Source organism: Scyliorhinus torazame, chromosome 15 (assembly GCF_047496885.1).
Source record: "Scyliorhinus torazame isolate Kashiwa2021f chromosome 15, sScyTor2.1, whole genome shotgun sequence".
In the NCBI taxonomy this organism is placed as follows: domain Eukaryota; kingdom Metazoa; phylum Chordata; class Chondrichthyes; order Carcharhiniformes; family Scyliorhinidae; genus Scyliorhinus; species Scyliorhinus torazame.
Window position 1 is genome coordinate 6,542,279 of NC_092721.1, and position 144,179 is coordinate 6,686,457.

Below are 144,179 nucleotides of genomic sequence, written 5' to 3' on the forward strand. Positions count from 1 at the left end.
AGGGAATTATCCCAATTGTATCGCACCTTTAACAAGTAAAATGTTCCAATCAGTCCTGGCCTTAGACCTCCCCTGTCTTTGACGCTTCCTCTGAGGTTACAGCTGACTGAGAACTCCCCCATACATTCCCCAGAGTAAAGGAATACTCCAGAGCACAGCAACATTAATTAACATCTTAATCTGTTTGACGCACAGGTCCAACAGGCCTAGTTGGAGATCGAGGTGAACAGGGGGCTCCTGGGTTTGATGGCAGGCCTGGACTGAAAGGAGACTTTGGCCCATCTGGTCCAGGAGGTAAGGATTGTTTCAAGGTTCGTGCACAGAAAGATGTCACTTTGCCTGAAGAATTTTGGTTATGTTGCACTGCCAGCCACTGAAACTGAATTGATTGTATTGTCTGACCCGCGGTACAAGTTCCGGGGGTGTCAGTTCAGTCTCCAACATCCTGCATTTTCTGGTGGTTTTAGACGAATAACCAGGAATTCAGATTGAAGCTAAATGTGGACGGACAGAATGTGATTCTGGTGGAAGTACAATCTCAAAGCCACATTCACTGTCCTCTCTTCTGCTAATGGTCAAGCAGATAAAGGGCGGGATTCTCCCAGCCCTGTGCCGGGCCGGAGACTCCCAGCGACCGTGCCACGTCGCCCCAACGGCGGCACGCGAGTGGCGAATCGGCGCCACTGGTGCCGGTGTGGTTGGCGCGGCGCCGGTCGTGGGCCGCTCTACACGGCCCCCCCCCCCCCCGCGATTCTCCGGCCCGGATGGGCCGAGCGGCCGTGAAAAACAAACGAGTTCCGCCGGCGCCGTTCTAACCTCCTCTGAGCCGGCGGGACCTCAGCGTTGAAGGGTCAGGTGGGCGGCCTGTAGGGGGGGGAGGGGGGTCAGACCCTGGGGAGTGGGGGGGGGTGGGTGCCACCGATCGGCGGGCCGGCCTCTCTGGCTGGGGGCCTCCTTTCCTACGCGCCGGCCCCTGTAGCCCTGCGCCATGTTGCGTCGGGGCCGGTGCGTTGAAGGAGGCCACTGCGCATGCGGGCGTTGGCGCTGGTGCCACTGCGCATGCGCAGATCCCGCGGCGCACAGTTCGCTCAGGGATCGGCAGCTGGAGCGGCGCGAATTGCTCGAGCGCCGTGCTGGCCCCCTGGAGGGGCCAGGATTAGTCCTGGCAGCGGCCCCTTCACGCCGTCGTAAAACGCGACGGTGTTTATGATGACGTGCACACTCTGCCGCGGGATTGGAGAATCCCGCCTCTCCCACTAGAGAGGCAGTGGAGGCAAGAGGAGTTTTCCTTTGGCAGGTGTGAGCCTGGATGGAGATCGGTCTTTAATGGAGTGAGAATTCGGGTGATAAAGACACATGGTCCTCAAACATAGGCAGCACGGTGGCGCAGAGGTTAGCACTGCTGCCTCACGCCGCCGAGGTTCCAGGTGCGATCCCGGCTCTGGGTCACTGTCCATTTGGAGTTTGCACATTCTCCCCGTGTCTGTGTGGGTCTCACCCCCACAACCCAAAGATGTGCAGGATAGGTGGATTGGCCACGCTAAATTGCCCCTTAATTGGGAAAAATGAATTGGGTAAACTAAACTTAAAAAAATAAATAAATAGAATTAAATCCTCAATAATGTCTCCGTTCCAGTCGAATTCTGGCAGCGTTTGTTGGTGTTTTTATTCCTTCGTGGGATGTGAGTGTCTCTGGGCTGGGCCAGCATTTGTTGCCCGTCCCTAATTGCCCTGGAACAGAGCGTCTCGCTTGGCCATTTCAGAGTGAAATTAAGAGTCAACCACATTGCTGTGGGTCTGGAGTCACGTGTAGGCCAGACCGGGTAAGGACGGGTAAGGGACCCCGGGGCCCTCCCGCGCCGCCAGGTCCCGCCGGTAAGGGACTTGGTTCAATTTACGCCGGCGGGACTGGCATAGAAGCAGCGGGACTTCGGCCCATCACGGGCCGGAGAATCCGGCGTCTGGCAGGTGCGGGATTAATCCCGCCCCTGGTCACCATTCTGAGACTTATGCTCAATTCCACGATTCAGCACGATAGCACAGTGGTTAGCACAGTTGCTTCACAGCTCCAGGGTCCCAGGTTCGATTCCGGCTTGGATCACTGTCTGTGTGGAGTCTGCACATCCTCCCCGTGTCTGCGTGGGTTTCCTCCGGGTGCTCCGGTTTCCTCCCACAGTCCAAAGATGTGCAGGTTAGGCGGATTGGCCATGCTAAATTGCCCTTAGTGTCCCAAAATATTGGATGGGGTTAAGGGGATAGGACACAGGTGTGGGCTTAGAAATCTATGATTCTATGAATCCCAGATTTTATTAATTGAATTTAAATTCCACCAGTTGGTGTGCTGGGATTTGAACCCCTGTCCCCGGAGCATTAGCCTGAGGCTCTGGGTTAAGTTACCACTACACCACCTTCTCTAATGCAAGCAAAATTAATTTGTGCTATGGTTAATTTAACCCCCACTGATTGAATTTGAATTTATCCAGTGTTGCATGAGGAGAAATGTTCTCCAACGAGAGAGTGGGATAATTTAAGACCCTGTCTTCAGTCCCCGCTCCAAACTCCTCTTCCTCACTCTCAATCCAAACTTCTCCCAACTTGCAATGGTCTGAGGTTGCACCAGGCTGCACACATCCTCAGTGACCCCAAGATCAGGTCAGATCCCATAGCCACTCCATTTCAAAGACCATCTGCTTCCAGCTCTGTAACACCACCAGACTCTGCCCTGCCTCAGTATATCGGCTGCAGAATCACTCATCAATGCATTTGTTACTTTCATTGCAATGATATTCTGGCCCGTCTCCCACCTTCCAACCTCCAGAAATCGAATTCAAGCCCAAAGTTCCCACATCTTGTCCATCCTGCACACGTTGACTCTGAGATAAGCAAAACCTCAATTTCAGATTTCACATCCTTGTCTCTCTATGTCTGTCTTTCTCTGTCTGTCTCTCTCTGTCTGTTTGTCTCTCTCTGTCTCTCTCTGTCTTTCTGTCTCTGATTTGTTATGTTGTAGGTGTTACATAAGCGGCTTCCTTGTGGGGCACTTGACAAAGGAAGGTTCAGACGTGGAGATAACTTCAACACGTTTATTAAACTATTTACACTTCTATTACTCGGGTTCGACACTACTGCTAATCCTACTATAGCTACCCAGACTGACTAACCAGTTGCTGCAATCCACGTGGTGGGAGTGATATTGAATCAACCCTGTGTCTGTACTCACTGACTGTCTCCACTGGAAAGAGGCAGATCATGTGAATGGTGTCCTTTATATATGGGTTGGTGTAATGCCCCCCTGTGGCCGTGTCACCTCTGTGTGTATCGTGAATGTCCATTGGTCGTGTCCTATCTAACTGATCTATTGGTTGAGCATGTGTGTGTGATGTTTCTGGTGCTCCCTCTAGTGTCTAGTTAGCCTACATGCATTTAAATTGATGCACATCACCACAGTCTGTCTGTCTCTCTGTTTTTCTGTCTCTCTCTGTCTGTCTTTCTCTGTCTGTCTCTCTGTGTCTGTCTCTGTTTGTCTGTCTCTGTCTGTCTCCCTGTCTCTCTCTGTCTGTGTGTCTGTCTGTCTCTGTCTCTCTTTTTCTGTCTCTGTCTGTTTCTCTCCCTCTCTCTAGAACGCTCTTTAAAACTGACCCATTTGACCCAAGTTTTTATTACCTGTCCCAATCGCTCCTTATGTGACATTATTGTGTCAAATTTAGTTTCTATCGCATTGACGTGACTGGAGATGTTTAACTGACAAAGATGCTATCGAAATGCACATTGTTATAACTCACACTCTCATTACACACTCTCATTACACACTCACCACACACACACTCATTACACACACTCATTACACACTCACCACACACACACTCATTACACACACTCATTACACACTCTCATTGCACACACTCATTACACACTCTCATTACACACTCTCATTACACACACTCATTACACACTCTCATTACACACTCGCATTACACACACACATTACACACCCTCATTACACACCCTCATTACACACACTCATTACACACTCTCATTACACACACTCATTACACACACTCATTACACACTCACCACACACACACTCATTACACACTCTCATTACACACACACTCATTACACACACTCATTACACACACTCATTGCACACTCACCACACACACTCATTACACACACACTCATTACACACACTCTCATTACACACACTCATTACACACACTCATTACACACACTCAATACACACACACTCATTACACACACTCTCATTACACACACTCATTACACACACTCATTAAACACACACTCATTACACACACACTCATTACACACACACTCATTACACACACACTCATTACACACACTCACCACACACACACTCATTACACACTCTCATTACACACACTCACCACACACTCACCACACACACACTCATTACACACACTCATTACACACACTCATTACACACACTCACCACACACACACTCATTACACACACTCATTATACACACTCACCACACACACACTCATTACACACACTCATTACACACACTCATTACACACACTCACCACGCACACACTCATTACACACACTCACCACACACACATTCATTACACACACTCATTACACACACTCATTACACACACTCACCACACACACACTCATTACACACACTCATTACACACACTCACCACACACACACTCATTACACACACTCACCACACCCACACTCATTACACACACTCACCACACACACACTCATTACACACACTCATTACACACACTCACCACACACACACTCATTACACACACTCATTACACACTCACCACACACACTCATTACACACACTCATTACACACACTCATTAAACACACTCACCACACACACACTCATTACACACACTCATTACACACACACTCATTACACACACTCACCACACACACACACTCATTACACACACTCACCACACACACTCATTACACACACTCATTACACACACACACTCATTACACACTCACCGCACACATACTCATTACACACACTCATTACACACACTCATTACACACACTCATTACACACACACACTCAATACACACACACACATTACACACACTCACCACACACACTCATTACACACACTCATTACACACACTCACCACACACACACTCATTACACGCACTCATTACACACTCACACACACACATTACACACACTCACCACACACACACTCATTACACACACTCATTACACACACTCACCACGCACACTCATTACACACACTCACCACACACACACTCATTACACACACTCACCACACACACTCATTACACACACTCATTACACACTCACCACACACACTCATTACACACACTCACCACACACACACACTCATTACACACACTCATTACACACACTCATTACACACACACACATTACACACACACATTACACACACTCACCACACACACACTCATTACACACACTCATTACACACACTCATTACACACACACTCATTACACACGCATTACACACACACACATTACACACACTCACCACACACACTCATTACACACACGCATTACACACACTCACCACACACACACTCATTACACACACACACATTACACACACTCACCACACACACACTCATTACACACACTCACCACACACACTCATTACACGCACTCATTACACACACACACACACATTACACACACTCACCACACACACTCATTACACACACTCATTACACACACTCATTACACACTCACCACACACACACTCATTACACACACTCATTACACACACTCACCACACACACACTCATTACACACACTCACCACACACACACTCATTACACACACACATTACACACACTCATTACACAGACACACATTACACACTCACCACGCACACACTCATTACACACACTCATTACACACACACACTCATTACACACACTCATTACACACACACATTACACACACTCACCACACACACTCATTACACACACTCATTACACACACTCACCACACACACACTCATTACACACACTCATTACACACACGCACACACATTACACACACTCACCACACACACACTCATTACACACACTCACCACACACACTCATTACACACACTCATTACACACACTCACCACACACACACTCATTACACACACTCACCACACACACTCATTACACACACTCATTACACACACTCACCACACACACACTCATTACACACACACTCATTACACACACTCACCACACACACACACTCATTACACACACTCACCACACACACACACTCATTACACACACTCATTACACACACACACATTACACACACACACATTACACACACTCACCACACACACACTCATTACACACACTCATTACACACACACTCATTACACACACACTCATTACACACACTCATTACACACACTCATTACACACACACACACACACATTACACACACTCACCACACACACTCATTACACACACTCACCACACACACTCATTACACGCACTCATTACACACACACACACACACATTACACACACTCACCACACACACACTCATTACACACAATCACCACACACACTCGTTACACACACTCATTACACAAACTCACCACACACACACTCATTACACGCACTCATTACACACACACACACATTACACACACTCACCACACACACTCATTACACACACTCATTACACACACTCATTACACACTCACCACACACACTCATTACACACACTCATTACACACACTCATTACACACACTCATTACACGCACTCACCACACACACTCATTACACACACTCACCACACACACACTCATTACACACACTCATTACACACACACACTCATTACACACTCACACTGTGTCGTTTATCTGATTCCTGTCTCTCTGTATTCAGGTCCACACACATTACACACACACACACACATTACACACACTCACCACACACACACTCATTACACACACTCACCACACACACTCATTACACACACTCATTACACACACTCACCACACACACACTTATTACACACACTCATTACACACACTCATTACACACACTCACCACACACACACTCATTACACACACACTCATTACACACACTCACCACACACACACACTCATTACACACACTCACCACACACACACTCATTACACACACTCATTACACACACTCATTACACACATTACACACACTCACCACACACACTCATTACACACTCATTACACACACTCACCACACACACACTCATTACACGCACTCATTACACACACACACACACACATTACACACACTCACCACACACACACTCATTACACACACTCACCACACACACTCGTTACACACACTCATTACACACACTCACCACACACACACTCATTACACGCACTCATTACACACACACACACACACACACATTACACACACTCACCACACACACTCATTACACACACTCATTACACACACTCATTACACACTCACCACACACACTCATTACACACACTCATTACACACACTCATTACACACACTCATTACACGCACTCATTACACACACTCACCACACACACTCATTACACACACTCACCACACACACACTCATTACACACACTCATTACACACACACACTCATTACACACTCACACTGTGTCGTTTATCTGATTCCTGTCTCTCTGTATTCAGGTCCAAGGGGTTACCCAGGGCCCGCAGGCCCAGAAGGAGCGCCGGGTCCTCGAGGATATCCTGGCCCTGCTTCCATAGCTCACGGCTTTCTTGTGACCCGACACAGCCAAATGGCAGAGGTGCCCACCTGTCCCCACGGGACATCGAAAATCTTTGAAGGCTTCTCACTGCTTTATGTCCAAGGCAATGAGAGGGCTCATGGCCAAGACCTGGGTGAGTGAGTTCAAAGGACAGCTTCTGCTTTCCACTCTGGGCACATTTCCTGTTCCAGGATTCTCTCCAGGATCCTGTCCATTGAGTAACTTCACCACAAATGTTGTGCAAACCTCATTAAAATGAGGGGGGCTGGGGACAGTGTGGAGGAGGGGAGGCAGAGGGGAGGAGGGGGGGGCAGCGGAGAGGAGGGGGGCAGGGGGGAGGAGGGGGAAGTGGAGAGGAGGGGGGGCAGTGGGCAGGAGGGGGGCAGTGGGCAGGAGGGGGGCAGTGGGGAGGAGGGGGGCAGTGGGGAGGAGGGGGGCAGTGGGGAGGAGGGGGCAGTGGGGAGGAGGGAGGAGGGGGGCAGTGGGGAGGAGGGGGCAGTGGGGAGGAGGGGGCAGTGGGGAGGAGGGGGGGCAGTGGGGAGGGAGTGGGGAGGAGGGGGGAGAGGGGGAGGAGGGGGGGAGAGGGGGAGAAGTGGGGAGGAGGGGGGCAGTGGGGAGGAGGGGGGCAGTGGGGAGGAGGGGGGCAGTGGGGAGGAGGGGGGAAGAGAGGAGGAGGGGGCAGTGGGGAGGAGGGGGGAAGAGGGGAGGAGGGGGACAGTGGGGAGGAGGGGGGCAGTGGGGAGGAGGGGGGCAGTGGGGAGGAGGGGGGCAGTGGGGAGGAGGGGGGCAGTGGGGAGGAGGGGGGCAGTGGGGAGGAGGGGGTGCAGTGGGGAGGAGGGGGGCAGTGGGGAGGAGGGGGGCAGTGGGGAGGAGGGGGGCAGTGGGGAGGAGGGGGGCAGCGGGGAGGAGGGGAACAGTGGGGAGGAGGGGGGCAGTGGGGAGGAGGGGGGCAGTGGGGAGGAGGGGGGCAGTGGGGAGGAGGGGGGCCAGTGGGGAGGAGGGGGGCCAGTGGGGAGGAGGGGGGCCAGTGGGGAGGAGGGGGGCCAGTGGGGAGGAGGGGGGCCAGTGGGGAGGAGGGGGGCCAGTGGGGAGGAGGGGGGCCAGTGGGGAGGAGGGGGGGCCAGTGGGGAGGAGGGGGGCAGTGGGGAGGAGGGGGGCAGTGGGGAGGAGGGGGGCAGTGGGGAGGAGGGGGGCAATGGGGAGGAGGGGGGGCAGTGGGGAGGAGGGGGGCAGTGGGGAGGAGGGGGGCAGTGGGGAGGAGGGGGGACCGGATGTCAGTTTAATGAGCAGCAGATCTCAGTGGGAACTGAATGTGGAGCCAGTTCGGAGCAGCTGGTTTGACGGAGATTATCGGCTGGGACAGAGAGGGGATAGACTGCCAGTGATGTAAAGGGGGTGTTTCAAATGGACAGGAAGCTTCTCAATAAGGAGTCTGAGAACAAATTTGGAAGAGGGCCCAGGAGCCTGACTGAAGCGGTTGGCAGATCACTTCCAATGTGGAATAGCTGCTGCAAATGAACCTTCCACCCCAGTTCCCTTCCTGTATCCATGGTGATGGTGCCAATGAGCTTCCAGCTGAGGGTTTCCATCCCATTGTGTGTGTGGGATGTGGGAGAATTATTGAGGAACAGAATTGGAGCTCAGATCAGTAATCGGGCAACTTGACCTGTAACCTTCCTGCAGGGTCAGCTTGCTTCTGCAACCGGGCCCGTTTGGTTGCCGTGGGAATTAGCCGCTGTCCAGTCGGGCCTCTGTTGGGAGATGCTCCGTTAGTCTGATCACTGCTGAGCTCCAAGAGAAAAGGCCGTTCTCAGCCTCTGTTAACCCTCTCCCTTCACCACTCCAGGCACTGCGGGCAGTTGTTTGAGGCGATTCAGCACCATGCCCTTCCTCTTCTGTAACATCAACAACGTCTGCAACTTTGCATCAAGAAACGACTATTCCTATTGGCTGGCTACACCGGAACCAATGCCAATGAGTATGGCTCCCGTCATTGGTCAGTCTATCGAGCCATTTATCAGCAGGTAAGGATGTAGATATAGTGGCTCTGTGTAACTATTGAGATTTACATAGTGGCACTGTGTAACTATTGAGATTTATATAGTGGCACTGTGTAACTATTGAGATTTATATAGTGGCACTGTGTAACTATTGAGATTTATATAGTGGCTCTGTGTAACTATTGAGATTTATATAGTGGCACTGTGTAACTATTGAGATTGATATAGTGGCTCTGTGTGACTATTGAGATTTACATAGTGGCTCTGTGTAACTATTGAGATTTATATAGTGGCTCTGTGTAACTATTGAGATTTATATAGTGGCTCTGTGTAACTATTGAGATTGATATAGTGGCACTGTGTAACTATTGAGATTTACATAGTGGCACTGTGTAACTATTGAGATTTACATAGTGGCACTGTGTAACTATTGAGATTGATATAGTGGCTCTGTGTAACTATTGAGATTTATATAGTGGCTCTGTGTAACTATTGAGATTTACATAGTGGCACTGTGTAACTATTGAGATTGATATAGTGGCTCTGTGTAACTATTGAGATTGATATAGTGGCTCTGTGTAACTATTGAGATTGATATAGTGGCTCTGTGTAACTACTGAGATTTACATAGTGGCTCTGTGTAACTATTGAGATTTATATAGTGGCTCTGTGTAACTATTGAGATTGATATAGTGGCTCTGTGTAACTATTGAGATTTATATAGTGGCACTGTGTAACTATTGAGATTTACATAGTGGCTCTGTGTAACTATTGAGATTGATATAGTGGCTCTGTGTAACTATTGAGATTGATATAGTGGCACTGTGTAACTATTGAGATTTACATAGTGGCTCTGTGTAACTATTGAGATTGATATAGTGGCTCTGTGTAACTATTGAGATTGATATAGTGGCACTGTGTAACTATTGAGATTTATATAGTGGCTCTGTGTAACTATTGAGATTTATATAGTGGCACTGTGTAACTATTGAGATTCATATAGTGGCTCTGTGTAACTATTGAGATTGATATAGTGGCTCTGTGTAACTATTGAGATTTATATAGTGGCACTGTGTAACTATTGAGATTTATATAGTGGCTCTGTGTAACTATTGAGATTTATATAGTGGCACTGTGTAACTATTGAGATTGATATAGTGGCTCTGTGTAACTATTGAGATTTATATAGTGGCACTGTGTAACTATTGAGATTGATATAGTGGCACTGTGTAACTATTGAGATTTACAAAGTGGCACTGTGTAACTATTGAGATTTATATAGTGGCTCTGTGTAACTATTGAGATTGATATAGTGGCTCTGTGTAACTATTGAGATTTAAATAGTGGCACTGTGTAACTATTGAGATTTATATAGTGGCTCTGTGTAACTATTGAGATTTATATAGTGGCACTGTGTAACTATTGAGATTGATATAGTGGCACTGTGTAACTATTGAGATTTATATAGTGGCTCTGTGTAACTATTGAGATTTATATAGTGGCACTGTGTAACTATTGAGATTTACATAGTGGCACTGTGTAACTATTGAGATTGATATAGTGGCTCTGTGCAACTATTGAGATTGATATAGTGGCTCTGTGTAACTATTGAGATTTATATAGTGGCTCTGTGTAACTATTGAGATTGATATAGTGGCTCTGTGTAACTATTGAGATTGATATAGTGGCACTGTGTAACTATTGAGATTTACATAATGGCACTGTGTAACTATTGAGATTTACATAGTGGCTCTGTGCAACTATTGAGATTTACATAGTGGCACTGTGTAACTATTGAGATTGATATAGTGGCTCTGTGTAACTATTGAGATTTACATAGTGGCCCTGTGTAACTATTGAGATTTATATAGTGGCACTGTGTAACTATTGAGATTTACATAGTGGCACTGTGTAACTATTGAGATTTATATAGTGGCACTGTGTAACTATTGAGATTTACATAGTGGCACTGTGTAACTATTGAGATTGATATAGTGGCACTGTGTAACTATTGAGATTTACATAGTGGCACTGTGTAACTATTGAGATTTATATAGTGGCACTGTGTAACTATTGAGATTGATATAGTGGCTCTGTGTAACTATTGAGATTTATATAGTGGCTCTGTGTAACTATTGAGATTTACAAAGTGGCACTGTGTAACTATTGAGATTTATATAGTGGCTCTGTGTAACTATTGAGATTTATATAGTGGCTCTGTGTAACTATTGAGATTTACAAAGTGGCACTGTGTAACTATTGAGATTTATATAGTGGCTCTGTGTAACTATTGAGATTTACATAGTGGCACTGTGTAACTATTGAGATTTATATAGTGGCTCTGTGTAATTATTGAGATTTATATAGTGGCACTGTGTAACTATTGAGATTGATATAGAACATAGAACATAGAACATAGAACAATACAGCGCAGTACAGGCCCTTCGGCCCACGATGTTGCACCGAAACAAAAGCCATCTAACCTACACTATGCCATTATCATCCATATGTTTATCCAATAAACTTTTAAATGCCCTCAATGTTGGCGAGTTCACTACTGTAGCAGGTAGGGCATTCCACGGCCTCACTACTCTTTGCGTAAAGAACCTACCTCTGACCTCTGTCCTACATCTATTACCCCTCAGTTTAAAGTTATGTCCCCTCGTGCCAGCCATATCCATCCGCGGGAGAAGGCTCTCACTGTCCACCCTATCCAACCCCCTGATCATTTTGTATGCCTCTATTAAGTCTCCTCTTAACCTTCTTCTCTCCAACGAAAACAACCTCAAGTCCATCAGCCTTTCCTCATAAGATTTTCCCTCCATACCAGGCAACATCCTGGTAAATCTCCACTGCACCCGCTCCAAAGCCTCCACGTCCTTCCTATAATGCGGTGACCAGAACTGTACGCAATACTCCAAATGCGGCCGTACCAGAGTTCTGTACAGCTGTAACATGACCTCCCGACTCCAGAACTCAATCCCTCTACCAATAAAGGCCAACACTCCATAGGCCTTCTTCACAACCCTATCAACCTGGGTGGCAACTTTCAGGGATCTATGTACATGGACACCTAGATCCCTCTGCTCATCCACACTTTCAAGAACTTTACCATTAGCCAAATATTCCGCATTCCTGTTATTCCTTCCAAAGTGAATCACCTCACACTTCTCTACATTAAACTCCATTTGCCACCTCACAGCCCAGCTCTGCAGCTTATCTATATCCCTCTGTAACCTGCTACATCCTTCCACACTATCGACAACACCACCGACTTTAGTATCGTCTGCAAATTTACTCACCCACCCTTCTGCGCCTTCCTCTAGGTCATTGATAAAAATGACAAACAGCAACGGCCCCAGAACAGATCCTTGTGGTACTCCACTTGTGACTGTACTCCATTCTGAACATTTCCCATCAACCACCACCCTCTGTCTTCTTTCAGCTAGCCAATTTCTGATCCACATCTCGAAATCACCCTCAATCCCCAGCCTCCGTATTTTTTGCAATAGCCTACCGTGGGGAACCTTATCAAACGCTTTGCTGAAATCCATATACACCACATCAACTGCTCTACCCTCGTCTACCTGTTCAGTCACCTTCTCAAAGAACTCAATAAGGTTTGTGAGGCATGACCTACCCTTCACAAAGCCATGCTGACTATCCCTGATCATATTATTCCTATCTAGATGATTATAAATCTTGTCTCTTATAATCCCCTCCAAGACTTTACCCACTACAGACGTGAGGCTCACCGGTCTATAGTTGCCGGGGTTGTCTCTGCTCCCCTTTTTGAACAAAGGGACCACATTTGCTGTCCTCCAGTCCTCTGGCACTATTCCTGTAGCCAATGATGACATAAAAATCAAAGCCAAAGGTCCAGCAATCTCTTCCCTGGCCTCCCATAGAATCCTAGGATAAATCCCATCAGGTCCCGGGGACTTATCTATTTTCAGCCTGTCCAGAATGGCCAACACCTCTTCCCGGCGTACCTCAATGCCATCTATTCTATTCGCCTGGGGCTCAGCATTCTCCTCCACAACATTATCTTTTTCCAGAGTGAATACTGACGAAAAATATTCATTTAGTATCTCGCCTATCTCTTCAGACTCCACACACAATTTCCCATCCCTGTCCTTGACTGGTCCTACTCTTTCCCTAGTCATTCGCTTATTCCTGACATACCTATAGAAAGCTTTTGGGTTTTCCTTGATCCTTCCTGCCAAATACTTCTCATGTCCCCTCCTTGCTCGTTATATATTTATATAGTGGCACTGTGTAACTATTGAGATTGATATAGTGGCTCTGTGTAACTATTGAGATTGATATAGTGGCTCTGTGTAACTATTGAGATTGATATAGTGGCACTGTGTAACTATTGAGATTTATATAGTGGCACTGTGTAACTATTGAGATTTACATAGTGGCTCTGTGTAACTATTGAGATTGATATAGTGGCTCTGTGTAACTATTGAGATTTATATAGTGGCTCTGTGTAACTATTGAGATTTATATAGTGGCTCTGTGTAACTATTGAGATTGATATAGTGGCTTTGTGTAACTATTGAGATTTATATAGTGGCTCTGTGTAACTATTGAGATTTATATAGTGGCTCTGTGTAACTATTGAGATTTATATAGTGGCTCTGTGTAACTATTGAGATTGATATAGTGGCTCTGTGTAACTATTGAGATTTATATAGTGGCTCTGTGTAACTATTGAGATTGATATAGTGGCTCTGTGTAACTATTGAGATTGATATAGTGGCTCTGTGTAACTATTGAGATTTATATAGTGGCTCTGTGTAACTTTTGAGATTTATATAGTGGCTCTGTGTAACTATTGAGATTTACATAGTGGCTCTGTGTAACTATTGAGATTTATATAGTGGCTCTGTGTAACTTTTGAGATTTACATAGTGGCACTGTGTAACTATTGAGATTTATATAGTGGCTCTGTGTAACTATTGAGATTTACATAGTGGCTCTGTGTAACTATTGAGATTTACATAGTGGCTCTGTGTAACTATTGAGATTTACATAGTGGCACTGTGTAACTATTGAGATTGATGTAGTGGCTCTGTGTAACTATTGAGATTTACATAGTGGCCCTGTGTAACTATTGAGATTTATATAGTGGCTCTGTGTAACTATTGAGATTTATATAGTGGCACTGTGTAACTATTGAGATTGATATAGTGGCTCTGTGTAACTATTGAGATTTACATAGTGGCTCTGTGTAACTATTGAGATTTACATAGTGGCTCTGTGTAACTATTGAGATTTATATAGTGGCACTGTGTAACTATTGAGATTTATATAGTGGCTCTGTGTAACTATTGAGATTTATATAGTGGCTCTGTGTAACTATTGAGATTTATATAGTGGCTCTGTGTAACTATTGAGATTGATATAGTGGCTCTGTGTAACTATTGAGATTGATATAGTGGCTCTGTGTAACTATTGAGATTTACATAGTGGCTCTGTGTAACTATTGAGATTGATATAGTGGCACTGTGTAACTATTGAGATTGATATAGTGGCTCTGTGTAACTATTGAGATTTACATAGTGGCTCTGTGTAACTATTGAGATTTACATAGTGGCACTGTGTAACTATTGAGATTGATATAGTGGCTCTGTGTAACTATTGAGATTTATATAGTGGCTCTGTGTAACTATTGAGATTGATATAGTGGCTCTGTGTAACTATTGAGATTGATATAGTGGCTCTGTGTAACTATTGAGATTGATATAGTGGCACTGTGTAACTATTGAGATTGATATAGTGGCTCTGTGTAACTATTGAGATTTACATAGTGGCTCTGTGTAACTATTGAGATTTACATAGTGGCACTGTGTAACTATTGAGATTTATATAGTGGCTCTGTGTAACTATTGAGATTGATATAGTGGCACTGTGTAACTATTGAGATTTATATAGTGGCTCTGTGTAACTATTGAGATTTATATAGTGGCTCTGTGTAACTATTGAGATTGATATAGTGGCTCTGTGTAACTATTGAGATTGATATAGTGGCACTGTGTAACTATTGAGATTTATATAGTGGCTCTGTGTAACTATTGAGATTTATATAGTGGCACTGTGTAACTATTGAGATTTATATAGTGGCTCTGTGTAACTATTGAGATTTATATAGTGGCACTGTGTAACTATTGAGATTTACATAGTGGCTCTGTGTAACTATTGAGATTTATATAGTGGCACTGTGTAACTATTGAGATTTATATAGTGGCTCTGTGTAACTATTGAGATTGATATAGTGGCTCTATGTAACTATTGAGATTTATATAGTGGCTCTGTGTAACTATTGAGATTTATATAGTGGCTCTGTGTAACTATTGAGATTGATATAGTGGCACTGTGTAACTATTGACATTTACATAGTGGCTCTGTGTAACTATTGAGATTGATATAGTGGCTCTGTGTAACTATTGAGATTGATATAGTGGCTCTGTGTAACTATTGAGATTGATATAGTGGCACTGTGTAACTATTGAGATTTACATAGTGGCTCTGTGTAACTATTGAGATTTACATAGTGGCTCTGTGTAACTATTGAGATTTACATCGTGGCTCTGTGTAACTATTGAGATTTACATAGTGGCTCTGTGTAACTATTGAGATTTACATAGTGGCACTGTGTAACTATTGAGATTTACATAGTGGCTCTGTGTAACTATTGAGATTTACATAGTGGCACTGTGTAACTATTGAGAATTATATAGTGGCACTGTGTAACTATTGAGATTTACATAGTGGCTCTGTGTAACTATTGAGATTGATATAGTGGCTCTGTGTAACTATTGAGATTTATATAGTGGCACTGTGTAACTATTGAGATTAATATAGTGGCACTGTGTAACTATTGAGATTTATATAGTGGCACTGTGTAACTATTGAGATTTACATAGTGGCTCTGTGTAACTATTGAGATTGATATAGTGGCACTGTGTAACTATTGAGATTTATATAGTGGCTCTGTGTAACTATTGAGATTTATATAGTGGCACTGTGTAACTATTGAGATTTATATAGTGGCTCTGTGTAACTATTGAGATTTATATAGTGGCACTGTGTAACTATTGAGATTGATATAGTGGCTCTGTGTAACTATTGAGATTTATATAGTGGCACTGTGTAACTATTGAGATTTATATAGTGGCTCTGTGTAACTATTGAGATTTATATAGTGGCACTGTGTAACTATTGAGATTTATATAGTGGCTCTGTGTAACTATTGAGATTTATATAGTGGCACTGTGTAACTATTGAGATTTATATAGTGGCACTGTGTAACTATTGAGATTGATATAGTGGCTCTGTGTAACTATTGAGATTTACATAGTGGCACTGTGTAACTATTGAGATTGATATAGTGGCACTGTGTAACTATTGAGATTTATATAGTGGCACTGTGTAACTATTGAGATTTATATAGTGGCACTGTGTAACTATTGAGATTTACATAGTGGCTCTGTGTAACTATTGAGATTTATATAGTGGCTCTGTGTAACTATTGAGATTTATATAGTGGCACTGTGTAACTATTGAGATTTACATAGTGGCACTGTGTAACTATTGAGATTGATATAGTGGCTCTGTGTAACTATTGAGATTTATATAGTGGCTCTGTGTAACTATTGAGATTGATATAGTGGCTCTGTGTAACTATTGAGATTGATATAGTGGCACTGTGTAACTATTGAGATTTATATAGTGGCTCTGTGTAACTATTGAGATTTATATAGTGGCACTGTGTAACTATTGAGATTTATATAGTGGCACTGTGTAACTATTGAGATTGATATAGTGGCTCTGTGTAACTATTGAGATTTACATAGTGGCACTGTGTAACTATTGAGATTGATATAGTGGCACTGTGTAACTATTGAGATTTATATAGTGGCACTGTGTAACTATTGAGATTTATATAGTGGCACTGTGTAACTATTGAGATTTACATAGTGGCTCTGTGTAACTATTGAGATTTATATAGTGGCTCTGTGTAACTATTGAGATTTATATAGTGGCACTGTGTAACTATTGAGATTTACATAGTGGCACTGTGTAACTATTGAGATTGATATAGTGGCTCTGTGTAACTATTGAGATTTACATAGTGGCTCTGTGTAACTATTGAGATTTATATAGTGGCTCTGTGTAACTATTGAGATTGATATAGTGGCACTGTGTAACTATTGAGATTGATATAGTGGCTCTGTGTAACTATTGAGATTTATATAGTGGCACTGTGTAACTATTGAGATTGATATAGTGGCTCTGTGTAACTATTGAGATTTACATAGTGGCACTGTGTAACTATTGAGATTGATATAGTGGCACTGTGTAACTATTGAGATTGATATAGTGGCACTGTGTAACTATTGAGATTTATATAGTGGCACTGTGTAACTATTGAGATTTACATAGTGGCTCTGTGTAACTATTGAGATTTACATAGTGGCACTGTGTAACTATTGAGATTTATATAGTGGCTCTGTGTAACTATTGAGATTTACATAGTGGCACTGTGTAACTATTGAGATTTATATAGTGGCTCTGTGTAACTATTGAGATTGATATAGTGGCTCTGTGTAACTATTGAGATTTACATAGTGGCTCTGTGTAACTATTGAGATTTACATATTGGCACTGTGTAACTATTGAGATTTATATAGTGGCTCTGTGTAACTATTGAGATTTATATAGTGGCTCTGTGTAACTATTGAGATTTATATAGTGGCTCTGTGTAACTATTGAGATTTATATAGTGGCACTGTGTAACTATTGAGATTTATATAGTGGCTCTGTGTAACTATTGAGATTGATATAGTGGCTCTGTGTAACTATTGAGATTTACATAGTGGCTCTGTGTAACTATTGAGATTTATATAGTGGCACTGTGTAACTATTGAGATTTATATAGTGGCTCTGTGTAACTATTGAGATTTACATAGTGGCTCTGTGTAACTATTGAGATTTATATAGTGGCACTGTGTAACTATTGAGATTTATATAGTGGCACTGTGTAACTATTGAGATTTATATAGTGGCTCTGTGTAACTATTGAGATTTATATAGTGGCTCTGTGTAACTATTGAGATTTACATAGTGGCTCTGTGTAACTATTGAGATTTACATATTGGCACTGTGTAACTATTGAGATTTACATAGTGGCTCTGTGTAACTATTGAGATTTATATAGTGGCTCTGTGTAACTATTGAGATTTATATAGTGGCACTGTGTAACTATTGAGATTTACATAGTGGCTCTGTGTAACTATTGAGATTTACATAGTGGCTCTGTGTAACTATTGAGATTTATATAGTGGCTCTGTGTAACTATTGAGATTTATATAGTGGCTCTGTGTAACTATTGAGATTTACATAGTGGCTCTGTGTAACTATTGAGATTTACATATTGGCACTGTGTAACTATTGAGATTTACATAGTGGCTCTGTGTAACTATTGAGATTTATATAGTGGCTCTGTGTAACTATTGAGATTTATATAGTGGCTCTGTGTAACTATTGAGATTTATATAGTGGCTCTGTGTAACTATTGAGATTTATATAGTGGCTCTGTGTAACTATTGAGATAGGACAGGATTCTCCGACCCCCTGCTGGGGCGTGGCATGAATCCCACCCCACCGCCATTGCGGCGGCTGCCGAATTCTCCGGCTCCGAGGTTCTGGCGGGAATCGTGCCGGTCGGGGGCTGTTGGCAGCGTCCTCTCCCCCCCCCCCCCGGCGATTCTCCGCCTCGTGGTGGGCCGAGCCGCCGCCCGTTTTCGGCAAGTCCCACCGCGTAAATTTTTTTTCCCCTTTTTAAAAAGAATATATTTTATTAAAGTTTTAAAACACAATTTTTCCCCCTTACAGATCAACAAAACGGTAACATGATAACTGATAGATAACATTGTTAAATTAAATAGTGAACTAACAAAATAACACGAAATAGTGCCCCCCCCCCCCCCCCCCGCCCCTTCACCCCATCTAGAACACAAACAATTTACCCCCCCCCAGGCTGCTGCTGGCTATCTATTTTCCCCCTAACGTTCCACTAGATAGTCGAGGAACGGTTGCCACTGCCTGGTGAACCCTTGAGCCGATCCTCTCAGCGCAAACTTCATCTGCTCTAGTTTTATGAACCCCACCATATCGTTTATCCAGACCTCCAGTCCGGGGGGTTTCGCTTCCTTCCACATGAGTAAAATCCTACGCCGGGCTACTAGGGACGCAAAGGCCAAAACATCGGCCTCTTTTGCCTCCTGCACTCCCGGCTCGTCCGCAACTCCAAATATAGCTAACCCCCAGCCTGGCTTGACCCGGACCTTCACCACCTTCGAGATCACTCCCGTCACTCCCCTCCAATACTCCTCCAGTGCCGGGCACAACCAAAACATATGTGTGTGGTTCGCCGGGCTTCCCCCGCACCTCCCACCCTTGTCCTCCACTCCGAAGAACCTGCTCAACCTCGCTCCCGTTATGTGTGCTCTATGCAGCACACGAGGAAGAGGAATTTACCCTACTTAGGGCATCAGCCCACAAACCCTCCTCAATCTCCTCCCCGAGCTCTTCTTCCCATTTTCCTTTCAGTTCTTCTACCAGCTCCTCCCCCTGTTCTCTCATCTCCCGGTATATTTCGGACACTTTGCCCTCCCCGACCCACACCCCCGAAAGCACCCTGTCCTGGATCCCCTGTGTCGGAAGCAGCGGAAATTCTCTCACCTGTTGTCTCGTGAACGCTCTCACCTGCATATACCTAAAGATATTCCCCGGGGGCAACTCATACTTTTCCTCTAGCGCTCCCAAGCTCGCAAACGTCCCATCTATAAATAAGTCTCCCACTCTCCTGATTCGTGCCCGGTGCCAGCTCTGGAACCCTCCGTCCAGCCTCCCTGCCACCCGCGTAAATTACACAAGGTTCTTACCGGCGGGACCAGGCTCTGCGGGCGGCCTGCGGAGTCCTCGGGGGGGATCGGGCCCGGGCCTGTCCCGCGATCGGGGCCCACCGTTCTGCGGGCGTGCCTGTGCCGTGGGGGCACTCTTCCCTCCGCGCCGGCTGCTGTGAAGCTCGGCGATGGCCGGCGCGGAGAAGAAACCCCCTGCGAATCCGCTGGGATCACGGCAGCGGTTTGGCACCAAACACTCCGGCACTGGCCTAGCCCTAACCCTAACCCGAAGGTGTGGAGGTTTCCACAACTTCGGTACGGCCCGCCGGTGAGCGGAGAATCCCGCTCGTGCAGAGTGGCAGCAACATCAACTGAGAATGATTGAATCTTGTAGCACACGAAGAGGCCATTCAGCCCATTAAGCTAATTCTGGCACACTAAATGAGATATCCAATTATTCCCAGTCCCTCTGTTCTTTCCCTACAGCCCTGCACATTCTTCCCTTTTCCCCCAATTCCCATTTTGATAGTTATTCTTTAATCTGCCATTGCCGCCCATCCACGCAGCGCCGCCCGTCCACGCAGCGCCGCCCGTCCACGCAGCGTCCGCCCGTCCACGCAGCGCCCGCCCGTCCACTCAGCGCCCGCCCGTCCACGCAGCGCCCGCCCGTCCACGCAGCGCCCGCCCGTCCACGCAGCGCCCACCGTCCACGCAGCGCCGCCCATCCATGCAGCGCCCACCGTCCACGCAGCGCCCACCGTCCACGCAGCGCCGCCCATCCACGCAGCGCCCACCGTCCACGCAGCGCCCGCCCGTCCACGCAGCGCCCACCGTCCACGCAGCGCCCACCGTCCACGCAGCGCCCACAATCCACGCAGCGCCCACCGTCCACGCAGCGCCCACCGTCCACGCAGCGCCCACCGTCCACACAGCGCCCACCGTCCACGCAGCGCCCACCGTCCACACAGCGCCCACCGTCCACGCAGCGCCCTCCGTCCACGCAGCGCCCACCGTCCACGCAGCGCCCACCGTCCACGCAGCGCCCTCCGTCCACGCAGCGCCCACCGTCCACGCAGCGCCCACCGTCCACGCAGCGCCCTCCGTCCACGCAGCGCCCACCGTCCACGCAGCGCCCTCCGTCCACGCAGCGCCCTCCGTCCACGCAGTGCCCACCGTCCACGCAGCGCCCACCGTCCACGCAGCGCCCACCGTCCACGCAGCGCCCACCGTCCACGCAGCGCCCACCGTCCACGCAGCGCCCTCCGTCCACGCAGCGCCCACCGTCCACGCAGCGCCCTCCGTCCACGCAGCGCCCACCGTCCACGCAGCGCCCTCCGTCCACGCAGCGCCCACCGTCCACGCAGCGCCCTCCGTCCACGCAGCGCCCTCCGTCCACGCAGCGCCCTCCGTCCACACAGCGCCCACAATCCACGCAGCGCCCACAATCCACGCAGCGCCCACCGTCCACACAGCGCCCACCGTCCACGCAGCGTCCACAATCCACGCAGCGCCCACCGTCCACGCAGCGCCCACCACCCACGCAGCGCCCACCACCCACGCAGCGCCCACCGTCCACGCAGCGCCCACAATCCACGCAGCGCCCACCGTCCACACAGCGCCCACCGTCCATGCAGCGCCCACAATCCACGCAGCGCCCACCGTCCACACAGCGCCCACCGTCCACACAGCGCCCACCGTCCACGCAGCGCCCACCGTCCACACAGCGCCCACAATCCACGCAGCTCCCACAATCCACGCAGCGCCCACCGTCCACGCAGCGCCCACAATCCACGCAGCTCCCACAATCCACGCAGCGCCCACCGTCCACGCAGCGCCCACCACCCACGCAGCGCCCACCATCCACGCAGCGCCCACCGTCCACGCAGCGCCCACCGTCCACGCAGCGCCCACCATCCACGCAGCGCCCACCGTCCACGCAGCGCCCACCGTCCACGCAGCGCCCACCATCCACGCAGCGCCCTCCGTCCACGCAGCGCCCTCCGTCCACGCAGCGCCCACCGTCCACGCAGCGCCCACCGTCCACGCAGCGCCCACCACCCACGCAGCGCCCACCACCCACGCAGCGCCCACCGTCCACGCAGCGCCCACCGTCCACGCAGCGCCCACCGTCCACGCACCGCCCACGCAGCGCCCTCCCGACCACGCAGCGCCCACCGTCCACGCAGCGCCCTCCGTCCACGCAGCGCCCACCGTCCACGCACCACCCACGCAACGCCCACCGTCCACGCAGCGCCCACCGTCCACGCAGCGCCCACCACCCACGCAACGCCCACCGTCCACGCAGCGCCCGCCCGTCCACGCAGCGCCCGCCCGTCCACGCAGCGCCCACTGTCTACGCAGCGCCCGCCCGTCCACGCAGCGCCCACCGTCCACGCAGCGCCCACCACCCACGCAACGCCCACCGTACACGCAGCGCCCTCCGTCCACGCAGCGCCCACTGTCCACGCAGCACCCGCCCGTCCACGCAGCGCCCTCCGTCCACGCAGCGCCCACCGTCCACGCAGCATCCACCGTCCACGCAGCGCCCACGCAGCACCCACTTTCCACGCAGCGCCCACTGTCTACGCAGCGCCCGCCTGTCCACGCAGCACCCGCCCGTCCACGCAGCGCCCACCGTCCACGCAGCGCCCACCGTCCACGCAGCGCCCACCGTCCATGCAGCGCCCACCGTCCATGCAGCGCCCACCCGTCCACGCAGCGTCCGCCCGTCCACGCAGCGCCCTCCGTCCACGCAGCGCCCACCGTCCACGCAGCGTCCGCCGTCCACGCAGCGCCCGCCGTCCACGCAGCGTCCACCGTCCACGCAGCGCCCACCGTCCACGCAGCGCCCTCCGTCCACGCAGCGTCCGCCCGTCCACGCAGCGCCCACCGTCCACGCAGCGCCCACCGTCCACGCAGCGCCCACCGTCCACGCAGCGCCCGCCGTCCACGCAGCGCCCGCCGTCCACGCAGCGCCCACCGTCCACGCAGCGCCCGCCCGTCCACGCAGCGCCCTCCGTCCACGCAGCGCCCACCGTCCACGCAGCGCCCACCGTCCACGCAGCGCCCGCCCGTCCACGCAGCGCCCTCCGTCCACGCAGCGCCCACCGTCCACGCAGCGCCCACCCATCCACGCAGCGCCCCGCCCGTCCACGCAGCGCCCACCGTCCACGCAGCGCCCACCGTCCACGCAGCGCCCGCCGTCCACGCATCGCCCACCGTCCACGCATCGCCCTCCGTCCACGCAGCGTCCGCCCGTCCACGCAGCGCCCACCGTCCACACAGCGCCCGCCGTCCACGCAGCGCCCACCGTCCACGCATCGCCCTCCGTCCACGCAGCGTCCGCCCGTCCACGCATCGCCCACCGTCCACGCATCGCCCTCCGTCCACGCAGCGTCCGCCCGTCCACGCATCGCCCACCGTCCACGCATCGCCCTCCGTCCACGCAGCGCCCACCGTCCACGCAGCGCCCGCCCGTCCACGCAGCGTCCGCCCGTCCACGCATCGCCCACCGTCCACGCATCGCCCTCCGTCCACGCAGCGCCCACCGTCCACGCAGCGCCCTCCGTCCACGCATCGCCCACCGTCCACGCATCGCCCTCCGTCCACGCAGCGCCCACCGTCCACGCAGCGCCCGCCCGTCCACGCAGCGTCCGCCGTCCACGCAGCGCCCGCCCGTCCACGCAGCGCCCACCGTCCACGCAGCGCCCACCGTCCACGCAGCGCCCACCGTCCACGCAGCGCCCACCGTCCACGCAGCGCCCACCCGTCTACGCAGCGCCCGCCCGTCCACGCAGCGCCCGCCGTCCATGCAGCGCCCGCCGTCCACGCAGCGCCCACCGTCCACGCAGCGCCCGCCCGTCCACGCAGCGCCCACCGTCCACGCAGCGCCCACCCGTCCACGCAGCGCCCGCCGTCCACGCAGCGCCCACCGTCCACGCAGCGCCCACCGTCTACGCAGCGCCCGCCCGTCCACGCAGCGCCCGCCGTCCACGCAGCGCCCACCGTCCACGCAGCGTCCGCCCGTCCACGCAGCGCCCACCCGTCCACGCAGCGCCCTCCGTCCACGCAGCGCCCTCCGTCCACGCAGCGCCCACCCGTCCACGCAGCGTCCGCCCGTCCACGCAGCGCCCTCCGTCCACGCAGCGCCCACCGTCCACGCAGCGCCCACCGTCCACGCAGCGCCCACCCGTCCACGCAGCGCCCACCGTCCACGCAGCGCCCACCCGTCCACGCAGCGCCCTCCGTCCACACAGCGCCCTCCGTCCACACAGCGCCCTCCGTCCACGCAGCGCCCGCCGTCCACGCAGCGCCCGCCGTCCACGCAGCGCCCGCCGTCCACGCAGCGCCCGCCGTCCACACAGCGCCCTCCGTCCACACAGCGCCCGCCGTCCACGCAGCGCCCGCCGTCCACGCAGCGCCCACCGTCCACGCAGCGCCCACCGTCCACGCAGCGCCCTCCGTCCACGCAGCGCCCGCCGTCCACGCAGCGCCCGCCGTCCACGCAGCGCCCACCGTCCACGCAGCGCCCGCCGTCCACGCAGCGCCCGCCGTCCACGCAGCGCCCACCGTCCACGCAGCGCCCACCGTCCACGCAGCGTCCGCCGTCCACGCAGCGCCCACCGTCCACGCAGCGCCTCCCAGATCACAATTCGCTGTGGAAAGAAAATTCCCCTCAACTCCCCCTCGGGTCTTTTCAAACCGAGTCTGGGTAAACCTGTGAGGGAGAGAGGAATAGGAGATGTTGATAGAGGGAAACAAAGACGCTGCTTGCCTCCAGCACGGTCTAGTTGGGTCGAATGGCCTGTAAATTCCAAATAATTCCCCCCCCCCACACCACCATGTTTAAGGTGGTACTCAGGTGCTCTCCATTTTCAGTCCCTTCACATCCTGGATGGAGATTCAAGGAGGGAATGCGGGCCCATATCTCGGAAGCATGTTCCTGCGGAGACCCAGCTCCTCATCACTACTACAAGCTCCTGATGTCAGCTCTGTGCAAACGAGGACTGGACACGAGATAGGGAGGTGTAAAGGATTTGCAAAATGATTCCTGACCTAGTGTGTCAACCTGTCAACAATGGCCGCAGTCCTGCAAGGACATCCACTGTCCCTCTCCATTCATATCTTCATCGCCCAATCCTGGCTGCCCTCAGGAGGATAACCGTGGGCAGCACGGCAGCACAGTGGTTAGCACAGTTGCTTCACAGCCCCAGGATCCCAGGTTCGATTCCCTGCTGGGTCACTGGCTGTGTGAAGTCAGCGCTCGCCCCGTGTGTGCGTGGGTTTCTTCCGGGTGCTCCGGTTTCCTCCCACAGTACAAAGGATGTGCAGGTTAGGTGGATTGGCCGTGATCAATTATCCTTCATGTCCAAAAACGTTAGGTGGGGTTACTGGGTTATGGGGATAGGGCGGAGGTGTGGGGCGTAAGTAGGGAGCTCTTTCCAATGGGCCGTTGTGAACTTGATGGGCCGAATGGCCTCCTTCTGCACTGTAAATTCTATGATTCTATAATAGGGTGGGGTAGAGACATTTAGTGGCGGGTGGGGGGGCGGGGGGGGGGGGGGGGGGTGGGTGTTGGGTACACAGAGATTTCTAGGGTTCTGTGGAAACCAGGACTGGGAGTGATGACAGATGGAAATCGGCACCAGTCGGGGTAATGTGTTTCCAGGTGGTAGTTTGTCTGGTGTTGATCATGATCGCCGTGTTGGACCAGGAATAATATCTTAACCTGTTTCCCCCCCCACAGATGCTCCGTTTGTGAAGCCCCAGCGATGGTAATCGCTGTTCACAGCCAAACCATTCAAATCCCAATGTGCCCCAATGGCTGGCATTCCCTCTGGATCGGCTATTCCTTCATGATGGTAAGCTACCTGACGATCAAGCACAACTGGGTAGATTTACCACTTTGGGCTCAATAGGGGAAACGTGTTGGAAGTTACTCTTTGGTGCTTTCGAGTCCAGGCTCCTGCTAAATCCAATTGCATGATCACAAATAGGTAGGGTGTGATCTACCAGCCGTGTCTGCCCGAACAGGGGCCTGATGTTGATGCCAGGGGATGCCCCCAGGTGGATGCCCTCCGGGGAGGGTGGTGCCCTTGCACTGCCGGTGACAATCTGGTGTGCTGGTTTAGCACTTCCAAGGTGCCGGGCTGGCATTGTGCCCATGCCAGGGATTGGGGTCAGGGTGCCTTGCCCATGGGGTGTAGAGGGGGGGAGTGGCCCTCCTTGTAGGTGAGTTGGGGGCCATGAGAAGGGGGTGCCATTTTTAACTGACTCCCCGATCGCCTCCTGCACTGAGGGTTTCTGGCGCAGAAACAGGGCGTTTGCCACGCAGTCCCTGCTGAAGCGCCGGATTGTAGCTGCGTCCCGTTTGATAGCGTGGTGTTTCTCAGCGCTGGCAGGAAACACCCGGCAAACGTGCTCGGCAAGGGATCCTGTCCCAATTCGGTTACATTGTGCCAAAATCGCCCATCACAGCCAGAGGCAGAATGGAATAGAATCACTTGGGGTTTTTTTCTCCATTAAACAATTTCCCTGGATATATTTAAAAACTGTAAATGAGGCAGGTTTATTATTGGGGTTATTAACCTGATTTTAAATTCATAATAACTTTAAAAAACATTCTACTGAACAATGTACTAACTGATGTACACTAGTCAGTTCCGATGTAAATGTTTGACAGACATTTCTGAAACTTGCTGTCTCTTGTCTGTCCGGCAAGAGAACGAGAGTCATTTATTGAATCCCAAAAAAGTGAAATTAGCAGAATCTCGCAAGGTTAACCTCGAGGTGTGGCCAGTTTGTGGAGGAGGTCTCCTGCAGATTAATTAAATCCTGCGCTGAATGTAAAGATTGTGGAAAACAGGAATGGGAATGGTCCTGGGGGTGATTCACGCACTACTGGGAGCGTGGGCCTGGATTTTTGTGCGCAGGTTCCGAGTGGAACCTGGTCCCAGAACCATGTGGTGTATATGGATTTCAGTAAAGCGTTTCATAAGGTTCCCCACGGTAGGCTACTGCAGAAAATACAGAGACATGGGATTCAGGGTGATTTAGCAGTTTGGATCAGAAATTGGCTAGCTGGAAGAAGACAAAGGGTGGTGGTTGATGGGAAATGTTCAGACTGGAGTCCAGTTATTAGTGGTGTACCACAAGGATCTGTTTTGGGGCCACTGCTGTTTGTCATTTTTATAAATGACCTGGAGGAGGGCGTAGAAGGATGGGTGGGTAAATTTGCAGATGACACTAAAGTCGGTGGAGTTGTGGACAGTGCGGAAGGATGTTACAAGTTACAGAGGGACATAGATAAGCTGCAGCGCTGGGCTGAGAGGTGGCAAATGGAGTTTAATGCAGAAAAGTGTGAGGTGATTCATTTTGGAAGGAATAACAGGAAGACTGAGTACTGGGCTAATGGTAAGATTCTTGGTAGTGTGGATGAGCAGAGAGATCTCGGTGTCCATGTACATAGATCCCTGAAAGTTGCCACTCAGGTTGAGAGGGTTGTTAAGAAGGCGTACGGTGTGTTAGCTTTTATTGGTAGAGGGATTAAGTTTCGGAGCCATGAGGTCATGATGCAGCTGTACAAAACTCTGGGGCGAGATTCTCCGACCCCCCGCCGGGTCGGAGAATCGCCGGGGGCTGGCGTGAATACCGCCCCCGCCGGTTGCCGAAGTCTCCGGCACCGGCGATTCGGCGGGGGCGGGAATCGCGCCGCGCCGGTTGGAGGGCCACCCGCGCGATTCACCGGCCTGGATGGGCCGAAGTCCCGCCGCTAAAATGCCTGTCCCGCCGGCGTAAATTAAACCACCTACCTTACCGGCGGGACAAGGCGGCGCAGGCAGGCTCCGGGGTCCAGGGGGGCCGGGGGGGCGATCTGGCCTTGGGGGGTGCACCCACGGTGGCCTGGTCCGCGATCGGGGCCCACCGATCCGCGGGCGGGCCTGTGCCGTGGGGGCACTCTTTCCCTTCCGCCTTCCCCACGGTCTCCACCATGGCGGAGGCGGAAGAGACTCCCTCCACTGCGCATGCGCGGGAATGCTGTCAGCGGCCGCTAACGCTCCCGCGCATGTGCCGCCTGGAGATGTCATTTCCGCGCCAGCTGGCGGGGCAACAAAGGCCATTTCCGCCAGCTGGCGGGGCGGAAATTCATCCGGCGCCGGCCTAGCCCCTCAATGTTGGGGCTCGGCCCCCAAAGATGCGGAGCATTCCGCGCCTTTGGGGCGGCGCGATGCCCGACTGATTTGCGCCGTTTTGGGCGCCAGTCGGGGACATCGCGCCGTTTCCGGAGAATTTCGCCCCTGGTGTGGCCGCATTTGGAGTATTGCGTGCAATTCTGGTCGCCACATTATAGGAAGGATGTGGAAGCATTGGAACGGGTGCAGAGGAGATTTACCAGAATGTTGCCTGGTATGGAGGGAAGATCTTATGAGGAAAGGCTGAGGTACTTGAGGCTGTTTTCGTTAGAGAGAAGAAGGTTAAGAGGTGACTTAATTGAGGCATACAAGATGATCAGAGGATTGGATAGGGTGGACAGTGAGAGCCTTTTTCCTCAGATGGTGATGTCTAGCACGAGGGGACATAGCTTTAAACTGAGGGGAGATAGATATAGGACAGATGTCAGAGGTATGTTCTTTACTCAGAGAGTAGTAAGGGCGTGGAATGCCCTGCCTGCAACAGTAGTGGACTCGCCAACACTAAGGGCATTCAAATGGTCATTGGATAGACATATGGACGATAAGGGAATAGTGTAGGTGGGCTTTAGAGTGGTTTCACAGGTCGGGGCAACATCGAGGGCCGAAGGGCCTGTACTGCGCTGTAATGTTCTATGTTCTATGTTCTATCTGCCTGTGGAGTGAGAGGGTAACTCCTCAGTCCTGGGGACGCTGCGAGTGTGATCAGCAATGAGGTTTTTCCCATGCTGCACACGGGCAGAGTTCTCAGTCTGACAAGAGGCCAACAATTTCCTCCTGTAGCACAGCCTTAAGGAAAATTATCCCAGGGCGTGTTTATACCTCCACTGGCTTTAGAACATGGCAGAGCAAGGCCGGGGAACAATTGGAACATGTAAACAGTCAGAGGGGTAGGATAGCAAAGTGGGAAATAAAGGAAAGGAGAGAGGGAAGTTTGTGTGTTTATCTGTGGTTGAGTACGGACGGTTTGGTCAGCTGAACAGTTTAATTCAGTCCCTTCTGTCTGTGTGCAGCACACCAGTTCCGGGGCTGAGGGATCAGGACAAGCTCTATCATCTCCCGGTTCTTGCCTGGAATCATTCCGCACAGCCCCTTTCATTGAGTGCCATGGCCGAGGAACCTGCAATTACTACGCCAACTCTTACAGCTTCTGGCTCGCCACTGTGGAGACCACAGAGATGTTCAGGTTAGTGATGGGAGCTCTCGGCCTACCCGTCACGGGTAAACCTGCCCTGGTGGCACTGGAAAGGCTCAGTGCCTGTGGGTGGAATCCAGTGGCCACTCGAAAAGCAGCTCGCCACGACCCAGCGTGGTCGATCAAAGCCGGGATACCCGGATTCCGGGATCTACCCGGCTCGCAACACCTCGCAAAATCCAACGCAACCTCGTGAGAGGGTGCGATGTAAATCCCACCCATTGTGGGCGGGGTAACTGATTTGTTATGTTGTAGGTGTAACATAAGTGGCTTCCCTGTGGTGCACTTGACAAAGGAAGGTTCAGACGTGGAGATAACTTCAACACGTTTATTAAACTATTTACACTTCTATTACTCGGGTTCGACACTACTGCTAATCCTACTATAGCTACCCAGACTGACTAACCAGTTGCTGCAATCCACGTGGTGGGAGTGTTATTGAATCAACCCTGTGTCTCTACTCACTGACTGTCTCCACTGGAAAGAGGCAGATCATGTGAGTGGTGTCCTTTATATATGGGTTAGTGTAATGCCCCCCTGTGGTCGTGTTACCTCCGTGTGTATCGTGAATGTCCATTGGTCGTGTCCTATCTACCTGATCTATTGGTTGAGTGTGTGTGTGTGTGTGTGATGTCTCTGGTGCTCCCTCTAGTGTCTCGCTAGCCTACATGTTTTTACATTGATGCACATCACCACAGTAACCTTTTGGCAAATCTGCTTATTAGAGTGAGACAGCTACCACAATCTACAGACAACTTCTTCCTAAACTCTCTGTTTTCTTTAACCAGAAAACCAGAATCGGAGACCCTCAAGGCGGGTGAGCTACGCACTCGCATCAGCCGCTGCCAAGTTTGTATGAAGAAGACGTAATGTATTTTGAGACTACCAAGCTTTGTCTCGCAATCCTCTAATGGACTATGGTGCTATCTCTATAATAAAGCAATTTACAATATCCTGTGTACCTCACTCATCTATTGTGACAAAAGAAAAAATAGCGCATAGCAAAAGGAACGGAGATACAAATCCAAATGCTTTCCTGCAATATCCCGGCACCCTGCTGCTTGAAGATAAACAATATAAGCTTTCTATTATTGACACACTAAATGGCACTTTGTTCATTAAAGCAATGCACTGAATATTAACAGAAACGAGAACACTGACAGGACAATGCAAAGATGGGAGAGGGTTAAGGAGCTGCGAACAACATTGAGGAGTTTGTAAATGATGAGTGAAGTTTGCAGTCTGGGCTAAAATTTGGGAAACTCTCCTGGCCCAGACTCTCACCTCTCGGGAGGCGGGGTTACTGAGAGATTCGCACTCTTAATCTGACAGCCATTGACAGTCAGGCTGTGCGAGTGTGCGGCTGCCAGGAGAGGATGGGAAAAACACACACCGACCCTCGTTCCTGTCCCGGGAAGCTCCCTCCCAATGTGTGCTCCAGATTTCCTCATGGCTGGAGGGTGCAGCTATCGGCCAGTGTATTATTGCCCTGGAATGAGTGACTTGTCTGGCCAGTTCAGGTGAACAGTTAAAGAACCAAACATATTGCTGTGGATCTGGAGTAACATAAGGGCCAGACACGGGAGAGATGACAAATTTCCTTCCTGAAAGAATATTAATAAACCAGATTGTATTTTACAACAATCCAGTTGTTTCATTAATGTTAATGAGACTCGTACGTCATTCCACATTCGCCAATTCATTTGAATTTAACATTTCCCTCCAGTTGCCCAAGGTGGGATTTGAACCCACGTCTCTCATTCTGCGGATTAATAATCCAGTAACATGACCACTATCGGACCAATCCCACAAGGAAAAATGCTGATTAACCCCCTCCCATCTATTTAATATATACTAAATATACTAAATCAATCTATTTACAGTTCTGTTTATTTCCTGACTGTGGGTTTGAGATTGAAACAAGCTGTTGGATGGACACAGTGGTATGAAGACATTGGTGAGGATTGCTGTTGTATAAATACAGGCTTCGCTGGAATTGAGGATTGATTTCACATGTGGGGCTTCTCCATGTCAGGGTGATAGGCAAGCCCACCAAAGCAAGCTGCCCATTGACAGCAAGACTTTGTCAAATTATCCCAAATATTTAGTATATATTATTGGAAATTCAGCAGTAAGGTGCTATGGAATATACACTGTCATTTAACTATCCTGAAATCAGTCTTTTGTAATTTTGATGTCCAATTAATATCTTTGCTCTTCTACAATCTTCACTCGTGTCTATTAAACTGCAACATTCTAAACTCATTTTTAAAGGATGTGTATTAATATATGCATGGGCTCCATGATTGCAAGTTACTGTCATCAATTCTTTGCCAGCACTGTTTTGTTTGCAATCAATAACCACAAATCCTGGTTTCGTATCACTCTCTGTCACTAGTCCAATGCTCTCGGATATAATTCTTGTTAAATCACCTTCTCTGCAATGTGGCTTTGCAGAAGAGAAATGGCTTAGCTGCTGAGAATAGATCTTTAGAACATGAGTGTATTTGTGTTTGGATGTGTGTGCATGGGGGGGGGGGGTGTGGATGTGTGTGCATGGGGGTGTTTGATATGGGTGTGTGGGAGGTGGGGGTCTGTGTGGGGGTGTTTGATATGGGTGTGTGGGAGGTGGGTGTGTGTGTGTGTGTGGGGGTGTTTGATATGGGTGTGTGGGAGGTGGGGGTGGGGGTGTGTGTAGGGGTGTTTGATATGGGTGTGTGGGAGGTGGGGGTCTGTGTGGGGGTGTTTGATATGAGTGTGGGAGGTGGGGGTGGGGGTGGGGGTGTTTGATATGGGTGTGTGGGAGGTGGGGGTTTGTGTGGGGGTGTTTGATCTGGGTGTGTGGGAGGTGGGGGTGGGGGTGTTTGATATGGGTGTGTGGGGGTGGGGGTCTGTGTGGGGGTGTTTGATATGGGTGTGTGTGTGTGTGTGTGGGGGTGTTTGATATGGGTGTGTGGGAGGTGGGGGTGGGGGTGTTTGATACGGGTGTGTGGGGGTGGGGGTCTGTGTGGGGGTGTTTGATGTGGGGGTGGGGGTGTGTGTGGGGGGTTTGATATGGGTGTGTGGGAGGTGGGGGTTGGGGGGGGTGTGGGGGTGTTTGATATGGATGTGTGGGAGGTGGGGGTCTGTGTGTGGGGGGGTGGGGGCAGCACCGAATCACAGCAGGACTCCTGGAGGCTCAAGATTTCAGCCTTAGCTGTTTTTGGCCGTGTCACTCACACTGAGAGACACCAGTTAGAATCATTGGTTCCTTTATCAAGAGATCATTCACTATAAAACTGATAGCCACACGTGTATATTTCCATTGTGTGTAAGTGTGTCAGCGATCACAATTTTCCAATTGGTAAATGTACAAACTGTAAAGCCATTTATGAAATCAAAGCTATTGCTACTCTGGATTTTACTGAGACCTTTCAAACAATAATCTGACGAAACCAGAAATATTATCCACTTGGTAAATAGTTGCTGCTTCTGCTCTGCCGGGTATTGTCACTGTGCAGCCGAATTGGTGCCTCACATTAGAGCACACACATTGTAAATGGGTGAATCAATATCCTCCACTTATCCAGCAAAACTCTCTTCAGTATTGGAGACAGGGCATGAAGGAGGAAACACGGAATAATGAAGACTGCGGTCTGAAGAATGGTGACACAGCATTAAGGGGTAATTTTAGGGTTTTCTGGTCCGATTGGGATCAATATTGAGCATTCCCAACTGCCATCCCAGTTTCCTCCATCCAAATGGAGCTGGAATTGTCAAATTGCAACAACAACATAATCAGCAACAACTTTCATTCATATAGTGCCGCATTTTACACACTTAAATGTCCCAAAGTGCATCAAAGGAGAAATAATCAAACGGAATTTGAGACTGGCTGCGGAAAGGAGACAATCTCGTTTCTAAATGACTAAAATCTCGGTAAACAAGATAGATTTCAAGGGGTTGCTGAAAGGAGGGAGAGAGGTGGAGAGGATTTAGGGAGAGGATCCCAGAGCTCAGGGCCTTGATGGGATAATGTCAGTGCTGTGAGTTATTGAATGTTGTGATCACTATTCCTTTTCTCATTGATGCCCCGTCTCCCCTGATTGGAGTCTGTCCGTTATTATCAGGGTTTGTAAATTATATCTTGTACACTTGAATGACTTGATTCACTGCGTACCTAAGAGATCTTTATTCTTCTCTTTTGTATTTTTATACAGTTTGTATTAAAGTTTAGTAAAATGGTTCAATAATGGAATATGGATCATGTGGCTGTCGCAGACTGCAATGCTTAATGCAAAAACATGTTAGTAACCAAATCAATCCATGTACAACACACATCTCTGTAAGCTCGATGTTTACATGGAAAGATTGAGAAGCTTTATTCTACGGTGCAGTAAACAAAACCAATTCTATTTCTCCAGACCTATTTGTATATTATAAGACATGAAGATTAAAATTCATAATTTTGTGTTTTCAAACAAGATATTTTATTCTGTTTTATTTCCAATCAAAATATATGCAGCGGAATTCTCTGCCGGCAGAATTCTCCCTTGCACCGGCAGCGCACCCACGGGTTTCCCGGTGCAGTGTGGGGTGGGGGGGTGGGGGGGGGGCACGATGGGAAATTCCAATCGCGACCCGGCGAATCCGGCCCCGTTTCCCACTGGAATCGGTTGTGTTCCACGCGGAGCCGGTGCTGCCCCTCATTGGTCGCTGAGTCGGTCCGGGTTCTCCGCCAGTTTTGCTGTTGTGGAACTCCACGGATTCTGCGCCGGCGTCAACACTTAGGACGCAAGGGAACAAAGTCTCCGAGCGAGGGCGTTTAACTGCGTTTCCTGGTGCTTGCAGCGCCAAGAATCACAGGCTATTCAACGGTAATGGGCCTAAACGGGGATTGCGCGGCCGAGATCGCACATAACCCCGTTTTTAAAAATCTTTTACTCCAGGTCTATCGTTAAGCTTTTCTATTACTACTGACTCCTGATCACTGCGCTGCTGAAAGAGGCGCAGAGCAGTGCTTCAGGGATATTACATCACTGCTCCGCAACCCTCCTCGGGTTGGATCCACCACCCCCTCCCTGAACCTCCCCCCCCCCCCCCCCCCCCCCCCCGCCCCCGGTGATGTCCCCTCTTTTAGTTTATGAGTTTATCATCCTCCAGACTGATATTTCCGATATTTTTATTGGGATCTTTCTTTAGTTCACTGGATGGACAGACAGAAACAAACAATGTCCTCCCCAAGCTGCTCAGGCCACAGTTTGACCAGTGAAAACTCCATTCCCGGTCGAACAGCTGCCTGCTTTGTGGAATCTCTCCTCACTCTGACCCGGAAAAACGATTGATTGTTAGCTCATCAACCCTGTTCTGAAATTCTGATTTGAAAAATGGACCGTTGGAAGTAGCTTTGTTTCGTTTGGAAAATTTGTATCTAAACACCCAAGAAAGTCTGCAGAATGATGGGATAACTGCTGAGCCATCCACCTCGCCAAAACCCTGTGGTTTGTACAACGTGCAGACACTGACACCTGCTGGTAGCAGGTAGTTTCTGCACATAGAACATACAGTGCAGAAGGAGGCCATTCGGCCCATCAAGTCTGCACCAACCCCCTTAAGCCCTCACTTCCACCCTATCCCCGTAAACCAATAACCCCTCCTAACCTTTTTTTTTGTCACTAAGGGCAATTTATCACGGCCAATCCACCTAACCTGTACATCTTTGGACTGTGGGAGGAAACCGGAGCACCCGGAGGAAACCCACGCACACACGGGGAGGATGTGCAGACTCCGCACAGACAGTGACCCAGCGGGGAATCGAACCTGGGACCCTGGCGCTGTGAAGCCACAGTGCGATCCACTTGTGACACCCGCCAACTGGTCATGTTCATTATTTGCGACGAGAAAATCCCTCCATTGAATCAATCATAGAATTTACAGAGCAGAAGGAGGCCATTCAGCCCATTGAGTCTGCACCAGCCTTCGGAAAGAGCACCCTATTTAAGCCCACACCTCCACCCTATCCCAGTAACCCTACCTAACCTTTGGACACTAAGGAGCAATTTAGCACCGGCTAATCCACCTAATCTTCACATCTTTGGATGAACACGAAAAGATTACATTTAATCCATCACCCCAGTATTGGCCACGTGACAGAGATATTCGATTAGTGCTCCTTCTCCTGGCCTTCCTCCGCTCCCCTGCAAAGTTTTCCCCTTCAAATTCAGGCAGCATCTTCCAGATCACAACAACTCGCTGTTAAAAATATTCTCCTCTCCACGATTGTTTTGCCAATTTCCTCATCTGTGGATCTGGTGGCTGACCCTCCTGTCGGTTTCTCCTTATTTACTCTATTGAAACGCCTCGATTAAACCTCCTTCTCTGCTCCAAGGAGAATAATGCCAGTTCCCCCAGTCTCTGTGACTGAGGAGCTTCCTCCCCATCTCTGCTACCATTCTGGTCAATCATCGCTGCATCCTGCGCAAAGTCTCAAGAAATGAAATGAAACGAAAATCGCTTATTGTCACAAGTTGGCTTCAAATGAAGTTACTGTGAAAAGCCCCTAGTCACCACATTCCGGCGCCTGTTCGGGGAGGCTGGTACGGGAATTGAACCGTGCTGCTGGCCTGCCTTGGTCTGCTTTCAAAGCCAGTCACATTTGCCAAACCCAATTGCCAAAACTGATCTAAACGAGGGGGAAGGAAGATTTCTGCTTTTCTGCCTCACTTATCCCAGCCTCCGGATATCTTTATTTGTTTGTCTCCGAGTCCAAAAGAAAGGACATCACTCGAGGCCATGACATGGGTTGTGTTGTCGGATTGAAAAGGTCTTGGAATGATTTGAGGGTGGGGGGGCTCCAGAGTGTCCTGGTCAACATTCCGGGTAGAACAGTGAGGAGTTTTTGTCACATCAGAAAATCGGGTGCGGGGCTCCGTTAGAATAAAGTCCGATGACCTGATCTTGGGGTATCAAAACACTTTGTGAGAAGAGAAGAGCATCTTTGCTGTCTGGCACAGAGGTGGTCTGATCATTGAGGTCGCTGTCATCAGTTTCACACAAGACTTTGTTCTCTACATTAGGACAATAGGATGAACAGCTCAGGATGGGTTTGACCTTATCTATATTCAAGTCTGTCACAGGCCCCATTTACTCAGATTAGGAAAACCAGGTTTTTGCGTAGATCAAAGACAGCACCAAAATATCAGAGCATTCAACAAATATTGGCACTTGCCCCATTGCTAACTTTAATCAGCAAGAGTTTATCAGTAGTTCTACTTCAGGTTCCAAATACTTTCAGATTGAAACTGTTCAACATCTGGGTAAGTTAGTGTGGAGTCCGCTGGTCTAGAGGTGATAGGTGTAATACAGCAATTCAACCGCCTGCTCCTATGACAGCGACAACAGTAACGGATTGTCAGCTTCTAAAATGGTTCATCGGTAACATAGTGGTTAGCACTGTTGCTTCACAACACCAGGGTCCCCGGTTCGATTCCCGCTTGGGTCACTGTCCGCACGTTCTCCCCGTGTGTGCGTGGGTTTCCTCCGGGTGCTCCTGTTTCCTCCCACAAGTCCCGAAAGATGTGTTGTTCGGTGAATTGGACATTCTGAATTCTCCCTCTGTGTACCCGAACAGGCGCCGGAATGTGGCGACTAGGGGATTTTCACAGTAACTTCATCACAGTGTTAATGTAAGCCTACTTGTGACTATAATAAAGATTAGTATTACATCACATGGAAACAGGCCATTCGGCCCACTTGGTCCAGGCTAGTGTTCCACACAATCTTCCTCCCTCTTCACCTCACCCTATCAGCATATCTTTCTATTCCTGTTGCCCTCCTCCAGCTTCCCCTTAAACGTACTGATACGATTCACCTTGGGCACTCCTCAGGGGAGCGAGATCCACATCCTCACCAATCTCCAGGTAAAGATATTACTTATGAATTCGCCATTGGATTTATTAATGTCCCATGTTGATGAGCCCGAGTTTTGAATTTGCAGATGAGAGGGAATGATGCTGAGAGTTTTTATTGAAAGAAACCATTGCATATGTTAATTTAACAAAATATACTTCATGAAATACAATCAGGCTTGAAATGAAATCTCTCATTTCTTAACTTTACATCAAAGACAACAAGATCTGGACAATATCCAGGCTCGGGCTGACAAGTGGCAAGTGAAAGATCAATAAGAATGTTATTAAAATTCTAAACCCTTAATTTCAGATCATTTCTTCACTTTACTTAACTGAACCTATTTAAAGTTGCTGTTTGTTTATGCGATAGTGTACCCTCAAACACGTGCATTCAAACACGCGCATTCAAACACGCTCATTCGAGGCCGGCACAAAACTCACTCATTCGAGGCCGGCACAAAACTCACTCATTCGAGGGCAGCAAGCGGCGCAGTGGTTAGCACTGGGACTACGATGCTGAGGACCCGCTTTCGAATCCTGGTCCCGGATAACTGTCCGTGTGAAGTTTGCACATTCTCCCCGTGTCTGCGTGGGTCTCACCCCCACAACCCAAAAGATGTGAAGGTTAGGTGGATTGGCCACGCTAAAGTGCCTCTTAATTGGGAAATAATAGTAATTGGGTACTCTAAATTGATTTTTAAAAACACGCATTCAAACGCGTACCTTCAAACAAGCACATACCTTCAAACGCGTACCTTCAGACGAACACGTACCTTCAAACAAGCACGTACCTTCAAACATGTCCATTAAGGTCCGTGCCGCTCAGAATGATAAAACTATTACCAGGCAGGGTGATGATTGGTTAATTTTCCTATCAATTACTCCCGGAGAGTACACTGTTGTAAGGGTATTCCCCGGGAGTATTTTATATCAATCATTTGGAGTTAAAGCTGTTTGTTTTTTTAATTCATTTTTGCGGGATGTTGGCGTCGCTGGTTAAGCCAACATTTATTACCCATCCCTAATTGCCCTTCAGAAGGTGGTGGTGAGCTGCCTTCTTGAACCGCTGCAGTCCCTGTGGTGTAGGTACACCCACTGTGCTTTTAGGGAGGAAGTTCCAGGATGTTGCCCCAGCGACAGTGAAGGAACGGCCGATATATTTCCCAGTCAGGGTGGGGAGTGACTTGGAGGGGACCCTCCAGGTGGTGGGGTTCCCAGGTATCTGCTGCTCTTGTTTAGATGGTAGTGGTCGTGGTTTTGGAAGGTGCTGTCTGAGGAACCTGGGTGAGTTCCTGCAGTGCATCTTGTCGATGGTACACACGGCTGTCCCTGTGCGTCGGTGGTGGAGGGTTTGAATGTTTGTGGAAGGGGAGCAATCAAGCGGCTGCTTTGTCCTGGATGGTTTAGAGTTCCTTGAGCGTTGTTGGAGCTGCACTCATCCAGGCAAGTGGAGATTATTCCATCACACTCCTGACTTGTGCCTTGTAGATGGTGGACAGGCTTTGAGGGGTCAGGTGGTGAGTTACTCGCCGCAGGATTCCCAGCCTCTGACCTACTATTGGAGCCACAGTATTAATGTGGCTGGGTTCAGTTCAGTTTCTGATCAGTGGTAACCCCCAGGATGTTGATTGTGGGGATTCAGCGATGGTAATGCCATTGAATGTCGAGAGGCGGTGGTTAGATCCTCTCTTGTAGGCGATGGTCATTGCCTGGCATGAATGTAACTTGCCACTTGTCAGCCCGAGTCTGGATATTGTCCAGGTCTTGCTGCATTTGCAACTTCAGTATCGGAGGAGTCGAGAATGGTGCTGAACATTGTGCAGTCATTAGCAAACAGTCTTCCTCCTGATTCCCATTGACTCCAGTTTAGCTCGGGCTCCTTGATGCCACACTCGGTCAAATGCTGCCTTGATGTCAAGGGCAGTCACTCTCACCTCACCTCTGGCATTCAGCTCTTCTGTCCTTGTTTGGATCAAGACTGCAATGGATCATATAATCTATCCTCCGTAAACTGCTTTCACGGTATCAGAGAGTGGTTACAGCTCAGGAGAGGCCACTCAGCCCCTCGCGCCTCTGTGAGCAATTCAGCTGCTGCTGTTCTCCTGCCTCCTCCCCAAGACCCGCACATTCTTCCTTTACAAATCATAGATCAGTTCCCTCCTGGATGTCTCGATCGATCCTGCCTCTGGCTTTAGACTGGGGGCGCGATTCTCCGACCCCCCACTGGGTCGGAGAATCTCCGGGGGCTGGCGTGAATCCCGCCCCCACCGCATCCCGAATTCTCCGCCACCAGAGATTCGGCGGGGGCGGGAATCGCGCCGCGCCGGTCGGCGGGCCCACCCCCGTCCGATGGACCGAAGTCCCGCCGCTGTCAACCCTCGCCGCCGGCGTGGATTAAACCTCCTTTTGAACGCCGGAACAAGGCAGCGCGGGCAGGCTCCGAGGTCCTGGGGGGGGGGGGGGGGGGGGCGCGAGGCGATCTGGCCCCGGGGGATGCCCCCACGGTGGCCTGACCCGCGATCGGGGCCCACCGATCCGCGGGCGGGTCTGTGCCGTGGGGGCACTCTTTTTCTTCCACCTTCACCATGGTCTTCACTATGGCGGAGGCGGAAGAGACCACCTCCCCTGGGCTTGCGCGAGGATGCCGTGAGCGGCCGCTGACGCTCCCGCGCATGCGTCGCCCGGAGAAGACCTTTCGCCGCCGGCTGGCGTGGCGCCAAAGGCCTTTCCCGCCAGCCAGCGGGGCGGAAACCACTCCGGCACGGGCCTAGCCCCTCAAGGTGAGGGCTTGGCCCCTAAAGGTGCGGAGAATTCCGCACCTTCGGGGCGGCCCGACGCCGGAGTGGTTCACGCCACTCCATCTCGCCGGGGCCCCCGCCCCACCGGGTCGGGGAGAATCCCGCCCTGGATTTCACCGCCACACTCGACAAATGCCCCAATACTAAAGTTCTTTGAACAGTCAGAACCCTTCCCAGGATAATGCAGGAGAATGGATCACAGCACATTTAGCCAATGGTCACTCCGGATTATACTTTTGCTGTCCGGCAATCGACTGCATTGTGATCGGCAACTGTTAATCTAATGAATCATGAATACTGGGGAATGAATTATTGCATATACTGGATCGTAATTTGTAACATTGCAATCCACTGGGTAGGAATATACTGCCTCCAAACAGTCTTTTGACAATACACAACTCGAGTACACTTAGTTTACAGAAAGTGTAGCTGACTGGGAGCAGAGTCGGAGGGCGGAGATCTAGTTAGTCCACAGGGCAGCTATATTCTGTCAGGTAAGAGGGGATGGAGGCTAGGCCAGTTGCATGCTCCTCCTGTAGGATGTGGGTGGTGAGGGATACCACCGGTGTCCCCGCTGACTATACCTGCGGGAAGTGCACCCAACTTCAGCTCCTCAAAGACCGTGTGAGGGATCTGGAGCTGAAGATGGATGAACTTCGGATCATCCGGGAGGCAGAGGGGGTGATTGAGAAGAGTTACAGGGAGGTAACCACACCCAAGGTACAGGGCAAGAATAGCTGGGTTACCGTCAGGGGGAAAAAAACAAACAGGCAGACAGTGCAGGGATCCCTCGTGGCCGTTCCCCTTCAAAACAAGTATACCGTTTTGGATGCTGTTGGGGGGGTTGACCTACCGGGGGAAGGCCCTAGCGGTCAGGTCTCTGGCACTGAGTCTGGCTCTGGGGCTCAGAAGGGAAGGGGGGAGAATAGAAAAGCAATAGTTGTAGGAGGTTCAATGGTTAGGGGAATAGATAGGAGATTCTGTGGTCGCGAGGGAGACTCCCGGAAGGTATATTGCCTCCCGGGTGTCAGGGCCAGGGATGTCTCGGATCATGACTTCAGGATCCTTGAGGGTGAGGGGGAGCAGCCAGAAGTCGTGGTGCACATTGGTACCAACGACATAGGTAGGAAAAGGGGTGTGGAGGTAATAAACAAGTTTAGGGAGTTAGGCTGGAAGTTAAAAGCCAGGACAGACAGAGTTGTCATCTCTGGTTTGTTGCCGGTGCCACGTGATAGCGAGGCTAGGAATATGGAGAGAGTGCAGCTGAACACGTGGCTGCAGGAATGGTGTAGGAGGGAGGGCTTCAGGTATTTGGATAATTGGAGCGCATTCTGGGGAAGGTGGGACCTGTACAAACAGGACGGGTTGCATCTGAACCAGAGGGGCACCAATATCCTGGGAGGGAGGTTTTCTAGTACTCTTCGGGAGGGTTTAAACTAATTTGGCAGGGGAATGGGAACCGGATTTGTAGTCCAGCAACTAAGGTAGCTGATATTCAGGACGCCAAAGCGTGTAATGAGGCAGTGGGGAAGGGAACACTGACAAAGGAGAGTATTTGCAGGCACGGAGATGGGTTGAAGTGTGTATACTTCAACGCAAGAAGCATCAGGAATAAGGTGGGTAAACTTAAGGCACGGATTGGTACTTGGGACTACGATGTGGTGGCCATCACGGAAACTTGGATAGAAGAGGGGCAGAAATGGTTGTTGGAGGTCCATGGTTATAGATGTTTCAATAAGATTAGGGAGGGTGGTAAAAGAGGTGGGGGCGTGGCATTGTTAATCAGAGATAGTATAACAGCTGCAGAAAGGCAGTTCGAGGAGTATCACCCTAATGAGGTAGTATGGGTTGAAGTCAGAAATAGGAAAGGAGCAGTCATCTTGTTAGGAGTTTTCTATAGGCCCCCCAATAGTAGCAGAGATGTGGTGGAACAGATTGGGAAACAGATTTTGGAAAGGTGCAGAAGTCACAGGGTAGTAGTCATGGGTGACTTTAACTTCCCGAATATTGAGTGGAAACTCTTTAGATCAAATAGTTTGGATGGGGTGGTGTTTGTGCAGTGTGTCCGGGAAGCTTTTCTAACACAGTATGTAGATTGTCCGACCAGAGGAGGGGCAATATTGGATTTAGTACTTGGTAATGAACCAGGGCAAGTGATAGATTTGTTAGTGGGGGAGCATTTTGGAGATAGTGACCACAATTCTGTGACTTTCACTTTAGTAATGGAGAGGGATAGGTGCGTGCAACAGGGCAAGGTTCACAATTGGGGGAAGGGTAAATACGATGTTGTCAGACAAGAATTGAAGTGCATAAGTTGGGAACATAAGCTGTCAGGGAAGGACACAAGTGAAATGTGGAACTTGTTCAAGGAACAGGTACTACGTGTCCTTGATATGTATGTCCCTGTCAGGCAGGGAAGAGATGGTCGAGTGAGGGAACCATGGTTGACAAGAGAGGTTGAATGTCTTGTTAAGAGGAAAAAGGAGACTTATGTAAGGCTGAGGAAACAAGGTTCAGACAGGGCATTGGAGGGATACAAGATAGCCAGGAGGGAACTGAAGAAAGGGATTAGGAGAGCTAAGAGAGGGCATGAACAATCTTTGGCGGGTAGGATCAAGGAAAACCCCAAGGCCTTTTACACATATGTGAGAAATATGAGAATGACTAGAGCGAGGGTAGGTCCGATCAAGGACAGTAGCGGGAGATTGTGTATTGAGTCTGAAGAGATAGGAGAGGTCTTGAATGAGTACTTTTCTTCTGTATTTACAAATGAGAGGGGCGATATTGTTGGAGAGGACAGTGTGAAACAGACTGGTAAGCTCGAGGAAATACTTGTTAGGAAGGAAGATGTGTTGGGCATTTTGAAAAACTTGAGGATAGACAAGTCCCCCGGGCCTGACAGGATATATCCAAGGATTCTATGGGAAGCAAGAGATGAAATTGCAGAGCCGTTGGCAATGATCTTTTCGTCCTCACTGTCAACAGGGGTGGTACCAGGGGATTGGAGAGTGGCGAATGTCGTGCCCCTGTTCAAAAAAGGGACTAGGGATAACCCTGGGAATTACAGGCCAGTTAGTCTTACTTTGGTGGTAGGCAAAGTAATGGAAAGGGTACTGAAGGATAGGATTTCTGAGCATCTGGAAAGACGCTCTGCTTGAAAGAGAATCTGCTTGATTAGGGATAGTCAGCACGGATTTGTGAGGGGTAGGTCTTGCCTTACAAATCTTATTGAATTCTTTGAGGAGGTGACCAAGCATGTGGATGAAGGTAAAGCAGTGGATGTAGTGTACATGGATTTTAGTAAGGCATTTGATAAGATTCCCCATGGTATGCTTCTGCAGAAAGTAAGGAGACATGGGATAGTGGGAAATTTGGCCAGTTGGATAACGAACTGGCTAACCGATAGAAGTCAGAGAGTGGTGGTGGATGGCAAATATTCAGCCTGGATCCCAGTTACCAGTGGCGTACCGCAGGGATCAGTTCTGGGTCCTCTGCTGTTTGTGATTTTCATTAATGACTTGGATGAGGGAGTTGAAAGGTGGGTCAGCAAATTTGCAGGCGATACGAAGATTGGTGGAGCTGTGGATAGTAAGGAGGGCTGTTGTCGGCTGCAAAGAGACATAGATAGGATGCAGAGCTGGGCTGAGAAGTGGCAGATGGAGTTTAACCCTGAAAAGTGTGAGGTTGTCCATTTTGGAAGGACAAATATGAATGCGGAATACAGGGTTAACGGTAGAGTTCTTGGCAATGTGGAGGAGCGGAGTGATCTTGGGGTCTATGTTCATACATCTTTGAAAGTTGCCACTCAAGTGGATAGAGCTGCGAAGAAGGCCTATGGTGTGCTCACGTCCATTAACAGAGGGATTGAATTTAAGAGCCGTGAGGTGATGATGCAGCTGTACAAAACTTTGGTAAGGCCACATTTGGAGTACTGTGTACAGTTCTGGTCAACTCATTTTAGGAAGGATGTGGAAGCTTTGGAAAAGGTGCAAAGAAGATTTACCAGGATGTTACCTGGAATGGAGAGTAGGTCTTACGAGGAAAGGTTGAGGGTGCTAGGCCTTTTCTCATTAGAACGGAGAAGGATGAAGGGCGACTTGATAGAGGTTTATAAGATGATCAGGGGAATAGATAGACAGTCAGAGACTTTTTCCCCGGGTGGAACAAACCATTACAAGGGGACATAAATTTAAGGTGAAAGGTGGAAGATATAGGAGGGATATCAGAGGTAGGTTCTTTACCCAGAGAGTAGTGGGGGCATGGTGCCTGTGGAAGTAGTTGAATCGGGAACATTAGGGACCTTCAAGCAGCTATTGGATAGGTACATGGATTACGGTAAAATGATATAGTGTAGATTTATTTGTTCTTAAGGGCAGCACGGTAGCATTGTGGATAGCACAATGCTTCACAGCTCCAGGGTCCCAGCTTCGATTCCGGCTTGGGTCACTGTCTGTGTGGAGTCTGCACGTCCTCCCCGTGTCTGCGTGGGTTTCCTCCGGGTGCTCCGGTTTCCTCCCACAGTCCAAAGATGTGCAGGGTAGGTGGATTGGCCATGATAAATTGCCCTTAGTGTCCAAAATTGCCCTTGGTGTTGGGTGGAGGTGTTGAGTTTGGGTGGGGTGCTCTTTCCAAGAGCCGGTGCAGACTCAGGGGGCCGAATGGCCTCCTTCTGCACTGTAAATTCAATGATAATCTATGATTAATCTAGGACAAAGGTTCGGCACAACATCGTGGGCTGAAGGGCCTGTTCTGTGCTGTATTTTCTATGTTCTATGAGTATTGCTGAAAAAAGGGACATGCTGCCAAAGTTTTTCATCTTGCACTGATCAGGACAGATTCACAAGAATGACCAAGAGTAATGGGAACAGTTTATATACAACATGAGAAGAGAGTTCCGAATGGGTAGCAATTGGACTCTGATTGCGAGGGGTGTTGTCATGGAGAATGCAGTAGAGTACAGTTAACTACCAAGCTTCTGTTCAAATTCAAATCGAGTGGGTGCCTCCGATTGGTCAATGCATTGACATGGGGAAGGAACCAGGGAATGGCTGTCTCCCAGGCTTTTGTGTAGTTGGAAAAGGTGCAATGTGTGGACCTGCTCCTCCTGTCTGCAAAGGACAGGACCCTGTGTGTGTGAATATATGGAGCTTCTAGTATGTGTAAGTGAGCGACACTGCGTGACCGACTGATAATCTTCAATCAGTTTTCAGTGTGATTGGGCACAATCTGTGGTGAGGACACGATGAGAAGCTCAGACAGCACGCCTCTTCATTCAGCAATAACCTACCGTGTCGTCGTCAACTGCTTGGCGATTTTACTAGATTGCGATCTGCAGCATTATGATCCACTGGATCTTGATCCGCTCTGTAGTGAGCAGTACATTAATTTAGATTTTTCATAAAACTGTGATAACCTCACATCAAACGGACACAGAATCATTTTATAAAATTCACACTTTAAGGATCTGAGTCTCAGAAACAATATTATAACTCTTTGTTCAGATGCTTTCATTACATGAAATATATTTCCATAAGTTTCAAAATGCTGCCAGTGTTTACAGGTGTACAGTTTGAATATAACAAAGTATATGCATTGTACTTTATATAAGGGTCAGTACATGATAATGTGATCAGTTTCAAAGGTAGCGTAGGAGAACAACCTGAGACCCAGCTCTTTATTGACTGCGTCAATCTGCTCCTGTTACCTCCCAGTTAATTAAATTGTTGATCTCTGGTACATAGCAATTAAAAAGAGATCTAAGTGTGGCCAGTGCCCATTGGAAACCAAGCCATCACACGTCCGTGTGTCGCAATGTCTCACGAGCCTTCACTACCTTGTTTCTATCTCACTGCCTCAACCACCTGCTCCAAGGGCGAGAACATTGACCATTAAAGCTACAGTAAATCAATCATTTCAGCTCTTGGAAGGATCAGGAATTGACTTTGGTACAACAGACACGGAGAGTGAAGGCTGACTGTCACTTTGCTAATGGTCCTCGTTCTTTACGGGGCAGGAGTGTGATCTTATATCGTAGTGTTTGTATAGAGCCTCGTCCAGATCTATGTAATTGTTATTGATATGAGTCTCCATACAGCCCTTGTAGAACGCAGTCACTGGCGTGGATGTTATTGGAACATCTGTGAAAAAAGCATTCAAAATCTCAGCATCAACAATAACAACCCGACATTCTCATTGCATATTTAGTCCAGACATACCGGAGATAATGGTTATTAATTACAGATATTTCAGCTCATGGAACTCTGTGAGGTCGAATACACCTGCTCAGCAGTATTGGGACTGATGGACTTTCCTCTCAATTCATACCCCTGTCAGTAGATGTTTACCAAATTGTTCAACTAAACCCATCCCTTACTCAATCACAAAATAGCCCATTGCCTGTACCGGTGTGCCTGCCGCCTGTAACACTGCAACCAGTGTGCCTGCCGCCTGTAACACTGCAACCAGTGTGTCTGCCGCCTGTAACACAGCAACCAGTGTGCCTGCCGCCTGTAACACTGCAACCGGTGTGCCTGCTGCCTGTAACACTGCAACCAGTGTGCCTGCCGCCTGTAACACAGCAACCAGTGTGCCTGCCGCCTGTAACACTGCAACCAGTGTGCCTGCCGCCTGTAACACTGCAACCAGTGTGCCTGCTGCCTGTAACACTGCAACCAGTGTGCCTGCCGCCTGTAACACAGCAACCGGTGTGTCTGCCGCCTGTAACACAGCAACCAGTGTGCCTGCCGCCTGTAACACTGCAACCAGTGTGCCTGCCGCCTGTAACACTGCAACCAGTGTGCCTACCGTCTGTAACACTGCAACCAGTGTGCCTGCCGCCTGTAACACAGCAACCAGTGTGCCTGCCGCCTGTAACACTGCAACCAGTGTGCCTGCCGCCTGTAACACTGCAACCAGTGTGCCTGCCGTCTGTAACACTGCAACCAGTGTGTCTGCCGCCTGTAACACAGCAACCAGTGTGCCTGCCGCCTGTAACACTGCAACCAGTGTGCCTGCCGCCTGTAACACTGCAACCAGTGTGCCTGCCGCCTGTAGCACTGCAACCGGTGTGCCTGCCGCCTGTAGCACTGCAACCGGTGTGCCTGCCGCCTGTAACACTGCAACCGGTGTGCCTGCTGCCTGTAACACTGCAACCAGTGTGCCTGCCGCCTGTAACACAGCAACCAGTGTGCCTGCCGCCTGTAACACTGCAACCAGTGTGCCTGCCGCCTGTAACACTGCAACCAGTGTGCCTGCCGCCTGTAACACTGCAACCGGTGTGCCTGCCGCCTGTAACACTGCAACCAGTGTGCCTGCCGCCTGTAACACTGCAACCAGTGTGCCTGCCGCCTGTAACACTGCAACCAGTGTGCCTGCCGCCTGTAACACTGCAACCGGTGTGCCTGCCGCCTGTAACACAGCAACCGGTGTGCCTGCTGCCTGTAACACTGCAACCAGTGTGCCTGCCGCCTGTAACACAGCAACCGGTGTGTCTGCCGCCTGTAACACAGCAACCAGTGTGCCTGCCGCCTGTAACACTGCAACCAGTGTGCCTGCCGCCTGTAACACTGCAACCAGTGTGCCTACCGTCTGTAACACTGCAACCAGTGTGCCTGCCGCCTGTAACACAGCAACCAGTGTGCCTACCGTCTGTAACACTGCAACCAGTGTGTCTGCCGCCTGTAACACAGCAACCAGTGTGCCTGCCGCCTGTAACACTGCAACCAGTGTGCCTGCCGCCTGTAACACTGCAACCAGTGTGTCTGCCGCCTGTAGCACTGCAACCGGTGTGCCTGCCGCCTGTAGCACTGCAACCGGTGTGCCTGCTGCCAGTAACACTGCAACCGGTGTGCCTGCCGCCTGTAGCACTGCAACCGGTGTGCCTGCCGCCTGTAGCACTGCAACCGGTGTGCCTGCTGCCAGTAACACTGCAACCAGTGTGCCTGCCGCCTGTAACACTGCAACCAGTGTGCCTACCGTCTGTAACACTGCAACCAGTGTGTCTGCCGCCTGTAACACAGCAACCAGTGTGCCTGCCGCCTGTAACACTGCAACCAGTGTGCCTGCCGCCTGTAACACTGCAACCAGTGTGTCTGCCGCCTGTAGCACTGCAACCGGTGTGCCTGCCGCCTGTAGCACTGCAACCGGTGTGCCTGCTGCCAGTAACACTGCAACCGGTGTGCCTGCCGCCTGTAACACTGCAACCGGTGTGCCTGCCGCCTGTAACACTGCAACCAGAGTGCCTGCCGCCTGTAACACTGCAACCAGAGTGCCTGCCGCCTGTAACACTGCAACCAGTGTGTCTGCCGCCTGTAACACTGCAACCAGTGTGCCTGCCGCCTGTAACACTGCAACCAGTGTGCCTGCCGCCTGTAACACTGCAACCAGTGTGCCTGCCACCTGTAACACTGCAACCAGTGACTGCCGCCTGTAACACTGCAACCAGTGTGCCTGCCGCCTGTAACACAGCAACCAGTGTGTCTGCTGCCTGTAACACTGCAACCAGTGTGCCTGCCACCTGTAACACTGCAACCGGTGTGCCTGCCGCCTGTAACACTGCAACCGGTGTGCCTGCCGCCTGTAACACTGCAACCAGAGTGCCTGCCGCCTGTAACACTGCAACCAGAGTGCCTGCCGCCTGTAACACTGCAACCAGTGTGCCTGCTGCCTGTAACACTGCAACCAGTGTGCCTGCCGCCTGTAACACTGCAACCAGTGTGCCTGCCACCTGTAACACTGCAACCAGTGACTGCCGCCTGTAACACTGCAACCAGTGTGCCTGCCGCCTGTAACACTGCAACCAGTGTGCCTGCTGCCTGTAACACTGCAACCAGTGACTGCCGCCTGTAACACTGCAACCAGTGTGCCTGCCGCCTGTAACACTGCAACCAGCGTGCCTGCCGCCTGTAACATGGCAACCGGTGTGCCTGCCCCCTGTAACACTGCAACAAGTGTGCCTGCTGCCTGTAACACTGCAACCATTGTGTCCGCCGCCTGTAACACTGCAACCAGTGTGCCTGCCGCCTGTAACATTGTAACCAGCCTGTCAACTGTACCTGTGCATTTGGGTGGGTGACTGTACATCCTCAAGTGTGTGTGTGAGGAAATCACAGGCACCTTACTGATGGTTAACCACAATGATTTGGATGTCAGACTGACTGCGTTACAGGTGAATGACCCTCCTGCGCTTGTGTCGTCGAAATCCCACAAGACAGAAAGCCTCGAGTCTCGGCACTGAAACTTTCCCCAAAAAGCACAAAGTGGAGGCCTCGAGACTGTAAATTCTGTGAGAGGGGCTGGAATGTTGTGACTGGAGCACTGAGCACTGGGGCAAAGCAAGGAGTCAGGAGCAAATTCATTAGAAACATTTCATGGAGCATTTAAGCGCTACCGGGCAGCTGGTGTCACCCTGCACTTGGCCAGATTCAGGCTGGTGTGGTGATGGACACTGGGGTGGGCGGGGGTCAGGCTGGTGCGGTGACGTGCACTGGATGGGGGGGTCAGGCTGGCATAGTGATGGGCACTGGGGTGGGGGGTCAGGCTGGTGCGGTGATGGGCACTGGTGTGAGGGTGTAGGGATACCTGGTTCATGTCATACTAGTCAATAGGTTTTCCGATAAAGTGTCAAAATTTCTAAAACATTGCTAGCTGATCTCTGGTGGCATTGCTCACAGAACTGACCAAGAAACAGCATCACATAGTGGTGGGATGTTTGCAATTACAGTGTGACAGACAAAATGTTGACATGGATTTTCCCCAATGTAAATGTTAACATGTTCTTACAGCGTAGTAGGGATAGGGGGGGGCTGGCACTACCGAGCCTAAGTGAGTATTATTGGGCCGCTAATATTTCAATGGTGAGTAAGTGGATGGGAGAGGAGGAAGGAGCGGCGTGGAAGAGATTAGAGAGGGCGTCCTGTAGGGGGACCAGCCTGCAGGCTATGGTGACAGCCCCATTGCCGTTCTCACCAAGGAACTATACCACGAGTCCGGTGGTGGTAGCTACACTGAAGATTTGGGGACAGTGGAGACGACACAGGGGAAAGACCGGAGCACTGGGGGGGTCCCCGATAAGAAACAACCATAGGTTTGCCCCGGGGGGAATGGATGGGGGATATGGAATGTGGCAAAGAGCAGGTATAACGCAATTGAAAGATCTATTTGTGGATGGGAAGTTTGCGAGTCTGGGAGCGCTGACCGAGAAATATGGGTTGCCCCAAGGGAATGCATTCAGGTACATACAATTGAGGGCTTTTGCGAGGCAGCAGGTGAGGGAATTCCCGCAGCTCCCGACACAAGAGGTGCAGGACAGAGTCATCTCAAAGAAATGGGTGGGGGACGGTAAGGTGTCGGATATATATAGGGAAATGAGAGACGAAGGGGAGACTATGATGGACGAACTAAAAGGGAAATGGGAAGAAGAGCTGGGGGAGGAGATTGAGGAGGGGATGTGGGCAGATGCCCTAAACAGGGTAAACTCGTCGTCCTCGTGCGCCAGGCTAAGCCTGATTCAGTTTAAGGTATTACACAGGGCACATATGACTGGAACACGGCTCAGTAAATTTTTTGGGGTGGAGGATAGGTGTGCGAGGTGCTCGAGAAGCCCAGCGAATCATACCCATATGTTTTGGTCATGCCCGGCACTACAGGGGTTTTGGATGGGGGTGACAAAGGTGCTTTCGAAAGTAGTAGGAGTCCGGGTCGAACCAAGCTGGGGGTTGGCTATATTTGGGGTTGCACAAGAGCCGGGAGTGCAGGAGGCGAAAGAGGCCGATGTTTTGGCCTTTGCGTCCCTAGTAGCCCGGCGCAGAATATTGCTAATGTGGAAAGAAGCCAAGCCCCCGGGGGTGGAGACCTGGATAAATGATATGGCGGGGTTCATAAAGTTAGAGCGGATTAAGTTCGTCCTAAGGGGGTCGGCTCAAGGGTTTACTAGGCGGTGGCAACCGTTCGTCGAATATCTTGCGGAAAGATAGATAGGGGAGAACAAAGAAGGCAGCAGCAGCGGCCCAGGACTTGGGGGGGGGGGGGGGGGGGGGAGGGATGGGGGGGGGATTGGGGGGGGGGGGGCCTGAGACAAGGCAGTTGCCAATTCGGGCTAGTTTTTATTTTTTGTTATTTAATAGTTATTTATTTGTTGTTGTTTTTGTTTAAATTTAAAAAAGGTCATTATTATCTGTATTGTTACAATGTTGTGTAAAGGATGCACAATGTACTGTGTTGGTTGACCAAAAATTTTCAATAAAATATTATTTTAAAAAAAAAAGTAAATGTTAACATGAGCATTACAGAAAAGGAGACGAGTTAAAGGTGATGCGAACAGTAAGTTATACACAGGGCTGTGAACACGCCACAGGTATTCCAAACTACAGCATGCATTTTACCTGGAATTCCACCCAGGTAGGTCAGCCCTGGCATGTGCATATACTTGTCCAGTTTGGAGAGAAGTTCTGCCATTTCCAAACTTGTCAAAGGACTACTTCCAACCACACCAGAGGACTCTAACACAATGCGGTCTTTCGTTACAATGAGCTGAATGGGAGCTTTGTCTCCGGCACACAGGGCCAGTCCTTCCAGTTTGTAAACAATCACATTCTCAATCGCCAGAATGAGGCCCTAATGAAACACAACAACAATTTATAATTATATATCACCGTTAACATTGAAAAAATAACCCAATCTTGCTTCACAGGAACATTATCAAACGCTCCAACACGCCCACAGCCCAGCACCAAATCATCAGCCTGGAGTGTGTACTCCGGTCCTGGGCTAGAACCACTTCACTATCAGGCGGGACAGATGCTGTCTCCCAGCTCTGGGTTCAGTTAAAGAATGAAGGAATGCTTTGTCAATCTCCCAGGCAGTGTGTGGCAAGACAGATGATCAATGCCAAGATCCACATTTTGACCTTGTTCCTGCTTTTTATTCCTGATGTTCATAGTGTTGGGAATCTTGTATTGAGAACTCATTCCCAACCAGGATGACAACTGTGACAATGAGCCATCGGACTCGAAACGTCAGCTCTTTTCTCTCCCTACAGATGCTGCCAGACTTGCTGAGATTTTCCAGCGTTTTCTCTTTCGTTTCAGGTTCCAGCATCCGCAGTAATCTGCTTTTATTTCTGAGTTGTAACTGCGGCAGGTGTCATCAGGTCAGAGCATGTGTTAGATACTGACTTCGGGAATCCGCTACACCATCCCCATGATGTCGTTTAGCACAATCACAGGCAACCTCTGATGGCACAGTGGGTTAGCACTGCTGCCTCACAGCACCAGGGTCCTGGGTTCAATTCCAGCCCTGGGTCACTGTCTGTGCGAAGTCTGCACGTTCTCCCCATGTGTGCGTGGGTTTCCTCCGGGGGCTCCGGTTTCCTCCCACAGTCCAAAAGTGGGCAGGTTAGGTGGATTGGCCATGATCAATTGTCCCTAAGTGTGGTTACAGGGATAGGGTGGGAGATTGGGCCTAGGTAAGGGCTCTCTTTTCAGAGGGTGAGTGCAGACTCGATGGGCCGAATGGCCTCCTTCTGCCCTGTAGGCTTTCGGTGAATTCCTCCCTCCCACCATAACCACCGTCTCCATTTCCAAACCAACCTCTTTGGAGTGAAAACGAAAACTTGGTGCCAAACATGAAGGAGGAATGTGTTGCTTGCTGCCACCTCCCAAATAGCCTGGGTACCGAGAGCGGAGCACCAGAAGAGCAGATGCCCCATCGCGTTAGACCGGGGAGGAACTGCCACGGCGTTCCACGCTGTCCAGTTCCTTTCTCTCACCCTCTTCTGGATCATTTGCTTGACCATTCTCCCAGGAAACCCTTTGATTCTTCACCCCACCACTGATTATTGTGTTTTCTCCCCAGAGTGGAGCTCGGTCCAGCTGGTAGAGCGGAGAGCTGCTCTGTAAATGCCCCATCTCCAATCTCAAAAACAATGGCCAGCGTCCAGCAATTCGAAGTATCGACCAGTTGGTGAGGTGATCTTCAATCTCTGACGCCCTCCCCACTCTCTGACCTCTGCTCTCTGACACCTCCTGCTCTCTGACCCCCCCTGCCTGACCTCTGCTCTCTGACCCCTCCGCTCTCTGACCTCTGCTCTCTGACTCCTCCACTGTCTGACCTCTGCTCTCTGACCCCTCCGCTCTCTGACCTCTGCTCTCTTTTGCCCAATTCCATGGTTTCATCTTGTTAATTACCTGCGTAGTCATGTTCGAATTCATGATGGCCAACGACAAGGAGATATTGCTGCCACTGACCACAGCGAATAGGACTCCAGTGTCTGCTGAGGGGTGAATTGAAAGGCGTACATTCACTGCCCAGCTCCCATCATCACTGCTCGCTCTTGTAGCTGTGTTTAGAAAAATAATTCCTTCTCTTTATTACACAAGAATTTCAGAATCATTTTGTAACGGTGACATTGGTGCACAATAAAGTCCGGACTCGCCAGTTTTCACTGTGGTGGAGTTCAGTTGATCAGTACCCCAGAGGACACAGATTTAAAACAACCTGGAAAGGGACCAGGCTGAGCTGAGGGGAATCATTTACTCAGCCAGTCGATCTGGAATGAGCTGAGGATGGGACGAATGGCCTGCCTCTGTGATTTTATATCCACCAACAATCCCTTCTTCTGATAACTGAAATCCGGTTCAGTCATTTATCCATTCCATTTATTGCATTGTCCTGCTCAGGGATTGCAGACGTTAGTAATTATTATAAATACATTTAGGTGGTGTTGATGTGTCAAAGACATTTAAAAAAAAAAATTCAGAGTACCCAATTCATTTTTTCCAATTAAGGGGCAATTTAGCGCGGCCAATCCACCTACCCTGCACATCTTTGGGTTGTGGGGGCGAGACCCACGCAGACACGGGGAGAATGTGCATACTCCCCACGGACAGTGACCCAGGGCCGCGATCGAACCCGGGTCCTCAGCACCGTAGTCCCAGTGCTAACCACTGCGCCACATGCTGCCCCCACGTGCCAGAGACATAATGGATCAGTAAACACACTCACAGCAGAACTGGCCGAGCGTCACATCAATCAGCACCGATCTGGAGAGGCTCCTTCTGCCCCCCCACCTCCCACCCAGTCCCCATCCCGCACCCACCCCCACTCCCCCCATCACCCCCACTCCCCAACCCCCCTCACCCACTCCCCACCCAGTCCCCATCCCGCACCCACCCCCCACTCCCCCCCTCACCCCCCCTCACCCACTCCCCATCCCGCACCCACCCCCCACTCCCCACCCCCCCTCACCCCCCCTCACCCACTCCCCACCCAGTCCCCATCCCGCACCCACTCCCCACCCCCCCCACCCACTCCCCACCCCCTACCCAGTCCCCATCCCGCACCCACTCCCCACCCCCACCCACCCCCCACCCAGTCCCCATCCCGCACCCACTCCCCACCCCCCGACCCACTCCCCACCCCCTACCCAGTCCCCATCCCGCACCCACTCCCCACCCCCACCCACCCCCCACCCAGTCCCCATCCCGCACCCACTCCCCACCCCCCCCTACCCACTCCCCACCCCCTACCCAGTCCCCATCCCGCACCCACTCCCCACCCCCACCCACCCCCCACCCCGCACCCACTCCCCACCTGCACCCACCCCCTACCTCCCAACCCCACTCCCCACCCCCCAACCACTCCCCACCCCCACTCCCCACCCACTCCCCACCCCCACTCCCCACCCAGTCCCCATCCCACACCCACCCCCCACTCCCCACCCCCCAACCACTCCCCACCCAGTCCCCATCCCGCACCCACCCCCCACCTCCCACTCCCCACCCACCCCTCACTCACTCCCCACCCCACCCACCCCTCACCCACCCCCACTCCCCACCCCCCACCCAGTCCCCATCCCGCCCCACTCTCCACCCACCCCTCACCCACTACCCACCCCACTCCCCAACCCCACTCCCCACCCCTCACCCACTCCCCACCCCCACCCCCCACCCAGTCCCCATCCCGCACCCACTCTCCACCCACCCCCACTCCCCACCCCCTACCCAGTCCCCATCCCTCACCCACTCCCCACCCAGTCTCCACTCCTGAGGGAAGTGGGAAGTGGGAGATAGGCGGGAAGCGGGAGAGAGGCGGGAAGCAGAGAGAGTCGGGAAGCGGGAGAGTGTCGGGATGCTGGAGAGTGTCGGGAAGCGGGAGAGAGGCTGGAAGCGGGAGAGGGTTGAGAAGCGGGAGAGAGGCCAGAAGCGGGAGAGAGTCGGGAAGCGGGAGAGAGGCGGGAAGCGGGAGAGAGGCGGGAAGCGGGAGAGAGGCGGGAAGCTGGAGAATGTAGGGAAGCGGGAGAGTGTAGGGAAGCGGGAGAGTGTCAGGAAGCGGGAGAGTGTCGGGAAGCGGGAGAGAGGCGGGAAGCGGGAGAGAGGCTGGAAGCGGGAGAGGGTTGAGAAGTGGGAGAGAGGCCGGAAGCGGGAGAGAGTCGGGAAGCGGAAGAGAGGCGGGAAGCGGGAGAGAGGCGGGAAGCGGGAGAGAGGCGGGAACATGGAGAGTGTAGGGAAGCGGGAGAGTGTCAGGAAGCGGGAGAGTGTCGGAAAGCGGGAGAGAGGTGGGAAGCGGGAGAGGGGCGGGAAGCGGGAGAGGGGCGGGAAGCGGGAGAGGGTCGGGATGCGGGAGAGAGGCGGGAAGCAGGAGAGAGGCGGGAAGCGGGAAGCGGGAGAGTGTCGGGAAGCGGGAGAGTGTCGGGAAGCGGGAGGGAGGCGCGAAGCGGAGGGAGGCGCGAAGCGGGAGAGAGGCGGGAAGCAGGAGAGTGTCGTGAAGTGGGAGGGAGGCGGGAAGCGGGAGAGAGGCGGGAAGCGGGAGAGAGGCGGGAAGCGGGAGAGTGTCGGGAAGCGGGAGAGTGTCGGGAAGCGGGAGGGAGGCGCGAAGCGGGAGAGAGGCAGGAAGCAGGAGAGTGTCGTGAAGTGGGAGGGAGGCGGGAAGCGGGAGAGAGGCGGGAAGCGGGAGAGAGGCGGGAAGCGGGAGAGTGTCGGGAAGTGGGAGAGAGGCGGGAAGCGGGAGAGAGGCGGGAAGCGGGAGAGTGTCCAGAAGCGGGAGAGTGGCGGGAAGCGGGAGAGAGTCGGGAAGTGGGAGAGTGGTGGGAAGCTGTAGAGAGGCGGGAAGCAGGAGAGAGGCGGGAAGCGGGTGAGAGTCGGGAAGCGGGAGAGTGTCGGGAAGCGGGAGAGTGTCGGGAAGCGGGAGAGTGTCGGGAAGCGGGAGAGTGTCGGGAAGCGGGGGAGAGGCGGGAATTGGGAGAGAGGTGGGAGAGTATCGGTAAGCGAGAGAGTGTCGGGAAGCGGGAGAGTGTCGGGAAGCGGGAGAGAGGCAGGAAGCGGGAGATTGTCGGGAAGCGGGAGAGAGGCGGGAAACGGGAGTGTGTCGGGAAGCGGGAGAGTGTCTGGAAGCGGGAGAGAGGCGGGAAGCATGAGAGTGTCGGGATGCGTGAGAGTGTCGGGATGCGGGAGAGTGTCGGGATGCGGGAGAGTGTCGGGATGAGGGTGAGTGTCGGGAAGCGGGGGAGAGGTGGGAAGCGGGAGAGTGTTGGGAAGCGTGAGAGAGGCGGGAAGCGGGAGAGAGTCGGGAAACGGGAGAGTGGCGGGAAGCGGGAGAGTGGCGGGAAGCGGGAGAATGTCGGGAAGCAGGAGATGTCGGGAAGCGGGAGAGAGGCGGGAAGCGGGAGAGAGGCGGGAAGCGTGAGAGTGTTGGAAGCGTGAGAGAGGCGGGAAGCGGGAGAGTGTCGGGAAGCGGGAGAGTGTCGGGAAGCGGGTGGTGGGAAGCGGGAGAGTGGTGGGAAGTGGGAGAGTGTCAGGAAGCGGGAGAGTGTCGGGAAGCGGGAGACAGGCGGGAAGCGGGAGACAGGCGGGAATCGGGAGAGAGTCGGCAAGAGGGAGAGAGGCGGGAAGCGGGAGAGTGTCGGGAAGCTGGAGGGAGGTGGGAAGCAGGAGAGAGGCGGGAAGCGGGAGAGAGTCAGGAAGCGGGAGAGTGTCGGGAAGCAGGAGAGTGTCGGGAAGCAGGAGAGTGTCGGGAAGCTGGAGAGTGCCGGGAAGCGGGAGAGAGGCGGGAAGCGGGAGAGAGGCGGGAAGCGGGAGAGTGTTGGGAAGCGGGAATGAGGCGGGAAGCGGGAGAGAGGCGGGAAGCGGGAGAGTGTCGGGAAGCTGAGGGAGGCGGGAAGCAGGAGAGAGGTGGGAAGCAGGAGAGTGTTGGGAAGCGGGAGAGAGGCGGGAAGCGGTAGAGAGGCGGGAAGCGGGAGAGTGTCGGGATGCTGGAGAATGTCGGGAAGCGGAAGAGGCGGGAAGCGGGAGAGAGGCTGGAAGCGGGAGAGAGGCGGGAAGCAGGAGAGAGGCCGGAAGCAGGAGAGAGTCGGGAAGCGGGAGAGAGGCGGGAAGCGGGGGAGAGGCGGGAAGCGGGAGAGTGTAGGGAAGCGGGAGAGTGTAGGGAAGCGGGAGAGAGTCAGGAAGCGGGAGAGTGTCGGAAAGCGGGAGAGAGGTGGGAAGCGGGAGAGGGGCGGGAAGCGGGAGAGGGGCGGGAAGCGGGTGAGAGGTGGGAAGCGGGAGAGAGGCGGGAAGCGGGAGAGAGGCGGGAAGCGGGAGAGTGTCGGGAAGCGGGAGGGAGGTGCGAAGTGGGAGAGAGGCGAGAAGCGGGAGAGTGTCGGGAAGCGGGAGGGAGGCGGGAAGCGGGAGGGCGGCGGGAAGCGGGAGAGTGTCCAAAAGCGGGAGAGTGGCGGGAAGCGGGAGAAAGTCGGGAAGTGGGAGAGTGGCGGGAAGCTGTAGAGAGGCGGGAAGCAGGAGAGAGGCGGGAAGCGGGTGAGAGTCGGGAAGCAGGAGATTGTCGGGAAGCGGGAGAGTGTCGGGAAGCGGGAGAGTGTCAGCAAGCGGGGGAGAGGCGGGAAGTGGGAGAGAGGTGGGAAGTGGGAGAGAGGTGGGAGAGTATCGGGAAGCGAGAGAGTGTCGGGAAGCGGGAGAGTGTCGGGAAGCGGGAGAGAGGCAGGAAGCGGGAGATTGTCGGGAAGCGGGAGTGAGGCTGGAAGCGGGAGTTTGTCGGGAAGCGGGAGAGTGTCGGGAAGCGGGAGTGTCTGGAAGCGGGAGGGAAGCGGGAGAATGTCGGGATGCGGGAGAGTGTCGGGATGAGGGTGAATGTCGGGAAGCGGGGGAGAGGTGGGAAGCGTGAGAGTGTTGGGAATCGTGAGAGAGGCGGGAAGCGGGAGAGAGTCGGGAAACGGGAGAGTGGCGGGAAGCGGGAGAGTGGCGGGAAGCGGGAGAGTGTCGGGAAGCGGGAGAGTGTCGGGAAGCGGGAGAGAGGCGGGAAGCGGGAGAGTGTTGGGAAGCGTGAGAGAGGCGGGAAGCGGGAGAATGTCGGGAAGCAGGAGAGTGGTGGGGAGCAGGAGAGTGGTGGGAAGTGGGAGAATGTCGGGAAGCGGGAGAGTGTCAGGAAGCGGGAGAGTGTCGGGAAGCGGGAGACAGGCGGGAAGCGGGAGGGAGTCAGGAATCGGGAGAGAGTCGGCAAGAGGGAGAGAGGCCTGAAGCGGGAGAGTGTCGGGAAGCTGGAGGGAGGTGGGAAGCAGGAGAGAGGCGGGAAGCGGGAGAGTGTCGGGAAGCGGGAGAGTGCCGGGAAGCGGGAGAGTGTCAGCAAGCGGGGGAGAGGCAGGAAGTGGGAGAGAGGTGGGAGAGTATCGGGAATCGAGAGAGTGTCGGGAAGCGGGAGAGTGTCGGGAAGCGGGAGAGAGGCAGGAAGCGGGAGATTGTCGGGAAGCGGGAGAGAGGCGGGAAGCGTGAGAGTGTTGGGAAGCGTGAGCGAGGCGGGAAGCGGGAGAGAGGCGGGAAGCGGGAGAGTGTCGGGAAGCGGGAGAGAGGCGGGAAGCGGGAGAGTGTTGGGAAGCGTGAGAGAGGCGGGAAGCGGTAGAATGTCGGGAAGCAGGAGAGTGGTGGGAAGCAGGAGAGTGGTGGGAAGTGGGAGAATGTCGGGAAGTGGGAGAGTGTCAGGAAGCGGGAGTGTGTCGGGAAGCGGGAGACAGGCGGGAAGCGGGAGTGAGTCAGGAATCGGGAGTCGGCAAGAGGGAGAGAGGCGGGAAGCGGGAGAGTGTCGGGAAGCTGGAGGGAGGTGGGAAGCAGGAGAGAGGCGGGAAGCGGGAGAGAGTCAGGAAGCGGGAGTGTGTCGGGAAGCAGGAGAGTGTCGGGAAGCAGGAGAGTGTCGGGAAGCTGGAGAGAGGCGGGAAGCGGGAGAGAGTCGGGAAGCGGGAGAGAGGCGGGAAGCGGGAGAGTGTCGGGAAGCAGGAGAGTGTTGGGAAGCGGGAAAGAGGCAGGAAGCGGGAGAGTGGCGGGAAGCGGGAGAGTGTCGGGAAGCTGGAGGGAGGCGGGAAGCAGGGGAGAGGTGGGAAGCGGGAGAGTGTTGGGAAGCGGGAGAGAGGCGGGGAGCGGGAGAGAGGCGGGAAGCTGGAGAGAGGCGGGAAGCGGGAGAGTGTCGGGAAGCGGGAGAGAGTCGGGAAGCGCGAGAGTGTCGGGAAGCGCGAGAGTGTCGGGAAGCGGGAGAGAGTTGGGAAGCGGGAGAGAGGCGGGAAGCGGGAGAGAGGCGGGAAGCTGGAGGGAGGCAGGTAGCGGGAGAGTGTCGGGAAGCTGGAGGGAGGCGGGAAGCGGGAGAGAGGCGGGAAGCGGGAGAGAGGCGGGAAGGAGTCGGGAAGCGGGAGAGAGGCGGGAAGCGGGAGAGTGTCGGGAAGCTGGAGGGAGGCGGGAAGCGGGAGTGTGTCGGGAAGCTGGAGGGAGGCGGGAGAGAGTGATGCTGTAAGATGGGTTGTAATTTGTCTCTAAGATTTGAATGTGTCGTCTGTCCGATGGGTCCAGTGGGTTTGAGGGCTGAGCGAGGGTTGAACGAGGGTCGAGCGAGGGTCGAGCGAGGGTACACAGTTATTAAATTGCACTGTAAAGTCAGAAGAGATGTTTATTCGATTATAACCAAATTGGAGAGACTGAAGAAATGAACCCAAGACTGGAAAATGTTCCAAAATGTTGCAAGCCTCAGGTTTAGATCGAGAGGGAGACAGAAACCATTTCCCTTTCATCATCGACTGGACGGACCTGATCTCGTACCCGACCAGCATCTGGAATGCAGTTTGAAGACTTGTCAGTGAGATGTCTGAAGAGACAAGTCTTCAGTCTGGTGAAACGGCCAGAGAAATCTCCTCTTACCGTACTCAATGTCAAATGAAGCAAAACCATATCCAGGATAATACGTTCCCCTCGCAACGTCAGTGAAACATTGCATTCTCTCATCTTGTTTGATAGTTTCAGCTGTTATTGTGTCTTCACCATTCATCCAGTTCCACCCTCGCATACAGGCATCCAATCGGGGGTTAATCTGCAGGAGGACCAATCAGAGGGTGAGAATCAGAGTCGGGTTCTCATTCCCGGCCCTCTGCCGTTGGATGAGGAAACGCTTTGGACACAGCGCAACTGGAACAAACACCACCCAGAGGTCATGTGGCCCCCACAGAACATGTGACCCCTCATAGAACATGTGACTCCCCATTGGTCAGGTGACTTTGTAACTGATCTGGAAACCTAGCCTGCCAATCGGAAAATGATGTTTCATAAAGTGAGTTACCGGCTTAACAAGCTGTCCATCGTTAAACAGGCCTCCGACTGTGATGTTTAACTGGAATAACCCCGTCATCGCTTGGAAAAGATCGGTGGGGATGTTGATATTCATCACGGCCTCTCGGGCAACCTTCACGATCAAACTGTTCCTCGATTCTTCGACAGAAATCTGAAATGGAAAATATTTCGCGACTTCAGAAACAGCGGTCTGGATTCTCCGTCTCAGGGACTGCGCCCCCACTCCGTTGTGAAAACTGTGTTTTTTACGCCAGGAAAACTGGCGTCAAAAGGCCGCAGATTGCCAGCCTTGCTGGGGTCTGGCAGGCAGCTGTCGTGGAGCTCGCTGCTCCGGCTGCCGACACGCCCCCCCCCCCCGGGTCAGAGGCCACGCGTGCTCACGGTGTCAGCCTCCAGCAGCTGCACTCCATGGCGGACTCAGCCCACGGTCCTGGACCACCGAAAGTGTGCCCCGCAACGGCCGCTCGCGCTCCCCGGACCGCCCGCACACATTGCCCCCAGCCCCGAATGAAGCCCCCCTGCCCGCCGATCGGCCCTGCCCGACTGTGCCGGCCCCGGACTGAGTCCGCAGCCGCCTCGCGAGGATCCCGGACGGTGGGACCATGAGAGTCCCACGCCGTCGGGAATTCGGCCGGTCGGCAACGGAGCATCGCGGGTCGGGCCTCAGGCAATGGCCTAAGGCGGTGGATACTAGGTGCGGCACACACCGATTTTCGGGAGGTAGAGAATGTAAAAACCGGCGACGGTCCCGGTTTTGTGCGCCAAAACAGATTCTCCGTCCCGTCGCCGAACGCGATTTCAGTGTCGGGAGCCGGAGAATCCAGCCCAGCAAATTCAATTCTGGCAGAAAACTAGACACAGTCAACGCAACACAGACAAGGCACATATAACATGGGGCAAGGCCCGTGCAACGCAGGCGGGGAACACACGTGATAGAGCACGTGAACACAGTTGTCCTGTGTACATCAGCAATGATTGAATTATTTTTATCCAATGAAGAGGACTGAAGACAGAAGGCTGGGACTCTATCAGGAGGAGAAAGGGTGAGTAAGATTGTACCGTGTGCCATAGGCCGTTGTTGAGGAGAGGTCCCCCGCTGGTAACTCCAGCTGTGGCTTCATTGTGGTTGCTGTACTGAACCTGGAGCTTCCCATTGTGTAATCCCAGCATGATCCAGGTGCTGTTTCGTTGGTGTCCGGCTTGGAATATCGTGCCCTCGGTGTCAAAGGTTCGAAAATCAAATTCCACTGAAAGGCTGTCCAATAAAGAAAACAACCAATCATTTCACAGGGATTAACGATCACCCGGAGCTAGCATCGCCAACTCTGATTGGACAATAATCCGCATGTCGCATCAAAAGACCATCCACTTCCAAACTCCCACCCCCAGGCTGCCCCCATTGGTCACCTGCCAATTCAATCCTCCTGGTGCCCAAACCCCTGCCCCCCCCACTCTCCCCCGACCCCGGCACGTTGGCAAACCGTCCCCGTCCCCCGTCCATCCAAAGATGTGCGGGTCCGGTGGGGTTACAGGGATAGGTGGGGCGCTCGTTCAGAGGGCCGGTGCAGGCTCGATGGGCCGAATGTCCTCTTTCTGCCCTGTCGAGATTCTATGGGCTGTTGTCAAGTCAGATATTGGCACAATCAAGATAGGGAGGCTAAACCTCGATCAAAGACATTGGTTTTTAAGGAACATTTTAAAGTGATTTAGAGTGGTGGAGAAGGAATTCCTGAGATTAGGGCCCCAATGGTGAGGCGATTAGAATCAAAGATATCTAAGAGGATAGAATTAGATGAGTGTGGAGGAGATTACAGAGACAGGGAGGGATGGGACCATGGCGAGATTTGAAAATAAGAGTGAGAATGTTAGAATTGAGGTGTTGCCCGAGCGGAAGCCAATGTATTCAGTGAGCACAGGGACTGGCGGGTGAACTGGACTAAGAGGGGCGGCAGGGTGGCACAGTGGTTAGCACTGCTGCCTCAGGGCACCGATCCCGGGTTCGAATCCCGGCCCTGGGTCACTGTCCGCGTGGGGTTTGCACATTCTCCCCGTGTCTGCGCGGGTCTCACCCCCACAACCCAAAGATGTGCAGGTTAGGTGGATTGGCCACGCGTAATTGCCCCTTAATTGGGAAATTGGGTACTCGAAATTTACTTTTAAAAAATAAGAAGGGTTCAAACACAGGCCGCATACTTGGTACGAGCTCAAATTTACTGTTTCGCATTGAAAGCGGAGGGTGACAGATTTTACTTCAGTGAGGGTATCAAAGGAAGCAACGGTGAATAAATGGACTTCAGATACGGATCAGCTGTGATCTTATTAAACAGGGGGAAAGGCTCAATGGGCGAGTGCCTCCTCCTGCTCCGAATGTTCAAAGCTTGTATTGTGTTGTTTGTAGAGAAGACTAATGATTCGAAAGACCAAAAACCTCGCATGCTGCCAAATATTCTGGAGGCCTGCCCTCTGGGAACCGAGTCAAGGCCGACAGCCCACATGCAACAGTGCTTGTGTGGAAACTTGCGCAATGTCTGACCACATCTCATTAGTGAGTGCTGGACTCGATCCCGTGGCGGCCTGGTGAAAAGGCAATGTCCCCCTCTCTGTGCCAGGAGCGCCCCACATGGGGATTCAAAACAAACTGAGGAAAAACATTTCAGAACTATTTCTAAGGACTCATTTACGAGTTTCAATCTGAAAAGAAAACTATTGACACACAAATGTGTTGCAAAACACAAAGAAAACGTTCTGTTCAAGCCTCACACGTCCGGCCTCACCAAATTGCAACAAAGTTCACTTGACGTTGATGAATGATGGAGCACAAACCATAATAAAGAAAATAAGGACACTTCACCGACAGAACCTTTCCTGATTAAGGTGCCCCACAGTCCCTCTCCAGTCAAGAATGTTTTGCCTAATTATCTTTCTCAATCTCTAACTCCTGTCAACAAATGCAACTACCAACTGCACAGTTACAAAACCCTCCCATCCAAAGACACATTAGGAATAGGAGGCATGTAGCCCCTCAAATCTACGATTCAAATTGATCTTTACCCCAACCCCTCTTTTTTCAAGTTTGCTCCATTATCTTCTGACCCATCAACACGATCTTTCCATTGAGGACTGTCAGTGTGACATCGACCGTTTCAATTTCTTTGCCCCTCTCACCCACTCTAACCCGTCTCCTTCTGAACTTGCCACACGCCTCGCTCAGGTCCAAACCGGACTTTGTCATCAAACCTGCCGACAAGGGTGGGGCTGTTGTTGTCTGGAGTACTGACCTCTACCTGACAGAGGCTGAACACCAACTCTCAGACACTTCCTCCTACCTCCCCCTGGACCATGACCCCACCACCGAGCATCAAGCCACTGTTTCCAGGACTGTCACTGACCTCACCGCCTCTGGAGATCTTCCCTCCACAGCGTCCAACCTCAATCTCCCAACCCCGGACAACCCGCTTCTACCTCCTCCCCAAAATCCCCACTCACAGGACTCTTCCGGTCGTCCCATCATGTCAGCCTGTTCCTGCCCCACCAATCTCATTTCTTCATATCCTGGCTCCATCCTCTCTTCTTTTGTCCAGTCTCTTCCCACCCACATTGCCGATCCCTCCAATGTCCTACATCATATCAACAACTTCCAGTTCCCGGCCCTAACCGCCTCCTCTTTACCGTGGATGTCCAATCCCTCTATACCCCCATTCCCCACCAGGGTGTCCAATCCCTCTATACCCCCATTCCCCACCAGGATGTCCAACCCCTCTATACCCCCATTCCCCACCAGGATGTCCAATCCCTCTCCCTCCATTCCCCACCAGGATATCCAATCCCTCTATACCTCCATTCCCCACCGGGATGTCCAATCCCTCTATACCCCCATTCCCCACCAGGGTGTCCAATCCCTCTATACCCCCATTCCCCACCAGGGTGTCCAATCCCTCTATACCCCCATTCCCCACCAGAATGTACAACCCCTCTATACCCCCATTCCCCGCCAGGCTGTCCAATCCCCTCTATACCCTCATTCCCCACCAGAATGTACAACCCCTCTATACCCCCATTCCCCACCAGGATGTCCAATCCCTCTATACCCCCATTCCCCACCAGGGTGTCCAATCCCTCTATACCCCCATTCCCCACCAGGGTGTCCAATCCCTCTATACCCCCATTCCCCACCAGGATGTCCAATCCCTCTATACCCCCATTCCCCACCAGAATGTACAACCCCTCTATACCCCCATTCCCCGCCAGGCTGTCCAATCCCCTCTATACCCTCATTCCCCACCAGAATGTACAACCCCTCTATACCCCCATTCCCCACCAGGATGTCCAATCCCTCTATACCCCCATTCCCCACCAGGGTGTCCAATCCCTCTATACCCCCATTCCCCACCAGGGTGTCCAATCCCTCTATACCCCCATTCCCCACCAGGATGTCCAATCCCTCTATACCCCCATTCCCCACCAGAATGTACAACCCCTCTATACCCCCATTCCCCGCCAGGCTGTCCAATCCCCTCTATACCCTCATTCCCCACCAGAATGTACAACCCCTCTATACCCCCATTCCCCACCAGGATGTCCAATTCCTCTATACCCCCATTCCCCACCAGGATGTCCAATCCCTCTATACCCCCATTCCCCACCAGGACGTCCAATCCCTCTATACCTCCATTCCCACCAGGATATCCAACCCCTCTCCCTCCATTCCCCACCAGGATGTCCAATCCCTCTCCCTCAATTCCCCACCAGAATGTCCAATCCCTCTATACCCCCATTCCCCACCAGGATGTCCAATCCCTCAATACCCCCATTCCCCACCAGGATGTCCAATCCCTCTATACTCCCATTCCCCACCAGGATGTCCAATCCCTCTCCCTCCATTCCCCACCAGGATGTCCAATCCCTCTCCCTCAATTCCCCACCAGAATGTCCAATCCCTCTATACCCCCATTCCCCACCAGGATGTCCAATCCCTCTATACCCCCATTCTCCACCAGGGTGTCCAATCCCTCTCCCTCCATTCCCCACCAGGATGTCCAATCCCTCAATACCCCCATTCCCCACCAGGATGTCCAATCCCTCTGTACCCCCATTCCCCACCAGGATGTCCAATCCCTCTATACCCCCATTCCCCACCAGGATGTCCAATCCCTCTATACCCCCATTCCCCACCAGGATGTCCAATCCCTCTATACCCCCATTCCCCACCAGGATGTCCACTCCCTCTATACCCCCATTCCCCACAAGGATGTCCAATCCCTCAATACCCCCATTCCCCACCAGGATGTCCAATCCCTCTATACTCCCATTCCCCACCAGGATGCCCAATCCCTCTATACTCCCATTCCCCACCAGGATGTCCAATCCCTCTCCCCCATTCCCCACCAGGGTGTCCAATCCCTCTATACCTCCATTCCCCACCAGGATGACCAATCCCTCTATACTCACATTCCCCACCAGGATGTCTAATCCCTCTATACCCCCATTCCCTACCAGGATGTCCAATCCCTCTATACCCCCATTCCCCACCAGGATGTCCAATCCCTCTATACCCCCATTCCCCACCAGGGTGTCCAATCCCTCTATACCCCCATTCCCCACCAGGATGTCCAATCCCTCTATACTCCCATTCCCCACCAGGATGTCCAATCCCTCTATACCCCCGTTCCCCACCAGGATGTCCAATCCCTCTCCCTCCATTCCCCACCAGGATGTCCAATCCCTCTCCCTCCAGTCCCCACCAGGATGTCCAATCCCTCTATACCTCCATTCCCCACCAGGATGTCCAATCCCTCTTTATCCCCATTCCCCATCTTGGATGTCCAATCCCTCTCCCCCCCATTCCCCACCAGGGTGTCCAATCCCTCTATACCCCCATTCCCCACCAGGATGCCCAATCCCTCTATACCCCCATTCCCCACCAGGATGTCCAATCCCTCTCCCTCCATTCCCCACCAGGATGTCCAATCCCTCTATACCCCCATTCCCCACCAGCATGTCCAATCCCTCTATACTCCCATTCCCCACCAGGATGTCCAATCCCTCTATACCCCCATTCTCCACAAGGGTGTCCAATCCCTCTCCCTCCATTCCCCACCAGGGCGTCCAATCCCTCTATACCCCCATTCCCCACCAGCATGTCCAATCCCTCTATACTCCCATTCCCCACCAGGATGTCCAATCCCTCTATACCCCCATTCCCCACCAGCATGTCCAATCCCTCTATACTCCCATTCCCCACCAGGATGTCCAATCCCTCTATACCCCCGTTCCCCACCAGGATGTCCAATCCCTCTCTCCCTCCATTCCCCACCAGGATGTCCAATCCCTTGATACCTCCATTCCCCACCAGGATGTCCAATCCCTCTATACCTCCATTCCCCACCAGGGTGTTCAATCCCACTATACCCCCATTCCCCACCAGGATGTCCAATCCCTCTATACCTCCCTTTCCCACCAGCATGTCCAATCCCTCTATACCCCCATTCCCCACCAGGATGTCCAATCCCTTGATACCTCCATTCCCCACCAGGATGTCCAATCCCTCTATACCTCCCTTTCCCACCAGCATGTCCAATCCCTCTATACCCCCATTCCCCACCAGGATGTCCAATCCCTTGATACCTCCATTCCCCACCAGGATGTCCAATCCCTCTATACCTCCATTCCCCACCAGGATGTCCAATCCCTCTATACCCCTATTCCCCACCAGGATGTCCAACCCCTCTATACCCCTATTCCCCACCAGGATGTCCAATCCCTCTATACCCCCATTCCCCACCAGGATGTCCAATCCCTCTATCCCCCTATTCCCCACCAGGATGTCCAACCCCTCTATACCCCTATTCCCCACCAGGATGTCCAACCCCTCTATACCCCTATTCCCCACCAGGATGTCCAATCCCTCTCTCTCCATTCAACACCAGGATGTCCAACCCCTCTATACCCCCATTCCCCACCAGGACGTCCAATCCCTCTATACCTGTATTCCCCACCAGGATATCCATTTCCTCTCCCTCCACTCCCCACCAGGATGCCCAATCCCTCTATACCTCCATTCCCACCAGGATGCCCAATCCCTCTCCCTCCATTCCCCACCAGGATGTCCAATCCCTCTCCCTCCATTCCCCACCAGGATGCCCAATCCCTCTATACCTCCACTCCCCACCAGGATGTCCAATCCGTCCACACCCCCATTCCCCATCAGGGTGTCCAATCCCTCTCCCTCCATTCCCCACCAGGATGTCCAATCCCTCTATACCCCCATTCCCCACCAGGATGTCCAATCCCTCTATACTCCCATTCCCCACCAGGACGTCCAATCCCTCTATATCTCCATTCCCCACCAGGATGTCCTATCCCTCTCCCTCCATTCCCCACCAGGATGTCCAATCCCTCTATACTCACATTCCCCACCAGGATGTCCAATCCCTCTCCCTCCATTCCCCACCAGGATGACCAATCCCTCTATACTCACATTCCCCACCAGGATGTCTAATCCCTCTATACCCCCATTCCCTACCAGGATGTCCAATCCCTCTATACTCCCATTCCCCACCAGGATGTCCAATCCCTCTCCCTCCAGTCCCCACCAGGATGTCCAATCCCTCTATACCCCCATTCCCCATCTTGGATGTCCAATCCCTCTCCCCCCCATTCCCCACCAGGGTGTCCAATCCCTCTATACTCCCATTCCCCACCAGGGTGTCCAATCCCTCTCCCCCCATTCCCCACCAGGATGTCCAATCCCTCTCCCTCCATTCCCCACCAGGATGTCCAATCCCTCTCCCTCCATTCCCCACCAGGGTGTCCAATCCCTCTATACCCCCATTCCCCACCAGGATGTCCACTCCCTCTCCCTCCAGTCCCCACCAGGATGTCCAATCCCTCTCCCTCCAGTCCCTACCAGGATGTCCAATCCCTCTATACCTCTCATTCCCCACCAGGATGTCCAATCCCTCTTTATCCCCATTCCCCATGTTGGATGTCCAATCCCTCTCCCCCCCATTCCCCACCAGGGTGTCAAATCCCTCTATACCTCCATTCCCCACCAGGGTGTCCAATCCCTCTCCCCCCATTCCCCACCAGGATGTCCAATTCCTCTCCCTCCATTCCCCACCAGGATGTCCAATCCCTCTCCCTCCATTCCCCACCAGGGTGTTCAATCCCTCTATATCCCCATTCCCCACCAGCATGTCCAATCCCTCTATACTCCCATTCCCCACCAGGATGTCCAATCCCTCTGTACCTCCATTCCCCACCAAGATGTCCTATCCCTCTCCCCCCATTCCCCACCAGGATGCCCAATCCCTCTCTCTCTCCATTCCCCCTCAGGATGGTCTAAGGGCTCTCCGCCTTTTCCTCGAACAGAGGCCTGGACAATCCCCGTCCACCAGCACTCTCCTGCCTCTGACTGAACCTGTCCTCTCACTCAACAATTTCTCCTTTCACTTGTCTCACTTCCTGCAAACCAAAGGTGTTGCTATGGTTACCCGCATGGGTCCCAGTTTTGCCTGCCTCTTTGTGGGGTATGTGGAACATTCCTTGTTCCAGTCGTACTCCAGTCCCCTCCCAAACTCTTATCGGTACATCAGCGACTGCTTTGGAGCCGCTTCATGGTCCCGTCTGGACCTGGAAAAATTAATTCATTTTGCTTCCAATTTCCACCCCTCTGTCACCTTCCCATTGTCCATCTCTGACACTTCCCTTCCCTTCCTTGATCTCTCTATCTCCGTTTCTGGGGACAGACTGTCCACTAATATCCATTACAAACCCACCGACTCCCACAGCTTCCTCTACGACAGCTCTCCACACCCCACATCCTGTAAGGACTCCATCCCAATCTCCCAGCTCCTTCGCCTCCGTCACATCAGTTCCGATGATGCCACTTTCCAAAACGGTGCTGCTGACACGTCTTCATTCGTCCTGTGGTCGACAGGACTCTGAACCGTGTCCGACCCATCCCTCACACCGCCCTCACCCCCTCTCCACCCTCCCAGAACCAGGATAGAGTCCCCCTTCTCCTCACTTTTCACCCCGATTCCGATTAGGCACGTTACAGCCCTCCGGACTTAACACTGAGTTCAACAACTTCAGACTGTGAACTCTCTCCTCCACCTTCACCACATTTGTATTTCTATCAATTTATGTTCATTTCTTCCACTGATGCATTTTTCCATCCCACTTTCCATCTTGGTTTTCCCTCCCCATTCCCCCTCCCCCCACTCCCCTTGGGCCAACTGTTTCTAGTTGCCCTTTGACACACTGCTCACCTTTGTTCTGCCACTCACACATTCTAATCTCGTTATGTGTCACTATCAGCCCCTTCTTAGCCTTAATCACCACCATTTACATTCCTTTTGTCTTCTGTCCTCAACATCTTTATCCATCTTCCCCTATCGCTGCCCCCATCCCCCCCCCCACAACAGGATAAATCTGACCCTATTTCCAATTCTCTCCAACTAGACAAAGAGTCACCCAGACTGGAAACGTTAGCTCCGTTCTCTCTCCTGCTGTCAGACCTGCTGAGGTTGTCCAGTATTTTCTGATTCGAGGCTGGATTCTCTGCCTTGCGACGCCAGAAATGTGAATCACAATCGGCCGCCGATTCAGGCCTCTTGCGCAAATCGAAGTTTGCGCCCAGCGGCGATTCCGCGCCACGTTCCAGTCCCTCCCTGGTGGCGACAACGAGCTTTGCGCCCCATGCTGGCAGGGGCGTGCAACACCAGCATTGCATGCATTTAAATGTGATTAGCGTTGGACACAGTCTGCTCTGGCCCTCCGCGATGCTCCGCGACTCTGAGGTGGAAGTCTCACGGGTGTGAATCAGTGTAAATATTGACGAGTGGGGACTGGGCTCCATGGCTGCGGATGAGGGGGAATAAACGAAAACACTGCAAAACCCTTGAAAACTGTCGGGCTTGCTGGGGGAGGCTGCCTGGGGGTTCAGCGGGGAGCGACTTGGTGCTACGTCTGTGGAATCGAGGGGGGGGGGGGGAACCTGGCTCAGACCCCCAGTGCTGCAGTCTGTCTATTAAACCCACCCCTATGGTGCTGCTCACACTGCTGGGTGCTGCTCACACTGCTGGGTGCTGCTCACACTGCTGGGTGCTGCTCACACTGCTGGGTGCTCACACTGCTGGGTGCTCACACTGCTGGGCGCTCACACTGCTGGGTGCTGTTCACACTGCTGGGTGCTGCTCACACTGCTGGGCGCTCACACTGCTGAGTGCTGCTCACACTGCTGGGTGCTCACACTGCTGGGTGCTGTTCACACTGCTGGGTGCTGCTCACACTGCTGGGCGCTCACACTGCTGAGTGCTGCTCACACTGCTGGGTGCTCACACTGCTGGGTGCTGCTCACACTGCTGGGTGCTGCTCACACTGCTGAGTGCTGCTCACACTGCTGGGTGCTGCTCACACTGCTGGGTGCTGCTCACACTGCTGGGTGCTGCTCACACTGCTGAGTGCTGCTCACACTGCTGGGCGCTCACACTGCTGGGTGCTGCTCACACTGCTGGGTGCTGCTCACACTGCTGGGTGCTGCTCACACTGCTGGGTGCTGCTCACACTGCTGGGTGCTCACACTGCTGGGTGCTCACGCTGCTGGGCGCTGCTCACACTGCTGGGTGCTCACACTGCTGGGTGCTGCTCACACTGCTGGGTGCTGCTCACACTGCTGGATGCTGCTCACACTGCTGGGTGCTCACACTGCTGGGTGCTGCTCACACTGCTGGGTGCTGCTCACACTGCTGGGTGCTGCTCACACTGCTGGGTGCTGCTCACACTGCTGGGTGCTCACACTGCTGGGTGCTGTTCACACTGCTGGGTGCTGCTCACACTGCTGGGTGCTGCTCACACTGCTGGGTGCTGCTCACACTGCTGGGTGCTCACACTGCTGGGTGCTGTTCACACTGCTGGGTGCTGCTCACACTGCTGGGCGCTCACACTGCTCACACTGCTGGATGCTGCTCACACTGCTGGGTGCTGCTCACACTGCTGGGTGCTGTTCACACTGCTGGGTGCTGTTCACACTGCTGGGTGCTGCTCACACTGCTGGGCGCTCACACTGCTGAGTGCTGCTCACACTGCTGGGCGCTCACACTGCTGGGTGCTGCTCACACTGCTGGGTGCTGCTCACACTGCTGGGTGCTGCTCACACTGCTGGGCGCTGCTCACACTGCTGGGTGCTGCTCACACTGCTGGGCGCTGCTCACACTGCTGAGTGCTGCTCATGTTGATCTCCTATTTTCTTTCTCTGTCAGTCTGGCCTCAATAAAAGTTGAGACGGATTCGCACGTAAACAGAAGTTATTTATTTAGCTTGCAAGCTTAACCATCTTACAGAATGTAACAGGACGTCCTGCCTCTTACACTCCAGAAAACGACTGAACTAACAGACAAAGGAATCTCTGCAAAATCAGTTCAAATGGTATCAAGTTTCACATACTCGACGGACATAGGTCAGCCTAGGTCCCTCCTGACCTGTTTAATCCATTCTGATTGGCTCACTTCCAATCCCTTTCTCTGGCCCCTATCAATGCATCCTCACTCTTATAGACACACCTCTTCCTGCTTTTTCCATGCGGTCCCAAATTCCTTTGTCCCTAACTGCAAAAATCAAAGTGGCTTATTTCTACATTACATTAACTAGTATCTCTAAAGTAACTATTTTATATCACATTCGTCATTCCCTCCTTTTATCATTCCATGATAACCGAACTATCCAATCTATAGCTACGGTTCCTCATCTAAAAAGATTCGTCGCTGCATTTCCAATTCCTGTCTTAGCCCCCCTTCATCTGCTTCACCCTCATGGATTTTAACAGTTAAATTTTTTTCTCGGTGATTGGGGCGGTGATCTGATCCAGTGCACCCAGCATTCTACCCATCACACATTTAAGGATGGCCAGGCCCACAAAGATGCAGCCGATAGCTACCACTAGATACATGGCCATATTTATCAACCAGTCCTTCCATCCTCCAAATCCCCAGTTACCCCAAGAGCCAGGATCCTGCATCCCGTCCAAGTGATCCCGTATGCGATCCATAAATTTAGTAATGTTAGCAGTCAAGTCCTGAATCCCCATAATACACTTGCCCTGTACTATGGCGCATACCCCACCCTCACGGGCCAGAAGATAGTCAAGAGCATACCGGTTCTGCATTGCAAACAACCGTAGCTGAGACAACTCCTTAGTTATTGCCCCGAGGGCTCCCAAGGTTTCATTTCCCAAAAGGGTAAGGCCGCAAATAAAATAATTCCGATCACTAACAGCCAAGGAACCCCCCACACCGCCCAGTGTCAATACGCTCAGAATGCCCCACCCGGCTGAGTGGCCCCGGTTGGGTGCAAGAACCTGAGGTTTTTTCCAGTTCTCGCAAAATTCAGCAGAGACTGCCCGGCGTGCTAACTGATTATGCAGGTTCCACGCCGAAGGGCAGGGGACTGTGGTAGGGACTAGAGTCCCTATAGCAATTCGGCGGGGAAATGGGGGTGACAAAACGTTGGTCACCGTACCATTAAATAAAAAGTAGTATCCTTGTTCCGTGTGGAGACTAGCATCACAATCAGTATATCGGTTGCGTAAGGACCTCCCAGTAGCCCAGTTTATCCAATTTTGAAATGCCCATTCGGGCCGCCCAGCAATGCGGAAAGCCCTATTCCCGACAGTGATATGAGAGACATTCGCCCAGCCACAAAGGAGCTGGAGGCCAGCGTTCAATGGAACGCAAGTGGTGCTATAACAAACGCATTGGCCAGACGCCTGGGTGATATGGCACCTCCTGTCCGTACAGGTGGGAAACAGACATGTTATATTTGTGTCCACCTCTACCAGCAAACAGCCATATCCTTCACTGCTGAAGCAATTCTCGTACGACCGGGAATCCCTATTGGGAGTGAAGTGGCTAGGTATGTACGCCCTCCACCGTCGCAGCCTATCGTACTGTGAATGGGAATTATCCCGAGGGAGGGGAAGGCAAATAGCCGGTGGTGCTGAATCCGGATCGTAAGGAAGAGTGACTTGCTCGGGCAATGGCTCGGAACGCTGACAATGAACCACCGTTTGGGGAGTGCCCCAAAGCGGTGAAACAGAAAATAACCTAGACACCGCTGCGGGGTTTGGGTATCAGACAACCCGTCCCTGGCCATACAGACGGTGGTAAATCTGGTAGAAGAGATTCATACTACCCGGGTTTTCCTCAGTTTGGCCTTTAATTAACTTAAGTGCATCTCCCGGTAACCTACGTTCCAGCTGTACTTCCCTTCTCACACGCCCCGTCCTCTCTCTAGTCCCTTTCTCTTTCTCATGGTCTCTTCCTACACTCTTCTGACAGCTTGATGTTACCTTTATTGTACCACTTTTAACACATCCAAAATCAAATTTACATGTATTCCAAAAACAAGGCAATGTCCATATAATGTTCCCTTCCCATCGCCGGGACCGGTGCAGCTGCTTCATGACTCCCGCATTCTCCTTAACTTTGATGACCTTCCATGAGTCGATACCATGTCCTCGTATATGGGGGCAGTGAAGAACATCACCTGTGCATAGGTGATGTATCCTTGTAGATTGGTTGGGGCTACACAGATACATAATATTCCCCTTTTCCATGTCCATCGCCAATAACACGCCAAGCGAAGTGAGGCCAAATATCAGACAGACGATGCGTAGCCACTCCATCATGCTCCACACCTGTAAAATAGCACTGGAGAAGGGAGGCAGGTTAGTATCCGACCTTTTACAGTAGTGGAGATGGGCTCAATTTACAGTGATGTAGGTGGACCCAAGCACTTCGCCCCTCCACTTTAACTGCTGTGGGGGTGGCAAGGAGAACTTGGAAGGGCCCGTCCCATCGCGGCTCCGACCCCTTCCTAGTCCAATTTTTGACCATTACATAACTACCGGGCTGGACTGAAAGTGAGCTAGGTACTGGGCGCAATGGCTGGTGAGCCGCGCGGACCTGGCCATGGAGTTCCTTGAGCACTTGCGTAAGGGCCAGAACATAGGTGGTCATTTCCTCAGTCATCTGATGAAACTGAACCCGTCTGGGAACCTGCAGGCTCCAAGGAGTTCTAAGAGGCCTGCCATAGAGAATCTCGGCGGGAGAGAGCCGGGCTGGTCCCGCAGGTGTAACCCGCAGCTGGAAGAGGGCAACGGGGAGCAACTTAAGCCATGTCAGTCCCGTGTCTGCTCTTAATTTAGCCAATTTAGTTTTGAGGGTCTGATTGTGTCTTTCAACCACCCCGGCTGCCTGTGGTCTGTAAGCACAGTGTAACTGCTGGCGTATGCCCAACTGGGAGCAAAACTCCTTGTTAATTTGTCCAATAAAATGAGGCCCATTATCAGAACTTAACTGAGCTGGTATACCGTACCGGGGAATGATTTCCCTCATCAAGACTTTAACCACAGTAGCAGCTTTACTATAGATAGTCGGATACGCCTCAACCCATCTGCTGAACACATCCACAATGACCAAAACATATTTATAACATTGACACCTTTCCAACTCAATGTAATCCATTTGGAGCGTCTCAAAGGGACCACTGGGCAACGGGGTTTGCCCCTTCCCACAAGGGATACCTTTTCCGGTGTTATATTGCTGACAAATCAAACACCGATTACTGATACTTTGGGCCAACCCCTGCATTTTAGGGTGCCACCAAGTGTCCAGCAACAAATCACTAGTCCCCCGAGCCCCACAATGAGTTGCAAAGTGTACACATTCGATGACCCATAAAGCCAGCACATCAGACATACAAGTCTGATGTGCAGGCGTGGTCCATAAAGAGGAAACAGAATCATATGTACAACCTAACCGTTTCCACATTTGTTTATCACTCTCAGGAGCGTCCTCCTGTAACCTTATGACGTCTTGGATGGTTGGCATTGGCTTGTCAGAAGCAGACACATTCATAGTAGATCGTTTAGTCTGACTTAACATTTTAGGCACCATCACTTGCTGAATTTGTGCGGCTGTGCGCGCTGCACAATCTGCTCGTTCATTACCAACGTCAACTGGGGTTGTACCATTCGTGTGGGCAGCACATTTAATAACGGAAATCTGCGCTGGCAGAAGGAGGGCCTGCAGTAGGTCATTAACTAAACCCCGGTGGGATATTTGACCACACATAATCATGTCAGGTTGTTCTGACGAAATGTCACTCAAATCGCCCCTTATTGTGGTAGTTTCCTGAATCAAGGCTAAACAGTCGTGGCCAGGTGCGTCTTCATGGACAGGGGGACCACTAAGAAAACAGGCTGGATTGATAGTGGTACAGTATTTAAATGTCAGACGTAGATTGTTCAAAAGGTATATCTCATACCTATTCTGACGAGCTGCGGTAAGATGCTGACCATTCGCCCCATATCCCTGGCATGGTACTGGTCATGGACCTGACGTGTAATATGAGGGCTTACCGAAGCTGACTGTGGCCATAAATGTGGTGATATTGTAACAAAATCGGCTGTACCTTCTTTTCCCGTGACTGTGGCTGTAACCTTGACTGGCCATTCGGTCTCAAGTAATGGCCAGTATTTGTCCTCCAACTCCCTGTTTCGTCCAGTTCTGTCATAGGCCAGGGTAACGTGATGCAGTGATAGTGGCTGTTCAATGTCTAACGTCCACCACTGGGGGGTGATAGAAATATAGCACTGTTGTCTCATCCTCCTCGTCGCTGATCCACCCACCCAAAGTCACTATATTGGAGCTCCTGCTGGTAAACTACCATTTCTGCCGCTTGTTGGGATCGCAGATCATCCTTTTTCATTACATACTCAGTCTTAACCTTTGTAACTGAGCCTCCTTCTTGGCCTACACCCTCCTTCCAGTAAAATCTGACTGCCCTTGCCATCTGGGAAGGGTCGTTCTCTGTCCAATTCATGTTATTACATTTCACAGCAGTAACCACAGAAGGTGGTAGGCAATGCATTAACATAGCACAGTATTGAGGGGAATTCTGACCATTTTGATACAGCAAATCGCCTGACTGCCCCCGGTAGATTTCATTAAAACGCCCCAGACATTCCTATGGCTCACCAATCTTCCTAGGTTTTAGGTCTAAGATAACAGAAAGATTCATGGGCCCCTGAAATGTGCTATTCAACGCATTCAAGATCTGTGTCCTTTTCTCTATTTGCTCTCTTTTTTTTTTTTAAAACTTCAAAATGTTTGAAAATTCAAATTGAATTACTGCAACTTGCAAGCTTAGCTCCGATCTCAACTCAGAACTAAATTTACAATTTGCTTAACACAAACTTGTATAACATTTACAACTTAATTATTTCTTTATCTTAACAATTTTTTCTTTTAACAAGTTTTTTTTTCTGTTACATACATACTGTTATTAGCAAAATCAACTATCATAAGTATTAGCAAAATCAATTATCATCTTCAAATTGACACTTTTTAAAATGGTGTCCATTATCTTCTTTAAGTTTCTATTAATCTCCAGATAAAATGAGATAAACCTTATTTCAAGTAAGTAAAATTTAAGATTCTGGCAATTTCAATCAATTGCTTTCGAAAATAATAACTTTTATCAAAGAGGTGGAGAAACCCACTGGTTTCCTTTAATTAATTCAAAACGTAACTTTGCTGGTGTTCACTGACTCAAAGGAAAGGTATCCGATTACACTGCAGACTGTTATCTCAAGGCCTGAGTGAGAAGCACTGTCTGTTTTCAACTCCGCCTGCTGCTGTTAACCCTTTGAGAGACTTCTGCTTCAACCTCACAATCTCAACTAGACCTCGGAACTTTACAGTCCAAGGAGACAATTTTAGCTTAATCAACTATATATTTAAAACACTCACACATAGAGTTGAACCATCTTCAGATTTAAAAACAGTTATACTGGACTGAACCCCCATTTATTTAAGTCACATCAGCCTCTGAACCCCGATAATAGACTGAACCTTTATTATTTAAAGTCACATCAGCCTCTGAACCCCGATAATAGACTGAACCTTTATTATTTAAAGTCACATCAGCCTCTGAACCCCGATAATAGACTGAACCTTTATTATTTAAAGTCACATCAGCCTCTGAACCCCAATAATAGACTGAACCTTTATTATTTAAAGTCACATCAGCCTCTGAACCCCAATAATAGACTGAACCTTTATTATTTAAAGTCACATCAGCCCAAAACCCTAACCCAAGCCGAAACAACAATATGAAATCCCATCAATTAAAGTGCTAATCCCCAGACTGACCTGTGATTTCGTCGAGGCGGTCTTTCTGTGCCAACCGCGAGTGACCAGACTAATCAGACGATAAGAAGAGGGGAACAATCAATGCTGGTCGTTTTCCATTTCTACATTGAGGGCCCTTTGTTCCCGTCCTCCTGTTCATAATCAGTCTAATTCTGATTTCGCAGTTGGAACAGGATCGCCCAGAGAAATCCCGGGTTTCGGCACCAAATGTTGATCTCCTATTTTCTTTCTCTGTCAGTCTGGCCTCAATAAAAGTTGAGACGGATTCGCACGTAAACAGAAGTTATTTATTTAGCTTGCAAGCTTAACCATCTTACAGAATGTAACAGGACGTCCTGCCTCTTACACTCCAGAAAACGACTGAACTAACAGACAAAGGAATCTCTGCAAAATCAGTTCAAATGGTATCAAGTTTCACATACTCGACGGACATAGGTCAGCCTAGGTCCCTCCTGACCTGTTTAATCCATTCTGATTGGCTCACTTCCAATCCCTTTCTCTGGCCCCTATCAATGCATCCTCACTCTTATAGACACACCTCTTCCTGCTTTTTCCATGCGGTCCCAAATTCCTTTGTCCCTAACTGCAAAAATCAAAGTGGCTTATTTCTACATTACATTAACTAGTATCTCTAAAGTAACTATTTTATATCACATTCGTCACTCACACTGCTGGGCGCTCACACTGCTGGGTGCTGCTCACACAGCTGGGTGCTCACACTGCTGGGTGCTGCTCACACTGCTGGGTGCTCACACTGCTGGGTGCTGCTCACACTGCTGGGCGCTGCTCACTCTGCTGGGCGCTGCTCACACTGCTGGGCGCTGCTCACACTGCTGGGTGCTGCTCACACTGCTGGGTGCTCACACTGCTGGGTGCTGCTCACACTGCTGAGTGCTGCTCACACTGCTGGGCGCTCACACTGCTGGGTGCTGCTCACACTGCTGGGTGCTGCTCACACTGCTGGGTGCTGCTCACACAGCTGGGAGCTGCTCACACTGCTGGGTGCTGTTCACACTGCTGGGTGCTGCTCACACTGCTGGGCGCTCACACTGCTGAGTGCTGCTCACACTGCTGGGTGCTCACACTGCTGGGTGCTGCTCACACTGCTGGGTGCTCACACTGCTGGGTGCTGCTCAGACTGCTGGGTGCTGCTCACACTGCTGGGCGCTGCTCACACTGCTGAGTGCTGCTCACACTGCTGGGCGCTGCTCACACTGCTGGGTGCTGCTCACACTGCTTGGTGCTGCTCACACTGCTGAGTGCTGCTCACACTGCTGGGTGCTGCTCACACTGCTGGGTGCTGCTCACACTGCTGGGTGCTGCTCACACTGCTGGGTGCTCACACTGCTGGGTGCTGTTCACACTGCTGGGTGCTGCTCACACTTCTGGGTGCTGCTCACACTGCTGGGTGCTGCTCACACTGCTGGGTGCTCACACTGCTGGGTGCTGTTCACACTGCTGGGTGCTGCTCACACTGCTGGGTGCTCACACTGCTGGGTGCTGCTCACACTGCTGGGTGCTGCTCACACTGCTGGGTGCTGCTCACACTGCTGGATGCTGCTCACACTGCTGGGTGCTCACACTGCTGGGTGCTGCTCACACTGCTGGGTGCTGCTCACACTGCTGGGTGCTGCTCACACTGCTGGGTGCTGACACTGCTGGGTGCTGCTCACACTGCTGGGTGCTGTTCACACTGCTGGGTGCTGCTCACACTGCTGGGCGCTGCTCACACTGCTGGGCGCTGCTCACACTGCTGGGCGCTCACACTGCTGGGTGCTGCTCACACTGCTGGGCGCTGCTCACACTGCTGGGTGCTCACACTGCTGGGTGCTGCTCACACTGCCGGGCGCTGCTCACACTGCTGGGTGCTGCTCACACTGCTGGGTGCTGCTCACACTGCTGGGTGCTCACACTGCTGGGTGCTGCTCACACTGCTGGGTGCTGCTCACACTGCTGGGTGCTCACACTGCTGGGTGCTCACACTGCTGGGTGCTCACACTGCTGGGTGCTGCTCACACTGCTGGGTGCTGCTCACACTGCTGGGTGCTCACACTGCTGGGTGCTCACACTGCTGGGTGCTCACACTGCTGGGTGCTCACACTGCTGGGTGCTGCTCACACTGCTGGGCGCTCACACTGCTGGGTGCTGCTCACACTGCTGGGTGCTGCTCACACTGCTGGGTGCTCACACTGCTGGGTGCTCACACTGCTGGGTGCTCACACTGCTGGGTGCTGCTCACACTGCTGGGTGCTGCTCACACTGCTGGGTGCTGCACACACTGCTGGGCGCTCACACTGGTTGGTGCTCACACTGCTTGGTGCTCACACTGCTGGGTGCTCACACTGCTGGGTGCTGCTCACACTGCTGGGTGCTGCTCACACTGCTGGGCGCTGCTCACACTGCTGGGCGCTCACACTGCTGGGTGCTGCTCACACTGCTGGGCGCTGCTCACACTGCTGGGCGCTGCTCACACTGCTGGGCGCTGCTCACACTGCTGGGTGCTCACACTGCTGGGTGCTGCTCACACTGCTGGGTGCTGCTCACACTGCTGGGTGCTGCTCACACTGCTGGGTGCTCACACTGCTGGGTGCTCACTGCTGGGTGCTCACACTGCTGGGTGCTGCTCACACTGCTGGGTGCTGCTCACACTGCTGGGTGCTGCTCACACTGCTGGGCGCTCACACTGCTGGGTGCTGCTCTCACTGCTGGGTGCTGCTCACACTGCTGGGTGCTGCTCACACTGCTGGGTGCTGCTCACACTGCTGGGTGCTGCTCACACTGCTGGGTGCTGCTCACACTGCTGGGTGCTGCTCACACTGCTGGGTGCTGCTCACACTGCTGGGTGCTGCACACACTGCTGGGTGCTGCACACACTGCTGGGCGCTGCTCACACTGCTGGGCGCTGCTCACACTGCTGGGTGCTGCTCTCACTGCTGGGTGCTGCTCACACTGCTGGGTGCTGCTCACACTGCTGGGTGCTGCTCACACTGCTGGGTGCTGCTCACACTGCTGGGTGCTCACACTGCTGGGTGCTCACACTGCTGGGTGCTGCTCACACTGCTGGGTGCTGCTCACACTGCTGGGTGCTGCTCACATGCTGGGTGCTGCTCACACTGCTGGGTGCTGCTCACACTGCTGGGCGCTCACACTGCTGGGTGCTGCTCTCACTGCTGGGTGCTGCTCACACTGCTGGGTGCTGCTCACACTGCTGGGTGCTGCTCACACTGCTGGGTGCTGCTCACACTGCTGGGTGCTCACACTGCTGGGTGCTGCTCACACTGCTGGGTGCTGCTCACACTGCTGGGTGCTGCTCACACTGCTGGGTGCTGCTCACACTGCTGGGTGCTGCTCACACTGCTGGGTGCTCACACTGCTGGGTGCTGCTCACACTGCTGGGTGCTCACACTGCTGGGTGCTGCTCACACTGCTGGGCGCTGCCTGTGTCCTGTAAACGCTCAGAGAGCCTCTGGTCATCTGGGAGCCCCCCAGGCCGCCCCTCTGGACACCCTCAGACCCCAGCTGTATCGTCAAGGGGATGGGCGTGGCCAAGCGCAATCAGGGGCCCACCAGGTGTTGCCGCTCCTCAGAAGCGCTGCCCCATTGCAGAGGAAGCAGGGAATCAGCAGAGCTCCCCCCCAACCAGAGACACCGGCACCGTGGCCCTTGGAACCCTCCCTGGTTCTCTGCCCCTCTCAGGGCAGAGGCCTCACAGTGACCCCACCCTCAGGATCACCAGCTGTCTCTTCCCGGTGAGACTGGCAGCGCTGACTGCAGCCCCCAGGCACTGTTCAGGAGGGTGGGCTTGAGTCTGCGGCCCACCCTGGGGAAGACGGCCTCCCTCCTCTCCTCACTGGCACGGAGCTGTGGGTCCACCTCGGACTCCCAACCTGGGGGGGCAGGTCTTCTCTGAGCCGTCTTGGTGGCTATAGCGAGTGTGTGGTAAGTGGAGCCCTTAAGTGGAGTTCTTTCCAAGGGCCGGTGCAGACTCGATGGGCCGAATGGCCTTCCTCTGCACTGTAAATTCTATGATCTAAAAACAGCTCCAGCTGACAGGCTCTTTAGGGCTAACCCCAGCCCCAGCGGTTAGAGTGCCCGCTAGGCCGGGAATTACTCAGAATTCGTGCTGACCCATTTGCAGGTCCTGTCTCGTTTACTGATTAACGCCCCCGACAGGAACACGAACGCGTCAAAACCCAAACGCAGAATCCTGCCCTTGTTTCAGATTCCGACATCCACACACAATGGCTTTTATAAAAATCATCAATCTCAGTATGGAACTTGTCAAGTGACCCTCAGCATCAACGGTTCAGCGGGGGGCTGGACAGAGTTCCAGGTTTCCACTCCCATTCCGTGACAGACGTGCTTCCGGACATCGCCCATGAACGGCCTGGCTCCGTTTTAAGGTTACATTCCCTTCCGTCACACTCCCCCGCGGAGAGATCCCCGTCACACTCCCCCGCAGTGAGATCTCCGTCCCCCGCAGTGAGATCTCCGTCACACTCCCCCGCGGAGAGATCTCCGTCACACTCCCCCGCAGTGAGATCTCCGTCACATTCTCCCCCTAGCAAAATCTCCGTCACACTCCCCCGCAGCGAGATCTCCGTCAAACTCCCCAGCAGAGAGATCTCCGTCACACTCCCCCGCAGTGAGATCTCCGTCACACTCCCCCGCAGTGAGATCTCCGTCACACTCCCCCGCAGTGAGATCTCCGTCACATTCTCCCCCTAGCAAAATCTCCGTCACACTCCCCCGCAGCGAGATCTCCGTCAAACTCCCCCGCAGTGAGATCTCCGTCACACTCCCCCGCAGTGAGATCTCCGTCACATTCTCCCCCGAGCAAAATCTCCGTCACACTCCCCCGCAGCGAGATCTCCGTCAAACTCCCCAGCAGCGAAATCGTCGTCACACTCCCCCGCAGCGAAATCTCCGTCACATTCTCCCCCTAGCAAAATCTCCGTCACACTCCCCGCAGTGAAATCTCCGTCACATTCCCCCCCCCCAGCGAAATCTCCATCACGTTCCCCGCAGTGAGATCTCCGTTAAACTCCCCCGCAGCGAAATCGTCATCACACTCCCCCGCGGAGAGATCTCCGTCAAACTCCCCCGCAGCGAAATCTCCGTCACACTCCCCCGCAGAGAGATCTCCGTCACACTCCCCCGCAGTGAGATCTCCATCACACTCCCCCGCAGTGAGATCTCCGTCACACTCCCCCGCAGCGAAATCTCCGTCACACTCCCCCGCAGCGAAATCTCCGTCACACTCCCCCGCAGCGAGATCCCCGTCACACTCCCCCGCAGTGAAACCTCCGTCACACTCCCCCGCAGTGAGATCTCCGTCACACTCCCCCGCAGTGAGATCCCCGTCACATTCCCCCGCAGTGAGATCTCCGTCATACTCCCCCGCAGTGAGATCTCCGTCACACTCCCCCGCAGTGAGATCTCCGTCACACTCCCCCGCAGTGAGATCTCCGTCACACTCCCCCGCAGTGAGATCTCCGTCACACTCCCCCGCAGTGAGATCTCCGTCAAACTCCCCAGCAGCGAAATCTCCGTCACACTCCCCCGCAGTGAGATCTCCGTCACGCTCCCCCGCAGCGAGATCTCCGTCACACTCCCCCGCAGCGAGATCCCCGTCACACTCCCCCGCAGTGAGATCTCCGTCACAATCCCCCGCAGTGAGATCCCTGTCACATTCCTCCGCAGTGAGATCTCCGTCCCCCGCAGTGAGATCTCCGTCACACTCCCCCGCAGCGAGATCTCCGTCACACTCCCCCGCAGTGAAACCTCCGTCACACTCCCCCGCAGTGAGATCTCAGTCACACTCCCCCGCAGTGAGGTCTCCATCACACTCCCCCGCAGTGAGATCTCCGTCACACTCCCCCGCAGTGAGATCTCCGTCACGCTCCCCCGCAGTGAGATCTCCGTCACACTCCCCCGCAGTGAGATCTCCGTCACACTCCCCCGCAGCGAGATCTCCGTCACACTCCCCCGCAGCGAAATCTCCGTCACACTCCCCCGCAGCGAGATCCCCGTCACACTCCCCCGCACTGAGATCTCCGTCACACTCCCCCGCAGTGAGATCCCCGTCACATTCCCCCGCAGTGAGATTTCCTTCACACTCCCCCGCAGTGAGATCTCCGTCACATTCCCCCGCAGTGAGATCTCCGTCACACTCCCCCGCAGTGAGATCTCCGTCACACTCCCCCGCAGTGAGATCTCCGTCAAACTCCCCAGCAGCGAAATCTCCGTCACACTCCCCCGCAGTGAGATCTCCGTCACGCTCCCCCGCAGCGAGATCTCCGTCACACTCCCCCGCAGCGAGATCCCCGTCACACTCCCCCGCAGTGAGATCTCCGTCACACTCCCCCGCAGTGAGATCCCTGTCACATTCCTCCGCAGTGAGATCTCCGTCCCCCGCAGTGAGATCTCCGTCACACTCCCCCGCAGCGAGATCTCCGTCACACTCCCCCGCAGTGAAACCTCCGTCACACTCCCCCGCAGTGAGATCTCAGTCACACTCCCCCGCAGTGAGGTCTCCATCACACTCCCCCGCAGTGAGATCTCCGTCACACTCCCCCGCAGTGAGATCTCCGTCACACTCCCCCGCAGTGAGATCTCCGTCACACTCCCCCGCAGTGAGATCTCCGTCACACTCCCCCGCAGTGAGATCTCAGTCACACTCCACCGCAGCGAAATCTCCGTCACACTCCTCCGCAGCGAAATCTCCGTCACACTCCTCCGCAGCGAAATCTCCGTCACGCTCCCCCGCAGCGAGATCTCCGTCACACTCCCCCGCAGTGAGATCTGCGTCACACTCCCCCGCAGTGAGATCTCCGTCACACTCCCCCGCAGCGAAGTCTCCGTCACACTCCGGCACAATGAGATCTCCATCACACTCCCCCGCAGCGAAATCTCCGTCACACTCCCTCGCAGTGAGATCTCCATCACACTCCCCTGCAGCGAAATATCCGTCACACTCCCCCGCAGCGAAATCTCCGTCACACTCCCCCGCAGCGAAATCTCCGTCACACTCCCCCGCAGCGAAATCTCCGTCACACTCCCCCGCAGGGAGATCTCTGTTACGCTCCCCCGCAGCGAGATGTCCGTCACACTCCCCCGCAGTGAAATCTCCGTCACACTCACCCGCAGTGAGATCTCCGTCACACTCCCCCGCAGTGAGATCTCCATCACACTCCCCGGCAGTGAGATCTCAGTCACACTCCCCCGCAGCGAGATCTCCATCACACTCCCCCGTAGCAAAATCTCCGTCACACTCCCTCGCAGTGAGATCTCCGTCACACTCCCCCGCAGTGAGATCCCCGTCACATTCCCCCGCAGTGAGATCTCCGTCATACTCCCCCGCAGTGAGATCTCCGTCACACTCCCCCGCAGTGAGATCTCCGTCACACTCCCCCGCAGTGAGATCTCCGTCACACTCCCCCGCAGTGAGATCTCCGTCACACTCCCCCGCAGTGAGATCTCCGTCAAACTCCCCAGCAGCGAAATCTCCGTCACACTCCCCCGCAGTGAGATCTCCGTCACGCTCCCCCGCAGCGAGATCTCCGTCACACTCCCCCGCAGCGAGATCCCCGTCACACTCCCCCGCAGTGAGATCTCCGTCACAATCCCCCGCAGTGAGATCCCTGTCACATTCCTCCGCAGTGAGATCTCCGTCCCCCGCAGTGAGATCTCCGTCACACTCCCCCGCAGCGAGATCTCCGTCACACTCCCCCGCAGTGAAACCTCCGTCACACTCCCCCGCAGTGAGATCTCAGTCACACTCCCCCGCAGTGAGGTCTCCATCACACTCCCCCGCAGTGAGATCTCCGTCACACTCCCCCGCAGTGAGATCTCCGTCACGCTCCCCCGCAGTGAGATCTCCGTCACACTCCCCCGCAGTGAGATCTCCGTCACACTCCCCCGCAGCGAAATCTCCGTCACACTCCCCCGCAGCGAAATCTCCGTCACACTCCCCCGCAGCGAGATCCCCGTCACACTCCCCCGCAGTGAGATCTCCGTCACACTCCCCCGCAGTGAGATCCCCGTCACATTCCCCCGCAGTGAGATTTCCGTCACACTCCCCCGCAGTGAGATCTCCGTCACATTCCCCCGCAGTGAGATCTCCGTCACACTCCCCCGCAGTGAGATCTCCGTCACACTCCCCCGCAGTGAGATCTCCGTCAAACTCCCCAGCAGCGAAATCTCCGTCACACTCCCCCGCAGTGAGATCTCCGTCACGCTCCCCCGCAGCGAGATCTCCGTCACACTCCCCCGCAGCGAGATCCCCGTCACACTCCCCCGCAGTGAGATCTCCGTCACACTCCCCCGCAGTGAGATCCCTGTCACATTCCTCCGCAGTGAGATCTCCGTCCCCCGCAGTGAGATCTCCGTCACACTCCCCCGCAGCGAGATCTCCGTCACACTCCCCCGCAGTGAAACCTCCGTCACACTCCCCCGCAGTGAGATCTCAGTCACACTCCCCCGCAGTGAGGTCTCCATCACACTCCCCCGCAGTGAGATCTCCGTCACACTCCCCCGCAGTGAGATCTCCGTCACACTCCCCCGCAGTGAGATCTCCGTCACACTCCCCCGCAGTGAGATCTCCGTCACACTCCCCCGCAGTGAGATCTCAGTCACACTCCCCCGCAGCGAAATCTCCGTCACACTCCTCCGCAGCGAAATCTCCGTCACACTCCTCCGCAGCGAAATCTCCGTCACGCTCCCCCGCAGCGAGATCTCCGTCACACTCCCCCGCAGTGAGATCTGCGTCACACTCCCCCGCAGTGAGATCTCCGTCACACTCCCCCGCAGCGAAGTCTCCGTCACACTCCGGCACAATGAGATCTCCATCACACTCCCCCGCAGCGAAATCTCCGTCACACTCCCTCGCAGTGAGATCTCCATCACACTCCCCTGCAGCGAAATATCCGTCACACTCCCCCGCAGCGAAATCTCCGTCACACTCCCCCGCAGCGAAATCTCCGTCACACTCCCCCGCAGCGAAATCTCCGTCACACTCCCCCGCAGGGAGATCTCTGTTACGCTCCCCCGCAGCGAGATCTCCGTCACACTCCCCCGCAGTGAAATCTCCGTCACACTCACCCGCAGTGAGATCTCCGTCACACTCCCCCGCAGTGAGATCTCCATCACACTCCCCGGCAGTGAGATCTCAGTCACACTCCCCCGCAGCGAGATCTCCATCACACTCCCCCGTAGCAAAATCTCCGTCACACTCCCCCGCAGTGAGATCTCCATCACACTCCCCCGCAGTGAGATCTCAGTCACACTCCCTCGCAGTGAGATCTCCATCACACTCCCCCGTAGCAAAATCTCCGTCACACTCCCTCGCAGCGAGATCTCCATCACACTCCCCCGCAGTGAGATCTCCGTCACACTCCCCCGCAGTGAAATCTCCGTCACACTCCCCCGCAGTGAGATCTCCGTCACACTCCCCCGCAGTGAGATCTCCGTCACACTCCCCCGCAGTGAGATCTCCGTCACACTCCCCCGCAGCGAGATCTCCGTCACACTCCCCCGTAGTGAGATCTCCGTCACGCTCCCCCGCAGCGAGATCTCCGTCACACTCCCCCGCAGTGAGATCTCCGTCACATTCCCCCGCAGCGAGATCTCCGTCACACTCCCCCGCAGAGAGATCTCCGTCACACTCCCCCGCAGCGAGATCTCCATCACACTCCCCCGCAGCGAGATCTCCGTCACGCTCCCCCGCGGAGAGATCTCCGTCACACTCCCCCGCAGTGAGATCTCCGTCACACTCCCCCGCAGTGAGATCTCAGTCACACTCCCCCGCAGTGAGATCTCCGTCACACTCCCCGGAACGGAATCTCCGTCACACTCCCCCGCAGCGAGATCTCAGTCACACTCTCCCGCAGTGAGATCTCAGTCACACTCCCCCGCAGCGAGATCTCCGTCACACTCCCCCGTAGCAAAATCTCCGTCACACTCCCCCGCAGCGAAATCTCCGTCACACTCCCCCGCAGGGAGATCTCCGTCACGCTCCCCCGCAGCGAGATCTCCGTCACACTCCCCCGCAGTGAGATCTCAGTCACACTCCCCCGCAGTGAGATCTCCATCACACTCCCCCGCAGTGAGATCCCCGTCACACTCCCCCGCAGCGAGATCTCCGTCACACTCCCCCGCAGAGAGATCTCCGTCACGCTCCCCCGCAGCGAGATCTCCGTCACACTCCCCCGCAGCGAGATCTCCGTCACACTCCCCCGCAGCGAGATCTCCGTCCCCCGCAGTGAGATCCCCGTCACACTCCCCCGCAGCAAGATCTCCGTCCCCCGCAGCGAGATCTCCGTCACGCTCCCCGCGGAGAGATCTCCGTCACACACCCCCGCAGCGAGATCTCCGTCCCCCGCAGTGAGATCCCCGTCACACTCCCCCGCAGCAAGATCTCCGTCCCCCGCAGCGAGATCTCCGTCACGCTCCCCGCGGAGAGATCTCCGTCACACACCCCCGCAGTGAGATCTCCGTCACACTCCCCCGCAGCGAGATCTCCGTCCCCCGCAGTGAGATCTCCGTCACACTCCCCCGCAGCGAGATCTCCGTCCCCCGCAGTGAGATCTCCGTCACACTCCCCCGCAGTGAGATCTCCGTCAAACTCCCCAGCAGCGAAATCTCCGTCACACTCCCCCGCAGTGAGATCTCCGTCACGCTCCCCCGCAGTGAGATCTCCGTCACACTCCCCCGCAGTGAGATCCCTGTCACATTCCTCCGCAGTGAGATCTCCGTCCCCCGCAGTGAGATCTCCGTCACACTCCCCCGCAGCGAGATCTCCGTCACAGTCCCCCGCAGTGAAACCTCCGTCACACTCCCCCGCAGTGAGATCTCAGTCACACTCCCCCGCAGTGAGGTCTCCATTACACTCCCCCGCAGTGAGATCTCCGTCACACTCCCCCGCAGTGAGATCTCCGTCACACTCCCCCGCAGTGAGATCTCCGTCACACTCCCCCGCAGTGAGATCTCCGTCACACTCCCCCGCAGTGAGATCTCAGTCACACTCCCCCGCAGCGAAATCTCCGTCACACTCCTCCGCAGCGAAATCTCTGTCACACTCCCCCGCAGCGAGATCTCCGTCACACTCCCCCGCAGTGAGATCTCCGTCACACTCCCCCGCAGTGAGATCTCCGTCACACTCCCCCGCAGCGAAGTCTCCGTCACACTCCGGCACAATGAGATCTCCATCACACTCCCCTGCAGCGAAATCTCCGTCACACTCCCCCGCAGCGAAATCTCCGTCACACTCCCCCGCAGCGAAATCTCCGTCACACTCCCCCGCAGCGAAATCTCCGTCACAGTCCCCCGCAGGGAGATCTCTGTTACGCTCCCCCGCAGCGAGATCTCCGTCACACTCCCCCGCAGTGAGATCTCCGTCACACTCACCCGCAGTGAGATCTCCGTCACACTCCCCCGCAGTGAGATCTCCATCACACTCCCTCGCAGTGAGATCTCAGTCACACTCCCCCGCAGCGAGATTTCCATTACACTCCCCCGTAGCAAAATCTCCGTCACACTCCCCCGCAGTGAGATCTCCATCACACTCCCCCGCAGTGAGATCTCAGTCACACTCCCCCGCAGTGAGATCTCCATCACACTCCCCCGTAGCAAAATCTCCGTCACACTCCCCCGCAGCGCGATCTCCATCACACTCCCCCGCAGTGAGATCTCCGTCACACTCCCCCGCAGTGAAATCTCCGTCACACTCCCCCGCAGTGAGATCTCCGTCACACTCCCCCGCAGTGAGATCTCCGTCACACTCCCCCGCAGCGAAATCTCCGTCACACTCCCCCGTAGAGAGATCTCCGTCACGCTCCCCCGCAGCGAGATCTCCGTCACACTCCCCCGCAGTGAGATCTCCGTCACATTCCCCCGCAGCGAGATCTCCGTCACACTCCCCCGCAGAGAGATCTCCGTCACACTCCCCCGCAGCGAGATCTCCATCACACTCCCCCGCAGCGAGATCTCCGTCACGCTCCCCCGCGGAGAGATCTCCGTCACACTCCCCCGCAGTGAGATCTCAGTCACACTCCCCCGCAGTGAGATCTCAGTCACACTCCCCCACAGCGAGATCTCCATTACACTCCCCCGTAGCAAAATCTCCGTCACACTCCCCCGCAGTGAGATCTCCATCACACTCCCCCGCAGTGAGATCTCAGTCACACTCCCCCGCAGTGAGATCTCCATCACACTCCCCCGTAGCAAAATCTCCGTCACACTCCCCCGCAGCGAGATCTCCATCACATTCCCCCGCAGTGAGATCTCCGTCACACTCCCCCGCAGTGAAATCTCCGTCACACTCCCCCGCAGTGAGATCTCCGTCACACTCCCCCGCAGTGAGATCTCCGTCACACTCCCCCGCAGCGAAATCTCCGTCACACTCCCCCGCGGAGAGATCTCCGTCACACTCCCCCGCAGTGAGATCTCCATCACACTCCCCCGCAGTGAGATCTCAGTCACACTCCCCCGCAGCGAGATCTCCATTACACTCCCCCGTAGCAAAATCTCCGTCACACTCCCCCGCAGTGAGATCTCCATCACACTCCCCCGCAGTGAGATCTCAGTCACACTCCCCCGCAGTGAGATCTCCATCACACTCCCCCGTAGCAAAATCTCAGTCACACTCCCCCGCAGCGAGATCTCCATCACACTCCCCCGCAGTGAGATCTCCGTCACACTCCCCCGCAGTGAAATCTCCGTCACACTCCCCCGCAGTGAGATCTCCGTCACACTCCCCCGCAGTGAGATCTCCGTCACACTCCCCCGCAGTGAGATCTCCGTCACACTCCCCCGCAGCGAAATCTCCGTCACACTCCCCCGTAGTGAGATCTCCGTCACGCTCCCCCGCAGCGAGATCTCCGTCACACTCCCCCGCAGTGAGATCTCCGTCACATTCCCCCGCAGCGAGATCTCCGTCACACTCCCCCGCAGAGAGATCTCCGTCACACTCCCCCGCAGCGAGATCTCCATCACACTCCCCCGCAGCGAGATCTCCGTCACGCTCCCCCGCGGAGAGATCTCCGTCACACTCCCCCGCAGTGAGATCTCAGTCACACTCCCCCGCAGTGAGATCTCCGTCACACTCCCCCGCAGCGAAATCTCCGTCACACTCCCCCGCAGCGAGATCTCAGTCACACTCCCCCGCAGTGAGATCTCAGTCACACTCCCCCGCAGCGAGATCTCCGTCACACTCCCCCGTAGCAAAATCTCCGTCACACTCCCCCGCAGCGAAATCTCCGTCACACTCCCCCGCAGGGAGATCTCCGTCACGCTCCCCCGCAGCGAGATCTCCGTCACACTCCCCCGCAGTGAGATCTCAGTCACACTCCCCCGCAGTGAGATCTCCATCACACTCCCCCGCAGTGAGATCCCCGTCACACTCCCCCGCAGCGAGATCTCCGTCACACTCCCCCGCAGGGAGATCTCCGTCACGCTCCCCGCAGCGAGATCTCCGTCACACTCCCCCGCAGCGAGATCTCCGTCACACTCCCCCGCAGCGAGATCTCCGTCCCCCGCAGTGAGATCCCCGTCACACTCCCCCGCAGCGAGATCTCCGTCCCCCGCAGCGAGATCTCCGTCACGCTCCCCCGCGGAGAGATCTCCGTCACACTCCCCCGCAGTAAGATCTCCGTCACACTCCCCCGCAGCGAGATCTCCGTCCCCCGCAGTGAGATCTCCGTCACACTCCCCCGCAGCGAGATCTCCGTCCCCCGCAGTGAGATCCCCGTCACACTCCCCCGCAGCGAGATCTCCGTCCCCCGCAGTGAGATCCCCGTCACACTCCCCCGCAGCGAGATCTCCGTCCCCCGCAGTGAGATCCCCGTCACACTCCCCCGCAGCGAGATCTCCGTCCCCCGCAGTGAGATCCCCGTCACACTCCCCCGCAGCGAGATCTCCGTCCCCCGCAGTGAGATCCCCGTCACACTCCCCCGCAGCGAGATCTCCGTCCCCCGCAGTGAGATCCCCGTCACACTCCCCCGCAGCGAGATCTCCGTCCCCCGCAGTGAGATCCCCGTCACACTCCCCCGCAGCGAGATCTCCGTCCCCCGCAGTGAGATCCCCGTCACACTCCCCCGCAGCGAGATCTCCGTCCCCCGCAGTGAGATCCCCGTCACACTCCCCCGCAGCGAGATCTCCGTCCCCCGCAGTGAGATCCCCGTCACACTCCCCCGCAGCGAGATCTCCATCCCCCGCAGTGAGATCCCCGTCACACTCCCCCGCAGCGAGATCTCCGTCCCCCGCAGTGAGATCCCCGTCACACTCCCCCGCAGCGAGATCTCCGTCCCCCGCAGTGAGATCCCCGTCACACTCCCCCGCAGCGAGATCTCCGTCCCCCGCAGTGAGATCCCCGTCACACTCCCCCGCAGCGAGATCTCCGTCCCCCGCAGTGAGATCCCCGTCACACTCCCCCACAGCGAGATCTCAAACTGAACAATGTCTCACCTGGTTTGTTGTTTTCTTTTGAAGTTGAACCGCATCACGGGAATCCCTTTGAAGAACCTTCCCAGGTACAGGGAACCTTCATTTTTCCCAATGTCCAGTGAACCACACGGCAAAATCTCCTGAAACGTGGAGACGCTGAGTTCAAGGGGATTTTTAATGGCAAACTTTATAAAGTACAGATATTTGAAACCATTTGTTTTTGTCAAAATAGCACTGAATTTGTGTGTCCCAATGGCTTTTGTTGACACAAACCACTCGCTGGTCTTTGTAGCTTCATGGTTTATTTTTGGGTGAATATTAAGAATCGGTTCAGCTCCCGAAGCGGTGTGTACATCGACAGTGTCACATTCTTGTGTGACCCTCATGTACACCGTGAGACCACCCCCACCACCTTCCCCCCCTAAACCCATACGCCCCACTGACTATCCAAACTATCCGACAACACTATCAAGCTCCTTGAGTGTTGTTGGAGCTGCACTCATCCAGGCAAGTGGGGAGTATTCCATTACACCCCCGGCATGTGCCTTGTAGATGGTGGACAGGCTTTGTGGGGGGGGGGATTAATATGGCTGGGTCCAGTTCAGTTTCTGATCAATGGTAACCCCCAGGATATTGACGGTTTGGGATTCAGTGATGGTAATGTCATTGAATGTCAAGGGAAGTTGGTTAGATCCTCTCTTGTTGTAGGAGGGGAGGAATGTTTTCTCTCCGAGGGCAGTGAGTCTCTGAAACTCTTCCTCAAAAGGCGGTGGAAGCAGAATATTTTTAAGGCAGAGCGAGATAGATTCTTGATGAACCAGGGGGTGAGAGGTTATCGGGTTCAGCAAGGAATGTTACAATCAGATCAGCCCCGATCCTATTGAATGGGGTGGCAGGCTCGAGGGGCTGAGTGGCGTCCTCCTGATCCTAATTTAAATGTTCGTATGGAGATGATCGTTGTCTGGCACGTCTGTGGTGCAAATGTTATTTGCCACTTATCAGCCTCGGCGGGAATGTTGTCCGGGCCTTCCTGCATTTGGGGCTCTGACTGATTCAGGGTGGGAAGAGATGTGACTGGAAGCTGAAATTTGCTAACAGTTGCTGATTAAAAACAAATACAAGGGTCTTACTGTACATCTCTGCAAGTCTGCCGCCAGTTTTAAACCTCGCTTTCCATCACAGTAGCAGGTATATTTACCAAGAGTATTGACACAACCGTCCTCACAGAAATTCTCTTCACATTCATCTACATCTGAGCAACACAACAAAGATTTAATGTTATTACAAACAAACCTCAAGAAAGACTTACCTATCTATTGGCCGTTCACCAGCTCAGGGTGATTTACAGCCAGTGACGGACAGTTACTGCTGGGATGGAGGAAACACAGCAGCCAATAAACACAAAGCTCCCACAACCCATATCAGCTAAACGGTTGATAATCAGAGATATTGGTTCAGGCAACTCAGCTGTTCTGGTTCGAACCAGGGATGTTGCCTGGGGTGGAACATTTAAGTTCTGAAGAGAGGGTGGATAGGCTGGGGTTGTTTTCTCTGGAGCAGAGAAGACTGAGGGGCGACCTGATCGAGGTGGACAAGATTGAGGGGGATGGACAGGGTGGAGAGGGAGCAGCTCTTCCCCTGAGTTGAAGGGTCAGTTTCGAGGGGACACAAATTCGATGAGAGATGAAATGAAATGAAATGAAAATCGCTTATTGTCACAAGTCGGCTTCAAATGAAGTTACTGTGAAAAGCCCCTAGTCACCCCATTCCGGCGCCTGTTCGGGGAGGCTGGTACGGGAATTGAACCGTGCTGCTGGCCTGCCTTGGTCTGCTCTCAAAGCCAGTGATTTAGCCCAGTGTGCTAAACAGCCCCTTGGAGGACGGGAGGTTCAGGGAGGCGATTTGAGGAAACCCTTTTTGCCCAGAGGGTGGTGAGGGTCTGGAACGTACGGCCTGGGAGGGGGGCAGAGGGGGGAGCCTCACATCCTTTACAAAGTACCTGGATGAGCACTTGGCCGTCACAACATTCGAGGCTATGGACCAAGTGCTGGCCAATGGGATTAGGTAGACAGGTCAGGGGCCTTTCACGCGGCAGTACAGGCTCGATGGGCCGGAGGGCCTCTTCCGCACTGTAGTACTCTGTGACTCTGGAGCGTTTCAGCTGCCAAGAGAGGCTGGTTAGGCTGGGGTTGTTTTCCCTGGAGCAGAGAAGGCTGAGGGGGGACCTGATTGAGGTACATAAAATTATGAGGGACACGGATGGGGTGGATAGGAAGGAACTTTTCCCCTTAGCGGAGGGGTCAATAACAGATTTAAGGTAACGGACAGAAGGCTTCGAGGGGATTTGAGGAAAGTATTTTTCACCCAGAGGTGGGAGTCTGGGACTCGCTGCCTGAAAGGGTAATAGGGGCGGGAACCCTCGCAACATTTAAGAAGTATTTAGATGAGAACTTGAAATGCCCCAGCAGACAAGGCTACAGGCCCAATGCTGGGAAATGGGGTTAGAATAGATAGGTACTTGATGGCTGGTATGGACAGGGTGGGCCGAAGGGCCTCCTCCGCACTATTATTCTGTGATTCTGTTTATGTCTACTTGAGACGGCAGACAGAGACCTGGTACAGCATTTCATCTTGTAGATGACACCTCTGACAGTGCAGCACTCCCTCAGTACTGACCCTCTGACAGTGCAGCACTCCCTCAGTACTGACCCTCTGACAGTGCAGCACTCCCTCAGTACGGACCCTCTGACAGTGCAGCACTCCCTCAGTACTGACCCTCTGACAGTGCAGCACTCCCTCAGTACTGACCCTCTGACAGTGCGGCGCTCCCTCAGTACTGACCCTCTGACAGTGCAGCACTCCCTCAGTACTGACCCTCTGACAGTGCAGTACTCCCTCAGTACTGACCCTCTGACATTGCAGCACTCCCTCAGTACTGACCCTCTGACAGTGCAGCACTCCCTCAGTACTGACCCTCTGACAGTGCAGCGCTCCCTCAGCACTGACCCTCTGACAGTGCAGCACTCCCTCAGTACTGACCCTCTGACAGTGCAGCACTCCCTCAGTACTGACCCTCTGACAGTGCAGCGCTCCCTCAGCACTGACCCTCTGACAGTGCAGCACTCCCTCAGTACTGACCCTCTGACAGTGCAGCACTCCCTCAGTACTGACCCTCTGACAGTGCGGCGCTCCCTCAGTACTGACCCTCTGACAGTGCAGCGCTCCCTCAGTACTGACCCTCTGACAGTGCAGCACTCCCTCAGTACTGACCCTCTGACAGTGCAGCACTCCCTCAGTACTGACCCTCTGACAGTGCAGCACTCCCTCAGTACTGACCCTCTGACAGTGCAGCGCTCCCTCAGCACTGACCCTCTGACAGTGCAGCACTCCCTCAGTACTGACCCTCTGACAGTGCAGCGCTCCCTCAGTACTGACCCTCTGACAGTGCAGCACTCCCTCAGTACTGACCCTCTGACAGTGCAGCACTCCCTCAGCACTGACCCTCTGACAGTGCAGCACTCCCTCAGTACTGACCCTCTGACAGTGCAGCGCTCCCTCAGTACTGACCCTCTGACAGTGCAGCACTCCCTCAGTACTGACCCTCTGACAGTGCAGCGCTCCCTCAGCACTGACCCTCTGACAGTGCAGCACTCCCTCAGTTCTGACCCTCTGACAGTGCAGCACTCCCTCAGTATTGACCCTCTGACAGTGCAGCACTGCCTCAGTTCTGAGCCTCTGACAGTGCATCAATCCCTCAGTACTGACCCTCTGACAGTGCAGCACTCCCTCAGTATTGACCCTCTGACAGTGCAGCACTGCCTCAGTTCTGAGCACGCCCATACAGCTGATGGGTCAGGCTGTCAGCGGTGTGCGCAGCTGCATGGCTGCCTTGCCGGCTGCAGCAATGGTGCTCTTGCCCGTCCACTCCAACCCTACAGCCCACCTCCTGGCCACCCCCCGCCCCCCCGCAACGGCCCTGGCAAAAGCCCCCCCACCACCACCGGCCAGCGGCACAACTATCAGCACACTATGATGGTGTTGGACACTTTCCGTCCCCCCTCTCTCTCCCTCAGCAGCCGCCACGCCGGTTTCACTATTTTTTAAAAGCACAAGTGAACTGCGCCGTCGGGAATTCAGCGCATTGGGGGCGGAGAATCGCGGAGCCCCCGGAGAATACCGGGTCCGGCCCGCTGATGATATGCAAACAGCGTTTACTGTACGTCTGTTCCGGAATGCATTGACGCATCTGTCGAGGCGACGGGAGAATTGCCGCAATTTTATCGCCGGAACCAATTCTCCGCCCAATCACGTTTCCCGACTCCGGTGTCGGCTGACTGAGAATCCCATCCCTTATCTAGAAATCATCCCAAGGATACTCTCCGTCCCGGAATTCCGACGTCGCGAGCATTTCCGATTTTAATCGCTCCACCCAGGCCGCATGTCCTTGGCTGTCTCGTCCCCAAACCCGGAAATTCCGTCCCCAAATCTCTCAGATTATTCTTTAATCCTGTAAAACACTCCTTAATACCTGCCTTTTTTCTCACCTGTCCTAATATCTCATGTGGCTTGCTGTTAATTTTGATTTGATAATTTCTACAATGAAACTCCCTGATTCATTTTACTATGTTTTAAAAATTTTTTTAGAGTACCCAATTATTTTTTCAAATTAAGGGGCAATTTAGCGTGGCCAATCCCCCTACCCTGCACATCTTTGGGTTGTGGGGGCGAAACCCACGCAGTCACGGGGAGAATGTGCAAACTCCACACGGACAGTGACCCAGGGCCGGGATTCGAACCCGGGTCCTCAGCGCCGTAGGCAGCAATGCTAACCACTGTGCCACCATGCAGCCCTCATTTTACTATGTTAAAGGTGCTATATAAATGCAGGTTGGTGTTGTTGAATTCTCCCAGCTCTCTATTTTCTATAATGAAGCAATTGTGGAGATTGATCGCATTAAGGGCCAGCCGGCTGCAAGCATGGTTAGATTTTGGTTCTCTGTCCCCAGTGCAGAGTTTGAGAATGTTTACCTTCACAAGTCTTTGTTGAAGACTCATATCTGTATCCAGCGTCACAGGTACATTGGTAAGAACCCAATGCGTTTTCACACTGCGCAAATCCACAAATCCCAGGTTCCAGACGACATTCATTGTTGTCTGCAATTCAAATTAGTTTTACAACTTATCAATTGAATTGATCTAATTAATTAAAACCCGTGAACCTGAGAACTAGAAGAAATAATGATGTTTGGAATACGATAGACATTTATCCCGATTTTCCAGACTTTCCGCCAGTTGGATCTCCCGCCCCCGCCAACGGCAGCCCCCCCCCCCCCCCCCCCCCCCCGCCCCCCGCGGCGGGTTCTCCAGCAGTGCGATGGTCAAACTGCACAAAACGGCGCAGACATCAGCGGGAATGGAAAATCCCGCCAGCGGACGGCCAATAGCCAGCCCCTTCCACCACCAGAAAACACCCGCGGAGGGGGCCAGGAACACCCCCCCCCCCCACCCCCCCCCACCCCCCCCCACCACCCACCCCCCCCCCCACCCACCCCCCGTGACTCTGATCATCCGTCTGAATGTCTCGTTATCCCATATCCCAAAGACACTTTACCCTCGTGACAAGGAACCTCTCCAATGTTTATCGTACGCCTCACTAACCTGCCACACCCACAGGGGCAGAGGACAGGAGGGGCACCACCTCCTGCAAAACTCCTCACGAGGTCACAAACAAACCTGATCCAATCCCTTCATCACTGCTGGAGTCAAGTCCTGCAACGCCAGCAATTTATTCATTTTTAACCTATTCAATCGTGGGCCAGGCCCAGCACGTATTGTCTGTCCCCAATTGGCCTCAGAAAGGTGGTGGTGAGCTGCCTTCTTGAACCGCTGCAGTCTGTGTGGTGTAGGTACACCCACTGTGCTGTTAGGGAGGGAGTTCCAGGATTTTGCCCCAGCGACAGTGAAGGAACGGAGATATATTTCCCAGTCAGGGTGGTGAGTGACTTGGAGAGGAACCTCCAGGTGGGTGGAGTTCCCAGGTATCTGCAGCTCTTGTCCTTCTAGATGGTAGTGGTTGAGGGTTTGGAAGGTGCTGTCCAAGGAACCTTGGTGAGTTCCTGCAGTGCATCTCGGTACACACGGCTGCCGCTGTGCGTCGCTGGTGGAGGGAGTGAGTGTTTACGGTGATGACCATTCTCCTGCATGGTGTTGAGCTTCTCCAGATTTGTTGGAGCTGCGCTCATCCAGGTAAGTAGAGAAACTCTAACAGCACTGAGATCTCAGTGAGGTTAAGGTTGGGCAAAAGGGCATCATGGGGGCACAGGGTTAGCACTGCTGCCTCACGGCACCGAGATCCCAGGTTCAATCCCGGCTCTGGGTCACTGTCCGTGTGGAGTTTGCACATTCTCCCCGTGTCTGCGTGGGTTTCGCCCCCACAACCCAAAGATGTGCAGGTTAGGGGGATTGGCCGCGCTAAATTGCCCCTTAATTGGAAAAAAATAATTGAGTACTCTAAATTTATTTTTAAAAAGGTTGGGCAATAAATGCTGGTCTTGCTGGTGGCATTTACACGATAGTAACTCAGGACAGTTCCAGATGTGATTTTCCCCCCCTGAATTTGTTGCCCAATTTCCTCATCTGTAATTATTAATGAATGGATGAAGTTTCAAAGTGACGACTCTCTCCCAAAGCGCAAACTCAGAGAACTCTGCTCCTGCAAACCCTGTTGTCTTGACTCACCTTGACATCGCCGATTGTCTGGTTGCTTGGTGAATCCTTTGTTGCACAGACATTGGTAACTCCCATCCATGTTGGAACAGGTGTGCTCACAACCACCATTGTTCACATTGCACTCATTAATGTCTGGCGAGGGGAGAAAGGTCACAGTGTCAATACCAGAACCAATCAGAGTGCCAATACCAGAACCAATCAGAGTGTCAATACCAGAACCAATCAGAGTGCCAATACCAGAACCAATCAGAATGCCAATACCAGAACCAATCAGAATGCCAATACCAGAACCAATCAGAATGCCAATACCAGAACCAATCAGAGTGTCAATACCAGAACCAATCAGAGTACCAATACCAGAACCAATCAGAGTGACAATACCAGAACCAATCAGAGTGTCATCACCAGATTTTAGTAACTTTTACTGGGCGGCGAATTTAGCCATGATCAGGAAGTGGGTGGTGGGGGAGGGGTCGGCATGGGAGGGTATGGAGGCAGCTTCAGGCAAGGGCACCAGTTTGGGAGCGTTGGTAACGGCGCCTCTGCCATTCCCGCCGGCGTGGTACTCCACCAGCCCCGTGGTGGTGGCGGCCCTGAGAGTCTGGGGGCAATGGAGGAGACGTGGGAGCAGAGGGAGCATCGGTCTGGTTCCCAATCTGTAATAATCACCGGTTTCCCCGGGAAGTATGGATGGGGGGTTCCGGATATGGCGGAGAGCAGGGATTGCGAGGATGAGGGACATGTTTATAGAGGGGAGCTTTCCAAGTATGAGGGCGCTGGAGGAGAAGTTTGGGTTGGCGAGGGGAAACAAATTCAGGTATCTGCAGGTGCAGGACTTCCTTCGTAAACAGGTGTCAACCTTCCCGCTCGTACCGCTACGGGGGATTCAGGACAGGGTAGTTTCCAGAGGGTGGGTAGGAGAAGGGAGCGTCTCGGACATTCACAAGGAACTTATGGGGTCAGAGGAGACACAGACCGAGGAGCTGAAGCGCAAGTGGGAGGAGGAGTTGGGAGGAGAGATAGAGGATGGTCTATGGGCGGACGCGTTGAGTAGAGTCAACACATCCACAACATGTGCCAGGCTCAGCCTGATACAATTGAAGGTCGTTCACTGGGCTCACATGAGTGGCCCGGATGAGCAGATTCTTTGGGGTGGAAAACAGGTGTGCAGAATGTGCGGGAGGACCAGCGAACCATGTCCACATGTTCTGGGCATGTCCGAGGCTTAGGGGATTCTGGCAGGGGTTTGCAGATGTCATGTCCACGGTGTTAAAAACAAAGGTGGCGCTGAGTCCAGAGGTGGCGATTTTCAGGGTGTCGGAAGACCCAGGAATCCAGGAGGAGAAAGAGGCAGACATTCTGGCCTTTGCTTCCCTGGTAGCCCGGAGACAGATACTATTAGCTTGGAGGGACTCAAAACCCCCGAAGTCGGAGACCTGGCTATCGGACATGGCTAGCTTTCTCAGTTTGGAGAAAATCAAGTTCGCCTTGAGAGGGTCACTGTTGGGGTTCGCCCGGAGGTGGCAACCGTTCGTCGCCTTCTTCACGAAAAATTAATCATCAGCAGAAGGGGGGGGGGGGGGTTAGAACATAGAACATTCCAGCGCAGTACAGGCCCTTCGGCCCTCGATGTTGCGCCGACCTGTGAAACCACTCTAAAGCCCATCTACACTATTCCCTTATCGTCCATATGTCTGTCCAATGACCATTTGAATGTCCTGAGTGTTGGTGAGTCCACTACTGTTGCAGGCAGGGCATTCCACGCCCTTACTACTCTCTGAGTAAAGAACCTACCTCTGACATCTGTCTTATATCTATCTCCCCTCAATTTAAAGCTATGTCCCCTCGTGCTAGACATCACCATCCTAGGAAAAAGGCTCTCACTGTCCACCCTATCCAATCCTCTGATCATCTTGTATGCCTCAATTAAGTCACCTCTTAACCTTCTTCTCTCTAACGAAAACAGCCTCAAGTCCCTCAGCCTTTTCTCATAAGATCTTCCCTCCATACCAGGCAACATTCTGGTAAATCTCCTCTGCACCCTTTCCAATGCTTCCACATCCTTCCTATAATGCGGCGACCAGAACTGCACGAAATACTACAAATGCAGCCGCACCAGAGTTTTGTACAGCTGCAACATGACCTCATGGCTCCGAAACTCAATCCCTCTACCAATAAAAGCTAACACACCGTACGCCTTCTTAACAACCCTCTCAACCTGAGTGGCAACTTTCAGGGATCTATGTACATGGACACCGAGATCTCTCTACTCATCCACACTGCCAAGAATGTTACCATTAGCCCAGTACTCTGTCTTCCTGTTATCCCTTACAAAATGAATCACCTCACACTTTTCTGCATTAAACTCCATTTGCCACCTCTCAGCCCAGTGTTGCAGCTTATCTATGTCCCTCTGTAACTTGTAACATCCTTCCGCACTGTCCACAACTCCACCGACTTTAGTGTCATCTGCAAATTTACTCACCCATCCTTCTACGCCCTCCTCCAGGTCATTTATAAAAATTACAAACAGCAGTGGCCCCAAAACAGACCCTTGTGGTACACCACTAGTAACTGGACTCCAGTCTGAACACTTCCCATCAACCACCACCCTTTGTCTTCTTCCAGCTAGCCAATTTCTGATCCAAACTACTAAATCTCCCTGAATCCCATGCTTCCGTATTTTCTGCAGTAGCCTGCGGTGGGAGCCTTATCAAACGCTTTACTGAAATCCATATACACCACATCAACTGCTTTACCCTCATCCACCTGTTTGGTCACCTTCTCAAAGAACTCAATAAGGTTTGTGAGGCACAACCTACCCTTCACAAAACCGTGTTGACTATGTCTAATCAAATTATTCCTTTCCAGATGATTATACATCCTATCTCTTATAAACCTTGCCAAGATTTTGCCCACAACAGAAGTAAGGCTCACTGGTCTATAGTTACCAGGGTTGTCTCTACTCCCCTTCTTGAACAAGGGGACAACATTTGCTATCCTCCAGTCTTCTGGCACTGTTCCTGTAGACAAAGACGACATAAAGATCAAAGCCAAAGGCTCAGCAATCTCCTCCCTAGCTTCCCAGAGAATCCTAGGATAAATCCCATCCGGCCCGGGTGACTTATCTATTTTCACACTTTCCAGAATTGCTAACACCTCCTCCTTATGAACCTCAAGCCCTTCTAGTCTCGTAGCCTGAATCTCTGTATTCTCCTCGACAACATTGTCTTTTTCTAAGTTTAGCTTAGAGTAGGGGGTGAAGAAAGTTGGGACCTGTGAGGGAGGGAGACGGCTTTTGCACTATGTTTATAGTTTCATGTACAATGTTTATTGTGTTGTTGTGAAAAAACCAAAAATTACCTCAATAAAATGTTTATTAAAAAAAAAATTATCCAATTGTTATAATACTGCTGTAGTCAGAAACGCTTTAATCACAGAAAATGGTTCATCTTCAAGGACTAAGAACATTCTGGAAGAACTTGTGTTTTTTTAAAAAGACACTGTTCCTTAAAGGGTTAATGTGGGCGGCACGCTAGCACAGTGGTTAGCACTGTTGCTTCACAGCTCCAGGGTCCCAGTTTCGATTCCCGGCTTGGGTCACTGTCTGTGCGGAGTCTGCACGTTCTCCCCGTGTCTGGGTGGGTTTCCTCCGGGTGCTCTGGTTTCCTCCCACAATCCAAAGATGAGTGGCAAAATTCTCTGGAAACGGCGCGATGTCCGCCGACTGTCGCCCAAAACGGCGCAAATCAGTCGGGCATCGCGCCGCCCCAAAGGTGCGGAATGTTCCGCATTTTTGGGGGCCGAGCCCCAACCTTAAGGGGCTAGGCCCGCGCCGGATGAATTTCCGCCCCGCCAGCTGGCGGAAAAGGCCATTGGTGCCCCGCCAGCTGGCGCGGAAATGACATCTCCGGGCGGCGCATGCGCGGGAGCATTAGCGGCCGCTCACGGCATTCCCGCGCACGCGCAGTGGAGTGAGTACCTTCTGGCTCCGCCATGGTAGAGACCGTGGCGAAGGCGGAAGGGAAAGAGTGCCCCCACGGCACAGGCCCACCCGCATTTCGGTGGGCCCCGATCGCGGGCCAGGCCACCGTGGGAGCAGCCCCCAGGGCCAGATCGCCCCGCGCCCCCCCCCAGGACCCCGGAGCCCGCCCGCGCCGCCTTGTCTACGCCGGTGGGACAGGCATTTTAGCGGCGGGACTTCGGCCCATCCGGGCCGGAGAATCGCGCGGGGGAGGCCCGCCAACCGGCGCGGCGCTATTCCCGCCCCCGCCGAATCTCAGGTGGTGGAGAATTCGGCAACCGGCGGGGGCGGGATTCACGCCAGCCCCCGGCGATTCTCCGACCCGGCGGGGGGTCAGAGAATCTCGCCCGTGATGTTAGGTAATTTGGATATTCTGAATTCTCCCTCTGTGTACCCGAACAGGCGCCGGAATGTGGCGACTCGGGGCTTTTCACAGTAACTTCACTGCAGTGTTAATGTAAACCTACTTGTGACACTAATAAAGATTATGATTACAGCCAAATTCGCAAATGACACAAAAGTAGGTGGGACAGTAAGTTGCAATGAGCAAATAAGAGCCTTACAAATAGATAGAGATAGGTTAGGAGAGTGGGCCAAAATGTGGCAGATGGAGTTTGATGTGGATAAGTGTGAGGTCATGCATTTTGGTCAGGAAAATGGAAAGACACCTTCGGGGAGCTCCGATGCACCGGGATCTGGGGGTCCTCGTGCATGAATCACAGAAAACGAGCCTGCAGGTGCAGCAGGTAATAAAGAAAGCAAATGGAATGTTGGCATTTATAGCGAAAGGAATAGAGTGTAAAGGTAAGGAAGTGTTGTAACTATTCACGGCATTGGTGAGACCGCACCTGGAGTATTGTGCACAGTTTTGGTCCCCTCATTTGATGAAAGATGTAGTGGCATTGGGGGCAGTTCAGAGGAGGTTCACTGGATTGATCCCAGAGATGAGGAGATTTAACTGCTTAGGCCTATACTCTAGAGTTTAGAAGAATGAGGTGAGACCAAACTGGTGTATACAAGATGCTAAAAGGTCTGGATAAAGGAGACAGGGAGCGGATTCTTCTTCGTTCTAGAACGAGAGGTAGCAAATTTAAAACAGATTGGAGGAGAAACTACTTCTCCCAAAGGGTTGTGAATCAGTGGAATTCGCTCCCCCAGAGCGCGGTGGATTCTGGGACAGTGAGTAAATTTAAGGAGGAGTTCGACAGATTTTTAATTGCGAATGGGTTGAAGGGTTATGGGGGAAGGGGCAGCACGGTGGGGTTAAGGCCAGGGTGAGATCGGCCATGATCGAATGGCAGAGCAGACGCGATGGACCAAGTGGCTTAATTCTGCTCCTACATCTTATCAAGTTATGAACTATACCCGATAGATTCACACTCCTCTGTCGCAGCACTATCCACTCCTCTGTCACAGCACTGTCCACTCCTCTGTCACAGCACTATCCACTCTCTGTCACAGCACTATCCACTCCTCTGTCACAGCACTATCCACTCCTCTGTCACAGCACTATCCACTCCTCTGTCACAGCACTATCCATTCCTCTGTCACAGCACTATCCACTCCTCTGTCACAGCATTATCCACTCCTCTGTCACAGCACTGTCCACTCCTCTGTCACAGCACTATCCACTCCTCTGTCACAGCACTGTCCACTCCTCTGTCACAGCACTATCCACTCTGTCACAGCACTATCCACTCCTCTGTCGCAGCATTATCCACTCCTCTGTCACAGCACTATCCACTGCTCTGTCACAGCACTATCCACTCCTCTGTCACAGCACTATCCACTCCTCTGTCACAGGATTATCCACTCCTCTGTCACAGCACTGTCCACTCCTCTGTCGCAGCATTATCCACTCCTCTGTCACAGCACTGTCCACTCCTCTGTCACAGCACTGTCCACACCTCTGTCACAGCATTATCCACTCCTCTGTCACAGCATTATCCATTCCTCTGTCACAGCACAGTCCACTCCTCTGTCACAGCATTATCCACTCCTCTGTCACAGCACTATCCACTCCTCTGTCACAGCACTATCCACTCCTCTGTCACAGCATTATCCACTGCTCTGTCACAGCATTATCCACTGCTCTGTCACAGCATTATCCACTCCTCTGTCACAGCACTGTCCACTCCTCTGTCACAGCACTATCCACTCCTCTGTCACAGCACTATCCACTCCTCTGTCACAGCACTGTCCATTCCTCTGTCACAGCACTATCCACTCCTCTGTCACAGCATTATCCATTCCTCTGTCACAGCATTATCCACTCCTCTGTCACAGCATTATCCACTCCTCTGTCACAGCATTATCCACTCCTCTGTCACAGCACTATCCATTCCTCTGTCACAGCATTATCCATTCCTCTGTCACAGCATTATCCACTCCTCTGTCACAGCATTATCCACTCCTCTGTCACAGCACTATCCACTCCTCTGTCACAGCACTATCCACTCCTCTGTCACAGCATTATCCACTCCTCTGTCACAGCATTATCCATTCCTCTGTCACAGCACTATCCATTCCTCTGTCACAGCACTATCCACTCCTCTGTCACAGCATTATCCACTGCTCTGTCACAGCACTATCCACTGCTCTGTCACAGCACTATCCACTCCTCTGTCACAACACTATCCACTCCTCTGTCACAGCACTATCCACTCCTCTGTCACAGCACTATCCATTCCTCTGTCACAGCATTATCCACTCCTCTGTCACAGCATTATCCACTCCTCTGTCACAGCATTATCCACTGCTCTGTCACAGCACTATCCACTCCTCTGTCACAGCACTATCCACTCCTCTGTCACAGCATTATCCACTCCTCTGTCACAGCACTATCCATTCCTCTGTCACAGCATTATCCACTCCTCTGTCACAGCATTATCCACTCCTCTGTCACAGCATTATCCACTCCTCTGTCACAGCATTATCCACTCCTCTGTCACAGCACTATCCACTCCTCTGTCACAGCACTATCCATTCCTCTGTCACAGCACTATCCACTCCTCTGTCACAGCACTATCCACTCCTCTGTCACAGCATTATCCACTCCTCTGTCACAGCATTATCCACTCCTCTGTCACAGCACTATCCACTCCTCTGTCACAGCATTATCCACTCCTCTGTCACAGCACTATCCACTCCTCTGTCACAGCATTATCCACTCCTCTGTCACAGCATTATCCACTCCTCTGTCACAGCACTATCCACTCCTCTGTCACAGCATTATCCATTCCTCTGTCACAGCACTATCCACTCCTCTGTCACAGCACTATCCACTCCTCTGTCACAGCATTATCCACTCCTCTGTCACAGCATTATCCACTCCTCTGTCACAGCATTATCCACTCCTCTGTCACAGCACTATCCACTCCTCTGTCACAGCATTATCCACTCCTCTGTCACAGCACTATCCACTCCTCTGTCACAGCATTATCCATTCCTCTGTCACAGCATTATCCACACCTTTGTCACAGCACTATCCACTCCTCTGTCACAGCATTATCCACTACTCTGTCACAGCATTATCCACTCCTCTGTCACAGCATTATCCACTCCTCTGTCACAGCACTATCCACTCCTCTGTCACAGCATTATCCACTCCTCTGTCACAGCATTATCCACTCCTCTGTCACAGCATTATCCACTCCTCTGTCACAGCATTATCCACTCCTCTGTCACAGCACTATCCACTCCACTGTCACAGCATTATCCACACCTCTGTCACAGCATTATCCACTCCTCTGTCACAGCACTATCCACTCCTCTGTCACAGCATTATCCATTCCTCTGTCACAGCATTATCCACTCCTCTGTCACAGCACTATCCACTCCTCTGTCACAGCACTATCCACTCCTCTGTCACAGCACTATCCACTCCTCTGTCACAGCATTATCCACTCCTCTGTCACAGCATTATCCATTCCTCTGTCACAGCATTATCCACTCCTCTGTCACAGCATTATCCACTCCTCTGTCACAGCACTATCCATTCCTCTGTCACAGCATTATCCACTCCTCTGTCACAGCATTATCCACTCCTCTGTCACAGCACTATCCACTCCTCTGTCACAGCACTATCCACTCCTCTGTCACAGCATTATCCACTCCTCTGTCACAGCATTATCCATTCCTCTGTCACAGCATTATCCACTCCTCTGTCACAGCACTATCCATTCCTCTGTCACAGCATTATCCACTCCTCTGTCACAGCATTATCCACTCCTCTGTCACAGCACTATCCACTCCTCTGTCACAGCACTATCCACTCCTCTGTCACAGCATTATCCACTCCTCTGTCACAGCATTATCCATTCCTCTGTCACAGCACTATCCACTCCTCTGTCACAGCATTATCCACTCCTCTGTCACAGCATTATCCACTCCTCTGTCACAGCACTATCCACTCCTCTGTCACAGCATTATCCACTCCTCTGTCACAGCATTATCCACTGCTCTGTCACAGCACTATCCATTCCTCTGTCACAGCATTATCCACTCCTCTGTCACAGCATTATCCACTCCTCTGTCACAGCACTATCCACTCCTCTGTCACAGCACTATCCACTCCTCTGTCACAGCATTATCCACTCCTCTGTCACAGCATTATCCACTCCTCTGTCACAGCACTATCCATTCCTCTGTCACAGCATTATCCACTCCTCTGTCACAGCACTATCCATTCCTCTGTCACAGCATTATCCACTCCTCTGTCACAGCATTATCCACTCCTCTGTCACAGCATTATCTATACTGTACCTTGTCCGCAGGTACTGCCCTTCCATCCTGATTTGCAAATACATTTAAATCCACCCCGCCCATCCTCACAGCGTTCATATCCTGCCGGATTACACGGCAGCGGCGTGCACTGATTCGGGATATCTGTGAACCAAACAGAAAATGAGAATCGGCATTGGTACAATTTTTCCAATCGGAGTAATAAACTCCTATTGTGCTAACCACTGCGTCACCAGGGAACTCACACTGCCATAACGAGTTTACCTATCGAAGCAAGTTTAACTCCAGTTAACTTTACATTAATATTGTTTCCACGATGCTTCGCATTTACATTCCCATGACGCGAACACAGCAAAACATGGGGTGCAGTGCGGTGTCGCAAAAACACGTGGGTTCTGGGAACTGATAATAAAACAATTGATAAAGCTCTGAATTTACCATCAGCCCACGTGGACACTCCCTGATTAATCAGAATGTTCCCACCGCATCCCCGATCACAAGGCAGGCAAGCCTCAAACACGGATGTTAACCCTGTGATTTTCCAATTTCAGGCACTAAAGTTAACGGAGCTCCCCAAGGAGCGATTTCATTTCAGCCTCTGTCCATTTAGTAACTTACTGTGAATACACGTCCCAAGGTCAGAGTTCCCACTCCTGGCAGGGCCGTACTTCCGCAGGCATTCTGTGTGAGAAACATCACACCATCAATCAGCAGAATTACCAGATAACAATGATCACAAGTGGGGGCAGCACGGTGGCTCAGTGGTTAGCACTGCTGCCTCACGGCGCCAGGGTCCCAGGTTCGATCCCAGCCCCGGGTCACTGTCCGTGTGGGGTTCGCCCCCACAACCCAAAGATGTGCAGGGTAGGTGGATTGGCCACGCTAAATTGCCCCTTAATTAGAAAAAATTAATTGGGTACTCTAAATTTATTTTTTAAAATAACATTTTTTTATCGTGCGGAGTCACACACACACTGCGATTCTGTTTTCCTTCTCAAGTGTTTACCCAATTCCGTTTTGAAAGTTTTTTAAAATAAATAAAATAAAATCAATACCCAATTATTTTTTTCCAATTAAGGGGCAATTTAGTGCGGCCAATCCACCTACCCTGCACATCTTTGGGTTGTGGGGGTGAGATCGACGCAGACACGGGGAGAATGTGCAAACTCCACACGGACAGGGGCCGGGATCGAACCCGGGACCTCGGCCCCTTCAGGCAGCAGTGCTAACCACTGTGCCAACCACTAAAATCTCTGATTACTGACCAACTCAACTCCATTACTATTGAAACTGGCTGGTCCTGACTTAATGGCCTGTGAACGCTACAATATGGAAATGATACAAGTGTTCTCAACACTTCCTCCTACACAGTGTGTGCAAGTCTTTGAGGAAGTCAATGATTAATATTGTAAATTCTAGACAGCCATTCTTTAACTGCTTTCGGGTCGGGCCCCCCCAGACGTTGCGATTCCAGCTGGTGAATTTGACCTTTATCACCATTCTGTAATGACCCAGTGGATAACGGTCTGTTTTCAGACGTGACAAATGTCTGTTTGAACAGTCATCAGATCAATTCCCAGTCGTTAGGGGTCATTTTGTTTTTGTACCAAGTGTAAAATGGACAAATCCCAAATGGAGTCAAAGGAATTGACAATTGGGAAAGGTTAAACCGGCTGAGACACTTCAGGGAATAGAGAGAGAGGGACCCTGATAGAGGTCTTTATCAACCGGTTTGAGAGGCAACTGTGGAGATGATGTTTCCACTTGTGGGGAGTTCAAAACTAGAGGCAATAAAAATACTGGATTCGTCAATACACATTTGAACAGGGCAGCACGGTGGCGCAGTGGTTAGCACTGCTGCCTCACGGCGCCGAGGTCCCAGGTTCGATCCCGGCTCTGGGTCACTGTCCGCGTGGAGTTTGCACATTCTCCCCGTGTCTGTGTGGGTTTCGCCCCCACAACCCAAAGATTGCAGGGTAGGTGGATTGGCCACGCTAAATTGCCCCTTAATTGGAAAAAATATTGGGTACTCTATAAATATATATTTTTAAAATAGATCCATTTGAACATACAAACTAGGAACAGGATTGGCCACTCGGCCCCTCGAGTCTGCTCTCCCATTCAGTAAGACGGAGGCTGGTCTGATTGTAACACCAACCCCACATCCCACCCACCCCCAACTAACCTTTGGCTACATTGGTGTGAGGAATCCACCCTCCTCTGCCTTTAAATACTCCGTGGCCTTCCCACCTGTGGGGAAGAGAGATTCAGAGGCAAGGCCCGGAGAGAAAAATGTCTTCCATCTGGAGTTTAGAGACATTTCGGATTCTGCGGGGGATTGACAGGGTCGATGCTGAGTGGTTGTTTCCCCCTGTGGGAGAGCCGTGGACCAGAGGGCAGAATCTCAGAGTAAAGGGGTGCCCTTTCAAGACAGGGATGAGGAGGATTTTTTTTTCATACAACCACTGCAGTGTAGGAGGCCAGTCGACCCATCGAGTCTGCACCAACCCTACACCTTGCCTAGTCCTACACCCCCCCCCCCCATCCTATCCCCAGTAATTCCATCTAACCTTTTTGGACACTAGGGGCAATTTATCACGGTCAATCCACCTAACCTGCACATCTTTGGACTGTGGGAGGAAACCGGAGCGCCCGGAGGAAACCCACGCAGACACGGGGAGGATGTGCAGACTCCGCACAGACAGTGACCCAAGCCGGAATCGAACCTGGGACCCTAGCGCTGTGAAGCAGCAGTGCTAACCACTGTGCCACCTTATTCTCTGATTTTCTTCTCTGAGGGGAGCGAATCTGTAGAATTATTTACCGCAGAGAGCTGCAAAAACATTGTTGTTAAGTGTGCCCAAGGCTCAGACAGACAGATGATTAATCAGTGAGGGAATCAAGGATTATGGGGATAAGGCGGGAAAGTTGAGCTGTGGGTTATGTCAGATCAGTCACGAATCTCATTACACAGCGCTGAGGACCCGGGTTCGACCCAGCCCCGGATCACAGTCCGTGTAGAGTTTGCACATTCTCCCTGTGTCGCGTGGGTCTCACCCCCACAAATGTGCAGGGTAGGTGGATTGGCCACGCTAAATTGCCCCTTAATTGGAATTTGTTTTTAAAGTCACGATTTCATTGAATGGCAGAGCAGACTCGATGGGCCGAATGGCCTATTTCTGCTCCTATGTCTTATGGTCCAAATCTTAAATTGGAGACACCTTGGGCGGGATTCTCCGACCCCCCTCCGGGTCGGAGAATCACCGGGGGCGGCGTGAATCCCGCCCCCGCCAGCCGCCGAATTCTCCGGCATCGAAAATTCGGCGGGGGCGGGAATCGCGCCGCGCCGGCTGGTGACCCCCCCCCCCCCCCCCCCGGGCGATTCTCCGGTCCGCGATGGGCCGAAGTCCCGCTGCTGTCAGGCCAGTCCCGCCGGCGTGAATCAAACCACCTCCCTTACCGGCGGGACTGGCGGGCTCCGGGGGGATCCGCAAGCGGGCCTGTGCCATAGGGGCACTCTTTTCTTACCGCCTCGTCGGCCATTGCCTCCGCGATGGCCGCTGCGGAAGTGACCCCCCCCCCCCATGCATGCGCGGGGATGACGTCAGCAGCCGCCGACGCTCCCGCGCATGTGCGGCCTTCCGCCGACCGGCGAGGTCCCTTCGGCCCCGGCTGGTGTGGCGCCAGAGGCCTTTCCCGCCGGCTGCCGGCCCCTGGTTCTAGTATCTCCCACAAGGAAATCATGTTCTCAGCATCCACCCAGCCTTCAGGATCTCGTGTTTCAATAAGATCACCTCCCAGTCCTGAATAATTCAGGAGAAACGTCTTTACCCAGGGAGTGGGGAGAATGTGGGACTCGCTCCCACAGGGAGTGGGGAGAATGTGGGACTCGCTCCCACAGGGAGTGGGGAGAATGTGGGACTCGCTCCCACAGGGAGTGGGGAGAATGTGGGACTCGCTCCCACAGGGAGTGGGGAGAATGTGGGACTCGCTCCCACAGGGAGTGGGGAGAATGTGGGACTCGCTCCCACAGGGAGTGGGGAGAATGTGGGACTCGCTCCCACAGGGAGTGGGGAGAATGTGGAACTCGCTCCCACAGGGAGTGGGGAGAATGCGGAACTCGCTCCCACAGGGAGTGGGGAGAATGTGGGACTCGCTCCCACAGGGAGTGGGGAGAATGTGGGACTCGCTCCCACAGGGTGGGGAGAATGTGGAACTCGCTCCCACAGGGAGTGGGGAGAATGTGGGACTCGCTCCCACAGGGAGTGGGGAGAATGTGGGACTCGCTCCCACAGGGAGTGGGGAGAATGTGGGACTCGCTCCCACAGGGAGTGGGGAGAATGTGGGACTCGCTCCCACAGGGAGTGGGGAGAATGTGGGACTCGCTCCCACGGGGAGTGGGGAGAATGTGGGACTCACTCCCACAGGGAGTGGGGAGAATGTGGGACTCGCTCCCACAGGGAGTGGGGAAAATGTGGGACTCGCTCCCACAGGGAGTGGGGAGAATGTGGGACTCACTCCCACAGGGAGTGGGGAGAATGTGGAACTCGCTCCCACAGGGAGTGGGGAGAATGTGGGACTCGCTCCCACGGGGAGTGGGGAGAATGTGGGACTCACTCCCACAGGGAGTGGGGAGAATGTGGAACTCGCTCCCACAGGGAGTGGGGAGAATGTGGGACTCGCTCCCACAGGGAGTGGGGAGAATGTGGGACTCGCTCCCCGGGGAGTGGGGGGAATGTGGGACTCGCTCCCACAGGGAGTGGGGAGAATGTGGGACTCGCTCCCACAGGGAGTGGGGAGAATGTGGGACTCGCTCCCACAGGGAGTGGGGAGAATGTGGGACTCGCTCCCACAGGGAGTGGGGAGAATGTGGGACTCGCTCCCACAGGGAGTGGGGAGAATGTGGGACTCGCTCCCCGGGGAGTGGGGGGAATGTGGGACTCGCTCCCACAGGGAGTGGGGAGAATGTGGGACTCGCTCCCACAGGGAGTGGGGAGAATGTGGGACTCGCTCCCACAGGGAGTGTGGAGAATGTGGGACTCGCTCCCACAGGGAGTTGTTGACGTGAATAATATAGATACATTTAAGGGGAAGCCGGATAAACACACGAGGGAGAGAGGGATAGGAGGATATCTGATAGGATGAAATGAAGAGGGGGTGAGGAGGCTCGTGTGGGGCAAAAACACCAGCACGGAGCAACTGGGCCGATTGGCCTGTTCCTGTGCTGTAAATACTCCGTTGATGTGGTAATTATTTGTTTTGAGTAACAATCCTAACCTCAGGGCAGAGGGTTCGGGGAGGTGACAGGTGTGGCCGCTGCATTCAGTAATAATTGAATCATCACAACCTTTGAATTATACACGTTAGACTTTAAACCTCCCGCTCTGCGGGTCAGTCACCTGTTTATAGAAACCACCCAATCCCAACGTACAAAGTAAAATAGAGAGTTTTTTTCTGTAACATTTGAGACTCAGACAGCAAGTTAAAATCTCACCAAGTGTATGAAATGTTTTCAAAAACTTTGTTTGATACAAAGAGTGAACTCACCCGTATATTTTGGATAAAAGTAATTCTGTGGAGAGAGGAGACGGCGTATCACATGTGGAGAGAAAAATCATCAAATATCCGACAATATTGACACTACAGTAAGAGAATGAGTTCTTTCCGTCAAAGTCATGAGCTCTATGACAGGGCAACGGAGAAGCAGAGGGAGATTACGCAGTCCAGGACCCGCTGGGGATTCAGTCGTCTCGCTCAACATATTCACATGCAATAAACAGATATAACCTGCATTTATATGGCGCCTTTCAAAACCTCTCAAGGCATGTTACATTGAAGCAATTATTTTTAAAGTGTAGTCGCTGTCCTTTTATTATTTTAATGGATGTGGGTGTCGCTGGCAAGGACAGCATTTATCGCCCAGCCCTAACTGCCCCTGAGAAAGGTGGTGGTGAGCTGCCTCCTTGAACCACTGCAGTCCCTGTGGTGTAGGTACACCCACTGTGCTGTACAATTCTGAGGTTTATAACTACGGATATGGGGCAAATCCTTTCAGGAGGGTACTGCCCTCATCCAATAGGATCTCAGAATGAATTAAAGAATTATGTGCTTTGAAACCTTTAACTAAAATAGATACTGCCAGAGAATTGATCGAAATGTTTTAAAAATAAATTTATAGTATCCAATTCATTTTTTCCAATTAAGGGGCAATTTAGTGTGGCCAATCCACCTACCCTGCACATCTTTGGGTTGTGGGGGCAAAACCCACGGAAACACGGGGAGAATGTGCAAACTCCACACGGACAGTGACCCAGAGCCGGGATCGAACCTGGGACCTCGGCGCCGTGAGGCAGCAGTGCTAACCACTGCGCCAACATGCTGCCGACAATTGAGTGAAAATAATGTCAAATATTCCAATGGGATGTCCAGGCATAGACTGATAATGCAAGGACAAATCTGGAATAACAAATATAAATTATGAAAACAGTATTTCAATAAACAACTCACCAAGGTTCCTCAGGCAGCACCTTCCAAACCCACGACCACTACCATCTAGAAGGACAAGAGCAGCAGATACCTGGGAACCCCACCACCCGGAGGTTCCCCTCCAAGTCACTCACCACCCTGACTTGGAAATATATCGGCCGTTCCTTCACTGTCGCTGGGTCAAAATCCTGGAACTCCCTCCCTAACAGCACAGTAGGTGTACCTACACCATTGGACTGCAGCGGTTCAAGAAGGCAGCTCACCACCTTCTGAAGGGCAACTAGGGATGGGTAATAAATGCTGGTCCCAGCGACTCCCACATCTACGAATGAATAAAAAAAGACACATTACAAAGAATTCTGCAGCCAAGGCAGCCAGTTTAGACAGAGATCAGCCATGATGTCAATCAACAGGAGCAGGACAGGTTCAAGCGGCTGAATGGCCTCCTCCTGCTCCTATCCCTCATGGTCTCTGCTGAAGCAGCTTTGGGTCAATGAAAGGGCATCAAGAATTTGAATTATAAAGAAAATAAGTCAGAAATGTGGGTGTTGGAATTGAGAGCTGATACCAGTGACTGAACTATAATAACCTCAGTGCCTGCCAGTGATCACATTCTCCCTGTAAATGACCTTGTTTTCACATCGACAGTTACAATAAAGAGAATTGCCGGAGGAGCCGGAGATTTAGCCGGGGATGAATCAAACTGAAAGTTTTGACACAATCACAGTGAAGCAGCGAAACATTTCAGATAAAAGAATGAATTCTCTCAGAAATCTCGCTGTCATTTTTCCTGGGTATTTATTTAAAGGACGTTTTAATTTGTGGCCTTGAGTTTGGGAACACAGACTCCCCCGTACCAGCCTCCCCGAACAGGCGCCGGAATGTGGCGACTAGGGGCTTTTCACAGTAACTTCATTTGAAGCCTACTTGTGACAATAAGCGATTTTCAATTTCATTTCCAGACCTAAACGCTGAAATGTAACGCCTTCGAGCGACTCTCACAATCGTCTTCTGGATGCTTTGTTGAAGCGGATGTTTGATCAAGCAAAATAAATGACAGAACGGCAAGTTTGGAATGTGAGGCAGAATTGGAAATAAAGGAGCCTGTGTCACACACACACCAAGGCCGCAGAAAATACTTTTCACTGTATTTCGGTACATGTGACAATAAATCTAATCAAATTGCCCCGAACGGGGGCAGGGGAGTGACTAACATCGTCCCGGGCACAAATCCAACAGTCTGCACTCAGTTTAAATGTGAAAGTAAAGAATTTGCACCGTTTCCCCTGAGATTGAGTGGAGCCGGCTGAAAGGCTAGACTGTTAGTGTCCCCGGGAGCGTTCCCTTCTCTGCTTGAACATCACTTTATAAATATACACATCGCAGAGGGAGCAGTAGAAATGTGGGAATAGCTCCATCCACAAGCTGCCAGCTCCTGGCTGTGCGAGCTGGGGGGGGGGGACTTTCTCTACCGTTTCTGGGTCGTTTTCGAAAACCTCTCTGGCCTCCTCTTTGTTGCAGGATTCTTCCACACATTCTCGCTCCAAATGTCCCTGACGGGTCTCCTCAAAAACCTGGTTAGACCGTCTGACCCGACTGAGGAAACTGGAAGCCACTCTGTGGGTCACAACTGCAGACAAAGGAAGAGAGACAGAGAGTCAGAGGCAGGGGGTCAGGGAGAGGGGGTCAGAGACAGAGAGGGGGGTCAGAGACAGAGAGTGGGTCAGAGACAGAGAGAGGGGGTCAGAGACAGAGAGGGGGTCAGAGACAGAGAGGGGGTCAGAGACAGAGAGTGGGTCAGAGACAGAGAGAGGGGGTCAGAGACAGAGAGAGGGGGACAGAGACAGAGAGGGGGGTCAGAGACAGAGAGGGGGCCAGAGAAAGAGAGTGGGTCAGAGACAGAGAGAGGGGGTCAGAGACAGAGAGGGGGGTCAGAGACAGAGAGAGGGGGACAGAGACAGAGAGGGGGTCAGAGACAGAGAGGGGGGGTCAGAGACAGAGAGGGGGCCAGAGAAAGAGAGGGAGGTCAGAGACAGAGAGGGGGGTCAGAGACAGAGAGAGGGGGTCAGAGACAGAGAGGGGTTCAGAGAGAGGGGGTCAGAGACAGAGAGGGGGGTCAGAGAGAGGGGGGTCAGAGACAGAGAGAGGGGGTCAGAGACAGAGAGGGGTTCAGAGACAGAGAGGGGGTCAGAGACTGAGAGGGGGTCAGAGACTGAGAGGGGGTCAGAGACTGAGAGGGAGGTCAGAGACAGAGAGGGAGGTCAGAGACAGAGAGGGGGGTCAGAGACAGAGAGGGAGGTCAGAGACAGAGAGGGGGGTCAGAGACAGAGAGAGGGGGACAGAGACAGAGAGGGAGGTCAGAGACAGAGAGGGGGGTCAGAGACAGAGAGGGGGCCAGAGAAAGAGAGGGAGGTCAGAGACAGAGAGGGGGGTCAGAGACAGAGAGAGGGGGTCAGAGACAGAGAGGGGTTCAGAGAGAGGGGGTCAGAGACAGAGAGGGTGGTCAGAGAGAGGGGGGTCAGAGAGAGGGGGTCAGAGACAGAGAGGGGGTCATAGACAGAGAGGGGGGGGGTCAGAGAGAGGGGGTCAGAGACAGAGAGAGGGGTCAGAGACAGAGAGAGGGGGTCAGAGACAGAGAGGGGGGTCAGAGAGAGGGGGTCAGAGACAGAGAGAGGGGTCAGAGACAGAGAGAGGGGTTCAGAGACAGAGAGGGGGTCAGAGACAGAGAGGGGGGGTCAGAGACAGAGAGGGAGATCAGAGAGAGGGGGTCAGAGACAGAGAGGGAGGTCAGGGAGAGGGGGTCAGAGACAGAGAGAGGGGGTCAGAGACAGAGAGAGGGGTCAGAGACAGAGGGTGGGTTAGAGACAGAGAGAGGGGGTCAGAGACAGAGAGAGGGGTCAGAGACAGAGAGGGGGGGTCAGAGAGGGGGGGTCAGAGACAGAGAGAGGGGTCAGAGACAGAGAGGGGGTTAGAGAGAGGGGGTCAGAGACAGAGAGGGGGTCAGAGACAGAGAGGGGGGGTCAGAGACAGAGGGGGGGTCAGAGACACGGGGGGGGGTCAGAGACAGAGAGGGTCAGAGACAGAGGGGGGTCAGAGACAGAGAGAGGGGTCAGAGACAGAGAGGGTCAGAGACAGAGGGGGGGTCAGAGACAGAGAGAGGGGTCAGAGACAGAGAGGGGGTTAGAGAGAGGGGGTCAGAGACAGAGAGGGGGTCAGAGACAGAGATGGGGGGTCAGAGACAGAGGGGGGTCAGAGACAGAGGGGGGGTCAGAGACAGAGAGGGTCAGAGACAGAGGGGGGGTCAGAGACAGAGAGGGTCAAAGACAGAGGGGGGTGGCAGAGACAGAGAGGGGTTCAGAGACAGAGAGAGGGTCAGAGACAGAGAGAGGGGTCAGAGACAGAGAGGGTCAGAGACAGAGGGGGGGTCAGAGACAGAGAGGGTCAAAGACAGAGGGGGGTGGCAGAGACAGAGAGGGGTTCAGAGACAGAGAGAGGGTGAGAGACAGAGAGGGGGGTCAGAGACAGAGGGGGGGGTCAGAGACAGAGGGGGGGGTCAGAGACAGAGAGGGGGTCAGAGACAGAGAGGGTCAGAGACAGAGAGGGTCAGAGAGAGGGGGGCAGAGAGAGGGGGCTGACGGGCTGGGTCGCAGGTCTCACTTACACTGCAGGGACTCGGGGCTGCCGAGCAGCAGCAGGAACAGGGAGACCAGCATCTTGTGTCGCTCAGACTGCCGGCCAGAGCGGAGCTCTGCCTCTCAGTCTGCACCAATTAGCACAAAGACAGAGAGCAGAATAAACATTACAGATTCCAAACCCATCTCCTCATTAACTCTTCCCTCACTGGCAGAATGCAGCAACGTCCCTCACTGGCCGATTGCAGCAACTTCCCTCACTGGCAGATTGCAGCAACGTCCCTCACTGGCAGATTCCAGCAACGTCCCTCACTGGCAGATTGCAGCAACTTCCCTCACTGGCCGATTGCAGCAACTTCCCTCACTGGCCGATTGCAGCAACTTCCCTCACTGGCAGATTGCAGCAACTTCCCTCACTGGCCGATTGCAGCAACTTCCCTCACTGGCCGATTGCAGCAACTTCCCTCACTGGCAGATTGCAGCAACTTCCCTCACTGGCAGAATGCAGCAACTTCCCTCACTGGCAGATTGCAGCAACTTCCCTCACTGGCAGATTGCAGCAACTTCCCTCACTGGCAGATTGCAGCAACTTCCCTCACTGGCAGAATGCAGCAACTTCCCTCACTGGCAGATTGCAGCAACTTCCCTCACTGGCAGATTGCAGCAACTTCCCTCACTGGCAGAATGCAGCAACTTCCCTCACTGGCAGATTGCAGCAACGTCCCTCACTGGCAGATTGCAGCAACTTCCGTCACTGGCAGATTGCAGCAACGTCCCTCACTGGTAGATTGCAGCAACCTCCCTCACTGGCAGACTGCAGCAACTTCCCTCACTGGCAGATTGCAGCAACCTCCCTCACTGGCAGATTGCAGCAACGTCCCTCACTGGCAGATTGCAACAACTTCCCTCACTGGTAGATTGCAGCAACTTCCCTCACTGGCAGAATGCAGCAACTTCCCTCACTGGCAGATTGCAGCAACCTCCCTCACTGGCAGATTGCAGCAACGTCCCTCACTGGCAGATTGCAACAACTTCCCTCACTGGCAGATTGCAGCAACTTCCCTCACTGGCAGATTGCAGCAACATCCCTCACTGGCAGATTGCAGCAACATCCCTCACTGGCAGAATGCAGCAACGTCCCTCACTGGCAGATTGCAGCAACATCCCTCACTGGCAGATTGCAGCAACTTCCCTCACTGGCAGATTGCAGCAACGTCCCTCACTGGTAGATTGCAGCAACGTCCCTCGCTGGCAGATTGCAGCAACTTCCCTCACTGGCAGATTGCAGCAACTTCCCTCACTGGCAGATTGCAGCAACGTCCCTCACTGGCAGATTGCAGCAACCTCCCTCACTGGCAGATTGCAGCAACTTCCCTCACTGGCAGATTCCAGCAACGTCCCTCACTGGCAGATTGCAGCAACTTCCCTCACTGGCAGATTGCAGCAACGTCCCTCACTGGCAGAATGCAACAACATCCCTCACTGGCAGATTGCAGCAACTTCCCACACTGGCAGATTGCAGCAACTTCCCTCACTGGCAGATTGCAGCAACTTCCCTCACTGGCAGATTGCAGCAACTTCCCTCACTGGCAGATTGCAACAACGTCCCTCACTGGCAAATTGCAGCAACGTCCCTCACTGGCACATTACAGCAATGTCCCTCACTGGCAGAATACAGCAACTTCCCTCACTGGCAGATTGCAGCAACGTCCCTCACTGGCAGATTGTAGCAACTTCCCTCACTGGCAGATTGCAGCAACGTCCCTCACTGGCAGAATGCAGCAACTTCCCTCACTGGCAGATTGCAGCAACCTCCCTCACTGGCAGATTGCAGCAACTTCCCTCACTGGCAGAATGCAGCAACGTCACTCACTGGCAGATTGTAGCAACGTCCCTCACTGGCACATTGCAGCAACGTCCCTCACTGGCAGAATGCAGCAACTTCCCTCACTGGCAGATTGCAGCAACCTCCCTCACTGGCAGATTGCAGCAACCTCCCTCACTGGCAGATTGCAGCAACCTCCCTCACTGGCAGATTGCAGCAACTTCCCTCACTGGCAGATTGCACCAACGTCCCTCACTGGCAGATTGCAGCAACTTCCCTCACTGGCAGATTGCAGCAACTTCCCTCACTGGCAGATTGCAGCAACTTCCCTCACTGGCAGATTGCAGCAACGTCCCTCACTGGCAGATTGCAGCAACCTCCCTCACTGGCAGATAGAACATAGAACAATACAGCGCAGTACAGGCCCTTCGGCCCACGATGTTGCACCGAAACAAAAGCCATCCAACCTACACTATGCCATTATCATCCATATGTTTATCCAATAAACTTTTAAATGCCCTCAATGTTGGCGAGTTCACCACTGTAGCAGGTAGGGCATTCCACGGCCTCACTACTCTTTGCGTAAAGAACCTACCTCTGACCTCTGTCCTATATCTATTACCCCTCAGTTTAAAGTTATGTCCCCTCGTGCCAGCCATATCCATCCGCGGGAGAAGGCTCTCACTGTCCACCCTATCCAACCCCCTGATCATTTTGTATGCCTCCATTAAGTCTCCTCTTAACCTTCTTCTCTCCAACGAAAACAACCTCAAGTCCATCAGCCTTTCCTCATAAGATTTTCCCTCCATACCAGGCAACATCCTGGTAAATCTCCTCTGCACCCGCTCCAAAGCCTCCACGTCCTTCCTATAATGCGGTGACCAGAACTGTACGCAATACTCCAAATGCGGCCGTACCAGAGTTCTGTACAGCTGCAACATGACCTCCCGACTCCGGAACTCAATCCCTCTACCAATAAAGGCCAACACTCCATAGGCCTTCTTCACAACCCTATCAACCTGGGTGGCAACTTTCAGGGATCTATGTACATGGACACCTAGATCCCTCTGCTCATCCACACTTTCAAGAACTTTACCATTAGCCAAATATTCCGCATTCCTGTTATTCCTTCCAAAGTGAATCACCTCACACTTCTCTACATTAAACTCCATTTGCCACCTCTCGGCCCAGCTCTGCAGCTTATCTATATCCCTCTGTAATCTGCTACATCCTTCCACACTATCGACAACACCACCGACTTTAGTATCGTCTGCAAATTTACTCACCCACCCTTCTGCGCCTTCCTCTAGGTCATTGATAAAAATGACAAACAGCAACGGCCCCAGAACAGATCCTTGTGGTACTCCACTTGTGACTGTACTCCATTCTGAACATTTCCCATCAACCACCACCCTCTGTCTTCTTTCAGCTAGCCAATTTCTGATCCACATCTCTAAATCACCCTCAATCCCCAGCCTCCGTATTCCCTCACTGTCAGATTGCAGCAACTTCCCTCACTGGCAGATTGCAGCAACGTCCCTCACTGGTAGATTGCAGCAACATTCCTCACTGGCAGATTGCAGCAACTTCCCTCACTGGCAGATTGCACCGACTTCCCTCACTGGCAGATTGCAGCAGCTTCCCTCACTGGCAGATTGCAGCAACCTCCCTCACTGGCAGATTGCAGCAACTTCCCTCACTGGCAGAATGCAGCAACGTCCCTCACTGGCAGATTGCAGCAACGTCCCTCGCTGGCAGATTGCAGCAACTTCCCTCACTGGCAGATTGCAGCAACGTCCCTCACTGGCACATTGCAGCAACCTCCCTCACTGGCAGATTGCAGCAACGTCCCTCACTGGCAGATTGCAGCAACTTCCCTCACCGGCAGATTGCAGCAACGTCCCTCACTGGCAGATTGCAGCAACTTCCCTCACTGGCAGATTGCAGCAACTTCCCTCACTGGCAGATTGCAGCAACTTCCCTCACTGGCAGATTGCAGCAACGTCCCTCACTGGTAGATTGCAGCAACGTCCCTCGCTGGCAGATTGCAGCAACGTCCCTCCCTGGCAGATTCCAGCAACGTCCCTCACTGGCAGATTGCAGCAACTTCCCTCACTGGCAGTTTCCAGCAACTTCCCTCACTGGCAGATTGCAGCAACGTCCCTCACTGGCAGATTGCAGCAACTTCCCTCACTGGCAGATTGCAGCAACGTCCCTCACTGGCAGATTGCAGCAACTTCCCTCACTGGCAGATTGCAGCAACTTCCCTCACTGGCAGATTGCAGCAACTTCCCTCACTGGCAGATTGCAGCAACTTCCCTCACTGGCAGATTGCAGCAACTTCCCTCACTGGCAGATTGCAGCAACGTCCCTCACTGGCAGATTGCAGCAACTTCCCTCACTGGCAGATTGCAGCAACTTCCCTCACTGGCAGATTGCAGAAACTTCCCTCACTGGCAGATTGCAGCAACTTCCCTCACTGGCAGAATGCAGCAACCTCCCTCACTGGCAGATTGCAGCAACTTCCCTCACTGGCAGATTGCAGCAACTTCCCTCACTGGCAGATTGCAACGTCCCTCACTGGCAGATTGCAGCAACTTCCCTCACTGGCAGAATGCAGCAACTTCCCTCACTGGCAGATTGCAGTCACCTCCCTCACTGGCAGATTGCAGCAACTTCCCTCATTGGCAGATTGCAGTCACCTCCCTCACTGGCAGATTGCAGCAACTTCCCTCACTGGCAGATTGCAGCAACTTCCCTCACTGGCAGATTGCAGCAACTTCCCTCACTGGCAGATTGCAGCAACTTCCCTCACTGGCAGATTGCAACGTCCCTCACTGGCAGATTGCAGCAACTTCCCTCACTGGCAGAATGCAGCAACTTCCCTCACTGGCAGATTGCAGTCACCTCCCTCACTGGCAGATTGCAGCAACGTCCCTCACTGGCAGATTGCAGTCACCTTCCTCACTGGCAGATTGCAGCAACTTCGCTCATTGGCAGATTGCAGCAACTTCCCTCACTGGCAGATTGCAGCAACTTCCCTCACTGGCAGATTGCAGCAACTTCCCTCACTGGCAGATTGCAGCAACTTCCCTCACTGGCAGATTGCAGCAACTTCCCTCACTGGCAGATTGCAGCAACGTCCCTCACTGGCAGATTGCAGCAACTTCCCTCACTGGCAGATTGCAGCAACTTCCCTCACTGGCACATTGCAGCAACGTCCCTCACTGGCAGATTGCAGCAACGTCCCTCACTGGCAGATTGCAGCAACTTCCCTCACTGGCAGAATGCAGCAACTTCCCTCACTGGCAGATTGCAGCAACTTCCCTCACTGGCAGATTGCAGCAACTTCCCTCACTGGCAGATTGCAGTAACGTCCCTCACTGGCAGATTGCAGCAACTTCCCTCACTGGCAGATTGCAGCAACCTCCCTCACTGGCAGATTGCAGCAACTTCCCTCACTGGCAGAATGCAGCAACTTCCCTCACTGGCAGAATGCAGCAACTTCCCTCACTGGCAGAATGCAGCAACTTCCCTCACCGGCAGATTGCAGCAACGTCCCTCACTGGCAGATTGCAGCAACGTCCCTCACTGGCAGATTGCAGCAACCTCCCTCACTGGCAGATTGCAGCAACCTCCCTCACTGGCAGATTGCAGCAACTTCCCTCACTGGCAGATTGCAGCAACGTCCCTCACTGGCAGATTGCAGCAACCTCCCTCACTGGCAGATTGCAGCAACTTCCCTCACTGGCAGATTGCAGCAACTTCCCTCACTGGCAGATTGCAGCAACTTCCCTCACCGGCAGATTGCAGCAACTTCCCTCACTGGCAGATTGCAGCAACTTCCCTCACTGGCAGATTGCAGCAACCTCCCTCACTGGCAGATTGCAGCAACTTCCCTCACTGGCAGATTGCAGCAACGTCCCTCACTGGCAGATTGCAGCAACCTCCCTCACTGGCAGATTGCAGCAACTTCCCTCACTGGCAGATTGCAGCAACTTCCCTCACTGGCAGATTGCAGCAACTTCCCTCACCGGCAGATTGCAGCAACTTCCCTCACTGGCAGATTGCAGCAACTTCCCTCACTGGCAGATTGTAGCAACATCCCTCACTGGCAGATTGCAGCAACTTCCCTCACTGGCAGATTGCAGCAACTTCCCTCACCGGCAGATTGCAGCAACTTCCCTCACTGGCAGATTGCAGCAACTTCCCTCACCGGCAGATTGCAGCAACTTCCCTCACCGGCAGATTGTAGCAACATCCCTCACTGGCAGATTGCAGCAACTTCCCTCACTGGCAGATTGCAGCAACTTCCCTCACTGGCAGATTGCAGCAACTTCCCTCACCGGCAGATTGCAGCAACTTCCCTCACTGGCAGATTGCAGCAACTTCCCTGACTGGCTGATTGCAGCAACTTCCCTCACTGGCAGATTGCAGCAACGTCCCTCACTGGCAGATTGCAGCAACGTCCCTCACTGGCAGATTGCAGCAACTTCCCTCACCGGCAGATTGCAGCAACTTCCCTCACTGGCAGAATGCAGCAACTTCCCTCACTGGCAGATTGCAGCAACTTCCCTCACTGGCAGATTGCAGCAACTTCCCTCACCGGCAGATTGCAGCAACCTCCCTCACTGGCAGATTGCAGCAACTTCCCTCACTGGCAGATTGCAGCAACCTCCCTCACCGGCAGATTGCAGCAACCTCCCTCACTGGCAGATTGCAGCAACTTCCCTCACTGGCAGATTGCAGCAACTTCCCTCACTGGCAGAATGCAGCAACGTCCCTCACTGGCAGATTGCAGCAACTTCCCTCACTGGCAGATTGCAGCAACGTCCCTCACTGGCAGATTCCAGCAACGTCCCTCACTGGCAGATTGCAGCAACTTCCCTCACTGGCAGATTGCAGCAACGTCCCTCACTGGCAGAATGCAACAACATCCCTCACTGGCAGATTGCAGCAACTTCCCACACTGGCAGATTGCAGCAACTTCCCTCACTGGCAGATTGCAGCAACTTCCCTCACTGGCAGATTGCAGCAACTTCCCTCACTGGCAGATTGCAACAACGTCCCTCACTGGCAAATTGCAGCAACGTCCCTCACTGGCACATTACAGCAATGTCCCTCACTGGCAGAATACAGCAACTTCCCTCACTGGCAGATTGCAGCAACGTCCCTCACTGGCATGTTGCAGCAACGTCACTCACTGGCAGATTGTAGCAACGTCCCTCACTGGCACATTGCAGCAACGTCCCTCACTGGCAGAATGCAGCAACTTCCCTCACTGGCAGATTGCAGCAACCTCCCTCACTGGCAGATTGCAGCAACCTCCCTCACTGGCAGATTGCAGCAACCTCCCTCACTGGCAGATTGCAGCAACTTCCCTCACTGGCAGATTGCACCAACGTCCCTCACTGGCAGATTGCAGCAACTTCCCTCACTGGCAGATTGCAGCAACCTCCCTCACTGGCAGATTGCAGCAACCTCCCTCACTGGCAGATAGAACATAGAACAATACAGCGCAGTACAGGCCCTTCGGCCCACGATGTTGCACCGAAACAAAAGCCATCCAACCTACACTATGCCATTATCATCCATATGTTTATCCAATAAACTTTTAAATGCCCTCAATGTTGGCGAGTTCACCACTGTAGCAGGTAGGGCATTCCACGGCCTCACTACTCTTTGCGTAAAGAACCTACCTCTGACCTCTGTCCTATATCTATTACACCTCAGTTTAAAGTTATGTCCCCTCGTGCCAGCCATATCCATCCGCGGGAGAAGGCTCTCACTGTCCACCCTATCCAACCCCCTGATCATTTTGTATGCCTCCATTAAGTCTCCTCTTAACCTTCTTCTCTCCAACGAAAACAACCTCAAGTCCATCAGCCTTTCCTCATAAGATTTTCCCTCCATACCAGGCAACATCCTGGTAAATCTCCTCTGCACCCGCTCCAAAGCCTCCACGTCCTTCCTATAATGCGGTGACCAGAACTGTACGCAATACTCCAAATGCGGCCGTACCAGAGTTCTGTACAGCTGCAACATGACCTCCCGACTCCGGAACTCAATCCCTCTACCAATAAAGGCCAACACTCCATAGGCCTTCTTCACAACCCTATCAACCTGGGTGGCAACTTTCAGGGATCTATGTACATGGACACCTAGATCCCTCTGCTCATCCACACTTTCAAGAACTTTACCATTAGCCAAATATTCCGCATTCCTGTTATTCCTTCCAAAGTGAATCACCTCACACTTCTCTACATTAAACTCCATTTGCCACCTCTCGGCCCAGCTCTGCAGCTTATCTATATCCCTCTGTAATCTGCTACATCCTTCCACACTATCGACAACACCACCGACTTTAGTATCGTCTGCAAATTTACTCACCCACCCTTCTGCACCTTCCTCTAGGTCATTGATAAAAATGACAAACAGCAACGGCCCCAGAACAGATCCTTGTGGTACTCCACTTGTGACTGTACTCCATTCTGAACATTTCCCATCAACCACCACCCTCTGTCTTCTTTCAGCTAGCCAATTTCTGATCCACATCTCTAAATCACCCTCAATCCCCAGCCTCCGTATTCCCTCACTGTCAGATTGCAGCAACTTCCCTCACTGGCAGATTGCAGCAACGTCCCTCACTGGTAGATTGCAGCAACATTCCTCACTGGCAGATTGCAGCAACCTCCCTCACTGGCAGATTGCAGCAACCTCCCTCACTGGCAGATTGCAGCAACTTCCCTCACTGGCAGATTGCAGCAACTTCCCTCACTGGCAGATTGCAGCAACATCCCTCACTGGCAGATTGCAGCAACTTCCCTCACTGGCAGATTGCACCGACTTCCCTCACTGGCAGATTGCAGCAGCTTCCCTCACTGGCAGAATGCAGCAACATCCCTCACTGGCAGATTGCAGCAACTTCCCTCACTGGCAGATTGCAGCAACTTCCCTCACTGGCAGATTGCAGCAACTTCCCTCACTGGCAGAATGCAGCAACGTCCCTCACTGGCAGATTGCAGCAACTTCCCTCACTGGCAGATTGCAGCAACGTCCCTCACTGGCAGATTCCAGCAACGTCCCTCACTGGCAGATTGCAACTTCCCTCACTGGCAGATTGCAGCAACTTCCCTCACTGGCAGATTGCAGCAACATCCCTCACTGGCAGATTGCAGCAACATCCCTCACTGGCAGATTGCAACAACGTCCCTCACTGGCACTTTACAGCAATGTCCCTCACTGGCAGATTGCAGCAACTTCCCTCACTGGCAGAATGCAGCAACGTCCCTCACTGGCAGATTGCAGCAACTTCCCTCACTGGCAGATTGCAGCAACGTCCCTCACTGGCAGATTCCAGCAACGTCCCTCACTGGCAGATTGCAGCAATCTCCCTCACTGGCAGATTGCAACTTCCCTCACTGGCAGATTGCAGCAACTTCCCTGACTGGCAGATTGCAGCAACTTCCCTCACTGGCAGATTGCAGCAACGTCCCTCACTGGCAGATTGCAGCAACTTCCCTCACTGGCAGATTGCAGCAACTTCCCTCACTGGCAGATTGCAGCAACTTCCCTCACTGGCAGATTGCAGCAACTTCTTTCACTGGCAGATTGCAGCAACTTCCCTCATTGGCAGATTGCAGCAACTTCCCTCACTGGCAGATTGCAGCAACTTCCCTGACTGGCAGATTGCAGCAACTTCCCTCACTGGCAGATTGCAGCAACGTCCCTCACTGGCAGATTGCAGCAACTTCCCTCACTGGCAGATTGCAGCAACTTCCCTCACTGGCACATTGCAGCAACTCCCCTCACTGGCAGATTGCAGCAACGTCCCTCACTGGCAGATTGCAGCAACTTCCCTCACTGGCAGATTGCAGCAACGTCCCTCACTGGCAGATTGCAGCAACTTCCCTCACTGGCAGAATGCAGCAACCACCCTCACTGGCAGATTGCAGCAACTTCCCTCACCGGCACATTGCAGCAACGTCACTCACTGGCAGATTGCAGCAACTTCCCTCACTGGCAGATTGCAGCAACGTCCCTCACTGGCAGATTGCAGCAACTTCCCTCACTAGCAGATTGCAGCAACTTCCCTCACTGGCAGATTGCAGCAACTTCCCTCACTGGCAGATTGCAGCAACTTCCCTCACTGGCAGATTGCAGCAACGTCCCTCACTGGCAGATTGCAGCAACTTGCCTCACTGGCAGATTGCAGCAACTTCCCTCACTGGCAGATTGCAGCAACTTCCCTCACTGGCAGATTGCAGCAACTTCCCTCACCGGCAGATTGCAGCAACGTCCCTCACTGGCAGATTGCAGCAACTTCCCTCACTGGCAGATTGCAGCAACTTCCCTCACTGGCAGACTGCAGCAACTTCCCTGACTGGCAGATTGCAGCAACGTCCCTCACTGGCAGATTGCAGCAACTTCCCTCACTGGCAGATTGCAGCAACTTCCCTCACTGGCAGATTGCAGCAACTTCCCTCACTGGCAGATTGCAGCAACTTCCCTCACTGGCAGAATGCAGAAACGTCCCTCACTGGCAGATTGCAGCAACTTCCCTCACTGGCAGATTGCAGCAACGTCCCTCACTGGCAGATTCCAGCAACGTCCCTCACTGGCAGATTGCAGCAACGTCCCTCACTGGCAGATTGCAGCAACTTCCCTCACTGGCAGATTGCAGCAACATCCCTCACTGGCAGATTGCAGCAACGTCCCTCACTGGCAGATTGCAGCAACTTCCCTCACTGGCAGATTGCAGCAGCGTCCCTCACTGGCAGATTGCAACAACGTCCCTCACTGGCAAATTGCAGCAACGTCCCTCACTGGCACATAACAGCAATGTCCCTCACTGGCAGAATACAGCAACTTCCCTCACTGGCAGATTGCAGCAACGTCCCTCACTGGCAGATTGCAGCAACTTCCCTCACTGGCATGTTGCAGCAACGTCACTCACTGGCAGATTGTAGCAACGTCCCTCACTGGCACATTGCAGCAACGTCCCTCACTGGCAGAATGCAGCAACTTCCCTCACTGGCAGATTGCAGCAACCTCCCTCACTGGCAGATTGCAGCAACCTCCCTCACTGGCAGATTGCAGCAACCTCCCTCACTGGCAGATTGCAGCAACTTCCCTCACTGGCAGATTGCACCAACGTCCCTCACTGGCAGATTGTAGCAACTTCCCTCACTGGCAGATTGCAGCAACCTCCCTCACTGGCAGATTGCAGCAACCTCCCTCACTGGCAGATAGAACATAGAACAATACAGCGCAGTACAGGCCCTTCGGCCCACGATGTTGCACCGAAACAAAAGCCATCCAACCTACACTATGCCATTATCATCCATATGTTTATCCAATAAACTTTTAAATGCCCTCAATGTTGGCGAGTTCACCACTGTAGCAGGTAGGGCATTCTACGGCCTCACTACTCTTTGCGTAAAGAACCTACCTCTGACCTCTGTCCTATATCTATTACCCCTCAGTTTAAAGTTATGTCCCCTCGTGCCAGCCATATCCATCCGCGGGAGAAGGCTCTCACTGTCCACCCTATCCAACCCCCTGATCATTTTGTATGCCTCTATTAAGTCTCCTCTTAACCTTCTTCTCTCCAACGAAAACAACCTCAAGTCCATCAGCCTTTCCTCATAAGATTTTCCCTCCATACCAGGCAACATCCTGGTAAATCTCCTCTGCACCCGCTCCAAAGCCTCCACGTCCTTCCTATAATGCGGTGACCAGAACTGTACGCAATACTCCAAATGCGGCCGTACCAGAGTTCTGTACAGCTGCAACATGACCTCCCGACTCCGGAACTCAATCCCTCTACCAATAAAGGCCAACACTCCATAGGCCTTCTTCACAACCCTATCAACCTGGGTGGCAACTTTCAGGGATCTATGTACATGGACACCTAGATCCCTCTGCTCATCCACACTTTCAAGAACTTTACCATTAGCCAAATATTCCGCATTCCTGTTATTCCTTCCAAAGTGAATCACCTCACACTTCTCTACATTAAACTCCATTTGCCACCTCTCGGCCCAGCTCTGCAGCTTATCTATACCCCTCTGTAATCTGCTACATCCTTCCACACTATCGACAACACCACCGACTTTAGTATCGTCTGCAAATTTACTCACCCACCCTTCTGCGCCTTCCTCTAGGTCATTGATAAAAATGACAAACAGCAACGGCCCCAGAACAGATCCTTGTGGTACTCCACTTGTGACTGTACTCCATTCTGAACATTTCCCATCAACCACCACCCTCTGTCTTCTTTCAGCTAGCCAATTTCTGATCCACATCTCTAAATCACCCTCAATCCCCAGCCTCCGTATTCCCTCACTGTCAGATTGCAGCAACTTCCCTCACTGGCAGATTGCAGCAACGTCCCTCACTGGTAGATTGCAGCAACGTTCCTCACTGGCAGATTGCAGCAACCTCCCTCACTGGCAGATTGCAGCAACCTCCCTCACTGGCAGATTGCAGCAACTTCCCTCACTGGCAGATTGCAGCAACTTCCCTCACTGGCAGATTGCAGCAACGTCCCTCACTGGCAGATTGCAGCAACTTCTCTCACTGGCAGATTGCACCGACTTCCCTCACTGGCAGATTGCAGCAACTTCCCTCACTGGCAGAATGCAGCAACATCCCTCACTGGCAGATTGCAGCAACTTCCCTCACTGGCAGATTGCAGCAACTTCCCTCACTGGCAGATTGCAGCAACTTCCCTCACTGGCAGAATGCAGCAACGTCCCTCACTGGCAGATTGCAGCAACTTCCCTCACTGGCAGATTGCAGCAACGTCCCTCACTGGCAGATTCCAGCAACGTCCCTCACTGGCAGATTGCAACTTCCCTCACTGGCAGATTGCAGCAACTTCCCTCACTGGCAGATTGCAGCAACATCCCTCACTGGCAGATTGCAGCAACATCCCTCACTGGCAGATTGCAACAACGTCCCTCACTGGCAGATTGCAGCAACGTCCCTCACTGGCACATTACAGCAATGTCCCTCACTGGCAGATTGCAGCAACTTCCCTCACTGGCAGAATGCAGCAACGTTCCTCACTGGCAGATTGCAGCAACTTCCCTCACTGGCAGATTGCAGCAACGTCCCTCACTGGCAGATTCCAGCAACGTCCCTCACTGGAAGATTGCAGCAATCTCCCTCACTGGCAGATTGCAACTTCCCTCACTGGCAGATTGCAGCAACTTCCCTCACTGGCAGATTGCAGAAACATCCCTCACTGGCAGATTGCAGCAACGTCCCTCACTGGCAGAATGCAGCAACTTCCCTCACTGGCAGATTGCAGCAACTTCCCTCACTGGCAGATTGCAGCAAAGTCCCTCACTGGCAGATTGCAGCAACGTCCCTCACTGGCAGAATGCAGCAACGTCCCTCACTGGCAGAATGCAGCAACTTCCCTCACTGGCAGATTGCAGCAACGTCCCTCACTGGCAGAATGCAGCAACGTCCCTCACTGGCAGAATGCAGCAACATCCCTCACTGGCAGATTGCAGTAACGTCACTCACTGGCAGATTGCAGCAACGTCCCTCGCTGGCAGATTGCAGCAACTTCCCTCACTGGCAGAATGCAGCAACGTCCCTCACTGGCAGATTGCAGCAACTTCCCACACTGGCAGATTGCAGCAACGTCCCTCACTGGCAGATTCCAGCAACGTCCCTCACTGGCAGATTGCAGCTTCCTCACTGGCAGATTGCAACAACTTCCCTCACTGGCAGATTGCAGCAACTTCCCTCACTGGCAGATTGAAGAAACATCGCTCACTGGCAGATTGCAGCAAAGTCCCTCACTGGCAGATTGCAGCAACTTCCCTCACTGGCAGAATGCAGCAACTTCCCTCACTGGCAGATTGCAGCAACGTCCCTCACTGTCAGATTCCAGCAACGTCCCTCACTGGCAGAATGCAGCAACTTCCCTCACTGGCAGATTCCAGCAACTTCCCTCACTGGCAGATTGCAGCAACGTCCCTCACTGGCAGAATGCAGCAACTTCCCTCACTGGCAGAATGCAGCAACGTCCCTCACTGGCAGATTGCAGCAATGTGCCTCACTGGCAGATTCCAGCAACGACCCTCACTGGCAGATTGCAACTTCCTCACTGGCAGATTGCAGCAACGTCCCTCACTGGCAGATTGCAGCAACGTCCCTCACTGGCAGATTGCAGCAATGTCTCTCACTGGCACGTTGCAGCAACGTCCCTCACTGGCAGAATGCAGCAACGTCCCTCACTGGCAGATTGCAGCAACGTCCCTCACTGGCAGATTGCAGCAACCTCCCTCATTGGCAGATTGCAGCAACTTCCCTCACTGGCAGAATGCAGCAACCTCCCTCACTGGCAGATTGCAGCAACTTCCCTCACTGGCAGATTGCACCGACTTCCCTCACTGGCAGATTGCAGCAACTTCCCTCACTGGCAGATTGCAGCAACTTCCCTCGCTGGCAGAATGCAGCAATGTCCCTCACTGGCAGATTGCAGCAACTTCCCTCACTGGCAGATTGCAGCAACCTCCCTCACTGGCAGATTGCAGCAACTTCCCTCACTGGCAGATTCCAGCAACGTCCCTCACTGGCAGATTCCAGCAACGTCCCTCACTGGCAGATTGCAACTTCCCTCACTGGCAGATTGCAGCAACTTCCCTCACTGGCAGATTGCAGAAACATCCCTCACTGGCAGATTGCAGCAACGTCCCTCACTGGCAGATTGCAGCAACGTCCCTCACTGGCAGATTGCAGCAACGTCCCTCACTGGCACATTGCAGCAACGTCCCTCACTGGCAGAATGCAGCAACTTCCCTCACTGGCAGATTGCAGCAACGTCCCTCACTGGCAGATTGCAGCAACGTCCCTCACTGGCAGATTGCAGCAATCTCCCTCACTGGCAGACTGCAGCAACTTCCCTGACTGGCAGATTGCAGCAACTTCCCTCACTGGCAGATTGCAGCAATCTCCCTCACTGGCAGATTGCAGCAACTTCCCTCACTGGCAGATTGCAGCAACCTCCCTCACTGGCAGACTGCAGCAACTTCCCTCACTGGCAGATTGCAGCAACTTCCCTCACTGGCAGATTGCAGCAACTTCCCTCACTGGCAGATTGCAGCAACTTCCCTCACTGGCAGATTGCAGCAACTTCCCTCACTGGCAGATTGCAGCAACGTCCCTCACTGGCAGATTGTAGCAACGTCCCTCACTGGCACACTGCAGCAACTTCCCTCATTGGCAGATTGCAGCAACTTCCCTCACTGGCAGATTGCAACCTCCCTCACTGGCAGATTGCAGCAACTTCCCTCACTGGCAGATTGCCGCAACCTCCCTCACTGGCAGATTGCAGCAACGTCCCTCACTGGCAGATTGCAACATCCCTCACTGGCAGATTGCAGCAACTTCCCTCACTGGCAGATTCCAGCAAAATCCATCATTGGCAGATTGCAGGAACTTCCCTCACTGGCAGATTGCAGTCACCTCCCTCACTGGCAGATTGCAGCAACCTCCCTCACTGGCAGATTGCAGCAACCTCCCTCACTGGCAGATTGCAGCAACTTCCCTCACTGGCAGAATGCAGCAACCTCCCCCACTGGCAGATTGCAGCAACTTCCCTCACTGGCAGATTGCAGCAACTTCCCTCACTGGCAGATTGCAGCAACTTCCCTCACTGGCAGATTGCAGCAACTTCCCTCACTGGCAGATTGCAGCAACTTCCCTCACTGGCAGATTGCAGCAACGTCCCTCACTGGCAGATTGTAGCAACGTCCCTCACTGGCACACTGCAGCAACTTCCCTCATTGGCAGATTGCAGCAACTTCCCTCACTGGCAGATTGCAACCTCCCTCACTGGCAGATTGCAGCAACTTCCCTCACTGGCAGATTGCCGCAACCTCCCTCACTGGCAGATTGCAGCAACGTCCCTCACTGGCAGATTGCAACATCCCTCACTGGCAGATTGCAGCAACTTCCCTCACTGGCAGATTCCAGCAAAATCCGTCATTGGCAGATTGCAGGAACTTCCCTCACTGGCAGATTGCAGTCACCTCCCTCACTGGCAGATTGCAGCAACCTCCCTCACTGGCAGATTGCAGCAACCTCCCTCACTGGCAGATTGCAGCAACTTCCCTCACTGGCAGAATGCAGCAACCTCCCTCACTGGCAGATTGCAGCAACTTCCCTCACTGGCAGATTGCAGCAACGTACCTCACTGGCAGATTCCAGCAACGTCCCTCACTGGCAGTTTGCAACTTCCCTCACTGGCAGATTGCAGCAACTTCCCTCACTGGCAGATTGCAGCAACATCCCTCACTGGCAGATTGCAGCAACGTCCCTCACTGGCAGATTGCAGCAACGTCCCTCACTGGCAGATTGCAGCAACGTCCCTCACTGGCACATTGCAGCAACGTCCCTCACTGGCAGATTGCAGCAACTTCCCTCACTGGCAGATTGCAGCAACTTCCCTCACTGGCAGATTGCAGCAACTTCCCTCACTGGCAGATTGCAGCAACGTCCATCACTGGCAGATTGCAGCAACGTCCCTCACTGGCAGAATGCAGCAACCTGCCTTACTGGCAGATTGCAGCAACTTCCCTCACTGGCGGATTGCAGCAACCTCCCTCACTGGCAGATTGCAGCAACTTCCCTCACTGGCAGATTGCAGCAACTTCCCTCACTGGCAGATTGCAGCAACGTTCCTCACTGGCAGATTGCAGCAACTTACCTCACTGGCAGATTGCAGCAACTTCCCTCACTGGCAGATTGCAGCAACTTCCCTCACTGGCAGATTGCAGCAACTTCCCTCACTGGCAGATTGCAGCAACTTCCCTCACTGGCAGATTGCAGCAACCTCCCTCACTGGCAGATTGCAGCAACTTCCCTCACTGGCAGATTGCAGCAACTTCCCTCACCGGCAGATTGCAGCAACTTCCCTCACTGGCAGATTGCAGCAACTTCCCTCACTGGCAGATTGCAGCAACGTCCCTCACTGGCAGACTGCAGCAACTTCCCACACTCGCAGATTGCAGCAACGTCCCTCACTGGCAGATTGCAGCAACTTCCCTCACTGGCAGATTGCAACCTCCCTCACTGGCAGATTGCAGCAACTTCCCTCACTGGCAGATTGCAGCAACCTCCCTCACTGGCAGATTGCAGCAACGTCCCTCACTGGCAGCTTGCAACCTCCCTCACTGGCAGATTGCAGCAACTTCCCTCACTGGCAGATTGCAGCAACATCCCTCACTGGCAGATTGCAGCAACTTCCCTCACTGGCAGATTGCAGCAACTTCCCTCACTGGCAGATTGCAGCAACTTCCCTCACTGGCAGATTGCAGCAACGTCCCTCGCTGGCAGATTGCAGCAACTTCCCTCACTGGCAGACTGCAGCAACTTCCCTCACTGGTAGATTGCAGCAACGTCCCTCACTGGCAGATTGCAGCAACGTCCCTCACTGGCTGCCTGCAGCAACTTCCCTCACTGGCAGATTGCAGCAACCTCCCTCACTGGCAGATTGCAGCAACTTCCCTCACTGGCAGATTGCAGCAAACTCCCTCACTGGCAGATTGCAGCAACTTCCCTCACTGGCAGATTGCAACTTCCCTCACTGGCAGATTGCAGCAACTTCCCTCACCGGCAGATTGCAGCAACTTCCCTCACTGGCAGAATGCAGCAACCTCCCTCACTGGCAGATTGCAGCAACTTCCCTCACTAGTAGATTGCAGCAACGTCCCTCACTGGCAGATTCCAGCAACGTCTCTCACTGGCAGATTGCAACTTGCTTCACTGGCAGATTGCAACAACTTCCCTCACTGGCAGATTGCAGCAACGTCCCTCACTGGCAGATTGCAGCAACGTCCCTCACTGGCAGATTGCAGCAACGTCCCTCACTGGCACATTGCAGCAACGTCCCTCACTGGCAGAATGCAGAAACTTCCCTCACTGGCAGATTGCAGCAACGTCCCTCACTGGCAGATTGCAGCAACCTCCCTCACTGGCAGATTGCAGCAACTTCCCTCACTGGCAGATTGCAGCAATCTCACTCACTGGCAGATTGCAGCAACTTTCCTCACTGGCAGATTGCAGCAACTTCCCTCACTGGCAGATTGCAGCAACGTACCTCACTGGCAGATTGCAGCAACTTCCCTCACTGGCAGATTGCAGCAACTTCCCTCACTGGCAGATTGCAGCAACTTCCCTCACTGACAGATTGCAGCAACTTCCCTCACTGGCAGATTGCAGCAACTTCCCTCACTGGCAGATTGCAGCAACCTCCCTCACTGGCAGATTGCAGCAACTTCCCTCACTGGCAGATTGCAGCAACTTCCCTCACCGGCAGATTGCAGCAACTCCCCTCACTGGCAGATTGCAGCAACGTCCCTCACTGGCAGATTGCAGCAACTTCCGTCACTGGCAGATTGCAACTTCCCTCACTGGCAGATTGCAGCAACTTCCCTCACTGGCAGATTGCAGCAACGTCCCTCACTGGCAGATTGCAGCAACTTCCCTCACTGGCCGATTGCAACCTCCCTCACTGGCAGATTGCAGCAAATTCCCTCACTGGCAGATTGCAGCAACCTCCCTCACTGGCAGATTGCAGCAACTTCCCTCACTGGCAGACTGCAGCAACTTCCCTCACTGGCAGATTGCAGCAACGTCCCTCACTGGCAGATTGCAGCAACGTCCCTCACTGGCAGACTGCATCAACTTCCCTCACTGGCAGATTGCAGCAACTTCCCTCACTGGCAGATTGCAACTTCCCTCACTGGCAGATTGCAGCAACCTCCCTCACTGGCAGATTGCAGCAACTTCCCTCACTGGCAGATTGCAGCAACCTCCCTCACTGGCAGATTGCAGCAACTTCCCTCACTGGCAGATTGCAACTTCCCTCACTGGCAGATTGCAGCTAACTCCCTCACTGGCAGATTGCAGCAACTTCCCTCACAGGCAGATTGCAGCAAGTTCCCTCACTGGCAGATTGCAGCAACTTCCCTCACTGGCAGATTGCAGCAACCTCCCTCACTGGCAGATTGCAGCAACTTCCCTCACAGGCAGATTGCAGCAAGTTCCCTCACTGGCAGATTGCAGCAACTTCCCTCACTGGCAGATTGTAGCAACATCCCTCACTGGCAGATTGCAGCAACGTCCCTTACTGGCAGATTGCAGCAACTTCCCTCACTGGCAGATTGCAGCAACGTCCCTCACTGGCAGATTGTAGCAACATCCCTCACTGGCAGATTGCAGCAACGTCCCTCACTGGCAGATTGCAGCAACTGCCCTCACTGGCAGATTGCAACTTCTCTCACTGGCAGATTGCAGCAACTTCCCTCACTGGCAGATTGCAGCAACTTCCCTCACTGGCAGATTGCAGCAGCTTCCCTCACTGGCAGATTGCAGCAACCTGCCTTACTGGCAGATTGCAGCAACGTCCCTCACTGGCAGATTGCAACTTCTCTCACTGGCAGATTGCAGCAACTTCCCTCACTGGCAGATTGCAGCAACTTCCCTCACTGGCAGATTGCAGCAACTTCCCTCACTGGCAGATTGTAGCAACATCCCTCACTGGCAGATTGCAGCAACGTCCCTCACTGGCAGATTGCAGCAACTGCCCTCACTGGCAGATTGCAACTTCTCTCACTGGCAGATTGCAGCAACTTCCCTCACTGGCAGATTGCAGCAACTTCCCTCACTGGCAGATTGCAGCAACTTCCCTCACTGGCAGATTGCAGCAACTTCCCTCACTGGCAGATTGCAGCAACTTCCCTCACTGGCAGATTGCAGCAACTTCCCTCACTGGCAGATTGCAGCAGCTTCCCTCACTGGCAGATTGCAGCAACCTCCCTCACTGGCAGATTGCAGCAACTTCCCTCACTGGCAGATTGCAGCAACTTCCCTCACTGGCAGATTGCAGCAACCTCCCTCAATGGCAGATTGCAGCAGCTTCCCTCACTGGCAGATTGCAGCAACCTCCCTCACTGGCAGATTGCAGCAACTTCCCTCACTGGCAGATTGCAGCAACTTCCCTCACTGGCAGATTGCAGCAACTTCCCTCACTGGCAGATTGCAGCAACCTCCCTCACTGGCAGATTGCAGCAACTTCCCTCACTGGCAGATTGCAGCAACTTCCCTCACTGGCAGATTGCAGCAACCTCCCTCACTGGCAGAATGCAGCAACTTCCCTCACTGGCAAATTGCAGCAACCTCCCTCACTGGCAGATTGCAGCAACTTCCCTCACTGGCAGATTGCAGCAACTTCACTCACTGGCAGATTGCAGCAACTTCCCTGACTGGCAGATTGCAGCAACTTCCCTCACTGGCAGATTGCAGCAACTCCCCTCACTGGCAGATTGCAGCAAAGTCCCTCACTGGCAGAATGCAGCAACTTCCCTCACTGGCAAATTGCAGCAACCTCCCTCACTGGCAGATTGCAGCAACTTCCCTCACTGGCAGATTGCAGCAACTTCCCTCACTGGCAGATTGCAGCAACTTCCCTCACTGGCAGATTGCAGCAACCTCCCTCACTGGCAGATTGCAGCAACTTCCCTCACTGGCAGATTGCAGCAACTTCCCTCACTGGCAGATTGCAGCAACGTCCCTCACTGGCAGATTGCAGCAACTTCCCTCACTGGCAGATTGCAGCAACCTCCCTCACTGGCAGATTGCAACGTCCCTCACTGGCAGAATGCAGCAACTTCGCTCACTGGCAGATTTCAGCAACCTCCCTCACTGGCAGATTGCAGCAACATCCCTCACTGGCAGATTGCAACGTCCCTCACTGGCAGATTGCAGCAACGTCCCTCACTGGCAGATTGCAGCAACTTCCCTCACTGGCAGATTGCAGCAACGTCCCTCACTGGCAGATTGCAACGTCCCTCACTGGCAGAATGCAGCAACTTCGCTCACTGGCAGATTGCAGCAACCTCCCTCACTGGCAGATTGCAGCAACTTCCCTCACTGGCAGATTGCAGCAACTTCCATCACTGGCACATTGCAGCAACCTCCCTCACTGGCAGAATGCAGCAACTTCCCTCACTGTCAGATTGCAGCAACTTCCCTCACTGGCAGATTGCAGCAACTTCCCTCACTGGCAGATTGCAGCAACGTCCCTCACTGGCAGATTGCAGCAACGTCCCTCACTGGCAGATTGCAGCAACTTCCCTCATTGTCAGATTGCAGCACCCTCCCTCACTGGCAGACTGCAGCAACCTCCCTCACTGGCAGATTGCAGCAACTTCCCTCACTGGCAGATTGCAGCAACTTCCCTCACTGGCAGATTGCAGCAACTTCCCTCACTGGCAGATTGCAGAAACATCCCTCACTGGCAGATTGCAGCAACGTCCCTCACTGGCAGATTGCAGCAACTTCCCTCACTGGCAGATTGCAGCAACCTCCCTCACTGGCAGATTGCAACGTCCCTCACTGGCAGAATGCAGCAACTTCGCTCACTGGCAGATTGCAGCAACCTCCCTCACTGGCAGATTGCAGCAACATCCCTCACTGGCAGATTGCAACGTCCCTCACTGGCAGATTGCAGCAACGTCCCTCACTGGCAGATTGCAGCAACCTCCCTCACTGGCAGATTGCAGCAACTTCCCTCAATGGCAGATTGCAGCAACTTCCCTCACTGGCAGATTGCAGAAACATCCCTCACTGGCAGATTGCAGCAACGTCCCTCACTGGCAGATTGCAACGTCCCTCACTGGCAGAATGCAGCAACTTCGCTCACTGGCAGATTGCAGCAACCTCCCTCACTGGCAGATTGCAGCAACTTCCCTCACTGGCAGATTGCAGCAACTTCCATCACTGGCAGATTGCAGCAACCTCCCTCACTGGCAGAATGCAGCAACTTCCCTCACTGTCAGATTGCAGCAACTTCCCTCACTGGCAGATTGCAGCAACTTCCCTCACTGGCAGATTGCAGCAACGTCCCTCACTGGCAGATTGCAGCAACGTCCCTCACTGGCAGATTGCAGCAACTTCCCTCATTGTCAGATTGCAGCACCCTCCCTCACTGGCAGACTGCAGCAACCTCCCTCACTGGCAGATTGCAGCAACTTCCCTCACTGGCAGATTGCAGCAACTTCCCTCACTGGCAGATTGCAGCAACTTCCCTCACTGGCAGATTGCAGAAACATCCCTCACTGGCAGATTGCAGCAACGTCCCTCACTGGCAGATTGCAGCAACTTCCCTCACTGGCAGATTGCAGCAACCTCCCTCACTGGCAGATTGCAACGTCCCTCACTGGCAGAATGCAGCAACTTCGCTCACTGGCAGATTGCAGCAACCTCCCTCACTGGCAGATTGCAGCAACATCCCTCACTGGCAGATTGCAACGTCCCTCACTGGCAGATTGCAGCAACGTCCCTCACTGGCAGATTGCAGCAACCTCCCTCACTGGCAGATTGCAGCAACTTCCCTCACTGGCAGATTGCAGCAACTTCCCTCACTGGCAGATTGCAGAAACATCCCTCACTGGCAGATTGCAGCAACGTCCCTCACTGGCACATTGCAGCAACGTCCCTCACTGGCAGAATGCAGCAACTTCCCTCACTGGCAGATTGCAGCAACGTCCCTCACTGGCAGATTGCAGCAACGTCCCTCACTGGCAGATTGCAGCAACTTCCATCACTGGCAGAATGCAGCAACGTCCCTCACTGGCAGATTGCAGCAACTTCCCTCACTGGCAGATTGCAGCAACGTCCCTCACTGGCAGATTCCAGCAACGTCCCTCACTGGCAGATTGCAACTTCCCTCACTGGCAGATTGCAGCAACTTCCCTCACTGGCAGATTGCAGAAACATCCCTCACTGGCAGATTGCAGCAACGTCCCTCACTGGCAGATTGCAGCAACGTCCCTCACTGGCACATTGCAGCAACGTCCCTCACTGGCAGAATGCAGCAACTTCCCTCACTGGCAGATTGCAGCAACGTCCCTCACTGGCAGATTGCAGCAACGTCCCTCACTGGCAGATTGCAGCAATCTCCCTCACTGGCAGACTGCAGCAACTTCCCTGACTGGCAGATTGCAGCAACTTCCCTCACTGGCAGATTGCAGCAATCTCCCTCACTGGCAGATTGCAGCAACTTCCCTCACTGGCAGATTGCAGCAACCTCCCTCACTGGCAGACTGCAGCAACTTCCCTCACTGGCAGATTGCAGCAACTTCCCTCACTGGCAAATTGCAGCAACTTCCCTCACTGGCAGATTGCAGCAACTTCCCTCACTGGCAGATTGCAGCAACTTCCCTCACTGGCAGATTGCAGCAACGTCCCTCACTGGCAGATTGCAGCAACGTCCCTCACTGGCACACTGCAGCAACTTCCCTCATTGGCAGATTGCAGCAACTTCCCTCACTGGCAGATTGCAACCTCCCTCACTGGCAGATTGCAGCAACTTCCCTCACTGGCAGATTGCCGCAACCTCCCTCACTGGCAGATTGCAGCAACGTCCCTCACTGGCAGATTGCAACATCCCTCACTGGCAGATTGCAGCAACTTCCCTCACTGGCAGATTCCAGCAAAATCCGTCATTGGCAGATTGCAGGAACTTCCCTCACTGGCAGATTGCAGTCACCTCCCTCACTGGCAGATTGCAGCAACCTCCCTCACTGGCAGATTGCAGCAACCTCCCTCACTGGCAGATTGCAGCAACTTCCCTCACTGGCAGAATGCAGCAACCTCCCTCACTGGCAGATTGCAGCAACTTCCCTCACTGGCAGATTGCACCGACTTCCCTCACTGGCAGATTGCAGCAACTTCCCTCACTGGTCGAATGCAGCAACCTCCCTCACTGGCAGATTGCAGCAACTTCCCTCACTGGCAGATTGCAGCAACGTTCCTCACTGGCAGATTCCAGCAACGTCCCTCACTGGCAGTTTGCAACTTCCCTCACTGGCAGATTGCAGCAACTTCCCTCACTGGCAGATTGCAGCAACATCCCTCACTGGCAGATTGCAGCAACGTCCCTCACTGGCAGATTGCAGCAACGTCCCTCACTGGCAGATTGCAGCAACGTCCCTCACTGGCACATTGCAGCAACGTCCCTCACTGGCAGATTGCAGCAACTTCCCTCACTGGCAGATTGCAGCAACTTCCCTCACTGGCAGATTGCAGCAACTTCCCTCACTGGCAGATTGCAGCAACGTCCATCACTGGCAGATTGCAGCAACGTCCCTCACTGGCAGAATGCAGCAACCTGCCTTACTGGCAGATTGCAGCAACTTCCCTCACTGGCGGATTGCAGCAACCTCCCTCACTGGCAGATTGCAGCAACTTCCCTCACTGGCAGATTGCAGCAACTTCCCTCACTGGCAGATTGCAGCAACGTTCCTCACTGGCAGATTGCAGCAACTTCCCTCACTGGCAGATTGCAGCAACTTCCCTCACTGGCAGATTGCAGCAACTTCCCTCACTGGCAGATTGCAGCAACTTCCCTCACTGGCAGATTGCAGCAACTTCCCTCACTGGCAGATTGCAGCAACCTCCCTCACTGGCAGATTGCAGCAACTTCCCTCACTGGCAGATTGCAGCAACTTCCCTCACCGGCAGATTGCAGCAACTTCCCTCACTGGCAGATTGCAGCAACTTCCCTCACTGGCAGATTGCAGCAACGTCCCTCACTGGCAGACTGCAGCAACTTCCCACACTGGCAGATTGCAGCAACTTCCCTCACTGGCAGATTGCAGCAACTTCCCTCACTGGCAGATTGCAACCTCCCTCACTGGCAGATTGCAGCAACTTCCCTCACTGGCAGATTGCAGCAACCTCCCTCACTGGCAGATTGCAGCAACGTCCCTCACTGGCAGCTTGCAACCTCCCTCACTGGCAGATTGCAGCAACTTCCCTCACTGGCAGATTGCAGCAACATCCCTCACTGGCAGATTGCAGCAACTTCCCTCACTGGCAGATTGCAGCAACTTCCCTCACTGGCAGATTGCAGCAACTTCCCTCACTGGCAGATTGCAGCAACGTCCCTCGCTGGCAGATTGCAGCAACTTCCCTCACTGGCAGACTGCAGCAACTTCCCTCACTGGTAGATTGCAGCAACGTCCCTCACTGTCAGATTGCAGCAACGTCCCTCACTGGCTGCCTGCAGCAACTTCCCTCACTGGCAGATTGCAGCAACCTCCCTCACTGGCAGATTGCAGCAACTTCCCTCACTGGCAGATTGCAGCAAACTCCCTCACTGGCAGATTGCAGCAACTTCCCTCACTGGCAGATTGCAACTTCCCTCACTGGCAGATTGCAGCAACTTCCCTCACTGGCAGATTGCAGCAACTTCCCTCACTGGCAGATTGCAGCAACTTCCCTCACTGGCAGATTGCAGCAACTTCCCTCACTGGCAGATTGCAGCAACTTCCCTCACTGGCAGATTGCAGCAACTTCCCTCACTGGCAGATTGCAGCAACTTCCCTCACTGGCAGATTGCAGAAACTTCCCTCACCGGCAGATTGCAGCAACTTCCCTCACCGGCAGATTGCAGCAACTTCCCTCACTGGCAGAATGCAGCAACCTCCCTCACTGGCAGATTGCAGCAACTTCCCTCACTGGTAGATTGCAGCAACGTCCCTCACTGGCAGATTCCAGCAACGTCCCTCACTGGCAGATTGCAACTTGCTTCACTGGCAGATTGCAGCAACTTCCCTCACTGGCAGATTGCAGCAACGTCCCTCACTGGCAGATTGCAGCAACGTCCCTCACTGG

The 144,179-nt window shown here is 53.1% G+C and overlaps 2 protein-coding genes across 2 annotated transcripts in view; one reads left to right on the forward strand and one right to left on the reverse strand.

Annotated features, from left to right (window-relative positions):
* The window catches only part of LOC140391490 (uncharacterized), a 406,857-nt gene extending 375,804 nt beyond the window's left edge, over nucleotides 1-31,053 (forward strand). The window contains exons 47-52 of the mRNA XM_072476012.1: nucleotides 196-294; nucleotides 7,719-7,931; nucleotides 9,645-9,822; nucleotides 26,464-26,578; nucleotides 29,920-30,092; nucleotides 30,890-31,053. Coding sequence (XP_072332113.1) covers nucleotides 196-294; nucleotides 7,719-7,931; nucleotides 9,645-9,822; nucleotides 26,464-26,578; nucleotides 29,920-30,092; nucleotides 30,890-30,971 — 860 coding nt within the window. The 3' untranslated portion in view covers nucleotides 30,972-31,053. The remainder of the gene's footprint in view (nucleotides 1-195; nucleotides 295-7,718; nucleotides 7,932-9,644; nucleotides 9,823-26,463; nucleotides 26,579-29,919; nucleotides 30,093-30,889) is intronic.
* Nucleotides 31,054-46,223: 15,170 nt separating this feature from the next.
* LOC140391491 (vitamin K-dependent protein S-like) lies at nucleotides 46,224-118,846 on the reverse strand. Its single transcript, XM_072476013.1, has 15 exons — nucleotides 118,678-118,846; nucleotides 116,489-116,646; nucleotides 114,078-114,102; nucleotides 109,149-109,211; nucleotides 108,552-108,674; nucleotides 99,773-99,895; nucleotides 98,063-98,188; nucleotides 94,165-94,286; nucleotides 93,056-93,174; nucleotides 62,436-62,631; nucleotides 61,366-61,527; nucleotides 60,951-61,119; nucleotides 53,973-54,124; nucleotides 52,170-52,401; nucleotides 46,224-46,925 (listed from the first exon to the last, which is right to left on the reverse strand). Exons 1-15 carry the CDS (start codon nucleotides 118,727-118,729, stop codon nucleotides 46,774-46,776), a joined length of 1,974 nt encoding a protein of 657 aa, XP_072332114.1. The 5' UTR covers nucleotides 118,730-118,846; the 3' UTR covers nucleotides 46,224-46,773.
* Nucleotides 118,847-144,179: the final 25,333 nt, after the last annotated feature.

Coding starts and splice junctions, on each gene's coding strand:
- LOC140391491 (XM_072476013.1), bottom strand. CDS start 118,729: ATGCTGGTCTCCCTGTTCCTGCTGCTGCTCGGCAGCCCCGAGTCCCTG. Junction 108,675..109,148: donor CCTTGGGACGTGTATTCACA/GTAAGTTACTAA, acceptor TTTGGTTCACAG/ATATCCCGAATCAGTGCACG. Junction 62,632..93,055: donor AAAAGAAAACAACAAACCAG/GTGAGACATTGT, acceptor TTTATTGGACAG/CCTTTCAGTGGAATTTGATT.